Source organism: Amborella trichopoda, chromosome 2 (genome assembly GCF_054954075.1).
Source record: "Amborella trichopoda isolate Santa Cruz 75 chromosome 2, AtrichopodaSantaCruz75HAP2 v2.0, whole genome shotgun sequence".
NCBI classification, from domain to species: domain Eukaryota; kingdom Viridiplantae; phylum Streptophyta; class Magnoliopsida; order Amborellales; family Amborellaceae; genus Amborella; species Amborella trichopoda.
In genome coordinates, this window is record NC_142337.1 from 1,076,568 (window position 1) to 1,196,295 (window position 119,728).

General features: G+C 34.1%; 7 protein-coding genes and 1 long non-coding RNA gene across 38 annotated transcripts; 4 read left to right on the forward strand and 4 right to left on the reverse strand.

Moving 5' to 3' along the window:
• The first annotated feature begins 6,336 nt into the window (after positions 1-6,336).
• LOC18427278 (disease resistance protein RPS2) lies at positions 6,337-10,347 on the forward strand. The gene has a single exon (XM_006836331.3). It carries the CDS (start codon positions 6,680-6,682, stop codon positions 9,500-9,502), a length of 2,823 nt encoding a protein of 940 aa, XP_006836394.1. The 5' UTR covers positions 6,337-6,679; the 3' UTR covers positions 9,503-10,347.
• A 17,377-nt stretch (positions 10,348-27,724) lies between these two features.
• On the reverse strand, positions 27,725-37,882 carry RECA1 (recA DNA recombination family protein). 8 transcript variants are annotated; one of them, XR_016048762.1, is made up of 13 exons: positions 37,433-37,881; positions 34,737-34,828; positions 34,559-34,634; positions 34,183-34,245; positions 33,699-33,828; positions 32,300-32,385; positions 31,844-31,969; positions 31,650-31,750; positions 31,316-31,372; positions 29,388-29,450; positions 29,215-29,291; positions 28,796-28,868; positions 27,725-28,108 (listed from the first exon to the last, which is right to left on the reverse strand). XR_016048762.1 is itself a non-coding variant. In XM_006836330.4 (13 exons), the coding sequence occupies exons 1-13, from the start codon at positions 37,601-37,603 to the stop codon at positions 28,007-28,009; spliced, it is 1,221 nt and encodes a 406-aa protein (XP_006836393.1). In that variant the 5' UTR covers positions 37,604-37,882; the 3' UTR covers positions 27,725-28,006. The 8 variants fall into 8 exon arrangements, 4 of the variants coding, with proteins under 4 accessions (XP_006836393.1, XP_088713353.1, XP_088713352.1 ...); XR_016048761.1 differs by having other exon boundaries at positions 31,279-31,372; XR_016048760.1 differs by having other exon boundaries at positions 31,279-31,372; positions 31,646-31,750.
• A 4,633-nt stretch (positions 37,883-42,515) lies between these two features.
• DOT2 (SART-1 family) lies at positions 42,516-57,910 on the forward strand. Its single transcript, XM_006836329.4, has 13 exons — positions 42,516-42,628; positions 44,177-45,428; positions 50,401-50,542; positions 50,640-50,691; positions 51,735-51,848; positions 51,936-52,032; positions 52,120-52,186; positions 52,273-52,332; positions 53,035-53,638; positions 55,326-55,690; positions 55,829-56,049; positions 56,169-56,253; positions 57,613-57,910. The coding sequence occupies exons 2-13, from the start codon at positions 44,224-44,226 to the stop codon at positions 57,685-57,687; spliced, it is 3,087 nt and encodes a 1,028-aa protein (XP_006836392.1). The 5' UTR covers positions 42,516-42,628; positions 44,177-44,223; the 3' UTR covers positions 57,688-57,910.
• A 4,847-nt stretch (positions 57,911-62,757) lies between these two features.
• On the forward strand, positions 62,758-72,470 carry LOC18427275 (Glycosyl hydrolases family 31 protein). Its single transcript, XM_011622487.3, has 4 exons — positions 62,758-63,010; positions 66,418-67,112; positions 69,392-69,622; positions 70,205-72,470. Exons 1-4 carry the CDS (start codon positions 62,793-62,795, stop codon positions 71,812-71,814), a joined length of 2,754 nt encoding a protein of 917 aa, XP_011620789.1. The 5' UTR covers positions 62,758-62,792; the 3' UTR covers positions 71,815-72,470.
• A 5-nt stretch (positions 72,471-72,475) lies between these two features.
• LOC18427274 (Putative membrane lipoprotein) lies at positions 72,476-78,134 on the reverse strand. Of its 9 annotated transcripts, none has more exons than XM_020662949.2 (4): positions 78,088-78,134; positions 74,528-74,774; positions 73,274-73,549; positions 72,476-72,920 (listed from the first exon to the last, which is right to left on the reverse strand). In XM_020662949.2, the coding sequence occupies exons 1-4, from the start codon at positions 78,088-78,090 to the stop codon at positions 72,892-72,894; spliced, it is 555 nt and encodes a 184-aa protein (XP_020518608.1). In that variant the 5' UTR covers positions 78,091-78,134; the 3' UTR covers positions 72,476-72,891. The 9 variants fall into 9 exon arrangements, with proteins under 9 accessions (XP_020518608.1, XP_011620788.1, XP_006836390.2 ...); XM_011622486.3 differs by having other exon boundaries at positions 72,476-73,013; XM_006836327.4 differs by having other exon boundaries at positions 72,476-73,055.
• A 3,608-nt stretch (positions 78,135-81,742) lies between these two features.
• STIPL1 (GC-rich sequence DNA-binding factor-like protein with Tuftelin interacting domain-containing protein) lies at positions 81,743-84,815 on the forward strand. Its single transcript, XM_006836326.4, has one exon. It carries the CDS (start codon positions 82,086-82,088, stop codon positions 84,717-84,719), a length of 2,634 nt encoding a protein of 877 aa, XP_006836389.1. The 5' UTR covers positions 81,743-82,085; the 3' UTR covers positions 84,720-84,815.
• A 4,408-nt stretch (positions 84,816-89,223) lies between these two features.
• Positions 89,224-92,098, reverse strand: LOC110006662 (uncharacterized). The gene is made up of 3 exons (XR_002279767.2): positions 91,738-92,098; positions 91,213-91,295; positions 89,224-89,983 (listed from the first exon to the last, which is right to left on the reverse strand). It is a non-coding gene; the product is annotated as an uncharacterized LOC110006662 (long non-coding RNA).
• Positions 92,099-96,310: 4,212 nt separating this feature from the next.
• Positions 96,311-107,681, reverse strand: LOC18427271 (metal transporter Nramp1-like). 16 transcript variants are annotated; one of them, XM_088857234.1, is made up of 15 exons: positions 107,545-107,681; positions 105,968-106,042; positions 104,769-104,926; positions 104,241-104,319; positions 104,098-104,138; positions 103,542-103,620; positions 103,337-103,441; positions 99,738-99,847; positions 99,395-99,576; positions 99,242-99,311; positions 98,817-98,990; positions 98,240-98,344; positions 97,780-97,911; positions 97,240-97,335; positions 96,311-96,815 (listed from the first exon to the last, which is right to left on the reverse strand). In XM_088857234.1, exons 3-15 carry the CDS (start codon positions 104,886-104,888, stop codon positions 96,471-96,473), a joined length of 1,638 nt encoding a protein of 545 aa, XP_088713360.1. In that variant the 5' UTR covers positions 104,889-104,926; positions 105,968-106,042; positions 107,545-107,681; the 3' UTR covers positions 96,311-96,470. The 16 variants fall into 16 exon arrangements, with proteins under 16 accessions (XP_088713360.1, XP_088713369.1, XP_088713363.1 ...); XM_088857243.1 differs by having other exon boundaries at positions 104,098-104,133; positions 107,545-107,627; XM_088857237.1 differs by having other exon boundaries at positions 107,492-107,587.
• Between the last annotated feature and the right edge of the window lie 12,047 nt (positions 107,682-119,728).

Sequence of the window (119,728 nt, forward strand, 5' to 3'; positions counted from 1 at the left end):
CCATGGTTTGACTGCAAATATATCCCAAAAGAAATTCAATGCCTCTGAAAAAACAGGCGTGTTTCACAAAAAGGAAGAGAAAATGTAAAGGAGGGAGAACCCACTTCAAGGTTTTTCCAAACCTGTTTGAATTTGCTTTTCGGAGCACTATCTTCCTTTAGGCTTATTTAAAGGAAGACAAAAAGCTTATAGTTTTTTATGTAAGGAAAGTAAAGCTTATTAGAGCATGTACCCATGGCATAAAGTTGTTGTCTATTTCTATCTATTGATTAATATAGCGTGGGGCCATAGTTGGTAATATTCTTATCTTTTGCCCTAAAAAGGATTCATACACTGTCGTTTCCTGCACAACATGTTTTCTTTTGAATGAAATGACAAGAAATAAATTGACAAAGAGAAAAAAAAAAAAAAAAAAGAAGAAGAGGAGAGAAACGAAAGAGAAAAAGCAATTTGTAGGACCATCGCTTCACAAAGATGCATTTTAAATCACCGATAAATCCAGTTTTAATATGAAAAAAGCTTATATAAGGATGCAATCTTATAATGTAGAACTACGGATGCACCTCAAAAATTCATCGAAAAAAGGTATTTTTAATGTTGAAAAACCGTTTGATTGATCAGCTCGATATCGAAATGTATGACCATGAAAAATAAAAGGATTTTAAGTTTTAGAAATATTGCATTTTACAACATATTATCTACATCGTCCATTTTCAAGATTTTCAGATGTTTATAGATCTACTTGATTTAACCATTTATTAAATTTAAAAATTTATAATTAGATATAAAAATAAATTTTGAGATAATCTTAAAAATATTTTACATCAAAATTATATACCATGATAGCATTTGAAGGTGCACCTTACCTCAACAGCTACAGATGCATCCGTAAGCTAATGATATGCTTTTGGAAAACATGTCAATGATATGATTTTAATATTGGAAAACATGTCAATGCTTGTATCGGACAGGAAAAAATGGATTTCAAACCCTAAAATGCTCTTTCTTATGATATGATTTTTGTATCATTTATTTCCAGATTTTGCATGTCTACTGAATTTAGGAACTTCAAAATCCAAAGCTGGGATGAAATAGGTTCATAGGCTATCTTGAGAGTTTGAAACTGGATTTCTAGGCAGGGATTTCATGTGTAATGCTTCTCATTTTAATCTTCCAATTTAATATTAGATGGGTGTGGTTTGCAACATTAAACAATCCAATTAAGGCACACCTCTGAAGTCTGTCATAAATGTAATTTTTGGTATAAAAAATTATTAGGATGACTTGGGAATCTATTTTCATATCTAATTATAAACTTTTGAACTCTAAAAATGGTTCATATCACATAGATCTCTGAACACATAAAAATCTTGAAAATAGACGGTCTAGATAATGTGTTGCAATATTCACTATTTCTCGAATTCAAAATCTTTTTTTTTTTTTCTTACTGATACATTTTGATGTTGAGATGGTAAATTAGAGGATTTTCTACTCTCAAAACAACTTTTTATGATGGATTTTTGTTGTGCACCTTAATTCTACATTTTAAGCCCGCAACCTTATATAAACTTTTTCCATATTAGATACAATTTACTCTTATGCACGTGGTCTTTTTTACCTTCCTCCATAAAAAAGTGAACTTAATTGTAGAAACCAATGGTACTTAATGCTAGTTAAAAAATAAAAATAAAAAGTAGGGAAAACTTACTATACTTCTCCACCTATTGAAAGTTTTTCTACATCCCCCATCTCCGAGTCGTTGGATCTGAATTCATAGCTCGGATGACTTCGGCCACAATGTCACAAGTGAGTGACGGACCGTTTCACAAGTGAGTGACGGACCGTTTGAGTATTTTATTTTTAACTTTTAAGATACAATGCTATAGGAATATACTGTATTTTTACTTCCCTAGGTAAAACCCAACATATTGCTGAACCGGACAATCTATGCATAGATGGTTCATTGCACATGTTTTTTACAAGGCAAATATGGTTCGCTAATGCCCTAGCTAAGAGCGTATCCTCTAGCCCGATGCTACTATTTGGAGTTGTCATCCACTAGACTATATTTCTACTTTGATATTTTATGATCGGGCACAACTACCCCATTATAGGGTTGTATGATAAATTTGCTTCTCTTCTCATCTAAATTAATGAAAAAACGGGTAAGGAGCCTTCTCCAAAACCCAACCTAGGAATATTTTTAGGGCATCAAATTTTAAGAATGCGTTCTCTTCAACCTAGACACGATCTTCTAATCTCTAAAACATGGGTGGCAAAACCAATACCCCGAAGAAAGCATGACCTCTACTTACTCCTTATTAGGCTTGAAAGTTGAAGTTTATTCTTTGTTTTTATAGTAAAGTAAAAGCTTATGCTTTATTAAAGGGCGAGAAAAGTTTATTCTTGACCAAAGAGACAAGGGGTCTTGTCTAATGATTAATTTAAGAAGGTTCTACGCTCTTGCGGGAGTACATTGTATTATTACTCCCTCAAGTAAAAGCCAATCGACGTGTATTTTAGGGGCGGTCGTTTCAAAATAGTTGCAACATGAAACAATCAAAGCGAGATGTACTTCTATAAAACGCAATTTTGGTGTCAAATTTTTTTAGGATGGTGAGAAAATCTATATTCATCTCCAAATATAAAATTTTTGAACTCTAAAAATGGTTCAAATCAAGCAGATCAATAAATATATGAAAATCTTGAAAATAGACAGTCCAGATAATATGTTACAAGACTAACTATTTTGGAGACTTGAAATCTCTTTTTTTTTTCCCATTATCCCTACTTCTCTATTTCCGTATGATCAATTAGATGATTTTCCATTGTCAAGATAGCCTTTTCTATAGACTTTTGAGATGCACCTTAATTCTACAATTTAAGGTCTCAATGTGATATAAACTTTTCTCATTTTTAAGACATCAAATTTTAGATATATTTTATTCAATTTAGCAACCAAATTCCAACAAAAAGGAATATTCATTTAAAATAATTGTGTGTCTGAAAAAAAAAAAAAGCATCTTAAAATTGAAGGTAAACTTTCTAATTTTGGATAGCTAGATCTAAGGGAGTAAATGGCAGTATGTTCCTGTGAGAACACAATATACTTGCAACTAAGGGATATATTTTTGTGGCTGTGACATTATTTGCTTTCGCATTAAGAATGCACCCCGTTGTTGTTGCGCACAATGTATTACTGGAATAAAATTTGAAAGAAATTATAGGTGACAGGGGAAGTATTTTGTGGGGCCACAATTTATAAAGATGCATTTAGCTATTGGAAATTGCAATTTTTGTAAATGGATCATCTCGAACTAAAAAATCATAGATATGCTACAAAGTGAATTCCAAGCCCACAAGGTCTATTGTATAATACAATTTCTAGATCGGCCAATTCCAGTATTTGACATCCACTATATTTGTACCATTTTTTTAAGCTTCAAAAGCAAAAATAGATTTGCAAGCCAACACAAGATTCCTGTTTTTTTTTTTGTTTTTGGGTACTAATTCTGCATTTTATGCTGGAAGAGCAATGTATAATAGAAACTTAAGGGGAAAATCCACCATAATGGTGGTTCAATATTTGCTTTGTGCCCATAAGAAATTTTAAAGTTGGTCGGCTACTTATACAAAAAATAACTGAAAAATAAAGCATGTCAAGCCCAATTGACACCTGAATAAATGGCAAGACCCATTGCGCACTATTGCATGATCACACTATACAAATATATTTACTCCCTAAGGTAAATGATAATTGGTTATTTTTTTATCTAAATTTCGTAGGGCACTTTAGAATCACTGGATGAGCAATTTCAAAAACAAAATATTTGAGCGCCTAAACACTAAGATCTTACAATATAAAAAAAATGCTAGTCTATATCCGGATTTTAGTTTTCAGGCACGTGTAGTTCTTTTGTTTTTTATTATTATTACTATTATTATCGTTATGATTTTTTTTTTTTTTGAAGTTGATCACTAGGTTGATAGGTCACAGGTCAGAGATTTTGGATACTTGTGGATAGACCTTTTTTTATCAAAAAGATTAAACATACAATATGCTCTTTCAGACCTTATAATATTTTTTGCTGGAAAAAGAAAAGCAGAATCGTATACCACTAGGCAGTGGGGAAAAGCATCATCTTTAAAGGCTCCATGATCTTCCACTAAGACAACCTTTCCTTTGTGCTTCTTTAAACTTGTTTACTTTTGAGTTTCTCTTCTTTCAATTACCCTCCTACCTCCCTCCTCTACCTTCTCTCCTTCCCAATTCAGCAAACAATACTTTGTATTGAGGTCCTATCCTCTCTCTCTTTCTAAATCTGCAAGCATTTTTCTTTTAGGAGCTCTTGTTGGTAGTTACTAACATTAGTTTACTAAATATCCCCACCATTTATCCTTCTTTCCCTAAACATCAGCCCCATAAATCTATTTACTTTCTCACTCTAATAATTTTCCAAAAGATCGACACCATCTCTCTCTCTTTTCCCTCATGGATTTTAGAAAATTAAAGAAAAGAAAATCATTTATAAAAGGAGTTGATTTGCATAATTAAGAATGTGGGTCCAGTGATTTGCATACGATTGAATCTAAGAATGAGATTTTAGTGTTTAGAGGCGGAAACAGCGGGGAACATATGAGCAATGAAGTTGTAGGCAAAGTCGACCCCCTTTGAGAATGTGGTTGGGATCATGGTGGTAGCACCACTTGTGTCTCATCTACGGTCTAGGCTTCCATTTTCACCTAACGTAATAAAAAATCGTTAACGATTTAAAAAAAAAGAAGAGTAGAGGTTCGTAGTCCCCACTGAATTAACCAAAAAAAAAAAAAACGAAGTCGACCGACTCCATTCTTTGACTTGTTCTACAATGTGGGGGTGTATTATCTAGAAGACCAGTTCTTACTAAAACCTTTTTTTTTGACGTTGATCTTAAAAGTACGGGTTTTATCTAGAGGGCAATCATACCTAAATCCAACACATACGTAAAAACAGATGTAAAATATATATATATCAAACTAACCCTAAAAATAATATTGGTAATAATTAACTTTAATAAATAAAAATAAAAATTCTACCCAAACTTTAAAAATAAAATTAACAAAAAAATAAAAATAAAAATTGTAACCACCCTATTTTGTTCTGCATCTCTCTCTCTTCCCAACCTGCATCCCTCTCTCTTCCCAACCTGTTTGCAATTGCTTTTGTTATTTAAAGGAAAACAAAAGGCTTATACTTTATGTCAAAGAAAGTAAAGCGTATTAGAGCTTGTCCGATGACATAAAGTGGGTGGTCCACTTCTATCTATTGATTAATAGAGCGTGGGGGCAGTAGTTGGTGATATACTTATCTTTTGTCCTAAAAGGGACTCATGCACTGCCGTTTCATGTTTTCTTTTGAAAAAAAAAAAAAAAAAAAAAAAAAAAGAGAAAAAGTTAAGAGAGAAACAAAATAGAAATCAATTTGTAGAACCACGACTTTACAAAGATGCATTTCAAATCACCGATACATTTTGTTTTAATATTGGAAAATATGTCAATGATTGTGTAAGAAAATGGACCCTAAAATGCTCTTTCTTATGATGTGATTTTTGTACCATTTATTTCTAAATTTCACTGGTCTACCGAATTTTGGCAAATGGATCCATTGTATTAGGGGTGCGGAGAATGTTTGGTCGAGAGAGAGAGGACAGTTGGAGATTAGCTTCAAGTTAAGCGGAACGCGATCCAACGTTGAATGGATCTCGATCCATTCCAAATAAGAATATATTTTTCTTAGATGGGGGCACGACTCAACTTTAAATGAGATATCGTTTATGTTGTCTATGGGAGCGCGATCCTAATGAGCATAGGAACATGATCCCATTTTATATAGAACGTGTTCCCGTTAAATGATGACCTCGATCCCAATGTATCGGAAACGCGCTCCCTGTTCATACAGGATATTGATCAGCAACTTTTACCCTCATCGGAACTCGCTCCAGAGCTTTAGGCAACCCTCGATCCGATGCTCTCGCTCCCAGAACCATAGCCGTTCCCGCTTCTGCTCCCGGTAACTATGGTTTTGACAATCTAAAAAACATTGCCGGTCTATATCCAGTTTTTAGATTTCGGCCACATTTAGTTTCTTTTTCTTTTTTTGAGGCTGATCACTAGGTTGCTAGGTCACGTACCAGGGATTTTGGATACTTCTAGATAGACTTTTGTTTAATCAAATGGGGTGAACATACAATATGCTCCTTCAGACCATAAAATCTTTTTTGCTTGAAAAGGAAAAGCAGAATCGTTTACCACTAGCGATTGGGAAAAAGCATCCTCTTTAAAGGCTCCATGATCTTCTCACTAAGATGGTGCTTCTTCAATTTTGTGAGGCTTTTCCTTTTGAGTTCCTCTTCTTTCAATTTCCGTGTTTCCTCCCTCCTCTACCTTATCTCTTTCCCAATTCAGCAAACAATACTTTGTATTGAGATCCTATCTTCTCTCTCTCCTTCTAAATCTTCCAAACCTGCTTGCATTTGTCATTTAGGAGCTCTTGTTCTCGGTTATTATTGTTAGTTTTCTAAATATCCCCACCATCTATCCTTCTTTTCCTAAATATCAACCCCAATTACTTTCTTTTGTTATTCAGTTTAGAAATTTTCCAAAAGATCAGCACCATCTCTCTCTTTCTCTTTCTCTTCTCATGGATTTCATAAGCCCAATTCTCGACATTATAACCAAATATTTGATTGATCCCCTAATCCCCCAAGTTGGCTACTTAATACACCTCAAGGACAATGTGGAGGCCTTGATTGATGTAACTGGGAAGCTAACGGGCAGGAGGGAGGACGAAAGGAGCGCATTAGAAGCAGCAGAGAGAGAAGGGAAGCTCCCGACTGGCATGGTGAGTGATTGGCTAAAGGCAGTCGATGAAATCAAAACAAAAGCCGATGCAATCGAAGAGGAGTATAGACAAGGAATGACATGTCTAAAGGGGTTGTGTACAAATTGTTGGTCTCGGTACAAATTGAGCAAGAGGGCTACGATGCTCAAGCTGGTGGTTGATGACAGGCTTGCAGCACAGTTTGTTTTAGCAAAACCACCTCCTCCAGAGTCCGTGAGAGTGTTAGAAACCACACCCATCGAGGACCAACCAAGTGTTCAAGGCACTTTGCAAAAGATACTTGATGCCATAAATGACCAACATTATGGGGTCATCGGAGTATATGGAATGGGGGGTGTTGGCAAAACCACTTTGCTAGAAAATGTAAACAATCACTTCAAAGAGCAGCCTTCTTTTGACACTGTTATAATGGTTACAGTGTCGGCCACTCCAAATATACTGAATATTCAAAAAAAGATTGGCCAATACCTTGGATTGGATTTGTCGAGTTGCAATGAGGAGGATGCAAAGGATAAGTTGTTGGCTGCACTAAGGAGGAAGAAGCATGTACTTATCCTGGATGACCTATGGCATGAACTGAAACTCGAGGACATAGGAATCCCGCGACCCAAAATTGAGAGTGGGTGCAAGATTTTGGTAAGCAGCCGAAATCAAGATGTATGTACAGACACAGGGGCTAAAATCACAATAGAAGTGAATAAATTATCAGATGCAGAGGCTTGGAGACTATTCATTAAAACAGCAGGTGAGCATGTTACTTCACCTCTAATAAAACCTCATGCTGAGATTGTCCTAAGAAAGGCTGAGGGCCTGCCCCTAGCCATTACCACTATTGCACATGCCATGGCAAACCGACACACGGTGGGGGAATGGGAGGATGCCGTAAGAGAATTGAACCAGTCAGCTGCAAGCCTCCGAGGTATGAAGGAAAAGGTATTTGATTCTTTAAAGTTTAGTTATGATAGATTAGAGAGCGATACGCACAAGTCGCTCTTCCTTTTTTGTGCTTTGTATCCTGAAGATTATTCAATAAAACAAAATGAATTAGCAATTCATTGTATTGGAGAAGGATTTGTGGATAGGCTAGGTACTTTGAGAGCCACCCGCAATAAAGTTGCTACCTTGGTTGGGAGTCTCAAAACCGCATGCATGCTTAAAAATGGGGAAGAAGAGGGTGAGGGCGAGGTGAGAATGCACGATATGATGCGCGAGCTAGCACTATGGATCACCTCTCCTGAGACTGAAGACGGCCCCAAGTTCTTGGTGCAAGCCCAAGCTTCATTGAAGGTGGCTCCTGAGGCTACGGATTGGGAAGAGGCCGACAGAATTTCACTGTCAAATAATGAACTTGAGGCTCTTCCTGAATTGTCACAGGCCTCCCCAAAACTTACTACATTGCTTCTTAACAACAACAACACTATAACAGTCATCCCGTCGAGTGGTTTCTTTGAATACATGGAAGGCCTTCGCGTGCTTGATCTTACTTGGACACAGATTCGATCTCTTTCGCCTTCCTTGTCATATTTAGTGAATCTCCGTGTGCTCATATTAAGGAACAGCTATTACCTAGAAGAATTACCACCAATTGGAGGCCTCCAACAACTCCAGTATTTGGACCTGTTTAACTGTTGGACTGTGCAGAAGATGCCTGAAGGGATGGGAGATCTGATTAATTTAAGGTATTTAAATTTAAGACAAACAAGTTTTAAAATTCCTGGAGGAATGTTCTCTCGTTTGCTTAAGCTGGAGGAGTTAGACGTGTTAGGTGCTGTTGGTATAAAATGGAGAGTGGATGATGATGATGGTGATGATGATGATGAAGGAGATGGGAGAGGCATCATTCATAATGTTTGGGACCTGACCCAATTGAACCATTTGAGTAGGCTTGTCATTAGACTAAATAATATTATTATTTCTGATTGGATCAAGCCATTAGCCAGGAGTATGGAGATTTTGAGTTTAGAAAGTTGCAAGTTTGAAAATGTCGATGCCTTGATTGCATTGGATGGATCCCAATGCCTATCTCAATTAGACATGTTTCGTTGCAAGGGTGTGACGCGGGTACCGACTTGCATCTCAAACATTCTTGAGGTAAACCACTGTGAGGAATTGGAGAGTTTGGTGGTTGGTGAGGAGGCCAAAGATGACTCCTTTCAATGCTTGAGAGAGTTGAGGCTTTGGGGTTTGCCTAAACTAGAAGCGATATGTATCGGTATCCCACCACCATACTGCTTTGTTAACCTAAGGAGAATAAGCATATCTGAATGCAATATACTGAAGGTGGTGTTCACAAAGGGCATAGCGCAACGTTTCAACAACTTGGAAGAGTTTAAAGTTTTGGATTGTAAAGGCTTGGAGGAGGTGATTGAAGTAGATGGACCATCATCATCATCACCATTATTGTTGACTCTACCCCGGCTAAGAGATTTGTGGCTAAACAATCTACCGCAGCTGAGCAATATATGCAGCAAAAGTGTGCTGTTTTGCCCACTGATTAAACATCTTGAGGTAGAAGAATGTCCACACTTAGATAAAGAGCCCCTTGGTGTCTGCAACGAACTTGGGGCACTTGTCATCAAAAAAAAGAGGTGGGAAGGTGAGGTTGTTGAGAGGGAGTCATGAGGCAGGAAGGCAAGTGAGCAAAATGGAGGGGGATTCCACTGCCCAGACATCCTTCCTGCTTAAATGATGGTGATCATCCTCACTCTTACTTTAGTTGAACAAAATTATTTTCTCTCCTATTTTTTAAGAAAAGGATGGTCACCACTTTCCTCTATATATATTAAACTCATTTTTTAGGTGTTTGAAAACTTTGCTCAATGGATAAACATTTCTTCTTTCTCTATTAAACTCCTTTCTTGGGTATTTGAAAACTTTGCTCAATGAGATAAGCATTTCTTTACGGTGTGGTTGCACCTTAAAGTGTGTTTCATTGTTGTCTCAATGGTATTTTAATTTATGAAAAGGAGGTTTTCACCATTTTAAAGTTAGTTCTAATTTGAAGTCGTGCTTTTGGGATTTTTTTTCCTCTCTTTTTTTCTGAATCTCCTCTTATTTGAGACGTTGGGTTCGTTGTGTTTTTTTTTTTTTTTTTTTGTTATTGACTCTCTTTCCATGTAAAATTTTCCAGACTTGATAAAAACTGTCAAGTCTTTTAGTTGCTAGAGGCATTATCATGCTTGAAGCTTGGTTTTTACATGTAAGATAAATTTATCAACATCTGTAGGAAAAGAGAATAGGGAAATTATAAGATGAGAGCATTTATTTTTTGACACAAGGATGTCACATTTATTCTTAGCCATCAAATGTGAAATTACATGGCTAAAGGTGTGCCATTGATTATGCACAACGCACCAACTTATTTTTTTCTGATTTATTTATTTGTTAGGCATCTCCTATTGGAATGTTTAATGTTCCCATGATCTGCTACAACTAATTATCTAAATTGAATCTTTTTGCAGTTGCAATGGCTACATATTACATTAATGATTGTTTTATCCAGTAAGCCACCTTTTCCAATAAAAAGCACTCATTCATTTTTGGCTTGTCATGGGGGTCTATTTGCAATATGATTTCAATAAAAATTTTTGTTTGATTTATTTATTTCTTTTTACCAACAGAAAAACATTCAGAATCTGCCATTCGATATATATGTTTTTAATAGGTGACATTTGCATAAAGTTACAACCTTAAACAATCAAAGTAAGTAATGACTTCCAAATTTTGTCTCGAGATGCAATTTTAGTGCCTAAATTATTATAAAATTTTAAACTCCAAAAAATGGTTCAAATCAAGCTGATCTATTACATGAAAATCTTGAAAATCGACGGTCTAAATAATATGTTGCAAGATATACTATTTTTGGTACCTGAAATCCTTTTCTTTTTTTTCTATCTCAATGTTGAGATAGACAATTAGATGGTTTTTCAGCATTAAAATAGCCTTTCTAATAGATCTTTGAGGCGCAACTTAATCCTATAATTTAAGGTCTCAACCGTTTATAAGCTTTTTCCTTGGGTAATGTCAATATTATAACTCAAACAATTATTTTGCTAGTTTTAGTTTTTAATCAACAATGGGCCTATGATCACAATCTTTACTTTTTCTATGAGGAATGCTATCTACCATTCCACATTTCCTGCTATTGTGGAATAAGGTCAGATGGGAATGGGAAAATCTAAATGGTCCACCCTGAATTTATCACCGTGTCCATCAATGGGTTGGACGGTGATGGAGCAGGTGGGTCTGCCAAAAATGTCATTTATTATTTGTATGATGAGAAACCACATAATATTATTAGCAAATAGATCGTATTTTATTTGGGTGGGGTTTAGGTGCATCAAGGGACGCACCTGGTGGATTTGTAAGTCTGTCATCCTAGTTTGCCACGATTACGAATTTCAAAGAACAAAACGAAGTTTGAGTCCGCGTAATTGCTTGACTCGGGCCGTGAGTCGGGTCCGAGTAACCGGGAACTGCTCTGGGTAACTAGCCCTGATCCCTACTATACCACGAATTTGTTAAAAAATGAAAACAACTATGAAAATTTCCAAGAATACCATAATTATGTTTAAAGTAAAATTAAACGAAACAGATTAAAAAAAAAGTAGTGAAAAATCAATTTGTGACTTTTAAAAATAATCCAAAAAGAATGAAAAATGTAAAAATAAATATTCACGCCCAAAACGCTTTCCAATATTTCTAAAATGTTAGACAAAAAAATAACCATTACATTACAAATTAATTTCTTATTTTTTTGGATTTTTACTTAAATTTTTAATTTTATTTTTTTAAATTCCCGGCTTGACCACCAAAACTAGGTCGCCCAGTGGATGGATTCAGGTAACCCGGCCAGGTCCGAGTCAAAACGGGCTGTTTTACAAACATTGGTTTGATCCTGAAAAATGGTCTGTTGTGTGCATTTTCTTTTTGTGGCCTACATTTCGATTCTTCAAAAAAACACCATCATGTCTGCACCGCTTTCGGAGCTCTTGTATTTAAGGAGGAAACGAATTTGGAAATGAATTACAGTGATTTGAAATGTGTTTTGGGTCCTAAAACCTTCCAAAACTAAAGTGGATGCACTAGTCCAATCGATCAAATTGCCAACCTTTGCCTCTGCCCATATGATTCAAAGAAAAAACTGGATTTGATCATAACATAACATGGTTAGAGCCACTCTTTAAACCAATTTTTTAAGAAATTTGATTTTATGATCATACCGACTTTTTTCAAATTTTTTATTTTTCCCAAGTTACCTCTACCTCGTACCTCGAAGGTCCGAAGTTGCTCCAACATTAATGGACCTTCAATGTCTAGAGTAGGGGCAATTTGGAAAAATAAAAACTCAAGCTAGTCGGTATTAATGTAAAACCAAAATTTTCATGGGTAGGGGACATTAGCATAAATCTCTCAAATATACTTACTACTTTAGCACCAGTGCATGCATTTAAATTTCGGGATTGTAAACTATAATATGTTTTACCCATTTGGACTCCTCAATAAGGGGTGATGACCATCTTTATTCTTTAACTTAGTTCTATAATAATTTCACTTAGTTTTGGAAATAATGTATTTTGTAACGTATTTTTGGATCGTCAATTTTCAATATTTTCAAGTTTTCATAGATCTGTTGATCTACACTATTTTTGAAGCATTAAACTTTATAAATAAGAGAAAATAAGAGAAAATATATATTTTAAGGCTATCACAAAGATTTCCAGTACTGAAACCACATTTCTCGACACTATTTGAAGGTAAGCTCTAATTTGATTGTTTAGAGCCTAGGCTCTATACAAACCGCATCCTTATTTTTTACTATTTCTTATTTTTATTATGAAAACATTATCTAAGTTATTTTATACCATTCGCACACAGAATTGGCCTAATCCTACCAAAATCAACTACTCGACCTAAGTTTAAAAACAATGTTTGGTACAAGTTAAGCCACTTTTTCCTAAAATTACCACCTAAAACATAGATGTTATCACTAGCTTTCAAAAGCATCTGGATTATGGGCCATGATTTGACTGCGAATATATCCCAAAGGATGTTTGAATGCCACTTATTCAAACAAGGGGTGCTTCATAAAAAGGGAAGAGAAAAAATAAAGGAGGGGGAACCCAATTCACCAAAAAATGAGTGTATCAAAATCCCTTAGGAAAAACATGCCAACCAAGGGCCTCAACAATTGAGTGATCCATTGGAAAAAGCATGTTAATCAAGGGCCTCTCAATAATTGAGCCACCAACACTATCTTTCCTTTGTGCTTCCTCCAAGGCTTATTCTTTATCAAAACAAAATAAAACCTCATCTGGAAATCATTTTTAGCAATGAAAGGCTTTAAAATCAACTTTCAACACCGATCATGAAATTTGAAATTAGAAAAATAGTAAAGATCTTGCAGAACACTTATTTTTAAAGTAAAATAGCATTATTTTTAGAGCTTAAAATCTTAATTTTTTTAATAACCATAATGCTCCAGCAAGATGATCGATGTAAAGGTTTTCAATGCTTGAATAACAATTTCCGATGAGTTATTAGGTGACTATTTTGATAGGGCTGTAGCCCTATCAAACCATTTTCCTTGTTAAAGATACACCCCTCTCTCTCTTCCAAACCTGTTTGCATTTTTGTTTTTGCGGATACGAAACAAGCATTTATGCTTATTTAAAGGAAACCAAAAGGCTTGAACTTTCTGAATGGAAAGTAAAGTATATTAGAGCATGTCCCATGACATAACGTGCCTTTTCTATTTCTATCTATTCATCAATTTAGCATGGGCTATAACCGTGTATTCTCAGCTTTTGCCCTAAAAAAGATTCATGCACTGCGGATTCATGGAAAACGCGATTTCTTTTGAAAGACATGACAAGAAAAAAAATTAAAAAAATAAAAAATAAAACAAAAGGGACTGCGGCTTTACAAAGATGCGTTGTATCTCCGTGGCTATGATACACTTTGCTTTTTATGCTTTAAGAATGCACCCACTTATGCACAATTGTGTTTACCCTTTTTTTTTTTTACGTAAGCCGGTGGGGAGAAGGCTTCCTACCATTTTTCATTAATACTTAAAAATAAAAAAGTTATAACTCATTTCTTTACAACCCTGAAACAAAGTATCCGTAAACGCAAGGGAAATAGAGTCTGACGGACGAGCACACCAAACAGTGGCTTGTAAATGAGATGTAGCCCTCTTTACAAGAGTATCATCCACCGTGTTGGCCTCACGAAAAGGGTGGGTCACAGACCACTCATGATTAGGATGTTGTTGTCTTCAATTTGCTGCAATTGTGTATAACTTTCGAAGAGGTAAACAACGTTCATGAATAACATAAACAAACAAGGCCAAATCGCTCTCAATTTGAGGAGAGAAACACTTTAAAAGATCGGCTAAAGTCGGAATTTCTTCAAGAAGAGAGAATTCCACATAGTTAAAGTACCATTACAGTCTCTAATAAGACAACCCCCACCTGTTCGACCTGGGTTAGACAAGAAAGCCCTATCAATGTTTAGCTTGAAGTGATCAGGGCTAAGAAATGATCGCACCACCAGGATCGCAAACTGGTCCCTCTGTTGATGACAAGTGAAACTGTAGCTTATCAATGATTGTTTTTTTTTAACACATTAAATGCCCAGCAGCTAGCTCCAAAACATGAGAAATCATCTGTCGAAGTATTATTCTATCCTAAAATTGTGTTTACTTAAATAAGTTTTGAGACAGATGGAAGTATTTCTTGGGACCACAATTTATTGAGGAATTGTGTACAATGACACCAATTACCTTTAGTACATGAGGTCACAATTACTTACAACAATATATGAAATATGATAGCTTGGGTTTGTCACAAAGTTTGAGAAGGTTTCTTCTGTCTTATCTACAAGAGAACCATACCAAAATCCAACACATACATAAAAACAGATTTATAATAAATAAATAAAAATAAAAAAAAAACTTATCAAACTAACCCCAAAAATCGTATTTTTAATAATTAGTTTTAATAAATAAAAATAAAATTCTATCCAAACTCTAAAAATAAAATTAAAATATGTAGCCACCAAATTTTAATATGCATGATGCAAAGGTATGAAAAAGAGATTAGACAACCTTTTCCTCTTTTCTCTCTTACTGCCAGCTTTGATTCCCCAACTTAAGCCCATCTATATTCTAGGTGGTCTGTTGGACCACAAAATTTTTGAACTTTTTTTGCCATTTTCTTGTTCCCACAAGAACTCTCTTCGCCAAATTTTAAAGGTTTCAGGCGGTCACAAAATCGAAAAGTAAAATCAAAATCGAAAAGTAAACTCAAACTATTTGTGATCAGGCGGTCACAAAATCGAAAAGTAAAATCAAACTAACCCAAAAGAATTTCCATATACACTGGAAGAAGTTATTCATCTCCTTCATTGGAGACCTGCATCAGTACCAGAAACAACATTAATATAAGTTATTCATCTCCTTCATTGGAGACCTGCATCAGTACCAGAAACAACATTAATATAAGTTATTCATCTCCTTCATTGGAGACCTACCTTTTCCTCATGTTCTTGGTTAAGATTTGAAGCAAATTAAATAACTGAACTTGGTTTTCAGAGTATTGTAATGTATGTAAGAAAGGGAAAGCATACACGAAGACAATTTCATTTTTGGGTCACAATTAGTTAATCATCAGATATAAAATAGCTGGCTGAGGATGCATCATTTACCCCATTCACAGTTTAAAAAAATATTGATCTTTTTATAAGAAAAGGGCACACCATTCACAGTTTAAAAAGATCTTGATCTTTTTATAAGAAAAGGGCACATCCCTATTGAGCCGATTTCACATCTGATCTGATGGCTTGCAGAAATCCCTAAATATTAAGGAAAACGAAAAATATTATTTTCCAAAGTGTTATTCAAAAACTACCTAACTTCCATTTTTCCCTAAATATTAAGAGAAAAAGAAAAATATTATTCAAAAACTACCCAACTTCCATCGTTTGGGTACCCATTGATCTTTCAAATGGCATGCTACTTAATTTTTCCCTTACAAAAACTAAATTTCGCTTATTATATAAGATGGCAAGTTATAAACTTTGATAAGCGTGACTTGCATAGCAAAAGCTAACTGTTTTGGTGGGTATTCGAACCAAGGACGTAGTATTTCCATGTTTACAATTCTTTGGGTATGTCTTCGACCTCTGTCATAATGTTGTAATTGTTACACAGTCCGATGAAAAGTCAGGACTCAGAACCAACTTATACGCCTCCCCTTCTAGGATGGCATTGGCGAGTACAGCATCGTTCTGCTTGAGTGTCACAACCCCACCCTTGAAATTGGTTTCAAACCCTATTTTGTCGAGCATAGAGACTGAAATCAAATTAACTCCAATGTCAGGGCAGTAGAATACATCAGTTAGGGTTAAAGTTCTCCCATTTGGAAGGGGTAGCTCCACCGTCCCCATCCCTATCACTTCAGAAGAATATGAACAAGTAGCCATGCAGATATTTTCACGTACCGCAGTAAAATTCGCCATGCCGTCTTTACAGTAAGTGACATGACATGCAGCGCCCGAATCTACCCACCATCCTTTCATTTTCGAGGATGGGAAGATGCTTTTCCCATGAAATTTTAGGCAATGAGGTATCAATGTCTTGAAAAAAGGTATCAATGTCTTGAAAAAAGATGCACATTTCATTGTGTATTTCTTCTTTGGAAACCTTCAGCAAAAGAGATTGAAACCTTCACCAAAGAGATTAGAAGCCTTAAGTTAGAATAAATTACAAGTTTAGAGAAGTTAATGGACTCAAAAGATAACTTTGAGAGGAAACTCAAAAACGCATAAGATTTGTCTTGTAATCGCATCGAGTTTATCTTTCCTATGGAAATAAATCAAGCATACTTTATTATCTTTAACTAAGAAGCCAACACCATATTGGGGCTTTGAGTTATGGTGGGAGGCATGCGTTAACCCGCAGGTCCAAAGTGTTCATTTGGACCCTGGATCTTATTCACCTCTAAAATTGCATAAAAAGTTTCCAAGTGTGCCTTACTTTGTTTATTTAAGGATACACCTTATACGAATCGCACCCTAGTATAAATCATCTTGACATGAAAAAATGAACTATCAGGTGCCTTATTTTTATAAATAATATATTAAAAACTTAAAATATGTATGATGATCAAAATATCCCTACAAGTTATGCTGGTATTTTGATTATTTGTTTAATAGTTTTTTATATATATATTTAGTTGCATTTTATGAGAACTAATAAAGTTATCTATCATGTTGAAGTTGACATTAACCGTGATACGAATAGGAATTATAAAGCGATATCTTTGGCCTACTTTACAATAAAAAACTAAAAAATAGTCTAAAACTTTTCTTGCATAAACATTGATAACTAAAAATATAATGTACTTAAAGAAAATAAAAATGAGCAATTAAGAAACTTTCAAATAGAACAAAAACTGAAAATTAATCGTAGATGCTTTTAAACGTGAAATTACGTAATTAATTCCAAAATTTGAAAGATAAGTCATCCAAAATTAAAAACGGGAAAATTTATCCAAAAAATAAAATTTATTAAAATTAAAAATAAATAATTAAAAGCTTGCATAATGTATTAATGCTAATGGAATCTAACTAGCATTTATAGGATTGTAAGATAATGTGTTTTTCATTTTCACGACTTACCCAAAAAATTTAACTCCCTTTTTTTGAATCAAATACATAAATTTTAAACATGCATAAAATTTAAGTTGTCCAAAATGATCGTCGTAGATTGTTTTAGTAAGCAGCATATGCACTCGACATAAATTTATACAAACTTATCTAACTGAAAAAATTATGACTAGAAGATCCTATATATATATATATATATATATATATATATATATATATATATATATATATATATACTACCAGACAACTGTGACCTTGTGATGAACTTTAAATGATGATGAGATGTAGGTAAAATACTCTAGAACTTCACCTATAGGCGTTTTGTAGATACTTCCATATATGGAAAACACTACCAAACGCCTACGGCTTTATCATCATTCAAAGTTTATCACACGGTCATAGATGTCTGATAATGTTTGAATTCTACAAAATGCCAATGGCTTTATCATCGTTCAAAGGTTATCACACGGTCACAGATATCTTATAGTATTTGAATTTTAGTATTTGTTTTACAAATCATAATGATTTGAAATTTTGTAAGTGTGTGTGCCTTAGAAATTTTGTAAGTGTGTGCGCCTTAGTGAGATGCACATGAATAAAATATAAAACAAATAATTTGAATGATAAAAATTACGATAAATACCCCTTTAATGTTTCAGGGGTAATTTCATCATTTTATTTTATGTCAATTATTTTTTTAATATTTTATTTTGGTACAACTTGTATATGTGCACACGCCCCAATTTTTAGATAAATCAGATTAGTATAATAAGTATACAAATTTAAATACTACTTGTGACCATGTGATGAACTTTGGATGATGATGAGGTGGATGTGAAGTACTTTAAAACTTGACCAATCGGCGTTTTGTATATGCTCTCTCTCTCTCTCTCACTCTCTCTTTATATATATATATATATATATTGATTGTCCATGGGCTGACTACTACAGTGTCAGTCAATGGCCCAGATTGAACCTGGGTCAATCTGACGGTCACAACTTTATTTCGTATTTGATTTTTTATTCTTTTTTCTATAAATCTAAATCCCTTGAAAATTTAGACGTACATTCTACTCATTAAGGTGCACCTAATAAAAATATAAAAAAATAATTCACAAAATATAAATCAATCAAAATACCACCGAAAATTTGGAAGTTACCGTGCTGAAACTTTATTTGTAGAGTGCCCTTGTCTTTTAGTTAAATTTTCAACTTTACCCCTTGTGAAGATGACAACAGTACCTTTTGTCTTGTAGTAATATTTACCAAACTGACCCACAAAAGTAATTTATTTAAAAAAATAGAATACAAAATTAAGAAATCCACCCTTCACAACTCTCTTTATCTTGAACTTTTGTAATTTGAAGGGTTGAACCTTTATAATTTGAAGGATTGTGAAGTTTAGATTATCCCATGTGTATATATATATATATATATATATATATATGGAAAAAGCTGGGATTAGTATACTTGCTCATATGAACATATGAGCCCAACGACCCATATTGAATCTAGGCCGATTTGACGGTCACGACCTCATTTCGTATTTTAATTTTAATTTTTTTTAAAAAAATTCAAATCATTTGAAGTTTTAGCCGTGTGTTATTCTCATCAAGGTGTACCTAATAAAAATATAAAAAAAGTATTCGCAAAAAACAAAATGATCAAAATACTCTGAAACTTTTCAGGGGTATTTTGATCAATTTATTTCCTGTAAAATATTTTTTTGATATTTTTTTAAGATTCAACTATTTTTTATGAACACACTCCTAAAATTTTAAGTGATTTGGATTTGTAAAAAAATTAAAATTCAAATTCAAATACTACCGGACATCCATGATCGTCTGATCAACCGAGATTGAATACGTCACAACCCTTCAAATTACAAAGGTTCAAGATAAAGAGAGTTATGAAGGGTAGATTTCTTAATTTTGTATTCTATTTTTTAAAAACAATTACTTTTGTGGGTCAATTTTGTAAATATTATTACTTTTGTCATCTCTATAAGGGGTAAAGTTGAAATTTTAACTAAAGAACAAGGGCACTCTACAAATAAAGTTTCCGGACAGTAACTTTCAAAATTCCAAAATATCAATGTACTTTTGTGAAAATTTCAAATTTTCCGTTGCTTGATGGTAAAGTTAACTATTAAAATAGTTTTTTAAACAAAAAGTAATGATCTTTTTGATAAATACATCTATCACAACCCTTTCTAACTTAAACTTTTGTATTATGAGGGGTTGTTAACTCTAGACAAACTATATATATATATATATTTATTTATTTATTTATTTATTTATCATCAAATGTATTTTAACAGCATCATTTTTATATCTCATCAAAAAGTAACTAATGAGAGAGCCATCAATTCTATAATAACAAAATTAACAAAATACGAACCGAGATTTCTGTGGCCAACCCCAAATAGTTGGAAAAAGACTATATTATAATGATGAATATCAAAAAAATTATTTGTGATATTAATTAAAAATAACTAATGACAATTGATTTCTGATTTTCTCCTATAATTATATACCCATCTATTAATTATATGAATTACCCAAGGGTGAAATTACTGATAAATCGTTAATAATAACATTAAAAAATAATAGCATTACAAAAATCTGACTTTTATTTATGACTCATTAACCTATTTCCTCAAGGGCTTTTAAATAGAAAATTATATTCTCTTTATCAACAAATTTTATATATATTAAAGACAACGTAAGGCGAGCTGTGTAATTTTTAATAACGAATTATCGAAATTCTTCATATGAATTATATGACTTTCCAATAATATTAGGTAATAGATATCCATATTTTATTACCTTTTCCCATAACTTAAATAACTACAATTTCGTACAGGTCTATTGGCTTTTAATATTTAACAATACGTAATATCAGAATTTCAAATAATATTGTACTTAAAAAATAAATTTTAATTTCTTATTTATTTTTGTCCTTATATCAGGTTCTATGTGTTTCTAAAAATATAGCCCCTCATTTAGTGTTGCCTTCTTCTACAATTTATTTTTACTGTTATTTATTTTATAATTCTATTGGTACCAAATACTAATAGATCCATAAGTAGTTTTTTTACTGGAATATCCATTCATTTCCATGCAACTAAAATTATATCTGTCTATTCATAAGATTTAATTATAATTCAAATTATCAATTGATAAATGTAAATATTTTACTAATTAGTGCAATAATATAATTATAGTACTAATATTTTCAAGAATTCTTGTACTTATATTCCAATTAATAATATGAAAGTACATATTGTAATCATTATTACGGATTAATAATCAAATAAAATCAGAGAATTTGAATAAAAAATTGATTTGGAATACACAATCTAATTTCAAACAAACAAAGTTTTCTTTTCAATTTCCTTAAATATATTGTTGGACTACACAATCTAATTTCAAATAAACAAAGTGTTCTTTTCAATTTCCTTAAATATATTGTATAGTCTATTCATAAGATTTAATTATAAGATAAATGTAAATATTATAATTAGTGCAATAACATAATTATACTACTAATATTTTTAAGAAGATGTATTCATATTCTAATTAATAATATGAAAGTACATATTATAATCATTATTACAATTTAATTATCAAATAAAATCTGAGAGTTGGAATACATATTCTAAGTAATAATATGAATGTACATATTATCATCGTTATTACGACTTAATTATCAAATAAAAAATTGAATTGGAATACACAACTAATTTCACATAAGCAAAGTGTTCTTTTCAGTTTCCTTAAATATATTAGGACATGGTAAATTTTCCAATCGTTATTCTCTTAAAGTAAAACAAAAAAATGACTACTCCCATCACATGTTTATAGTACTTTTTGGTTCTTAAATAACCATAATAAAAGAAGGAAAATTTGAGGAAAAAATAACTTTTTGGTTCTTAAACAACCATAATAAAAGAAGGAAATTTTGAGGAAAAAATAAAAAATACAAAGGAGAAATTAATTACCAAGAGATGAAAGCTTTTTGAATCCCTAAGACAAAGCCAAGGTGCTGCTTGATCCTGCGTCTTGTTCATACATCAAGAGGCAAGAGAAGAGAGAAGTTATAAGTATCGAATATGAGAGAGAGAGAGAGAATATAGGACTAAGAAATCGAATGAATGAAGGAGGGGGAATACCTAATTTTCCTACCATTTATAGAGGCTCTGATATTAAGTAAACATAGTGATAGAGATAGATATACATAAATATTATCGATTAGAAATTAGGAGAGATTTTAAAGTCTATGTGATAGAAACACGTAAAGATATATTTATCTATCTTTATCCCTTGCTTCCCCTCTTAGATCCAAGAAAATAGGATTTTATTATACCTACGGACCTTAAAGTAAGATTTTATATTTACTTACAAACCTTAAAATTTTAGGTAAAATATAAATTGCTTCAAGTATATGTGGAAATTACAAATGAGGTAGGTCAGTTTGATTTTTTTATTTTTTTCAAAATTGCCTCTTGATCGGCCAAAATTACCTGTATTAAAATTTGGAATAAATTGTTTAAACTTCTCTCTTTGCTTTTTATATCCAGACTTCTCTTTTTATATCCAGACTTCTCTCCTATAAAATTCGTGAGTTGCTTTTCCGTCCACGTTTGCCCTAATTCTTAAAGGCATTTTGTCCTACATCCTCTTTAGGGATGGGTTCCTTTCTTATTTTTTCAACATTTGTCCACCCCTTAACTGTAGCATAATAATGTAGTATGGTATACCTCTCAAGTAAGGTCAAGAGATAGATACCCAAAGTCGGGGTCTAGACACCCAAAGCGTGCGCTTACATCTGTTAAATCAGTTATATCATCACAAAGAGAAAGATAACTCCATCAACATACCTCTATAGTAAGGCTTAGATTTTTATGTGATCTTATTTTCTCAATGTTCAAGGTTTTAGTGCACAGCAAGAATGGATTTCCATAAGCAAGCAAGGCAAGAGTTAGATTTAAATCAGTAAAAGCAACTTGAGAGATCCCCAACCCATAGCTACAAAATACCAATCGGTATGTCATTTTTAATTTCTTAATTTTCTTTCATTCTCTCTTAATTTCCCTAATATTTTGCAAACTTTCTTTGGGTAATGAATTCCATATTTAGTAATGGAACCATAGATTCGTTACGGAACCCGAGATTCTAATCATTGCGTAATCAATTATTGTAGTAAAAAAAAAATAGTATTTATAATATTTATATTTTTTATCTCAAAGGTAGGAATATTATCTAAAACAATTTGTTAGTAATTTTATTATAATAAAATAATTATAAATCATATATAATAATATCGTATTATTATATATAATATTTAATATAATAAATATTATATATATTAACAATATAAATATAAATATTATATATATAACATTATATAATATATTATAAAATGTATTTTATATATTTTATTAAGGTATATTTGTATTATATATAACATATAATATAATATTTATTATAATATAATATAAGATAATATATAACATAATAAATATATCATATATATTATTAGTAATTATTATATTTATATTTTTTATCGCAAAGGTTTGAATATTATCTAAAAAATTGTGCTAGTAATTTTCTTATAATTTAATAAATATAAAGCATATATACTAATATACATATATATATATATATATATATATATATATATATATTATATTATACATATATATTATTGTATATAACATATAATATAATATTTATTATGATATAATATAAGATATATCTATAATATAATAAATAGACATCATATATAATAATAAAACATTATTATACATAATATATTTAATATAATAAATATATTATTTATAATAATATTAAATATTATATATGATATAATAAATATAATATAATGTTAATGTTATATAATATTATATTATATAATGTTATATTATATAATATTACTTTGTTGGAATATTACTTTTTATACTTTTAGATGGAAACTGGTTTCAAAAGCGGAACTTTTGAAAAATTAGAAAGATTTCTTTCTGAAAGAAATTTTTTAGAAAAACATATAACGCTATTCTCTCTAAAGCCCTCGCTCCCAAACAATCATTTATTTGCTCTCTCAAGGTATATGCCCGTAGTAATACTAATAATAATAAATTAAAATTTTTTATATTTTCTCATTGTTTTTCATAATATATTTAATAAAACGATTGATAAAACCACTAACCAATTACTTAATTTGTAATAGTTCATACATGCACCCATAAAACTACCAAAAGTCAATAGAATTGGCCTTATGTGTATATGCTTTTCTTTTTCTTTTGTTTTCTTTTGTATTATTATCATGTTGTATACTTCTATGAAATCAAATAGCATATGTACATTTTTTTTAACCTGTAATATCTCTCTCTCAAATTATAGGGAATCTCTCTCTCTCCCTGCTATAGGTACATGGTATATCAATATTTCGTATAATATTTCTCTCTCAGCTATAGGTACATGGTATATCAATATTTAGTATAATATTTAGTTAGATATATTGGTGTTGAGTGGTATTGTCTTTATGTGCATGAGGTGAGAGACAAGAGATGGAGAGACAGAAAGAGCACATAGACATAGAGAGATACTACATGTAAACCTATCTTTCTCTAGCTTTGCTTTGCTTTCTATTATGGGATTGCGGGATACATAAATTTTTATATTCAATTAGTTCCCTATTATAAAATCATCTTTAATGTTCTATATCTAATTATTGTGTTAAAATTTGAAAGTCTTTGATTTTAGTTACTGATTACATATAGTTATTGTCGCTCTCTCACACACATAAGATAGAGAAGAGCAATTTTATGCGGTCTAATATTCTTGCATATTTTGTGCAGAAACAAGTGATAAGCAACTCAAGAGCAGTTAGGATTTTGTATGGCTGATAGAGACCTCTTTTACTCAAAGGATCACTATTGGATCTGAGGTCACATCTCCAAACTTATTATTTTTGTTCTTCTTCTTTTGATATTTCATTGTATCATGAGTGATGTAGAGAGTGGAGAGAGAGAGGGGAAGAGATGACGGTAACAGTCTCATAAACTTATTATTTTTGTTCTTCTTCTTTTGATATTTCATTGTATCATGAGTGATGTAGAGAGTGGAGAGAGAGAGGGGAAGAGATGATGGTAACAGTTTCATAAGTAATGTGAGAGAAAGGGGTGAGAGATATGGTGGTAATGGTCCTAAGTCTATCTCTCTCTCATATATGAACTTTCTCGTTTTAGAAAAAAAAATTACTTGGAGAGTTCATAATAGTTTATATTATGGAAAAATTACATACATATTCATTATAGTTTCCGTTATTACTGCTCTATAGAAAAAAAATTACTTGGAGAGTTCACAATAGTTTATATTATGGAAAAATTATATACATATTCATTATAGTTTCCGTTATTACGGCTCTACCGAATAGTTTATGTTATTACCACTGTGTCTGTTTTTTTTCATGTCAAAACAAAAATTTTAAAAAAAGATGACTTTACCCTTTTTCAACAATCGAAAATACAGCAATTTAAAAAAAAAATGTTTTATAAGCATATTTTCTCTTCTCTAAAGTCATAGTTATCCGATAAAATCAAAGGGTAACAACTAATTTGAGCTCCAAAATTTAGGAGAAATCTTAGGAAGTATGAGATTAGAAGATTAGGATAAATCTTGTGGCTTATTCTCTCTGTACCTCTTTGAGGTTATGGTTATCTGATAAAATCAGGGGAACATCTAGTTTGAGCCCTTAAATTTAGGAAAAATCTCAAGGATTATGAACTTGAGTTAAAAAAAAACATTTTTACCCATGTAATGGAGAGAGAGACGTAGAGAGAGGATACGCAAAACAATTCGGTACTTGAAGAAAAGATATTCAAAAATCGAAATTGAACCAATTTCAGAAAAATGGTAAAGTCATCTTTTTTAAAAATTTATGTTTTGACATGAAAAAAATAGAGACGATGGTAATAATGGAAACTATTCAGTAAAGCCGTAATAACATAAACTATAACAAGTATGCCTGTAATTTTCCCTTAGATTATTGTTACGACATAAATACATGTTATGGCCAATTTGGATGCATAATTCATATAAAAAATTTATTGCTACGAGATAAATGTATGTTATGGCCAGTTTGGCTATATAATTCAAATAAAAAACTCACATAGTTTTTTATATTGAATTTTAAAATCTTGGTATTTAATTTTATTGAGTCCACTTACTGTTTGGTTGAATAGGAATAGAGAAAAAATTGTCGGTGCTATACCTAGCTTTCACCTAATTTTTTTTTTTTTTTTTTCTCTCTATTTCTTTCTTACTCTCAATCAATTATATATCTTCTACTTTTTATTGTATTTTCTCAAGAGGTATGTTAGGATTCATGAATTACATATTGATATGATTATTTACATGAATTATCACTTTGTTGTTCTATGTGCAACGCACGTAATCCAATTAGTATATATATATATATATATATATATATATATATATATATATATATATATATATATATATATATATATAATTTTTGATATGGAGATCATTAAGAAAATCTATAATTTTTGATATGGAGATCATTTATGAAAAAATAATAATATGAACCCTGTTTGTTTGTTTTTTTTTTTTGACAATATACGAACCCTTGAAACAAAGATATTGCTATATTCCGATATTCTCGAGATGTTGGCATTTTTTTAAGTGATTGGAATTTCTTCAAAGAAACAGTGTAGCAGAAATTGTTTTAAAATCCTACATAAATAGAATAAGTAATTTCTTTCTTTTTTTATACAAAAGAAGTAAAAAAATGTTAATATCAATTAATTGTTAATAACAATCGTAAAAGATATACAATTTAAAAATGCAAATAAAAATACCTAGAAAACCTAAATGGAGATAGATGTTATTTATCCCAGGTCTCTCTACCAAATATCACCATCTAGAATAGATATCTCGTAAAATACCTCCGCCTATATTATAAAACAATTTTAATTTACATCTCATATACTAAATCTTAGAAAGCTCCTAAAATATCTCAACTCATATGAAACTCATATCCACGTACCTCTCCCTCTCCTTCTATTCATCTCTACGCGACACTATCCACCTCTGCTATATTACATTTATATATAAAAGCTTGATCTTCCAAAAAAAAAAAAAAAAAATTACTGTTTTCCAAAATCTCTACATAAAACTAACTATTTCCTGAAAGGTTTAATAAATGTGCATGACAATGAAAGTTGTTTACTTATCCAATTTGAAGAGTACCCAATTTAAAATAATAAAGAATAGGGCAATGATGTCATGCAACTGCTGCATATTAATATGATGCAATAACTTTAAAAAATCATTTTATGGTCATTTGTTTGATCCAAATTTTGAAATATACACTCTTTCCATTCTTATGAAAATTCACAAAAAAAAAAAAAAAAAATTGAAAACATAACCTAGAAAGTATTTTTTAGCCCAATTAACATAGACCGTTCATTTTGCTGAAATGCTTAGATCTAGACCTTAAAAAGATTTTTTCGTTTCAATTTTTTTTGGATGGCTTTATTATCATTAGATGAACAATGTTAAAAAAGAAAAAAAAAATGATTTTGAATTTATAAAGGCTAAGATCTTGAAATTCACAAAATGAATAGTCTAAATTCGTTTTTGGAAGACTCATTTTGACTATATCTAAAGTTCAAATTGAACTTTTTTTTTTTTTAAGAGAATTGATTATTGAGATGAAGATAGTGTGTGTGTAAAATTTGAGATCATATAAATACCACAAACATGGTTTTCTAAATGTGTCGCACTATACTATAATACAACCATTGCATTGGATCATTGCTCTAAAGAAAGGCGAGTCCATGATGTCATACAACTGTTGTATAGTAATATGATGCAATAACCTTAAAAAACCATTGGTAATAAAAAGGTACATTGGTAATGATAGGAGGCCCTAAGGTCTCCTCTTTAGAAGTCACATGCCCTACATCCTCTCTAAGGCCAGGTCTCTTTTTATTCTTACAACACATATCCACCTATTAACTCTAGCGTAATAATGTAGTATTGATAAGACCTAAATTTCATGTCAAAATAAGTTACTAAAAATTTAATTAAAAAACAAGGTTAGGCATGAGAAGCCCAGCAATCCTTCAGATCAATACCATGTATCTGCACACCTGAAATTTCCTTATATTGGAAAAAATTCTTTAAAATCAAAATTCAGGCATACAACCAACACTCAATCGCAACCAAACTAAATATCTTGTTTCTAAATTTCACAAAATTCTGGAACATGACATTGAATAATGGGATATAATTGCTATAGTTCCTTCTCCCTGTTAACATTTTTTTTTCCCTTCACAAAAGTTTCACATAATTCTCATCGGATTTCTCCAAAGTGATATCAATGGAAAAAAATAATGACAACATGGAAGCGCCCGGGCCAGTCGGATCATGTTTCTTCATAGATCGGATCTTCGTCCCGTGGAGCCAAATGGCCAAGAGGAGCTGCAAATCCTTGACCAAGCCCATCACTCATGGCAGATCGAACACCCTGTGTAACCAAAAATCTCTTAAAATGAGAAACCAGTGGTGTAGGGTGGATAAGTACTCCGTAAAAGAACGCACCATCCATTCCTGATGATAGATGGGTGAAAGCAACCATCACGAGGTGAATACCAAGGGGAGACCATTAATCTCCTTCATACGATAATGTGAACAAACGGTCGGTACCCCCTTCGTGTACCATATGCCATGGTGTATGGTATACTTTCAAATGAAGATTTTTCAAAAGATTACCGAAGTTTCTAAAGAAAACCTATAGCAATAGCAATTCTAAGAAGGGCTTGTATAATATGACACCATTTACTATTGTTACAAGAAGATCACAATCACTCCCAATCATTAGATGTCAAATTGGAGGGCTTGGGTTGTGTCACAAAGTTGAAAAAAAAAAATTAAACATCGAGTCCAGTCAAGGACACTTGCAACAACCCAATTTGAAATCCTAGACAAGAGTAATTGTGGCCTCCTTGTACTAAAAACAAATAGTCTCTTTATATATTTTTCCTAGAATTATGATTTTCAAGTTAAAAGACTTGGACAACGGCCATGTTCCCTTAGAAGAGGTCTGTCGGAGAATTATAGCCAATCTTCTCCTTCTACTATGATGGATGGTGGACAAGCTTAGTGGAAATATAAAAAAATTAAAGACACTTAAGAAAATCATTTGTGCACTAGCCTTTTCTAATTCAGTGCAGAGAAGAGGATTCTCTCGGAGATACTGCAAGGCTTTGTCCCTGCCTTGACCCAATCTGCTCCAAAAACCAAAGTGATCAAGAGCAATTGTATAAAGAAAACGAAACTATGAAAATTATGCCACTTCCGACGAATATATAAAAGGTAGCACTGGTTGCAGAATAATTTATAATGATTCAAATTGTAAGGGGAATATGTGTGTGTGTGCATGCGTGTGCATCAATTTCTGAGGAGTGAAACCACAATTGTGCAGGCCCAGTGAAAAGAACTCGATTGCCTTAGTGAGAAACTTTTTAACTACCGCAGCCAATATGTAACTATAGAATGACCATATATAGAGCACGAGTCAATAAATCATTAAAGGTGTTCCATGCCATTAATATGCACAGTTTGAGTGCATACCTCAAATCTGAATAGCTATACCACGAACCTTTCCTCGAAACAATATCCATCATTTCAGCACAATCCAATATACAACCCTAAAAGCATGCAGTATCAGTCATAATAAAGAAATTTAAATTATGCAGAAATTAACCATTAAAAAAGTCATTGAAATGCATATCAGCATCACTGACCAAATTACCAACTCCCTCCCCAAATATAATATCAAACTCGGCCTGCTTGTAAGGTCTTGAGACCTGAGACACAATCAACAAAATATACTAAGATTGATATTCTTGTAGACTGTTTAAAAAATAAAAAATAAAGCCTAAGCTTGATCTACAATAGACATGAAAGACATCCCTAAACAAAAAAATTAAACGATACATTTATTTCTATGACAGAAGCTCCTGAAATCTTTGCCTGAAAGGTTCCAAATTTCATTTTCGTGTAGTTTTTACTAACATGAAACTAAGGCCCTTCAAGGAAAGGGGTATAGAGGTGACATCTTAGTTATTCATTTCTGATATCCATAGCAATTTTATGAGACTTGCCCGAGTCCACTCGGACATTGGCGAGTAACTCCCCTTGCCCTATTGGCAAAGCGAGTTTGGATGTCCAAGGAGCCCAACTCCAGAAACCTGGGAAAAAAAAATCTTAAACATATATAAAAAGCTAGAAAATACAATATTTGTTAGTAATATGTTTGTAGATCCAGTATCAATCCACAGAAGTTTTTATTTGGATTGGATCTATCGTTTCTTTGATAGTTTCTTGCAACAAACCCTAAGTTGGTGAACCACTTCTGCCATCTTCTCACTTTCTCACCATGTAGGCATCCAAAATTCTTGAAATCAGATTTGTTGTTATGCTCATTGGATCCTCCACAGATTACATGTTTGTTCGATTATAGAAAAAAAAATTGATAGATCTGGCTTAAAAATCTCAGGTCTGTTGAAGAATACAATGTTCTTCAAACCAAACCGATCAGCCATTTGCTTGATTTCTCATCATTTTGTCAACTAAATTCATGAAACTATGTTCATTTTTTGAAGCTTATTGTGTCCTCCGCAGAAGCCCTAGGTTTGTTTCTTTGATTTGAGCAAAAAGCTTGAGAGAACTGGCTCCAAAATCTCCGGTCTGTTGAAGAACAGTGCTCTTCAGCCCGATCCGCCATTTGCTGGATTTCTCATCATTTCCTCAACAAAATTTCATCAAATTAGGTTCATTTTGAAGCTTATTGTGTCCTCTACAGAAACCCTGGGTTATTGATTCGAATTAAGCCAAACAATTGATAGATCTGGCTCCAAATATCAGATCTATTGAAGAACACATTATCTACTTCCAAGACAATTTTTTGATCAATTTTCTTTTGTTTCATTAGTTTCACTTCAAAATATAAATTTTTTGAAAGAATTATATTGGTCTGGATTTATAGGGTTTTTTTTTTCCATTTTTAGGGATTTTTCCACATTTTTTCAGGCTCACCTGAGCCCTTTCCTTACTCAGGCATGATTTGGGCAAGTCCCTTGGACTCTGCCCAAGTCCCTCGCCTAGGCCAAGGGCTGAGTACCTTGGCCGAGACGTGTTCCTTAACACTTATCTGTTCCGTAACACAGATCCATAGTATAATTTCGAAGTACTGGCAATTAGCAATGATAATTTGACCATGCAATATTTTAGAAATGGGAAGCCTCAGAGACCATTAAAAGGAAAGATATAGACAACCAATATCCGGAACAATATGAGTAGTGAATATATAAAATATTTTAGATGCATTTAATAGTGTAAACATACTGCCATTACCATATTATGGAATTTCCCAAACTCCAAATAATTTTGCAAATTGGTCTTGTCAAAATCAAATGCCACGGTAAGAAGGAAAAGTTCATTGATCATCACAATGCATTCACTTCTCCTACTCGTAGGCCAGTAAGGATAAGCAACCAACATATGCAAAAGGTACACAAAGCAGGCAACTCTATTTGCTCAATACTTATGGTGAGGAGCCACATTTTTCAGGATAAACAAGAAGAGCCACATTAATACATATGAAGACAATAGTTAAACTCCCATTGCATTTACCATAGTTAAACCCCCATTGCACGATGATCTAATGTACCTTGCTCTTCTGCACTCTTACTCGAACCTTTACTCCAATATCTTCATCCCCTTTAGGCTGCACAGAAAGAGTGAGCACAATCAAATGCACCACCCTATGTCAATGAGGAGAATTTGAACCTCTTGTTCTTTTTAGGGAAACTATACTATAAACCAGTGGACTATGACAAATAATAGTCCATGCTATTGTCATCACCACCCTGTGGAATGTAGACGGTGATGGAGGGAGGACATACAACCTTGGATTATTGTATAGTTTCCTTTTTCACTGTGTGAAATTTATAGAAAATGCAATTCTTAAATAAAGTTTTCTTTTGGAGTTTGGGCTTACAGACTTTATCTTCCCAATAGGACGTATTTCAAGGCGAACAGAGGCAAAAAACTTCAACGCAATCCCTCCACTGGTAACTTCAGGGTTCCCATAGAATACACCAATCTTACAACAATCCATAGAAAATGAAACAAATTAATAGGTAGCAGAGAAGGAAAATTTCTTGTAAATCCAAATAATAAAAGACCAGAGAACCACCTTATATCTGATTTGGTTCAAGAAAATAAGAGTACAGCCAGCTTTCGAGGCATTGCCGGACATTTTACGCAATGCTTGGCTCATAAGCCGTGCTTGTAAGCCCATTTGCTGCATGCCAATTTCACCCTACAAGCACATTGCACCAAGCAGAAAAGTTCTCCGTATCATGTATCTTAACCAAATTCTTTAAAATGATAAACTAATGGCCTAGAGAAAGCCATAGTCCATTAGGGACCATCCAACAAAATGGGATAGTGATGGATAGGGAGTAAGACCCACAATTGGGGTTATGCCCTATTCTGGTTGTTCCCACCAGTGCTTCATGCCAAAGTTATGGTGGATCCCACTCTTTCCATCAGCGTCCATCATTATCGAAAGGTAAGGAACAATGGACCATGGTTCTCAGTAGTACATTGGATCATGGTGTACTTTTCCAGTAAGAACTAAGAAACTTACTTCAATTTCAGCCCTTGGAGTAAGAGCTGAGACTGAATCAACACAAATGAGATCTACTGCTCCAGATCTGCACATACGGTCCGCAGCTGAGATGAAGACATGTCAGTCAAACATCAAAAATATATGAACATAAATGCTGTATCAATTTTTATCCATGCGTTTACAAACCTAGAAACAATTTGACGAACTGAAAATCACAAGAAATAACTAAGACAGAATTCTGTTACATCTCCAAATTTAAAATAAGAAATATCAGCAATTTTAAGAATTAATGGGAAGAAGAAAAGAAAAATTTCAAGAGGTTTCTTTATGAATATGAGATCTGTTCATCACAAAGAGTGTTACATAGACACCTACGTGAGTGTCTGTGTGGGACCAGTGTTGAAGGTGTCTCATACCTCAGCCCAAAAAGTCAATATGACAAGATGTGTACCTGCACTTACTATTTTAGAATTAATTAATATGTTTTCAAATATATGCAATAAAACATTCCTTTTCATTACATGAAAAGAACTTGGCAAAGTGGGAGACAAAACGGCATCTTTACAAGACATCTTGAGCCCAAACTAAGGCCTTGAGCTAAATATGATTTTCTTATCACACCCGACATCGGGATGTGCCGACACATGTACCCCAGCCAAAGGCTAGAGTGTCAGGGTTAAACACTAATAACGGACATTATCAAATGGCCAGCAAACAATTTAAATGGAAGATATTGTACCCACAAAGGCAAGGAACACCTGATACTCTTTTTTCCCTTTTGTCTTTTTTTCCTTTGTTTTTTCTTGACGGTTAAAAGGAAAAGCTGATGTACAAGCATTGCATGGTTATTCCATTGTGCTTGGTGCAATAATTTCAAATTTCCACCTTCCAGGGCATGAAAATATAAAAACCAATGATAAGTTCATAGATTAAAGAAAAATCATTTTCCATCTAAGTCAACATGCACACAAACAACATGAACACAAAATTCGAGCCTAAAAAGTATACACAAACATGAATACGCAGAGTCCAACCATACGTTCAACATTGCAAATACGACATTCCAACACAGGTAAAAATAAATCCCTCTCTCGATCATTCCACTTTGGAAATCACCCTAAACACACTATTAAACTAACAATGCAAATAAAGGAGTATTTCTATAGTTCACACTTTATTAAAAGGCTAGTAATTTTTGGTATATTTCAACAATAATCATATAGCAGTAAAAAAATTTGGAAAGTATTAACTTCCTGAAGACCCATATTGACAAAAATATCAAGAAAAACAGAGGCTATTATAGAAACAAAAAGTTCAGATAATTCATAAGTCACAATGATTTTTTTTTTTTTTAAGAATCTGTTAACTTCACAAGTCACAATGATATTCTTAACATACATCAGGAAGGGATTATTACTTTCCAGTGCCATCTCTCCATTATCAGGTTGGCAAACAATTAAGTTTTCTACGTCTACTCCCAAAGACCTTGAATAAGCCGGATCAAAAGCATGCTCAGCATCAACAAGCATGGCATTTCCTCCAAGTTTCTGCATTTTCACAGCAAGTTTTCAGTAAGTTCTTCATTTTAACAAGTAATCATCACTGGAACAATTTTTCGTCAAGTCATTAGGCAAACATACTTGCCTACTGGCAGTTCCGTAATACTGTTAATGAAAAATACCAATAATATAAGCCATTGTTCTTTTAGATAGAAACAAAACTACCACGATAACATAAAAAAAGGAATTATCAGGACAGTACCCAGGACACCTGCATAGATCTTGAAGGTGTTCCAGAGAGTTTAATTATCAGGACAGGAATTGGACTAATCGATTTTCAAAACATGCTAATTTAAAATACCATTATCAAGCAAAACCAAAAATGTGTCAAGAAGTAAATACCTGCACTTCTGCCATCGCATGGAGTGCTAATGTAGTCTTCCCACTACTCTCTGGACCATATATCTGATTACAATCATAGGTAAGAGATGAACATTCAATATCCATGCCACCTGAAAATCTAAGTATCTAGAAGTACACAAAATTTTACTCTCAATGCTAAGAGAGAAAGATATTGGTTCTTAGAAAATGGTCTTTGTAAGATTATAACCTGAACAAACATAACTTTCATCTAGTGGATATGAGATAGGACCTAGTAAAGTTGTTCCCTTAAACACATTAACAATAGCAACTTGTTGATTGCAAACAGAGAAAAATAAAAGAAGTATCGATGTTCTGAATTCAGTGAATAAATGCAATAAAGAGTCATAGAAATTGCCTCAACAATTCGTCCTTTAGGAAGACCACCACCCAGTGCCAAGTCCAAGGTTAAACAGCCACTAGAGAATGTCTCACTGTAGCACACATACATTACTTCAGCAACTAAATAATCATAAGGACATAATTAAAACATAATGAAAGTAGAGACAAATCCATCAAATGAGAAGAGTTCATACACTAGAGCTCCTCCAGCACTGCCTAATCTCGTAACACTTCCTTTGCCAAATGAGTTGTTTATGTCATTCATCGCTGCTTCTAATGCCTTTTGCTGCAATAGAAACCCAAAAAAATTTGAACAACAAATTAACAAAACAAGTATGAAGATAATCCAAGTCAACCTTGATCCAAGTGCATGATATCAGACAAGAAAATAAGAACACTATGATTTCTTTGTTATAAGTAAAACCATTTTGGGTATAGTACAACAAAAATAGCTTTACTTATAACAAATAAATCATAGTATAGCAACAATAGCTTTACTCGTACATATCACTCGACTTGGTGAGAGATATGTATGAGGGAGCACTAACTAGTATGCAAAAAACTAGTGGAGAGACGAGTGAGTCTTCAGTGATAATAGGTCGACATCAGGGGTCGGCATTGAACTCATTCCTCTTTATCTTAGTTATAGACGACTTAACTAAGCACCTACAAGATGAGGTACCATGGTATATATTACTCGCGTACGACATAGTTTTATCGATGAGACCCAAAGCAGTGTCAACCCAAAGTTAGAACTTTGGATGGATGCTTTAAAATCTAAAGGCTTTAAAATTAATCGGACTGAGACAGAGTATATAGAATGCAAGTTTAGTAATAAATAGCAGTAAAGATGAGGAAATAGTTAAGAATGATGGCCAAAAAATACCAAAAAGAGCGCACTTTCGATACCTTGGATCGATAATCCAGGAAAATGGACAGATTGAAGAAAATGTCACACATAGAATTAAAGCTGGGTGGGCAAAGAGGAGAAGTGGAACCGAAGTTTTATGCGATCGCCGCATACCAATGAAGCTGAAAGGGAAGCTATGTAGGACAGTTGTGAGACCAGTGTTGCTTTATGGGCTGGAATGTTGGGCGGTCAAAAAAACAACATACCCACAGGCCGAATGTAGCTGAGATGAGGATGCAGAGATGGATGAGTAGCAAGATAAGAGGGGATAGAATTTAAAATAAATTCATTCGAGTGAACTTAAGTGCTGCTCCAATAGGCGATAAGATGAGAGAAAGTAGACTTAGGTGGGCTAGGCATGTGCAATGTAGACCCAATACAGCACCTGTCAGGAGGTGCTAGTTGGTTCAAGTTTAAAGCCCAAAAAAGCAAGGGGTAGACCCAAAAGGACATGGCTGAGAATCATGAGAAAATATATGTTAACTTATAGCCTAACTGAGGTATGGCCCTTGATAGAGCAAAATGGCATACCAGAATTTGTGTAGCCGGCCCCAAATAATTGAGAAAAGGCTATTATGATGATGATGAAGAAGTAAAACTATTTTTGTTGAATTTGTTTATAAAAAAAAATATACCACTTGTTGAAAGAAGATAAAGGACCAGGTGCATGGAAGAAAATGAAAAAAGCAAAAATAAAGGCCACTTACGGTCACAAAACTCCAAAAAAACAACGGAACTCATCATTATTATTGAGATCTAACAAGGTCTAAAATGATAACAGTGCTTATTAGGTTCATTTCTTATCTTCTGAAAAGGTAGAGATTAAAACCCATTAGAATGTAGGAATTCTGCATAAAATTGAGGGTATAATTGTGATGCCTCATAGTGGATAATGGGTATAGCTGCATTTCCTCCTCATCTCAGCTTCACACCCAATGTAAGCCCAAGTATTGATCAATGTCAATCAACAAACATCTCCTCACTTACTCACATATGAAAATACATATACGATATACCTGGGCCTTCCTCACATAAAAAATCACAAGAAGCCCAAATGCGGTTATGAATCCTAATGTACTAACTCAAGGACACTCTTTTGTGAATGGAAAACCTTGAACAGCTCCAAGAACAAAACATAAATTGCCCAATAATGACCGCCTCACTAGCCACAAGCTCCACCTAATGGTTATTCACTACCCCAAATCAGTAACACAACCACTAAACCACTTATTTGCAATGACCCATGTCCCTAGATATCATATTCCACCCCCAAAGTATCAACTCTACCATAAGAGAACCCAAGGCCACCTTAATATTCTCTAATAAGACACCTATAGAGCTTACCTCTACACCAAGTCCCAATTACGAAATTCATAAGCAACTTCAATATAGTTCCAAAGCAAACTAATGGCCCAAGAGAGAGAGTTTCATAATTCACCCAAATTTGTTTGTAATTTCATGTGTGAATTTTGTTGATGTCAGATAAGTTTAGCATACCATATGCTGCATAGTGTTTGTAATTTTCATATGTGTGAATTTTGTTGACGTCAAATAAGTTTAGCATAGCATATGCTGCATAGTGTTTTTCACATTTACTTAGGAGACTATCTGTCATCTTTCACCATTTCTATGCATGTGTCACAATAGTTGGGCAAAGAGGCAAACTAATGATAAACTGCACGGTTATTGTTCATCAAAATCAGATGTTTTCTCTTTTTTGGGAGATCTTAATGACTATTTCAATCAATGAACCCGTTGAAATGACCCAATACATATGAAATTTGGTTGAAAGACACCCAAATACTGCCCAATTCTCTTTTTTTTTAAAAAAAAAAAGCAACACTCTTTTCTCTCTCTTTCGAAAAAGAGTATGATTTGCTCATTTCGCACAATTTTATCAACTACAAACTAAGCAAGGTAAGTACTAAAAAAAAAACCTAAATATTAAGCTAGCGATAAACAATGATGAAAATGACTCACCCGATCGACGGAACGAGAATCTGCATCACTGAACAGAGCTCCATTACCCTTTGCCTCCGCATCACAACGAAAACGAACCCTTAAAATCCTTTCAAAACGGAGGTTAGAGCAGACCAGTGGGAATTTATTTACAGGAAATGCATAGAACTTGCTAGGGCAAATGCAGTCCATTTCTGAAGCAAAGAGTTCAGAGAGATAGCCTTGTAATCAATGGGATACTGGGTACAGAGGACAAGATTCATAAACGAGTTTAGTTCGAAAAACCGAGAAACGGAACTTTAAATGTTCACGTGTGTATAGAGATAAGAGAGCACGGAGAAGTAGCAGGTTCTTGGCGTTAGGGATGGGAATGGACCCGGACCCGACCCGCTCCCGAGATTGGTCCAAGTAGTGGACCTATCCGATCCGTCCAGGTCCAAAATTTGGAGCCGAACATTATGCAGCTCCTCGTTTGGGACCATGTAGAACCCAAATAATATTATTATTAAAACAATAATTAATATATAATATTTAAATAACGACAACTATATATTTTTACTTCTAATATTTAAGTATAGGTTATGTTATATATATATATATTTAATTTAATATTTAAATTTATATATTTTGATTTTTGGATCAGGTTTGATCGGCTCGGTTGCCTTGTTTCCACTGTTGTTTAGATGGGTTCGAAAGAAGAGAGAGAGGCTACACATAGAGGAGAGAGAAAAGGAGTATATATTGTTCATCAAACCTTATACTATAGAATTAAGGGGCACCAGATTAAAGGTGCACTTCAAAACTCACAAGTCACTAGAAAATATTATTTTGATAATAAAAAACCTCTAATTGATCATCTCAACATTAGATGTATGGATGTGGAAAAATAGATTTTAAGTCTTTGAAACAATATATTTTGTAGTGTATCATCCGGATTTTAGACCATCTATTTTTCATATTTTTAAGTGTTTATAGATATGTTTGATATGCACTATTTTAAGGTTTAAATTTCATAATTAACGAAAAATATAGATTTTTTTTTACCATCAAATAGATTTTTGGCACGAAACAGCATCTCTTGGCACCAAGGTGCCCCTTATTTTGATTATTTAAGATGTCAACCTTATGCAAACCTCACCCAGAAAAGAAATGTATTGTACTATATAATAAAATTATTTGCATTTGATACACCACAGTCATAATTATTATTAATAGATAAATGTGAAATTGGATGGTTGAGAGTGTGTCATTGAGTGGCACAAAATCTAAAATAAAACTTCTCCAATTATATATCACTACGGAGCTCAGTAAGCAGTTCATATCAATGGTTTGTGATTAGTGAATAACTAAAACGATTGGTAATGAAAAATCCGAATCAAATAGACTATTTTTAAGGTCCATATTCCTTTTCTCCGAACTCATTATCATTAGCCACTAAGAAAATCTTAGGTAAAATATCCATCTCCTAGATGGATTTTTTTAAGGAGATTGTATCTAAATAGATGCATTAACTGACCCAATAAAATCCTGTTCAAAACGTATCAGGAATTGTATACTATGAGACCATATGGCATTGTTACAAAGACATTACTGATACCCCTAGCCATACGATTACAAATTGAACAGCTTAGGGTGTCTCAAGAAATTCAAGAATTTTTTCTCTTTGAACACTGAACGAAACAATAACATACTCACACCAACTTGATTTAAAACCTAACAGGCAAAAGTGATTGTGAGCTCCTCATGCTACAAATAAATAGTCTCTTAATGTGCTTTTTCCAAATTAATAACACAACCAAGGAAAACAGTTTTAATTACATGGTTGCTTTCTCGAGTACTCTAGTACCTAATAAAGTTTTTACAATACCCAACATGCCTATGTTCTATTTGCAAAAGAATGTAGTTTCTATAAAATCAATTATTTTCTATGAAAACGAAGTAAAACCTCACCTTGAATCCTCATCCAAAAAGTACTTTGGGCATCGAAAATTTTTATAATGGCTATAAAATCAACTCCTATAGGTTTTGCATACAATCATATTGATCTTAGTAAAAGGTGCTTTAGATGCACATAGTTCCAAGACCATACCGACTATGAAATTTGAAGCTAAAAAATTGGCATAGATCTTACAGATCTGTGAACACTTATTATTAAGGTAAAATAGACAGTCTAGATAATATGTTATAATATATATTATTTTTAAGATTTAAAATCCTTGTTTTTTCTTTTTTTTTTTGCAACCATAATAGTCAAGCCCAAGATGATTGATTTGAAGTTTTTTCAATCCCATAATTGTAATTTTCAATGAGTTTTGAGATGAGGTTTTACTTATTTCAATTGGGCTGCAAACCTATCAAAACACCCTAAATTAGTGGCAAAATTAACAAAATACCCCTTCTACATGCAACTTGGAAGTCAATGCAATAAAGTTATAATAAAAATACCTATTTCCAAGTTTAGAACCCATAACAAGTTGCTTTGGTTTTCTGACTTGATTACTTGGGACAAACCATGTAAAATACCACTACTTACAGGGGGTTTCAAATCTGGAACACAATATTATATGAAAAACATCATGATCCAGTGTTTAAACCTACACAACATAAATAAGGCTAAACTAACTTATCTAAGGATTCGGAGAAGGGGCTAGGGTTGTGGTGGTAGCACCCCCGCACCTTAGTCACCACATTATGGTTTTCATTCTCATTGACACTACCACATTAACACCTTCAAAAAACTAACTCCTAAACTATTTGAAAAAATAGGTTAAGGGTTTAACTTCCCCACTAAATTACCCAAAAAAAAAAAAAAAATCGAATGACTTTTACTTGTTTAGGATTCTAATCCGCAGATATGATTATTAGTTGTCTGCCCATTTTAATGATATTTTCTCATATATTTATATGAGAGATGGATTTGAAGGGATGATTATAAGTGGGAGAAAGCGCATACAATATTCCCAACATTTTCCTTCACCTCACTGCAATTATTGACATAGTTTCCACTCATGCAAGGCAATGAACATTTTTTATAATTGTAAACTAAGAATATGACGGGAAACCATGTCAATGATTGAATTGATCTTTAAATAGTAGCAAGCCAATTTGCCAAGTCCCACATCAGGAGGTTGTGCCTTTCAAAACACAGAGTCCCAAAATGTAGATAAATATGATATCTCAATCTCAATTAGTCTAATCCGACTTGTTGCTTTCAATTTGTCTGTATATTTATTTTATCTATATTCTACTCTACATATATTAAGCCACAGCTAAGGATGGTGATTCCTTGCATTCAACTAGAAGAAGATCTTACAAAGAGATAAACTTTGAGGTATGATTCTAATTGAGAGGAACTCTACTAGAAGTGTTGAATAACCTATATCCCAGTACAAATAAATATTTCTATTGAAAATTAACCAGTAGTACACCTAATCTCTATCCAAGTTAGAAGTAAGTATTTTAGTTGTATATATATATATGTATAGAGAGAGATTCTCTGGTGTTACAGTGATTACTGTCTTTATCACAAATCTAATTTCAAGCACTTTAATTGCCCTCCTCCTAATGCATGCTTTCAATGGAATGATATAGCATATCCCTTTAAAAATTTTCGAGTAGCAAAGAAATTTAACAAAGCTACATCCAATGAAATAAATGCACCTTGTGTGTGTGTGTTGTGTGTGTGTGTGTGTGTGTGTGTTTTTTTTTTTTTTTTGAGGGAAGGGGGATGGGTGGTGGAGATTTTGCTAGCCCAAAAGCTGATACAATAGTATACACCCAATGGCCTATATTTATTATGGGTAGATCCCTCAAGAGTATACTATCCATTTCTTCCCTCGAGTAAAATCCCAAACATGATTAGTTTTAGGACCCAAAATTTGGGGGATATAACTTCTTCAATCTATTGACTAATATCAACAAAAAGAGCTTACTTGTTTACCCTTTATGTATTTGAAAAAACTAATGTTTTAAGATTGATAGAGACTGTCCAATTTCTAGATGGTGAGAACTATGTATTAGAAAACTCAAATTTAAAATCTTTTTTCTTTTGAGAATAATCATCTAGCAATTATTAGGTGGTTTCCAAAATTGCAGGTTGAAAAAAATCCTCCCAAGTAGGTATTTTGAACGAAGGAGTAAATGTAAACTATCTCATGTGGGAGTATAATATAGTATAATATATGTGCCTATAAAATACAGAGTGAAGATTTGTACAACCTTAGATCTATAGGAAAGTTGCAACCTCGTATAAACATCTACCAAATTTATTTTCCATCAAGTTGCATTAAAGAAATACAAAAGTTTATATAAGGTTGCAACCTAATACTTGAATATTCAAGTACCTCAAAAATTATCTAAAAGAGTGTCATGACATTGGAAAACAGTGTAATCAATCATCTTGACCTGAAAAAAATGAATTTTTAAGTTTTAAAAATAGTACATTTTGTTACAAATTTTAAAGAAGAAAGTTTATACGACGATAAGGCCCTATACGATAAAATTAAGGTGCAACCTAAAATTTATTAAAAAATATTGTTTCATTGCTAGAAAACCTTCAATTTGATCATCTTGACATCAATATTTATGAGCATGAGAAAACAAAAATTTCAAGTCTTAGGAATAGTGTATCTTATAATGTATTATCTAGATCATGGCTGTTCATAAATCTACTCGATCTACACCATTTTTAAAATTTTAATTTTATAATTTTGTAATTAAATATAAAAATAAAATTTTAGGCCATATAAATATTTCTGATATTGAAAAACATATTTTGGTACCATTTGAAGGTGCGCCCTACTTTGATTGTTTAGGGCTTCAGCCTTGTACAAACCACACCCATTTTTAAATTAGAGGGCAAAATAGATTTTACTTACCAAAAAAAATGAAAAAATAAAAAAATAAAAAAAGAAGAAGGGTAAAAGAGATTTTCATGTCGCCATAGAATGTCCAATACCGGAATTATATGTGCCAGCAAATATTAAAGGCGCTCAACAAATAACACACATTAAAGAAAAAGCTTCGCCGTAAGGTTTTTTCTTTTCGTATTATACTTTTATTAAGAACTATATATAAACCACCTGTTCGACTTGTCCATAAAGAGGTTTTTGTTTTCTCTCACTCACTCTATTGTTTCTGATTTTCCTATCTCTCTCTCTAGATTCTCTCTCAGAGGCGCAGAAGATTTTAGTTCTTGCTCTTTGCTCTTTGTTTAAGGTATGTCTCTTTTACCTATTTGTGGTCATGTTTTATGCTTCTACTTCATCCTTATTGTTTAGGATATGGGTTTTGTTAGTTTTCTAGGGTTTCTTGTGTTACAATTATTTCTCTTTTTTGTTTGTTATATTTTATTGTGATTTTTCATTAGATGCTTAATGCTGTCATCACCCCTGCAATGCGCATTTTTTTTACTAGTTAGCATCAATCCCTAGTCGTTACAATTTATTGTTTACCTACTTCAGAGTGTAGAAAACTCATCTGAATCAAATTCCCTGAGTTTAAAATTAGGGCACGATTTAGATATGGGATTTCTGTATCTTTGGCATGCAGGGTCCATTAGAGCGCTTTTATTGGACTGTTTGAGAGTCGTGAGATTTTCTTTAGATTCTATACAAAATTGTGAAGAAGATGGTGTTTTGAATGGTGATTGAAATCTGTTGTATTTCAGTTTGAACCATTAATTTTGGATGTGCTGAGTTGATTTCTTTTATCCTAAAGAATACAGAAGGGTTGGTTAATTGTGCTGTTTTGGGTTTAATTATTGGCTTTCATGGTTTCTTAAGCTAATATTTAGTTTATTATATCCTTATGAAAGTGGGAGTAATTGAAAGTCAAAGAATATTGGGCCGACTTAAATTTGTTTTATTCAGGAAATCAATCGATTTATTGTGGTTTGTTTGGTGTTGTCAATGTTTTGAACATCGGCGTGGGCCTTGGACTTGTCCCTAGCCCGAGCAGAGTGACTCGACAAAGTCATGTACAAGGACAAAATATGCCCATTAAGTAGAAAAAAATGTTAAAAATAACTAAAAAAACCATCAAAAACTAATTACGCAACATAAATCGTTAAAAGTCTATTCAAGGTGGACAAAGTATACAAAATATGTATTATTGGGTATTTTGATTTCTACATTGGAATAATTCAGAAAAATAGAGAAATAAAAATAAAAAGAATGGAGCATGTACTAAGGAAAGTTCCCAAATCATCATAAAAACTGTAATAATCATATAACATTGTATTTCTAAATCGTACAGTGATTGTTCAACAACATGTATTTTTCTTTTTTCACTTTTTGACTCGTGACTCGTTCACTTGAATTGGATGAGGCCAAGTTACGGGAATGAGCGCATGAACACTGGGTGTGGTTAATGACTTCCATGTTTCTTATAGCAATTGATTGTTTATTCTGCTATTTATAAGAAAAGGGATTGATGGAAGGGCTTCACTATTATTTTTTTCACTAGTATTACTTTTTGTGCTATTGCCCTAAGCATTCCACAAGTCTCTATTCCTTAGTTTTTTGCTTTGGGGGGATTTGATCGTTTTAGTTTTGCTATTATTTCATTTTATGTTCATTGTCTTAATTTTCCAGCCACTCTAATGAAAAACATGGATCACTTGAACTCCTGTTTGTTATTTTACTGTGTATTTTACTTGTGTTGTTAATTCGAACTTCCATGTTTGTGTGCAACTTAATTAGAACCTCCATGCTTGAACTTTACATATAGAAATGCTCTCATATCAGTGCTTGCATTTGTATGCAGGTTTGCAGATTGTCAATCACTTGTCTCAATTATTATTTAGGGGCTCAATGGATATGGAATGGAGCAAGGCAAGAACTGCAGATGTGGAACAATTAAGGGACGAGGAAGCAGAAGAAATGGAAGAAGAAAATGACAGTGGGCTTGGTAAGGGCATAAGTTCTAGTTCAAAATACAAGGAGAAGTCCATAGAGTCACGAACTAAGGATCATCAAAAAAATAGAGAAAGGCATAAGGATGGGGATAGAAAGAAAGAGAAAAGGCATGAGGATTCAAATCACAGGGACAGAGATAAAGGGAAATCTCGAGCATCTTCAAAGGAAAGAAGGAAGGACGAAAATGGGGCTGAACGGAGAAGAGTGAAGGATAGAGCTGGGAGCATTGAGAATAACAGAGAGATGGAGCAGGGAAAGAGTAAGAGGGAAAATGAGCATCACAGAGATAGAGAAGATCATAGTAGGGACAAAGAGCGAGAAAGGGATAGAGAGCGTAAAGAGCATGACTGGGATAGAGATAAGGAGAAGGAGAGAGACAAGGATAAAACACGAGAGAAAGAGCGTGACAGAGATAGGTACACTGATAAGGAACATGATAGGGACAGGGAGCGAGATAGGGCTAGAGAGAAGGAAGATGACAGGGGAAAAGAGCGAGACAAGGAACGAGAAAAGGATAGAGAGAAAGAGAGAGAACACGATCGTGATAGAGAGAAAGAGAGAGAACACGATCGTGATAGAGAGCGAACAAGAGAACGGGGGAAGGAGAAGGAAATAGAGAAAGAGAGGGAAAGGGAAAAGGACAAAGATAGAGAGAAGGAGAAAAACAAGGAGAGAGAGAAAGAGAAAGATCGATCAAAGGATAGAGAAAAATTAAGAGATCGGCAAAGAGAGAAGGACATAGAGAGAGATGGGTTGGAAAAGGACAGAATGAAGGAAAAACTTAGGGAAAAGGAAAAGGAAAGAGACAAGTATAGAGAGAAGGAGAGAATTAGTGACAAAGAACGTGATAAGGTTAAGGGCAAAAGTAAGGATCACGGTCGTGATAAGGAGTTTGACAGAGGAAAGGAGGGAGAAAAGGAGGCTAAGCCTAAAATAGATGCCTGGGATGGCAGGGATATCACAGAGCAAGAAGATAATGTACAAGATGACAAGGATAATACATATGATAGGACCGGTGCAATGGATCACAAAGAAAAGAATGAGATACAAGCAGGGGTTTCTCGACCATCAACCTCAGAAATTGAAGAGCGGTTAGCAAAGTAAGTGCACTATCCTAGTATCTCTTTCTTCCCCATATCATATCCACGTGTTCCCTTTCTAAATTATATTGTAGCAATTTCATGGTGCAATGTGCATCAGAAATTTATAAATGGCCATGCTTTTGAATACTATTGTCCCTTGTTTCATTCATTGTTTGTGCATCTGCATGTTGTATATTGATATAGAGTTAAAGGCATAGATAGGTGTGGGTGCCTGCATACACACACATATGTCATTGTATTCAACACATTCACATGCATGCAAATGTATTTGCATATGTGTACTTATATTGACATTGACATAGAGATATCCACATGTGCATACATATCTGTTGATATGCATATGGGTATGAGTGAGCACGCATACATATATTTCTGTTATGTTTCTGAAGTGTTTGGAAAACAAACAAACGAGGAATAAAAATAAAAGTAGTAATTGGAGGCATGTTACAACCGAAATGGGATATGATAGAACTGAAAGCATTTGTTAGAAATATCAAATTATGTTAAACCAGAGAAATTTTGCTTATCATTTTCGGGGCATGTGACATGAAAACGCCATAACACGTAGTTAGAAAATTATGTAGAGGGAGCAAAAGGGTTTTTGGTTTATATTAAGAGATCAGGATGTATCCTTTGCCATGCATATAAATGTAAATGGGAGTTGGTAAAAAGAAAAAATTTGTGTAGGATGCAAAGTCCAGTGAATCAACATCTGGAGAACATATCACTGCAAATATAATTTCACCTGATGATAAACCCAAGTTAAGGCCTTTTTCTGCGTTTTTGGTTTTCCTCTCAATGCCTTTGAATTATATCACATAAATGATAACATAAGTGATGCTTGACATGCCATGTAAAATGCTTACACAGCTGTATGCTTAGAAATACAATTTGAAATTCCTTCATTAGTTGCATGAGAAGGCATCTAGCTCTAGAGGGGCACACACTGAGTGAATCTAAACTAGGTTTATATGAAGGGTGTGGTTTTTAGAAGGTTGCAACCTTAAGCAATCCAATTAAGCGCACCTCCAAATTTTATCAGAACATGTAATTTTGGTGTAAAAATTCTTAGAATTATCTGAAAATCTCTTTTCATCTCTAATTGTAAAATTTTAAACTACAAAAATGGTCAAAATCAAGTAGATCTATAAACATATGAAAATCTTGAAAATGGACGGTCTAGATAATGTGTTGCAAGATGTACTATTTTTGGGACTGCAAATCCTGTTTTTTTTTTTTTTCATATTCATTCATCTCAATGTCTAGATGATCAATGAGAGAGTTTTTCAACATTAAAACAACCTTTTCTGATGAATTTTTGAGGTGCATCTTTAATTCTACATTTTAAGGCTGCAACCTTATATAAACTTTTTCCCTATATAAAGGACTTGGCACATAAATAATAAGATATTATAGGTTACAGAATTATCTTCTTCTAAAAGTCTTGGTGACTAGAAGTCTCAAAAGCTTGAGCTGCAAATAATACCAAATGAAATGCAAAAGAGCTTGAGATGCGGTTGGAGTTGTTGATCATTCTCCAATTTTATGCAATTTGTTGATGTATTAAACTCTTGTTGAGGTTTCTAACTAGGGTAAGGTAACTAAGGTTTGTCTTTTCTGTTACTGTCATTTTCACTTTGAGCATGGCTTTCCATAAGCTTTGGAAGTGTGCTGTGTCTTTCTTTGAGGAATTTCTCTTACAATTCCTACCCAGGGATCCCATATTGACTGTTCTTGTTCTAAGATTTTTTCTTTTCAAATTTTTGAATTTTTTGGATAAAATCATGGGAAAATAAATTAACAAATAAAAATATAAATAGTCACAGTTAGAATAGCATGAGATTTTCAAATAACTGGAGATATTGTCTTAAGGCAACACAATTTTTCAGTCGATTCATGCAAACTTGCTCACATCCCACCTGATGCTGCCAGCTGTTGCTCTGTGGAGTGTCACAATTGGTTTATATTTTGGTAAGGACAACCTATCTTAGCATTTGAAAACAAAAAAAATGATATGTAAGCTTAGGGCAAGCATCAATTGTGCATTATCTGGTTGCTCTGAAATCCCATGACTAACTATTGGGGGTCTCCTTTCTACTTGTCATCCACGTATTCTAACTCGAGATTCTTTAAGTCCCCTATTTGAATAATGTTAATGGATACTTTTTCAAGTTGTCACCCATTCCTTCCTACTTTTTACTACTCTTCAGGTCTCCTTCTCTAGGATTCAATGTCATAATGCTATAGTTTGGAAGCTGTAGCTTATGTTTGTGATATATATATATATATGTATACACACTCACTTATATGCCCCTGTTTTGTACATGGAGCATTTTTTTTTAGTAAGGGTATTTTTTATCATTAGGAGGGGTGCGACATCATCCACATGGGGTGCTCCATGTGGGTGATGTCACACCCCATGTGGATGATGTTACACCGCTCCTGACAAAAAATGCCCGTACTAAAAAATATTGTATTACAAAACAAGGGTATATAAGTGTCCAAAATTTGTTGAGTATAATTATAAAATGCTCTATAGTGTGAGCACCGTAACATAACCTATATATATATATATATATATATATATATATATATATATATAGGGTGTGGTTTCTATAAGGTTGCAACCTTAAACAATCCAATTAAGGCGCACCTCCAAATTTATCATAGCATATAATTTTGGTGTAAAAAATTCTTAAGATTATCTGAAAATGTATTTTTATATCTAATTATAAAATTTTAAACTCTAAAAATGGTTAAAATGAAGTAGATCTATAAACATATGAAAATCTTGAAAATGGATGGTCTAGATAATGTGTTGCGAGATGCATTATTTCTGGAACTTAAATATTTTTTTTTTTTTTTTTCATATTCGTTAATCTCGATGTCGAGATGATCAATTAGAGGATTTTTCAACATTAAAATAACCTTTTCCGATGGATTTTTGAGGTGCATCTATAATTCTACATTTTACGGTTGCCACCTTATATAAACTTTTTTCAATATATATATATAAGGTGAAATGTTTGTGAACCACTTGGCCTACAAAACAGTATAAGCCGGATGGCTCAAATTGAATCGGAGCTCATCCAACAGCCAGCGTACATGGTCACATTGTCATTTTCAATCTTCTTTCTATAACTCCGTTTGAGCTGAAATTGTAGGAGGAGGTGCTCCTGACCTACGCACAGAAGGGAAACATACTAAAAATCATATGCACAAAAAAACATGAGCTGTTGGATGCTTCAATCTATGCTATCCTTCTTCTAACTGTTCCATAGGCACTCTGACTTAAGGAATTCTCATCCACACACACACACATGGAAAATATTAAAAAATCATGTGCACAAAAAGAAAGGTCAAAAATTCCCCCACCCCTTTCATTGAATATGGGCTGTTGGATGCTTCAATAAAGGCCATCCTACCTGCAACTGTTCTGTAGGTGGTGTGACTCACAAAATCCATAAATTTCAAAATGGGTGACTCTAAGAGTGTCATTGAATAGACAGAAAGCTCCTAAAAAAAAAATTCTTATGACTTTGTGACTCACCCCAAGCCATCCAATTTGACATCCAATGCGTGGGAATGATTGTGACCTCCAAGATAAATAGTCTCTTTGTAGACAATTCCATATATATATATATATATATATATGTGTGTGTGTGTGTGTGTGTGCGCGTGCGTGTGTGTGTGTGCAAAAAGCTGGGATTAGCCCACTAGCTCATATGAACATATGAGCCTAACAATTCAGATTGAATCTGGGCTGATCTGACGATCACGGATATCCAGTAGTGTTTGAATTTTAATTTTTTTTCTACAAATCCAAATCAATCATTTGAAATTTTAAGAGTGTGTTCATAAAAAATAGTTGAATATTCGAAAAATATCAAAAAAATATTTTACATGAAATAAATTGATGAAAATAACCCCCAAAAGTTTCAGGGTTATTTTAGTCATTTTTTTCATGAATAATTTTTTTTTTTTATGTTTTCATTAGGTACGCATTGATGAGAAAAACACACGCCTAAATTTTCAAATTATTTGGATTCGTAGAAAAAATTAAAATTCAAACACGAAATGAAGTCGTGACTGTCAGATCGGCCCAGATTGAATCTGGGCTGATTAGCCCACTAGCTCATATGTTCGTATGAGCCCAATGGCCCAGATTGAATCTGGGCCGATCTGACAGTCACGACCTCATTTCGTGTTTGAATTTTAATTTTTTTTCTACGAATCCAAATCACTTGAAATTTTAAGCTTGTATTCTTAAAAAATAGGAGAATCTAATAAAAATATCAAACAAATAATTTTTAAAAAATAAATTGACCAAAATACCCTTGAAATATTTCAGGGGTATTTTGGTCTATTTATTTTTAAAATATTTTTATTAGGTGCACCTTGATGAGATGAATGGACGCCTAAACTTTCAAGTTATTTTGATTCGTAGAAAAAAAGTTAAAATTCAAACACAAAATGATGTCGTGACTGTAAGATCGGCCCAGATTCAATCTGGGCCATTGGGCTCATATGAGCTAGTGGGCTAATCTCAGCATTTTCCTATGTATATATATATATATGGCAGGCACTAAAATGGACAATGTTTTCACCCATAGGCTCAACACCGTTTGATTTTTTCGGACGGTGTGGATAAATTGACCGCACTGGACCTATATGTCCGATACGGTCATTTTTCAAGCAAAATTCACTAGAAACTGCAACGGGTCGTTGCAACTTTTCAATATAAACTGCGATGGCTCTATGAGAGCCGTTGCTAGTGAAATCACTGTACCATTTCGCCCATAAGCGTTTTTAAGGGTTTTCCTATATGTATAGGTTTTACTAATAATGCATTACACTTTTCCTACTCATATTCCCTTTATCTCAACCCTTTTATGGCTCTGTTTATTTCCTTAAGTTGATGATGCACTGGCGCCTGCAAGCCATCTGAGTGAAGTTACTTCTCTTCCAGAATGAGAGAGGAGCGGATGAAGAAGAAAAATGAGGGGGTTTCTGAAGTCTCATCATGGGTAAACAAGAGTAGGAAGATCGAGGAAAAGTTGAGTTCTGAAAAGGAGAAAGCTTTGCATCTAGCCAAGGTCTTTGCTGAGCAGGTTGACAGAGTGTTCTATTGATTTCTTTTTTTAAATTTGTTTGATTTCTATTCTGTTTGAGAGCTTGTTATAAGATATGTGCTTTTGGAACATGCAGGATAGTGTGGTTCAAGAAAGTGACGAGGAAGAGGAGGCTCAGCATAGTGGAAGTAAGATTTTCACCCGTTTTGATTTATAGGAGAAGAATATTTGTGTGTTTATTATTTATTGTTAAAATGATTTGATGGCTTTGATGAACGAGAAACCATCTGAATTATATGACTGCTTTTGTTTTTACCGGCCAAATTGGTTGGATAGCTAGTTTATCCAGTTTCTCCATTTAATTGATGCTCTTCTTCAGTCTTCATTTTTATTTTATGAAAACCAGTATTTAAAGACCTGGATCAGTCAGGCGAACTAGTCATCTGGGAAACCAGATCCGACCAGTTGTCCTAGGTGAGAGGCGATCAATAATAAATTGAAAAAAAATAATAAATGAAAAAAAGTCAGAACGAGGTGATGCCGCCTGTTCGGATCATCTTGTTCCTTGATGGAACTGGCCGGTTCTATGGGGACCAGTCCGATTCCCAGTTCTGATTGGAAACTGGTTTGGTTACCATTGGTTCTTGATTCAGATCAGGTGATTCCGATATAAATTGTTGGTTTCTTGAATGCTGGTCAAAACATTCTATACTCCCTCAGGGGCATTTCCTCCATCACTCCCTTGGTAAAACCCAATCTAGTAGTATATTCAGGACCCCAAATTTTGGGGATATAACCTCTTCAACTGAGTAACCAACCTCAACCAACAAAAGAAAAAAGGGGAAAAAAAAAGAAGAAGAAGCTTTAGACACATTTTATATGTGCCTAATAAACTAAGATTGAATAGAGACAATCAGTTTTTGGAAGGTCAGATTTAAGTATTTAAGAACTCAAAATTCTTGTTCTTTTTTTGGAAAATAATCATCTGGTGATTCTTAAATGAATCCCTAAATTTCAGATTAAAAATCCTCCCAAATAGCGCATTTATCTTATTCTATTCTCAACAGATGTTACTGGATACATTCTATGACCTCTTACTTTCCAAGTCCGAGTAACCACTGGTCTAAACTCTCAATATCTATTCTGTTTTTATGGAACTTTTACCCTGTGTTCTTAATCTACTTGATAGATGGCATACTTCTGATATACTTTTTCTTTGGCTCTTAAATAGAGGATCTTGCTGGGGTGAAGGTTCTTCATGGGCTTGAACAAGTAATAGTTGGAGGAGCTGTAGTCTTGACTCTAAAAGATCAGAATATACTTGCTGATGGTGACCTTAACAATGGTATACTTATTAAAATCTGATTATTTTTTCTGTTTAACCATTCTAGGTGATATTTTCCATAAGCTAACAATATTTTATATGGAGCAGAGGTGGATATGCTCGAGAATGTGGAACTTGGAGAACAAAAACGTCGTGACGAGGCTTATAAGGCTGCAAAGAAAAAACCTGGGATCTATGAAGACAAGTAAGAAGCATGAAATTGATGTTTATGTTTTCTTACATAAGTTCCTTGTTTCCCGCCAATCTCAGTCCTTGTTCTGTGGCATTTTAGGTTTGCAGATGATGATGGTTCTCAGAAGAAAATCTTGCCTCAGTATGATGATACTTCGAAGGATGAGGTAGTTCTTGTGCCCTACGTTAGTAGATTTGCGTGTTTATGAGGATTATTATCGTGGCATTTCTTCATTTGTATGCTCGTCTTCAGGGAGTTGCTCTGGATGAAAGTGGGCACATTACCAGGGAAGCACAGAAGAAGCTGGAAGAGGTTAGTTCATATTTTCTGCATTTCTATTTGATGTCTATGATATGGAGCATATTTCAGGGTCGAAATTTCTGACTTATTTATTGAAGATTATCTTATCAAAAGAGGAGCTGCTTGTAAAGAAATGACTCAGAATTTAAATATTCGTCATATTCTGTGTGGCAGTGGACACTTCATTATTCTCTTGTAGTAATGCCAGCACATTGTCAACTCTGCTGCAAATGTATCTTCCTGTTAAATTCTTTGTGAATGCATGAAGGGCAAATGACCTAAAGATGTCTGAGATATTGCTAATTGGGAGCACCTTTAAAATTTCTAGGCATAACTTACCCAGAAAGATAATTGGAATAAAAACTTAATTATCAATTCTTATTGTTAAGTATCATTTCTATTCTGTTTTTTAGGAATTATAATTTCATTATTATCAACTGTTAGCTGAGGAAAGGTAATTTCATTTCTTATAAATGGCATTCATACTAACAAAAAATGACAACATTCATTTGTATTCAAAAGGATATAGGCCGCATGTTGCTTCCATGTGAAAACATATTGGGGGTCCACAATTTTACGACTAAGCTTGTAAAATTTTACAGAACACTTGGAGTTTCTGATAATTGCTTTTATATTTTTCTTTCACCCTACTTTTTTTTATACTTGCACTATTAGAATGCATTAGACTCAATTTGATGCAGAACTCTTTTTCAGCTTCGGAAAAGGCTACAGGGCGCTTCTACTGGACAACATTTCGAAGACCTCACCGCAACAGGCAAGGTCTCATCAGACTATTATACCCAGGAAGAAATGCTTCAATTTAAGAAACCCAAGAAGAAAAAAGCATTACGAAAGAAGGTCAAACTTGATCTAGATGCCCTAGAAGCTGAAGCCATTGCTTCTGGGCTAGGAGTAGGGGATCGAGGCTCTAGGGCTGATGCTCAGAGGCAGAGAGCTAAAGAAGAAGAAGAGTGGGCAGAGGCCGAAACCAGGAAAGAAGCATACCAATCTGCCTTTGCTAAGGCAAACGAGTCCACAAAAGCCCTTAGAGAAGAGCAAACTTTGAAAGTTGAAGGTGATGAAGATGAAAATCTTGCTTTTGGAGATGATGAAGATCTGCACAAGTCTATAGAAGAAGCAAGAAAATTAGCTCGCAAAAAGCAGGATGAAGGAGCTGCTTCTGGTCCCTTGGCAGTTGCCCAGCTAGCAGTGTCTGCTAGCGAGTCAAAAGATGCAGAGGCCTCAGGGGAGCCACAAGAGAACAGACTTGTGTTCACTGAGGTGGATGAGTTTGTCTTGGGTTTGCAGCATGATGAAGGTCAGTCTCTCTCTCTCTCACACACACACACACACGTGTGCGTGCATGCACACAATGCATGCACTCACAGGCACACATTATGACACATACACAAACACTTGTGAGTGCTCATGTGCACACAGTTGAAAGGGGAGAATATACAGTTGAAGGATCTCGATTCCTAATATGTGGGAAATCTGAGCTTAATTGGGATCAAACGATAAATTATACTTGGACTAGGCTCCATCTAGTTAAAAATCAAAGACCCAAGAGTACTTAACTAGGGTTGCGTTAGTGCTTCAAAAAGCGGACCGCCCAGCGCCTGGGCAGCCGCTTAGGCGGTTTTGGGGGCCTAAGCGCATCCCCTAGGCCTAGGTGCATCGCCCAAGCCTAGGCACCCAAAAAAACCGGATATCCTTGAGCGCCTTTCTAGGTGCCCAGGGCCCAAGGCCTGCGCTCTTCCCGGGGGCGGAAATGTCCGTCGTTGAGGGTATTTTTTGGTCATTTTTTTAATATTAATATGTGCAAAATTATGGGTTTTAGGTTCATTTGAAACCTAGAGCCTATTTTAGAGAGGGAAAAACCCCAAAAAAAAATTTCTACTAGGCCGCCCAGATTCTGGGCGCCCGCCTAGTCTCTAGGCAGCATGGACCCCCGACCGCCTAGCCCTTTTTGAAACACTGGGTTGCGTAGGTCATGAGCAATCTGTACAACATATTGATTAATTAATGATTTGTAAAATCTAAAATAATTAAATATTTCAAAATCCAATTGCTTTGCAATATAATATTTTCCTATGTGAGTGTAGTTTATATTTTAATTAAGCAATATATTTTTTACAAAATAGATATTTTGCATTTTTTGTTTTTTTAGAAATTTTTTTAGAAAAGCAATTCAATATGCATTATTTGGAGATTTACATTTCTATTTGTGCAGTTCGTAACTTTACGTGAAGTAGCAACAATCCAAACCATCCTTATTTGTTAAATAAAATCATAGTGAGATGAAGCCACAGATTTATGTATGCATAAAAAAAATGTTGTTTAATATTGTTTATTAAATAGATTGCATAGCCACCCCACTTTGTGCAAAATAGCCATCCATTATATAGCCACTCCAATGACGCCACCATTGAAGTGGTAATAGGGAATCTGTGGAACCTCGGTTCAGTTTACCTGTGAAACCTTGGATATTATGCTGGGGAATCAGAATCCGGTTTAGTTTACCCATAAAACTCAGGATCTCTATCTCTAATATGATGGATCAAGATTTGAAAGTTAAAAAATTGCTGAGCGATATTCGCCTTTCTGGAGTAGAGAAGCAAATTCTGGAGAGGAATTGACCTCTTGATTTATGGAAAGATGTCATTCTCTGAGATTTGCACCAGTGTGTAGACAACGTATGGCAAACAGAAGGTATAGAATCTCAACATCCGTTGCACTCTTTCTTAACACCTTTTCTTTTTTATAATTATATCTCAAAACCTGTGACTGTATGAAACTTAATCAAACAAAAATTAAAAAAGGGGGGAAATTTGAAGATTGTTACAATATTAGTTTTGATTTGGGGAGCATTAGCCCTGATAAATGACAAAAACTCCATAAATGATGGGAATGTAACTTTGGGAAGTTGGATGCAAGAGACATCCAGGTAGGGTTTGTCCTTGCACTTTTTTTTCCTTGTACCTTCTGACTGTCGTCAATTTTAGGTGCTCAAAACCCTGATGCTGAAGATGTTTTCAAAGAAGATGATGAAGTCCAAAATCCTATTAAGCAGGATGAACCAATGGAGCAGGTTGGTGGGTGGACAGATGTAATAGAGAGTGAAAAAGACGAACAGATGAAAACTGAGGAGGATGAGGAGGTGGTCCCTGATGCAACAATCCAGGAAGCAGTTGTTGGGAAAGGTCTCTCAGGGGCCCTTCAACTGCTGAAAGAGAGAGGAACACTCAAGGAGGCAATTGATTGGGGTGGAAGGAACATGGACAAAAAGAAGAGCAAGTTGGTTGGTGTCCGTGAGAATGATGGGGCAAAGGAAATTGTCCTTGATCGCCTGGATGAATTTGGTCGCATTGTAAGCTCTCTCTCTCCCCAAAAAAGAAAAAAAAAAAAAAAAAAGCCATTTTGCACATTTGTTTTTTCATAATTGAGTATGGAACATTGGTTTCAGATGCTTATTGAATAAAGAAGGATTTTCTTTGTCCTTGGTCAGATGACTCCAAAAGAGGCATTTAGAAAGCTTTCTCACAAGTTCCATGGCAAAGGCCCTGGGAAAATGAAGCAGGAAAAGCGGATGAAGCAGTTCATGGAAGAATTGAAGTTGAAGCAAATGAAGGCTTCAGATACCCCGCTATTGTCGATGGAGAAAATGAGGGAGGCACAAGCAAAGACACGGAGCCCTTACATTGTGCTTAGTGGTCAAATAAAACCAGGGTAATTCTGACATTTTAGATTTATATTTCTTTATTTTGTGTTACTCACAAGTGTGAATCTTGGTCACTGCGTTTGCAGTCGTGCAGTTCATATAATTAACATAATTATTCAAATTTCAGGCAAACCAGCGATCCAAGAAGTGGCTTTGCGACTGTGGAGAAGGATCAACCTGGAAGCTTGACTCCTATGCTTGGAGATAGAAAGGTCAGTTAGCTCATTTGATCCTTGGTGATTGGTAAATTGGTTCCACATACACGCACACATATAGAGACTTTGTTCAAGATATCTTTTGTGTTTCTTCTTTCCTTATAGGTAATTTTTATTGATGAGTTACCCCCAAAAAAAAAAAAGCTTTATTGATGAGTGATAAAAATGTGATACAAAAGTATGGGCCCCTGATATAGAACAGAATGGCAGGACATGATTTGTATAGCTGACCCCAAATAGTTGGGATGAGGCCTAGATGATTATGATGATGATAACAATATATTTTTAAACGAAGAATAATAATGAGGGGCTAGAAAGAGAGTGAGACTTGGGCCTTTTGGGTGCTTTCAATTTGTGTGTAATACGACACAAATCAAATATTCTCAAATAATAAATAATAATAATGATACTATAGCCGATAGTTATAAACTCACACACACACATTATTCTCAAATAATAAATAATAATAATGATACTATAGCCGATAGTTATAAACTCACACACACACATTATTTGAGATATCCCTTTTTTTCATTTTGATAATTAACTCTCTTGATGAGTAATTAGATAGATTGTATATCTGAAAGAAATTCTCGTAGTAGGTTCCTGTTCTATCAAATCAGAAGTATTTTTTTGGATACTGAGGTTCTTTATATTGGTTTAGGCATGAAGTGTCCTAGAGGTAGAGTGTTTTCTTCCTGTCCGCTTAACTCTATTTAAAGTATTATATTTTTGTGGTTTATTTTTAATTTAGATTTTTATATTTTTGTGGTTTGTATGAGGTGTCAAACTTAAACACTCAAAATAAGTTACACCTCTAAATCTTGCTGGAAAGATGTAATTTTGGTGCTGGAAGCGCGTACAACGATTTTAAAAAAAATCTATTTTACCTCTAATTATGAAATTTAAAGTTCCAAAAATAATGTAGATTGAGCATATCTATAAATACTTAAAATCTTTAAGAATGGATGGTCTAGACACTAGATAATGTGCTAAAAAATGCAATAGTTTTAAGACTTATTTTTTTTCTTTTTTTCCATTTTCTAGACATGTCGAGGTTGATATGATCAATTATAGGGTTTTCAAACATTGAAAAAACATTTTCGGGTGGATTTTGGAAGTGCACCTTACTTCTATTGTATAAGGTTGGCACCTTATATGAACTTTTCCCATTTTAAATTGCTCTCCACCATTCTCTCCTTTCTGGTTTCCTGTTTATTTTCCCTCACATCTAAATAAATTAGAAAAAAACTGTCCGACACTTTTAAATAAATTAGAAAGAAATTTACGAGAAATTCCCTTTTACCATATCAGAAATTCATATGAATCTGGTGATTGTGAGCTTTTTCTCTGCAGGTGGAGCATTTCCTTGGGATCAAACGCAAGGCCGAGCCCAGCAACATGGGTCCACCCAAAAAGCCCAAGGGTTAAAAAGAAGTTCGCCCTTGATGTCATTGTAATATATAATTTTCAGATAAATATTTCAGAAAAATTATGAGTCGAGTGAAGCTGCCGCGTATAGACGGATCAGTTTTTTGTTCTGGCGTTTTCTTATGACTCCGCAATATTTTTTGTATTTCAGGGAGGAAACATATGGGGAGGGTCTTTTTGTCGATCTCTATCTCATAATATAATACATATTTTTTATTGAAAAGTTAGATTGAAATATATATTAGAAAATCTAATTGTGAGAGTATTATTATTTTAATAATGCATTATCCTATCAAAAAGTACGAATAGTCATTTTGCAAGCAGTGAACAGTGAAGAATATCTTCTTATTTTGAGGATTAGTCTTTACTGGACATTTAACCCTTGATTTTTAGGAATTTTATTCTTGGGAAATAGTTTTTTATATGCTGTAACCATGTTGAGATTGTATTGACAATAATAAAAGGATAAAGTTTATGTAAGGCTGCAAACCTTAAATTTATAATTAAGGTTGCTCTTCAAAAATCCATTGGAAAATGTTTAATTTAATGTTAAAAAATCCTCTAATTGATAATCTAGGCATCAAGATGTATGATTATGAAAAAAAAAAAAAAAAAAGATTTTAAGCTTCGGAAATTGTGCACTTGCAAGGCATTATCTAAATGGATTTTTTAAAAAAAGATTTTTGTGTTTACATAACTACTTGATTTAAACTATTTTTTGTGTTTAACATTGTCATTAGAGTTGGAAATAGATTTCCAGGCATTTCTAAGAATTTATAACATCAAAATTACATCAAATTTGGAGGTGCGTTTTAACTGGATTGTTTAAGTTGTAACCCTGTGTAAACCACACCTATACTAAAAACGTTTCCTACTGGTCATGTATGTAGTGGAGAGAGAGACCACAATAATTAGAGTTTTAAATTGATTTTCAGCAATCTTAAGAATTTTTTATACCCAAATTACAAATTGATTTTTAGGAATTTTAAGAATTTTTTATACCAAAATTACATCTTACCATAACATTGGACGCCTCAATTGAATTGTTTTATGGCTGCAAATCAGAGAGGGAGAAATACGTGCTCTCTAGAATTTCGCATAATGGTGTAAGAAAGTGTATTGGAAGAGAGTTGCAAGAGTATATTTTGTATGAGAAAAAAGGGAATTAATACAAAGTACGATCATCAAGCGCCCATGCACGTGCTACACAAGCATAGTCTTGTGTTGTTTAGAGATAGAAAAAAAGAAAACCGAGTAGAGAGAGATAGAGGGAGAAATAAGTGCTCTCTAAAATTTCGCAGAATGGTGTAAGAAAGTGTATTGGAAGATAGTTGAAAGAGTATATTTTGTATGGAAAAAGGGGAATTAATGCAAACAAGCGCATGCATGTGCAAGCTCGGTACATGCATCATCACTTTCACCTTAGCTCTAAGAATATGAGGCGTAAAAATGTCTACGCTTAAATACCACTCAATACACACTCTTTTTCAATGTGGGACTAAAAAAGCATAGCTTTCTCTCCCTACAAAATAAAGCTTGGAAAAGCAAAAAAGACGGATGCAATAGGAGCCATTATACCACTAACTCCATAGTGAAAAGAAAAGATATGGAGATTTTTTCTTTTTATCTGAAATTTTGGGAACTACTAAAGTATTAGATGAGCATTTAAAGAGGAAAATAAAATGATTTTGATTTTTAGTTTTCAAACAACTAGACCGTCCAAAAATTAAACGAGCTTCTGATCAATTTTTTCAGGGACATACAAAGTATGTATAATGATATATTTACCCTTTTAACACTGATCATTAGGTTGAGGAGGCTACATCCCCAAACCTTCCGGGTCCAAAAATTACTCCCAAAGAATTTACTTGTGGGAATAAATAGACAATTTGCTCTTGTGGTATCACATAATCTTTTCCAATGAAATACAGCATATGCCAATATTCCTTCATCAATGAGGATTGTATATGCACAGTGTGCAAAGTGGGCACTATGACTGAGCAAGTGGGTAGAAATGACTTTAACATGAATTTGGTTACCAAAAAAAAGCCCACTTCTTGAAATTAAATATGTCTCATTGGAAATTATTATTATTTGCTGGAATTACTGTTCAAGTTTCTAAAATTATCTTCTTAGAAAATGTTAAAAACTTTATTGGATTGACTTCAACATATATAGGAAAGTAAATAATGAGACCATTTACCTTTCATATAACGTGGTCACAATTAATTTTGACTATTTGATGTGAAATTAGGTAGCTGTATTTATTTCATTAACTAAACTCAAAATTCAAAAAAAAAATATCGAACATTGTGACACACCCAAACTATCAGATTTCATATCATATGGTTATAAATACTTGTAACCTCCCTATAACAAAAGTAAAAAATCTGTAGGAAGTTTGTCAAAAAGTATCCCATGTACTCTACTGTGAGTTTGTTTTTTCTAAGACCGGTTAAAAAGTATCTAAGATCTTAACTATGGAATGTTTTATCCATATGTTTTGATTTAATTCCAAAAATACCTATTAAAAAAGCACATGATTTTGAGTTGAAACAGTGAAAAAATATAAAATGTTAAATACTTGAGAGCAAAAAGTTTATATAGAGCCGAGGCTCTAAACAATCAAATTAGAACCCACTTCAAAAATTTCATTAGCAGAGATCTTTTTGATGCTCAAATATCCTCAAATTGATCATCTCGACATCAAGATGCATGGACATGAGAAGAAAAATGGATTTCAAGTTTTGAAAATAGTGCATCTTATAACACATTTTTGGTCCGTCAATTTTCAAGATTTTCAAGATTTTATATATCTACTCGATCTACACTATTTTTTAAGCTTTAAATTTTACACGGTTAGATGAAAATATATTTTAAGGCTATCTACATTTCTCAACACTAGTTGAAGGTGTGCGTTACTTTGATTGTTTAGAGCTTTGGCTCTATACAAACCGCACCCAAACTTAAAAAAGGATATGCATTTTGATAAATTTCCTTTTATTTTAACTTTTTCACAGATACATTTGCAATCTTTAAATCCACTAACATCCTTAAGAAATACGATTTCAAGTATGCATTACTGATTGGAGTGCATCACTAGTGTTAAATTAGTAAATTTAGAAAGATTCATATGAATCTACTAATTAATTTTTGAAGGAAAAATATGAATCAGCCTAACTCAATATACTTCAAAAACAAATAAATCACTCTTTCGGTGATGTTTGGGTACACACATAAACATCCTTTAATTTTACGATATTTGAAAAATATCCTTGTTTTTCATATTTTATTAGTATGGTTTTTGTTCTTTCCCAAAGTGCTCAGATTTGAAATTCCAAGTTCCGAACTAGTGTATTTTTTCTCTAAGTAACGTATTAGTTCAGGACTTGGAATTCTGAACCCCTTACACAAAGGGTCTGTTTGTTTGGTGCAACATATGGTAAGCAAGAGACCCAAGTTCCACGAAATTTCAATCATGTGTTTGTTAAATCCTACTGGAAGCCGCAATTTGGAACTTGTGGCTTTCAGTAAGCTGAAATACCACATCGATGATTTGTGGAAGATGGGGCTCTCCACCAATCAAACAAGCTCTAACTTCAAGTTCTAAACCGGTCTCTCACACAAAATATGTACAAGTGTTTGTAGTTTGGGAACACAACCTATTTTTTTCACGAATAAGCAATAGTTCTGCACCAAGATAATGTGAAAAGAAAGTATATATTGTATATCAAGTTAATATGAAAGGTATATATTGTAATATGTTATATATTGTAATCTGTATATTTATAAAAAGGTAGATAGAATATCTTGTATTTATAGTATAGAAAACTGTGATTTATTTTTAGATTTTTCGACTGTAAGTTGTTTATAAAAAACAAGTATGTACATTCATATGATTAAATGGACATTGAGTTTCTTTAGAGAAACCTGATACTTTTCACATATAACTCTAAAACCAAAAGACACTGGTTAGAACTTGGAGTTTTGAATGGTATTTTAGGAAAAATTAAAATACACCAAAAAAAAAAAGAAATATAGGCATAAAATAAATACAAATAAAAAATGGACTGGTTAGCATGCGGCTAGCCTGCATATTTTAGAAATGTGGGCTTGGCAATAGAATTTTTTAAAAATATATATATATTTTTATTCTAAATTTTTAAAAATATATTATATTTAATATGGAGATCATGAATACAAAAAATAAAATAAAAATCGAAAAATAGAAATAATAATTATATTTAAAAAATAATTGGACCGTTAATTACAATTGTTTTTAGATGGACCACCTATTTGTATCTATCTTTAATATTGTGCTCTACACGTCTTGACTGCATATTGTAGAAATACGATCCAACCTGCATGAAAAAAATGATCATAAAAAATACATTTTGAATAGCAAACAATTAAAAATATTTACATCATCTCTTTATATACAAACCACTGATAAAAATCTTAGGTTGGTGGGTTGTCCACCTTACAAAATCTATGTAATATTATAACAAAATCTTAGGTTCGTCTCAATCCGTTAGAATCAATGATCCAAAAAAATATTATAATAAAAAGAATTAAAATAAAGATTTATAGAGTGGAGATTTAGAAGGGGGACTAAAAATAATATTATATAATCTTAATATATATATAGCTTAAGGGGACTTTCTTGAAACCAGTTCGGTTCTAACCCATTCCAAATCCAAATCGGAAGTTCAATCCAAGTCACCAAGTTTTAAAATATTGAATACAAACACATAAGTAAGTATGCCATGTAATTGTCTGTTTTGGTGGAATGAAATGGTTAAAATTTATTAAAAAAATTTAAAAAAAAAAATTAAAAAAATAAAAAAGAAGAAAAAAAGAGAGAATGTGTATCCCCTTGTGTTGGTTGGTTAGTAGTTGTCCTATCTACTTATTACATATTCTCTCTCTTTATCGACCCCATTCATAATATTATGTGAAACCCCTTGCCCTCATTTTTATATATATATATATATATATGGGCGGCAGTGATTCGGTCATGTGAGACAAGACAATGTTGGCTTTATAAGGCAGGCAGGCATCCATTGAGCTGAGCCCAGGAAATTAGAATGATTGTTGGATAAAAGATGAGGCGAGTGGAGGTCGGCTTTTCTCTCTCATCTTTCCTACTCTCTCTCTTATTTCATATTTGGTGTTCTTCTTCTTCAGAGCCCATAGGGTATGGCTACACACTCAAATGCATAAATCAGAGCAGAGATGGCAAATCAATGTCTGGGGAACTCTCTCTCATCAATAATTCCAGTGTCTATGGCCCTGATGTTCACAATCTCATCCTCCAAGTCAAGTAAGCAAACCCCATCTCTCTCTCTCTCTCTCTCTCTCTCTCTCTCTCTCTCTCTCTCTCTCTCTCTCTCTCTCTCTCTCTTATCCTTCAAGTCAACTAAGAAATACATCCCACTGTGAGTGTAATTTGATCTGAGATTGCTGAAATTTTTGTAACCAATTTTCAAAAGCCTATCTACTTTTTCTCTCTCAACTAGGATTTTAACATGACTTCCTTTTTCTTTTTTCTTTTTTTTTCTTCTTTACATTCCTTCCTATTCCCCCAATATATCCTGGGAAACCAACATTAAATATTAGGAAAATAATACCAAATATCTACTTCGTTGAACAGAGGCATCCATTTATTTTTTTCTAGGGGGAAAAAAAAACCAATAAAGGCCTTACTTCTTTTTTTTTAATCTATTGTTTGAAATTTTAAACATTTTTTTAGTTTAATTTTGAAATTTCTTATTTTCTTTAACTCTTTGTGATTTTCCTCCTTTTTTTTTTTCTCTCATACATTTATGGCTATGATTTCTTTCTAATCTAAATGATTATCTTTTACTTAATTTTATTCCTCTTATTCTTATCAACCAAAAATTAGGAACCAACAAATGTAATTTAGATTTTGTTTATTCCCTACATCTCATCATTTCAAGCCTCGTGTGTTCTTAATTCTCAAGAAACTGTTTTTTTTGCTTGTCTTACTTTTTCATGTTTTGCACTCTTATATACGAAACTTATGATCTCACTAACGGTATAGCCTTTAATATAGCAAAATAACCCCAATTACTTGAAAAAAAGTTTTGATGATGATGATAATGAAGCCTAAACCCATATTCAAACGGGCCAGGCCTATGCAGTGGGCATATAAAACCATAATTTTATATGGAGGTTGGGGATGGGTGCATATACATTCCAAATTTTTGCAAGCCTATCAACTACACAATTACTATCCGAAACTAAAAAAAATGAGTTCTGCACTTTAGAAAGGTATATTTCTTTTTTCTGCTGTTAACTGCACTTTAAAAATGGTATATTTTGTATTTATTTTTAGATTGTTCATTTCAATTCTTCGAATCCCTCAAACATTAGGGGAACACATGAGTCCGAGGACTAACCAAATACTTTTCTTTTATATGGAGGATGGAAAATGAAGAGGAAACTTTCATACGGGTCCCTCAAATGTTATTTGAATTTCTTGATAACCCATTTTTATTTTTCCTACTCCAGGGTATTAATTTTTATAAGTGTGTATCATCCTACCCCTTCCTCACATCTCTCATCTTCCTTACTTTTACTTCACTAACTCTCTCAAATAATTATTTTTAGGAAAATTGTTTCGTATTTTTAGGGAAATTGTTTCATGCAACGGAACCGCATTTCTACATTTGCAATCCTCGAGGTATAAAGCATCCATGATGGATGCAAATAGGTAGTCCAAAAAAGATAATTGAAACTAAAGGTCCAAATGTTTTCTTAATAGAATTATCGTTTTTAATTTGTAAAATTTATTTATTTTTTCATATTCATGATCTCCATGTTAGAAATTACATGTCCTTAACTATTAAGTCCAAAAATCGATCTTAAAAGTAGATTTTTAAGAGGTGACGCATTTCTACATGGACTCATAGAAACCGTGGCCTTATTTTTACTACAATAACTCCTATTCCTCATATCTTGCTTTTTTTGGGATATGAGAGATAAGATTGGGGAAAAAATTGCATATTTTATTTGAGGCAATTATTGGGGTAAAGATAAGATAGGATTGGGAGGAAGGTGGGGAGGCGTGGGATGCCCTATACTTCTAAAGATTATTGCTGCCATAGGAAAAATGAGAGGATTATTATGAAACTGAATTTACTTTAGGTATATGTATAAAATTTTTCCAAAATGGACCATATGGAGTGCAAAAAGTTATAGTATATGTACTGTTAAAAACTATTTAAAAAGCTTAAAGGCATGCCTTTTTCTTTTATATTTCGAGAGAACAAGACGCGCCTTTTTCTTGTGAAAGTACTCTAAAGAGTTGGGAATGGAGTTGAGGTTGTGGTGGTAGCACCACTAGAGCCTCAATTACTGATCTAAGTTTCTATTCCTACTAGCTACTGATATTTCGAGAGAACAAGACGCGCCTTTTTCTTGTGAAAGTACTCTAAAGAGTTGGGAATGGAGTTGAGGTTGTGGTGGTAGCACCACTAGAGCCTCAATTACTGATCTAAGTTTCTATTCCTACTAGCTACTGATCTAGGTTTTCATTCCCACTTAACGCATTTAAAAACCAATAACTATTTCTATTATGGGCAGGGACTGTATTCTATCTACCCCAAAAAAAAAAACACTCTAGAGAGCATTAAGAAAACTCGTTCATTGAAGAGAGCTTTCCCATCAGCCTAAAAAGCGGATTCACACCTAAACAAGTGAGAGGATTACTTTCTCAATTTTAAAGTTAGAAGCTTGAAATGGCTTCTTGACTAACCATGCTCATGCGAGATAAAAACATCTTATCTCGGTGGGTGTTTAGGAAGTCAGCCCTTTGTTCAAACCGGTCACTCACTGGTTCTGAGCTAAACTTGGAACTTACTTGAACCAGTTCATCAGTTCGACAAAACCAGCCAAAAAATAAAAGAAACAGAAAAAAATTAAACAAATTTTAGATTCAAATTGAAAAAGTAGAAATGAATTTCTTGGATCCAAATAGATCAAGCAAAAAAATTCAGAAAAAAGTCTTAAATTTAGAATTAAATTTTAGGTCCAAGAAATTTAAATTTTTTAAATGGTGGATCACAGTTATAGAGCATTAAAATGGCAAATTGTTAACTTAAAATCTTGCCGAAGGTCTAACTGATCCAAAAATTTGTGTGGATCTATGAGGCGGCTACAAGAAGACCAATTTGTAAAAAATGGACAAGAAAAAGGTTAAATTAGAGGACATTTGATCAATTTTAATGAAAAAGACGAAGAAAAGTGATATTAACCAGATCATTTTTTGATATCTGCACAAATTTTGAGTGAAGAAAAGCGAAAACATAGAATTAGGCTTGGGTTTGACTAGTTAGGCTGTTGACAGCTGCAACTCTACGTCCCAAAGTTCAATTCCTGTCGATAAATTGACCAAAGAAAGAAAAAGGAAGAGCACATACATAGGCAACTATATCAGTTCACTTAAACCTGTTGAAAAATCCAACTACTCCAAAGTGGTTAATTTCAAACTCATTATTTAAAGAGAAATTAATCCAATCACAAACATAACTAAAAGATTCTCTCCAGGAAAAGAGAGAATCTTAAGGCCACTACATAGTTAATGGTGGTACCCTATCAATAAGACTCCATCTATGTGTGTGAGGGAGAGTGAGTGAGTTTTCCTCCCCTATTTATCTGTAACTGTTCCACCCATTACTTAACCCTCTCTCTCTCTCAATATTGCAGCTTTGAGACCCCAGAACGCCTCCGTGTTCGCATCACCGATGCCGACCATGCCCGATGGGAGATCCCGGCCTCCATCATCCCCCGCCCGCCCCCACACTCACCCGAGGTCATCAAACTCCCCCCAAATTACCCCTCGCAAATCCCCAATCTCTCCCCTCCAGACTCCGACCTTGAATTCACCGTCCTCTCAAACCACCCCTTTGCCTTCACCATTTCTCGACGTTCCTCTAACGAAACCCTCTTCAACATCTCACCAAGTGAGCCAAATTCCAGAACCGGTATAGTATTCAAAGATCAATATCTAGAGATCTCCTCTCAAATTCCCACAAATGCTGCTCTTTATGGCTTAGGAGAGCACACCAAGGACACTCTAAGGCTAGTCCCAAATGATGCATTCACTATGTGGAATGCTGATATAGGGACCTTTAACCTAAATTTGAACCTCTATGGATCACACCCCTTTTACATGGATGTCAGGTTTCCAGCCACAGGAAAAGATTCTCCAATGGCTCATGGGGTGTTGTTGATGAATAGCAATGGGATGGATGTGGAGTATGGGGGGAGTTTTGTGAAGTATAGAGTGGTGGGTGGGGTTTTGGACTTCTACTTTTTTGCTGGACCTTTGCCAGAAAATGTGGTCCAGCAATACACAGAGCTGGTTGGGCGCCCGGCACCAATGCCATATTGGTCTTTTGGTAAGTTTTTATTTGTTGATTGTTGGATTTTTTCCGGAAAGATGATAGGATAAGCTAGAACACTTGCACTGGATCATGAAGGTGGTCTCAAGAATAGTATCAAATCTTGAAATATCAAAATGGTGCTTGGGTCTATTCAGTTTTACAGACATTGATGTTACATTGCTTTTTCACGACCCTAACCACTGAGCCAAGAGCCCCATGCCTAACCTCTATCATGCTCATGAGTCGTGACCGTAGGAAATCCATGGTCATGAGGCTCATCACCATCTAGTCCATGGGTTGGGTGGTGATGACAAAGAGGGACAAATCATCAAAGTCATGTTGCAGGTCCCATAGTCCATGAGTTTCCAATCCATCGATCGGATGGCATCATGGAATTGACACTCATGACCGTAGATTTCCTATATATATATATATATATATATATATATATATTTGGTCATTGGGATTATAATATGCTTTCCCTTAAATTACAAGACATGTGAGAGTAAAAGCCAAAAGTCCTAGGAACTGTTGTGAAATATCAATTTTCTATACCACCTGTGTGATCAATGCAGGCAAATAAATTAGGGAAAATTATAGATACCTCCCCCAAAATCAATTTTCTAGACATCTTAACTCCCAATACTTTTTGAATCACACTCTAAACCCCAATACCATTTTTTCTTGTATTTACCACCGAGTTAAAAAGTCAATGAATTTTTTGACAAAAATACCCTTTTCCTCTCTTGCCCCTTATAATGACGTGGCAACACTTCCTCTCTTTCTTTCTCTCTCTATTCGCCCACTCTATCACTTTCTCTCTCTACCTCTCTCCACCCGTCCTCCCTTTCTCTCTACTCACCCACTCTCATTTTCTCTCTCTACCTCTCTCACTACCGCCTTCTCTCTACCACCCTCTCCCCTGATTCCCTGTTTTCTGATGCCATGTTCTCCGAAATAGAAACCAACCATGGAAAATTAATCCAAACCCTCCTCTCTCTAAAATTCCCACCATCACCTTCTCTCTCTGCCTCACCATAAGCACCCCTTCTCTCTCTAGAATCTCCTTCACCGCCTCCCTCTCCCTCTACACCGCCAGAGCCTTTCTCTCTCTCCTCCTCAATAGGCATCTGATACATGCAAACAGGGCAAGTGCTGTGGAGCTTCAACCATGAAAGAATGTGGTACTTACGCAGACATGGCATCTCTCTAGCCTCAACCCCAACTTCAAAATCCTCCAAACAAATGGAGCAAACCAACCCACTTTCTGAAATTTTGAAAGTCGTCATGGCCTCGACCAAGGCTTTTAAGCAGGGGAGCTCCCATACTTGTCCAGTTCATTGTCAGCCAAACTCTGGAAATATGAATCAAGCTGCTCCCTTGAATTATCAAGGCTTGCTGAAATGGGTTTATCAGAATGACCCTTTCTTAATGGTTTTCTTTATGGGTTTCCCTCATTGAACCCACCCATGATATTGAAAACAACAGGGATCCAAAAGGAGAAAGCTCTGTTTGGGGCTGAAATAACAGTTGGCTTTTGCTAAGGAGTAGCTGAGTATGCCATGTATGAGGTTTTAGAGCTCTCTAAATAAGAGGAGAGAAAAAGGGATGCTGAGAATTTGGAAGAGAGCGGTTTAGAGAGAGGGAGATTGCGTTAGTGTGTGAGAGAAAGGACGCTGAGAATTCCGGCTGCCTGCCTCGCCGGAAACGCATTGTTTCCAGCCACCCTGCCCATGTTTCAGCCAAAAACAACTCCTCGGGTGACATTTCCAACCAAACCCCCTTTTCTGTTGGGGATTCAGGCAACAATGGTGGGTAGAGAAAGAGAGAGATGACAGGTAGAGAGAGAAAGAGAGGGAGAGGGGGAAGCGTAAAAAAACTGACAGAGAGAGAGAGAGAGAGGGATGGCAAGGAGAGAGAGAGAGAGAGAGAGTGAGGAGAGAGAGTAAAAAATGGACAAAGAGGGAGAAAGACGGAGGGTGGGTAGAGAGAGAGGATAACGGTATTATAGTCTCAATTTTATTGAATTTTTTACTAGGGGGCTAAATACAAGAAAAAATAGTGTTGGGGTTTAAGGTGTGATACAAAAAGTATTAGGGTTAGGATGTCTAGAAAGTTGATTATGGGGGGGTATCTATAATTTTCCCAATAAATTACTATCTAATTCCCTTGTATGTATGGGGTGTGTGTGTGTGTGTGTGTGTGTGTGTGTGAGAGAGAGAGAGAGAGAGAGAGAGAGAGGGAGATTTATATTTATGTGTCAGTTGATCCCAAACTGAAATTTGGTTGCATAGGTTTCCACCAATGCAGGTATGGTTACAAGAATGTATCAGATCTTGAAGGAGTCGTGGCTAGATATGCAAAGGCAAGAATACCTCTTGAAGTAATGTGGACAGATATAGACTACATGGATGCCTACAAAGACTTCACTCTCAATCCCATCAATTTCCCAGCCAACCGGATGAGGCAATTCGTAGATAATCTCCACAAAAACGGCCAAAAATACATCGTTATCATAGATCCAGGTACTAAGAGTAATGAACAGGTCTTAAATTTCAAGGAAGTATTAAATGGACTCATTTTGTATCATGCATGGTACCTACCCTTTGATCAACCTTAGTTCATGACAACACTTACCAGGATGCAGCTAATTTCTACCGTCCACCATAGAGATCGAATGGCTGATACTGCAGCATGTTCTTTATTTTCTGCATCTCTCCCCTTCAAACTAGTTTATCATGTGTCTTTTCTCTCAATTATTTATTGGTTATGATAATTGTGAAAGGTAATTATACTATAATTCAGTCAGCTTCAGAAAAAAATTTAGTCTTGGGTCATCACCTTCCATTGAAATGATGAGTGATGATGGGAAGGAGAGTGATTCACAAAACCTTGGCATGGCCCCAGTTGAGGTTCAGTCCCACTCTCTCTTCAGCAATGTCCATTGTCTCAACTGGCGATGATGATCCAATGTCTGACGCACCCTTGCAGGTTAAGCGAAGCACTCCAAGCTTGTGCTTTGCTCAAGTATGATTCTTCAATCGTGTATTAAATTATAATATACTCTGCCCTTCCCAAAAGAGCACTAACTTGATCCCATACCTCAGGCATCAATGTAAACGACACATATGCGACCTACCAACGAGGCAATGTGGCAGACGTGTGGGTGAAGCAGGGAGGCAAGCCCTACCTTGCGCAAGTGTGGCCCGGCCCTGTTTACTTCCCCGACTTCTTCAACCCTGCCGCCTCCCCATATTGGCAAAAAGAGATCTCTGAGTTTCACCTCACCCTCCCATTTGATGGCCTATGGATTGATATGAATGAGGTCTCCAACTTTTGTTCAGGCACTCTTTGCTCCCTACCCCCACCCGGATCCCTATGCCCCCGTCCCGACGCTTACACTGCGTGCTGCCTTGTTTGCTCCGATGAAAATGCAAATGCCCTTGACAAGCCACCTTATGACATCAACAACTCCGGGAACAATCGCCCCCTTGGCAACAAGACCCTACCAGCTAGTGCGATGCACCATGGCAACATCCCAGAATACGATGCGCATAACCTATATGGCCTCTTAGAATCAAAAGCCACTCATGACGCCTTGGCCAATATAACTAACAAGCGCCCTTTCGTGCTCTCAAGGTCCACATTCATTGGCTCGGGCACCCACACCGCACATTGGACAGGTGACAATGCAGCCACGTGGCCAGACCTAGCACGCTCTGTGCCTGCGATCCTTAGCTTTGGGTTATTTGGGGTGCCTATGGTTGGGGCCGACATATGTGGCTTTAATGGCAACACGAATGAGGAGCTTTGCAATAGGTGGATCCAACTCGGAGCCTTCTACCCCTTTTCACGTGATCACTCTGACATAAATAGTATTCGACAGGAGTTATATTTGTGGGACTCTGTTACTCGATCAGCTCGTGAGGCCTTGGGCCTCAGGTACCGACTCCTTCCACATTTTTACACACTCATGTATGAGGCTCACACAAAAGGCACACCGATCGCTCGCCCGCTCTTCTTCTCCTTCCCTAACGATACTACCACATATAATATAAGCTCCCAATTTATGCTTGGACGAGGACTAATGGTCTCTCCTGTTCTAACACAGGGGGCCACGTCAGTTCAGGCTTACTTTCCAGTAGGCACATGGTTCAACCTCTTCGACATGAAAAGTGCTCCTATTACGGTAACAACAGGACAGCAAGTGGTGTTGAATACACCCCTTGAGAAGACTAATGTGCACTTACGAGAAGGGAATGTGCTTGTGATGCAAGAGTCGAGGATGACTACTGAAGAAGTCCGGACTAGTGGGTTCACAATAGTGGTGGCTGTAGGGACTGAGGAGGCGAAAGGAGAGCTTTATATTGACGATGGCAAGAGGATGGAGATGGGAGGAGAGGGGGATGGGTGGAGTTTTGTGAGGTTTTATGGGGGTTTTGTGGGTGGTGGGGTGGTGAGGGTGAGGTCAGAGGTGGAGAAGGGAGGTTTTGCTTCCGGTCAGGGGTTGGTCATAAAGAAGGTTGTTTTTCCAGGATTAGGGGATGGCATGAACCCCAAAACTTTGAGTTTGATTGTGGAGGGGAAGGGTATGGATTTGAATGGTGCTGGGGCAAGTCTGAACAATGGAGTTGCAGAGATCAATGGATTGTCTCTACTGATAGGGAAAGAGTTTGATTTGAGAATGAATATGGAACAAAAAATCCTTATCAACTAACCAGAGCAGGTGCTGCAACATGGCATGAAATAAATGGCTAGGAAGTAGGATGGCCTTTGCCAGAGTTATATTTAGGATGGTATTTACTATTTGTGAAACCATTGAATAATGATTATCATATCTTTATTTTTTTTTGTTAGAAATGCTCAAATACATCACATATGATGGTTAGTTTCCAAATTTGGAAGTTGGAACCAGAAAATCCAATTTGCATGATCATAAGTGAATCAATGAAGTAACATTAAATGTCAAAAAATAGAACTGAAGTTCCGATTTGCATCTGTTCTCACTTCTCAGGGTTACAGCCTGCAGAAGAAGCTCAATTGTTGTAGGTCTTAAAAAACTAGAGCAGAATTCATTCTTAAATTCATTTAAAAGGTGCCTAGTTAATCACCTGAGGCAGCCAATGTCAAAGACAATGTGACTACTACATGAAATATGCTTTTAGTTCTCTCTTGTGTATATCAATACTCCAATTCCTCGGTATTCCAAATAGCATTTACCAAGTAATTTATAACTTGTTTATCTTTATTATACGAATTTCTAACTGTTATTAATCTTAGTTAGTCATTAGACGTATGACATTCTAACTATTTCTAAAATTTCAAGTATTTTCTGCACAGATATTAATATGAACAGTCCAAAAAAAGGAAAAACAACATAACTCAAATTATAACTAATTAACAGTGAAGAGATAGATACATAAGTGTCTCTCCCACACACACACACACACACACATTGTAAGCTGACATCAGGGGAAGACTCCTACCAATACATTAAATTGGTTCAAACAGGGAAATATTTGGTAGAGGCCATTTGACCCCACAAGTAAAAGAAACCCATCAAACAAGATTCAAGATAAACAGGCCCCCAACCAAAGCACATAAAGGTAGAATGATCACTCTCCCTCCCCAATAGGTTCTTGCCTTCAACGACCTTTCTACATTCTAGTAATCCCTGCCTCGTATTTTATCTATCTACTTCCAACATTTGCAATGTCACAGTCCATCATCTTTCTTTTTCTTTTTCCTTTTCCTTACAAATGTCATTTACACGGTTTAACTGTCAACAGTGCATTTACCAACAACTTTCTCCATAAGCAGTCTCTGTCATTTACACAAATTGCATCACCCATATCCCAACCAAAAGATTTTCATCAAATCCCTTTGCGAAGTCATTGTGCCATAAGGGCTATAATACTGACAAATATCCAAAGTTTTGACAACTTAGAACTTACCCACCTAAAAGAAAGCAAAAGGATAAACAGAAAATAAAAAAAGAAAAAAGAAGATCAATCCCATCCATCCAACAAGAAACAATATAAAAACAGAAAATGACAGAAGAAAATTGATTCAAGCTACTTGCTAATTTCTTTTCATTTTCTAGTAGTTCACAATGAGGAATAGGTCTAAGAATTCTCACCAAAATGAATAAAATAAAGTTGATCATGTTCCCATACCTTTTCCAGGGGGAAAACACCGGGCCTGAACTGCACCACTTGCCTCAGAGGTGCTTCGCACTTGACAATAGACCCTATTCTTCAAGACTGGAAAACTAAAACCTTTAGTGTAAGGAAGGCGAACTCCTAACCTCAAGAGTATAATATGAACCTTATCCCCAAAATCAGATATATGTGGTGACATGTGGATCCAACTGTCTCCAGCCATGCTCTTCATCACTGGAACAGCAGTAGATCTCACAAAGTCCAATGTGCCGCTACTTGTTGCTGCAAAAGCTGCAAATACAGTGGGCCTTAGTTTCAATGGCAGAAATACATATAGTTTGCCTCTTGACTTAGGGATTAAAGCATAAGGGCCATAAGACTATGGTATTGGGCTTGAATCACAGCTTACTCACGAAAAGGAATGAGTACCCATGTAACGTCCATAAAGGAAGAGACAGAGAGATTTACCAAGCCAAAGAAAAGAAATATAGAGATTTGAATGCGTGTGACCTATGCATGAGGTGCTCAGTATGTAAGGGCCTTAATGCTATGATCTAAGGTTTGAATGCCAATACATACACCCAAACGAGAAAGAGACCATGCCTGAGACGAAAGAAAAAGAAAGATCTGAATGCTTTAGGGTTTTACCCTGTAGCCTATTTAAACTAAACCTTCTAAATCTAGAACTATAGGTTGCAGGTTCACATTTACAAATAAAAATAACGGAAGGACAAAAGAAGAAAGAACCAGCAGACTAGTTAAAGTTGTTGTTTCCATGGGATTGTTTCTTGCCACAGAAATAGTCCTTGCATGGTACAGTGTTGAGTGGATATTCAAATAAGGGCTTTAAAATACAGTTTGGCCTCCACTATATCGACCTGAATCGGCCAAATCGGGCTCTCAGGATCGACCAAATCCGAGATCCAGCCAAAAAAAAATTGAAAATAAGGGGCAAACAAGAAAAACACAGATCATCTTTCCCATCTATGCTTGTTAGAAAATTTAAATCATCAAACAAATATATTATAGCAAGGGAATAGTGGCTTTTATCCAAAATAAGGCCAATTCCGGATTCAGGGAGGGAATCAGCCTAACGGGTACCAAATACAATCCAAATCGATGATTTTTAAAACCCTGACACAAATCATGAGTATATACTTAAGAAATCAATTTTTTGTCACAATGCTATACAATGTGATTTTGAATAATTTGCAAAAGGCCCAAAAGTACAGGAAAATAAGATTACAAGGATGAATGGGAAAGACACACCATTGTAGGGCATCTGAATTAGGCAATTAGCTGGAAGTCCAATACCAATGCCTGCTAATGTAATACCAACACTAAAACCCACTCCACAACCAGCTCCAACATAACCAATAACCTCTGGACCAAAACCGGGACCCCATCCAACTCCACAGCCAAGGCCGATGCCCATGCCCCAAAAGGCTCCATAAGTGGGGTGCACCGGGTTCCACTTCTCATATCTCCTAAACAAGCCTTTTATGATCATGATGACCTGCAAGCCATGCCGAGGGAGCAAGACATTTTGATTTTTGTTTACTGTTAACAATTAAAGTAAGAATCAAACAAACAAAACTAAGGGCTAGGCCAACAAGTGCAAGAAAGTAAAGGCCATCACAACCATTGAGATAACAAATGACAAAGAGAATAGCTATCAAGAAAAGAATTGGGTTTCAGCCCAGGATTTACGTATGAAGTTTAAATGGGATGCCATAGAAATAGCCTACATTATCAAGAAACTCCTACGTATTGTATACATCTACATATGACATCCAGCTACCAAATAAGTGGGTTCTGGCACTATTTTAAAATGATTTTTGATGGTTTATACAGAAACTTTACTGTGTTATTCAAAAAATGCAATCTCTATTCACATCAAAGTAAGACCAATCTCTAGATTATACTTCAAAAATCCATTCTAGAACATGTTGTTTCACCATTTCCCCTAAATTACCTGTAGTGCCTAAACTTTCCTGCAAGTTTACCTTGAGAAACATTAAACAAGATACTAAGTTAATTTGAACAGGACAAGTATTTGGAAGAGTTGGCCTGCTCATGCATCTGTTGGTTTTCAAAGGATTTAGGATCCAAAACACATTCCATATCACTGTAAAATTCATTTCTGCCCAGATCTGTGAATTTGGAGCTCAAAATGAAGGCCGCAAGGACCAATGGACAGGAGAACGGAAGGCATTTTCTGGTCCCCCCCTTCACCCTTTTTTTTTTTCTATTTTCTTTCTTCTTTTTTTGATCTTTGAAGAATTACAATGTACAGTCCAAGAAAAAAGACAGAAATAGACCATTTTTGTGGATTAAAATTCTTTTTTTATTCAGATTCACAATTGTGGTGGCCCAGATGATAGATTGTAAAGTTAGGATCCAAAAACCATCTCCAATATGGAATTTGAGAGTGTGAATGCCCTGTAACAGGTGGTCCCAGGATGCACCTAAATCATAACATTTGCATATTCTGAAAATATACTTTGAAATATATTAATATATTAACTGATTTGACTTCTGCTTTGAAATAAAATCAGGGACCCAATCCAGATATAATTGGTATTCATATCTACACAAAGGTATGATCAGCCATTTATCACACTTTGGCAGTAGAAAAAAGGCCCACATCCATCATACATGCATTAAGTGTAAATGGATAACCAATGATATTTTGACGTGAACTACATTTTGATGTTGATAAGACTGGAAGACCTTGATAGCCACCAGTGCTCCAGAATTTTGTATGGGCCCAACTTAATATCCCAAGAAGTAAAGAGTCCGATGTCAAAAGATATAAAACCAAATATATTTGATTGTTGATATAAAAACAATCAAAACTTTGATTGTTGAGCTTGGTTTTGCATCAGTTTGGTTCATTTCAGGTAGTAATGAATAAGGTGCATCAACTTCTCCACTGGTCATCTCAATGTAGCTGAGCAAAGCAAACATATGAATAGAATCTCACACTTAGTTTGATGGAAACCGTGATCTTATGCATGAGTCAAGTTGAGATCGATGGTGAAAACAACAACTAATAGATGATTACCTGGAAGTAGTATATAGAATCCACCACACAAGGGTAAATGCATGTCCAGCACGCAACACACTCATCAATATGCTTACTATATCAAATTAGTTAAGAGAGAGGAAACCCACAAATCTCTCTCTCTCTCTCTCTCTCTCTCTCTCTCTCTCTCTCTCTCTCTCTCTCTCTCAAATCTGAGTTTGTGTTTGCATATCCATGACCACATCTCTATATAGGCATTCATATATGTTCGTGTATGTGAATCAAGAAAGATACACGTATAGGAGAGCAAACAAAAAGAATGGACATATGTATTGATTCTCAAAACTGTTTTATGCAACAATTCAGCTACCAAACGACTATCATAAGCTAATAGCTGCAGATATAATCAGTGTTTACAGTATTGCCAGTCCGACACGAGACTCAGCCAAATAGGCTAGGCGATTCTAGGCCGAAAAACGCAGGAATAGCCCGAACCTCCCCTTTTTTGTATTTTTTTAATTTTTATAATTCAAAATTTCCAACTCCACCATCTCCCAAGCCAGTCATGCCGGTCCCAAGCCCAGATAAAGAAGGGTTGTGTTAACAGCTAGCATAAAACTTTGCCACGTCTTCATAAATCTTAAATCTATCCTATATGCCCATCCTAGGGCGTTCCATATAAGCAACATGTTGTATCGGAACTCGGGAACAGTGAGCCAAGAGGACATGGATAGAATCAATGAGAAGAGACACGGTGACTTGTGGCCTTACTAAGGGTATGGCCCTTGGTAGAGCAAAATGGCGGAACAGGATTTCGTATAGCCAACGCCAAGAAGTTGGAATAAGGCTTGAATGATGATGATGATGAATTCAAACTTTCCTAGTCCAACTCAGACTCATTTGAATCGGATAGGGAAGACTCAAGCTCAGGCCCGTGGTGAGACGGAGCCCGAGTCCTAATTGTTGAACACTCGATATCATGCACAACGTCTTGTTAATATACTACAATTCCATGAAATATACAATTGAACATAATATAACAAAGACCCTATTAATCACATAAACATAGAAGAAGCAGTGATTAATCAGAGCATTATTACTAACAGTTATCCTGCAATTATTTTAAAATTTAATAAACTGAATATGCTAATGTATAACCCTTCATTTTCCCCAAATTATCAGTGGTAACAGGAACGTTAGAGCAAGCAGATAGCTGTGGAATGAATTCCTTAATCAAATCAAGCACAATTGCTTTGAATTTTTGTGTACTTTCCCCACCCCAGAAACAATTTCTAAGAGATTAAGACAAAAATAAAGCAGAAAAACAAAAATATCTCACATCTAAAAATAAATTACCAGAAAAAAATATTTATCAGCATTTACACTGCATTTTTCCTATTTCTACCATACAAAACATAATATCCACCTAAAAAAATCAATTATTCAGGAAAAAATAATATATCAAGCCCATTCTAAGAATCGATTGTTCTTCGGTTGTTCTTTCGACTCCAATAAATAGAATTGTAACTATTGCACATCATTTTCTGATTTCCTGCTCATTAAACATTGGTTACATAACATTTTACCACACCCCCAAAAAAAATCAATAACAGTTCTCATGCAATTCATCAAGCTTACAAGAATAAATTTAAATCGAAAATTAAAAACCCAAATTCAAACTAAAATCCCTACCACTTTCTAATACTAATACACAGAAAAAAGAGAAACAAAATAAAATCGAATGAAAAGAAAAATTTCAAATCAAATGAAAATTGGATAATGTTTACCGAATTGGCATTACCATCAAACTCTTTGCCCTAATTTCATTCGATTGAGAGAAGAGACAGTGGCCTTCCAACCAAGCAAACACGATAAAAATATAATATTTTATTTTCCACTTCTTGTTTTCCCGCTTTTTTTTGCTTTTTCTTTTTAATTCCGGATAAAATGACCTACCGCCCTACTTTATTCGTTGATATTACAATTATGTCCATCCCCTTTTGCGCCCTAAAAATTCCAAAAATAAATAATTTAGAAAATTTTAATGAATGCCTAAATTGAGCCTAATGAAGCATGTCTCTATCAATTTTGATTGGGGCTTCTAAGTCGTTAAAGATGGATTTTTTTTCTAAATGTTTAGGGATTTATGATCTAGAGCAAGATAATAATGAATAATAAAAAAGTAAAATTCAAATTAAAAATTTAAAATATAATTTTAGTAAGAATTATTTTTACAACATTCATTTATAATTTTGGGGAATGCCCTTTATACAACATCCATCTTAGAGGTGGACATTCTTGGTTCAGCGGATTGACTCACATAAGTTTTTTCTATCAATTTTTTGGGAAAAGTTCAATTGAGAACCCATTCAAATATGGATAAAGTTATATAAGGTGTGAAACTTATATTATAGAAGTAAGGTGTACCGCAAAAAATCTATTGAAAAATATTATTTAGATATTTAAAAGCCCTCCAATTGATCATCTTGACTTGAGATGCATGAATATGGAAAAATAAATATTTCAAGTTCTAAAATATTACATCTTGGTAACACAACGTATGGACTGCCTATTTTCAAGATTTGCAAGTCTTTATATATATGCTTTATTTGAACTATTTTTGAAGTTTAAAATTTTACAATTAGATATAAAAATAGATTTTTAGACATCGTAAAAATTTTCAACATGAAAATTACATGTGACAAGAAAATTTAGAGTGTGCCTTACTTTCACTATTTAAGGTTCCACCTTATGCAAAACCCACCCTTCAAGGTTGGGGTTTGCATAGAGCCGAGGCTCTAAACAATCAAAATAGAGCACACCTTCAAATAGTACTAACAAATGTGGTTTCAATACTGAAAATCTTTGTGATAGTCTTAAAGTATATCTTCATCTCTAATTATAAAATTTAAGCTTCAAAAATAATGTAGATCAAACAGATCTATGAAAATTTGAAAATCTTGAAAATTGATGGTCAAAAAATGTATTACAAGATGCACTATTTCCAATACTTAAAATCCATTTTTTTTTCTAATATCCATGCATGTTGATGTCGAGATGATCAATTTGAATATATTTGATGGCATCAAAACAACCTCTTCTAATGAAATTTTTGAGATGCGCTCTAATTTGATTGTTTAGAGCCTCAGCTCTATCTAACTTTTATCCTTATATAAAACCATTTGGGTTTTCAAAATTGGAAGTTGGAACCCACGTGTTTACAAAAGGCAAGGACTCGTTTTCTATGCAGCCGGTTGCATATTGTAGAAATGCGAGCTTGGCAATCACTATAGTTTTTAAATATGATTTGACTATAATTTTTAGATAATATATAATATTTAACATGGAGATCATGAATATAGTAAATAAATAAATTCAAAACTAAAAAAAATAATTATATTAAGAAAGTATTTGGATCGCTAGTTACAAATGTTTTTAAATGGACCACCTATTTTACATCCATCTTTAAGATGGATGCTTTATACATCTTGACCGCATATTGTAGAAATGCGATCCAGCTCGTAGGAAACAATTTTCCAAAAGCAATTCACATTATTAAAATCCCTACCACCTTTCGAAATACATCATTCAATAGTTTTGGTTCACATACTAAAAGTATAAATGAAAAGGAAAAGTTTATATAGAGCTGAGGCTCCAATCAATCAAATTAGAGCTCACCTCAAAACATTCACTAGAATAAGTTGTTTTGATGCCCAAATATCCTCAAATTGATCATCTCAACATCAAGATGCATGGACATGAGAAAAAAATGGATTTCATGTTTTGGAAATAGTACATTTTATAACGCATTTTTTTACCGTCAATTTTCAAGATTTTCAAGTTTTTATAGAAATCTCGATTCACACTATTTTTGAAGCTTTAGATTTTATAAATAAAGATAGAAATATATTTTAAGGCTATCAAAAATATTTCAAGTATTGGAACTATATTTCTCAACACTATCCGAAGGTAGGCTCCAATTTGACTGTTTAGAGCCTAGGCTCTATACAACCGCACCCTTTCAAAAAAAGGGTACGTATAAAATGTTGGGCACCATCTAATAACTAGGTGCGTCTCATAGGATAAAATTTGAATTTTGAGTTTTATAACACTTAGATCTTACTCTATGAAATTTGACGGTCTCTGTGCAATATTGAAACACTATTTTTCTTATATTAGAGGGTGGATTAAGATTTTTTTTTTATATTAGAGGGTGGATTAAGATTTTTTTTAATCAATGAATTAGTTGAAGAGGTTACATGCCCTTAATTTGAGGCCCAAAAATTAATATTAGATAAGGTTGTAAACACATATTTCTACGGTAGTATAATATCTTTTGGCTTTGAAAAAAACAAACAACGGAAAATTACGGGGATGGACTTTTTTAACTCCAAAAAGATCAATAGATGTTAGCATATATTTATCTGAAAATTTATATAAAAATACTATTTATCACCATTTTTTTTTGGTGAGGGTGAGTAAGTGGGAAGAGGGCCCCTACTTTAGGTAGGAATTAAGCCTTGCAATTTGTTAAGTGCAAACCAATTAAACTTGGGCTCTTTTCCTCTTATTATTATTATTATTATTATTATTATTATTATTATTATTATTATTATTATTATTATTATTATTATTATTTATTTTAATATATTAAGGGTACTTTTTGTAGAGAGCTTAGGTTCAAAACAATCAAATTAGAGCCTACTTTCAAATAGTGTCACACATATGTGGTTTCAATACTGACAATATTTATGATAGCATTAAAATATATTTTCATCCTTATTTATAAAGTTTAAAGCTTCAACAACGGTGTAGATCAATAAATATATGAAAACTTGAAAAATTTGAAAATTAAAAGTAAAAAAATACGCTACAAAATATACCACTTCAAAGGGTAAGAATTTAACAAATTATCACCATTTATTTATGGGTGCGGTTTGTATAGAGTCGAGGCTCTCAACAATAAAAGCAAAACCCACATTTAAATAGTGTAGAGAAATGTGGTTTTAATATTGAAAATTTTTATGATAATATTAACATTATTTTAAGTTATAATTATATAATTTAAAGTTAAAAAAAGAGTGTAGATCAAGTGGATATATGAAAATTTAAAAATATTAAAAATTAATGATCCAAAATACATTACAAGATAAGCTATTTTTAAATTTTGAAATCCATGTTTTTCTCATGTCCATAAATCTTGATGTTGAGATTATCAATTTGAAGATATTTGACATCAAAACAACCGCTTCTTATGCGAGGTGAGCTCTAATTTTGATTGTTTAAAGCCTAGGTTCTATATAATTTTTTTCCTTTATTTATAGTTTCTGAATAGAAAACGCCATTCGGTCATGTAATACACCTTTTATATTTATTTTCTCTCTCTAAATCCCCTTGGTGATTCGGTAATCTCTCTCTCTTCTCTCTTTAAAGTTTAAAGTTTAAAGTTTTAAACCATTCTGGTTATTTGGTGGGCTCTCGCTCTCTCTCTCTCTCTCTCATCGAGGATTGTCTGCAACTCCTCAACTCTATCTTCAACTCAAGAAGGCAATAGGTAAATCCAATACTTAATTTATCTCCCTATACAATTTCTATTTTCACCAGGAAACCCTACGTTTCTCTCTCTAAAACCACTGGTGAGAAACGTAAGAAACCCTAGCTTTCTCTCTCTAAAACCAGCAGTACCATCCCTTTGTTTCGAAACCTAGAACGAGTTAATTAGACTTGCACAGCTTTTCCTCTCTATTGGAAAGTTCTACTCTCTATAAGCCTATATATCTTTCTCTCTGTGTAAACACCATGGACGAGTATCAGCACATGGAGGGGTTCTCCATGGACAACGACTACGATGACGGCCAGTGGATTGGTGGCGAATTCTACTACAAGAGCCGGAAAGTGAAGCGCCATCAAACAAGGGATGATGTTTTGTTTGGTGTATTTGCTGGTTCTTCATCAGAGGATGAAGGATCCTCGAAAAAACGCAGAAGAGATGGAGTTTCAAAGCGGGCAGATCTCACAAAACCAGTCAATTTTGTTTCGACTGGTACTGTGATGCCCTCTAAGGAAATCGACCAAAACATCGAGGAAAACAGTGAGGAGAGGATGGGTCTAGGGATGGAACAAAAGGATGGGGGGTTAGGTTCAGGGCTAGGGTTTGTGTCAGATTCTCATGGAGAAGAGAGAGGTTCAGGATTAGGGTTGGGTTTTAGTCGTCAGAACAAGGACAATGGTGATGGAGATGGTGGTGATGACAATTTTCTGCCTACTGCATTTGGGCGAAAAATTAAAGAAGGGGTGCAGAGGAGAGAGAAAGAAAGAGAGAGAGAAAGGGAGAGAGAGATGTCAAAGGGGAAGATGAAATCAAGCAAAGTAAAAGGGGAATTTGGAGATGTAGGGGAGTTCGAGAAGCATACAAAGGGGATCGGTATGAGATTGCTCGAGAAAATGGGTTACAAAGGAGGAGGACTTGGAAAAAATGCACAGGGTATTGTTGCCCCCATTGAAGCCAAGCTTAGACCCAAAAATATGGGAATGGGTTACAATTCTTACGAGGAGAAGTCAATGGGGTTGGCCCCATTACCAGGATTAGATGAAAAAATGGATGTTACAACGACTGTAAAGCCCAATATTCGTTCCAGAGATAAGCTTTGGTTGAAGCTAAACCGATCAAGGATCAATAAGAAAGACTATGTGACAGCTGACGAATTGTTAGCGAAGAAGCAAGAACAGGGGTTCGAGATGGTTCAGAAGGTTTTGGATATGAGAGGTCCTCAAGTTAGGGTTTTGACGAATCTCGAGAATTTGAATGCTGAAGAGACTGCTAAAGAGAACCAGATACCAATGCCTGAACTTCAATACAATGTAAGATTGATTGTCGACTTAGCAGAAGCAGATATTCAGAGGCTGGATAAAGATTTGAGGAGAGAGAGGGAGACAGTAGTGGCTCTCCAGAGAGAGAAAGAGAAGCTTCAGGAGGTGGAAGCTCGGGAACAGAAGCAAATGGACAATATGGAGGGTATCTTGGGTGCTTTGGATAAGGTTCAGGAAGCAAATTTGGCTGGGACTTTGACATTGGATTATCTCTCTAAAATTTTCAGTGAGTTGCAGAGCCAATACGAAGAAGACTACAAGTTGGGTAATCTGTCTTGCATTGCCTGTGCATTTGCATTACCTCTGATGATTCGGCTTTTTCAGGGTTGGCAACCATTGTTGAACCCACTGCAAGGGGTGGAGGTTATGTCATCCTGGAAGGAGCTGTTACAAGGGAATGATGCAATTGATTATGGTGGTGTATACACTGATTCGGAGCTTGGTGTTTCATCACCCTATGCACAGTTGATAAGGGAAGTTGTTCTCCCAGCTATTAGAATTGCAGCAACAAATTCATGGGAGCCTAGAGACCCTGAACCCATGTTAAGATTCTTGGAGTCTTGGGATAAGCTTTTGCCACCACAAGTTCTCCAGGAAATTCTTATTAATATGGTAATGCCCAAATTATCGGCAGCTGTTGATTCATGGGATCCACGTCGAGAAACTGTTCCCATACATGCATGGTTGCATCCATGGCTTCCACTTTTAGGAGACAAACTGGAGCCTTTGTACCATCCAATTCAGTTTAAGCTTGGAAATGTTCTGCATGCATGGCATGCTAGTGATGCATCAGCATATGCGATTCTATCTCCCTGGAGAACAGTCTTTGACCCCATTAGTTGGGAACGCTTGATTGTGCGTTATATAGTTCCCAAACTAATGAGCGTTTTACAAGAGTTTCAGGTCAATCCAGCAAACCAAAATTTGGATCAGTTTTATTGGGTCATGTCATGGGCAAATGCCATACCCATTCATCACATGGTAAACCTTTTAGAAGTAGGTTTCTTCACAAAATGGCAACAAGTTTTGTATCACTGGTTGTGCTCAAACCCCAACTTTGAGGAAGTGACCCAATGGTATTTGGGGTGGAAGGACCTTTTTCCAAAAGAATTACTTGCAAATGAGAGAATAAGGCTTCAGTTGAATGTGGGTCTTAATATGATGAATCAAGCAGTGGAAGGAATGGTGGTTGTTCAACCAGGGGTTAGGGAGAACATCAGTTATCTTAGGGTTACAGAGCAAAGGCAATTCGAGGCTCAGCAGCAAGCTGCTGCTTTTGCGCAAAATCAGGGAGCCTCGGGTGTTCATATGGACAACATGGGTGTGCCTGAAATGAGCTTAAAGGAGGCTATTGAAGCCTATGCTCAAGACAATAACCTCCAATTTTTGCCTAAGGTTGGTCGTACTCATGATGGGCTTCAGGTATATGGCTTTGGAAATGTTAGTGTTTGTGTGGATTCTGTGAAACAACTGATCTTCGCCCAAAGTGGGGACAGATGGGTTGCTGTCTCTCTTGAGCAATTGATGGAGATGCAACGCACTCGGCGTGCCGGAGCTCGCTAAGTTTTGTATCTGTAAGAGAAATTTTATGCCTTTGAATTACTTCATAATGTACCAATTTTATTTGTGTATTATTTATATAAGTTTCATTTTAACTTCTGATGATCGCTTTCTAGTTGGGATTATGCTGTTTAATATGATGCATGCTTCTACTTTATATTGCCAATTTTATGGTACCTATGTGTCTTATTTTGTGTGTATGGTGCTTTATATATATATATATATATATATATATATATATATATATATATATGAAAAGTCTTAAAAACGTCTTAAGACGAAAATAAATAGTGTTTCACGCCGAAACAGCTCTTCTAGATCCATTGCAGTTTTGCTTGAAAAGACGCAATGGCTTTTGTAGAGCAGTTGCAGTTTCTAGTGTTATTTGCCTGAAAAATTGACCGCACTAGCCATGCTATGCCCGTTGCGACATGTCTGGTGCGGTTGAGCCTACGGGCGAAAACACTTTTCATTTTTTACTATATATATTTATATGAAAAATGCCGGCTTGCACATAGAAAATAGGTTCGCCAAACGGCTCAGATAAGTATGTCGCAATTGAACGGTTAGATGAGCGATAGAGCGTTATTAAATTATGAAATGGTGTTGTCATTGATTACTGACACCTGGATGCGGCGTTGGCTCATCTCAACGAGGCAACCTCTCCTTCTCTCATCTCACCCTCTCTCCTCCACGCTCTGCTCTCTCTCTATATATATATATATATTTTTACGCAACTTGTATAGTATTATGAAGCAACAATTTTAAAAAATCATCCTATGGCTATTCAAAATTTGAAATATACATCTTTTTAAGTCTAGTGAACAATCATAATAAATAAAAAATTGAAAACACAACTTAGAAAGTATTTTTTTAGCCCAATTAACATAAACCGTTTATGGTAAGATGTTTAGATCTAAGTTTTAGAAAGATTTTTTCATTTTCAATTTTTTGGATGGTTTTAATATAGATAAACAATGTTAAAAAAAGATAAAAAAAGAAAAAATGATTTGGAGTTTATGAAGATTAAGATATTGAAATTCACAAAATAAATGGTCTAAATTTATTTACGGAGGGGATTCATTTTGACCATATCAAAAAGTCAAATTAATTTTTTTTTTACGGGGATTGATTATTGAGATGAAAAAAATGTGTCCAAAATTTGAGATCATACAAATACTACAAATATAGTTTTCTAGAAGTATCGTTACATTTTACTATAAAACAAGCGTTGCATTGGATCATTGCTCATCTTCTAACAACCCGGTGTGTCTTTGAGGTTTAAAGGTTGGCCTCCAATTCAGTCAGAGAGGGGGGGAGAGAGAGCATTCCAATTATGGTTGGAGCCTACCAGTTGGGCTTTGAGCCTGCGACCACTATATTAACCATTAGCCAAAAGAAAATATGCTCCCTTGGGGGTATACTATCTATTTACTCCTTCAGGTAAAATCTGACTTAGGATTAATTTTAGGCTCCAAATTTTAAAGATATAACCTCTTCAACCCATAGATTAACTTCAATAAAAAAATCCTAATTTCCCTTTAATGCACTTGAAAAAATAATGTCTCAAGATTGAATAGAGACAGTCCAATTTTTAGAGGCTGAGATCAAAGAGTTAGAAAACTTAAATTTCGAATTTTTTTTGTTGAGAATAATAATCTAGTGATTCTTAAGTGGTTTCCAAAATTTTAAATTGAAAAAATCCTCTCAAGTTGGTCTTCAATCCGAGGGGTAAATGTAACCTATGCTCTCTGCCTAGTTTGGCCTGTTTATATTTCTCCAAGTATATACTGAAACGCTACATTATTAACAAGTCCTAAATCTCTTAAAAACTTCGAAGCTGCATATGGTTGGCTTAAAATTAGTTGTAAAGAACATTGCATCTCATGATTATAACCCCATTCATTGACTTCATCTTTTATGAATGCCATAATATACAAAACTCAGTCCGAATGACTGCAGCTAACAGTGAACAAAGTACTGGAATAAGGTTTAATTTAATAGTACTTAGGCATGTAAACATGAGATCTTTACCTTCTATCAGTGAATAAAAGCTCGTTTTCAAGTTGGAAAGGCTCATTCAAGGCTACTCCATTCGCTTATCCAGCGAGTTTTGTAAATAAGAAACTTGGGATGTGTTCGATTTTATTTTTATACATGTAATTCTCTGTCGATTTTACCAATACATGGTCCCTTCTGATATGGCATTGCAGTAATTCAACAAGGTGACCTCAGTTATATCGATAAGTACTGACTGCACCGGGTTAGAATTATGCGGTAGGACTTTACACAACAATTGTGTTTTTTCATTGAGAAATCATCGGCACGCTTGATCGCGGAGAAGCACAGATCTCCTGAGAAGAACTTTTGGAATCTAGGAGTGGAAGTTAAGCAACTCTTATTTGGTAGCTTGTCTGCATTTTACGGTGAATAAAATGAACTTTTTTGTAATAATCCATCCACAATCATAGTAATAAATAGATCATAATTTCTTGATCCCATTAATGATATCAGAAGTTATTATTGCTAGTAAACCCTCATGAATAATTAGTACATCCCTTCAATTCATTAATAATTCGAACTAATACTTCCCCCCACTTTATTCTCGATGTAAGTTTTCTTCTGTTGGGTCTTCGCTTGTATCCAAATTCGCAATTGCTGCTTCTAGCAATTACCTTTTCGTTAGTATATATGGATTTCTCGAATTTATTATCCATGGATCATTAAAATGGTTAATGGGGATCACAAGCTTGATATTATAACATGAAATAGTGAATAAAAATTAGTAGTCTATCCTATATAATTTCATCTTAATCATTATCAATAGAGCCTTTTTCCAACTTTTCCAACTACTTGGGTCGGCTACACAAATTTTGGTCCACCATTATGCTCTATGAAGTGTCATACTTTCAGGAAAGTCACATGTCCCCTTATCTTTTTTCATTATTGCCAACAATTTCTTTTTGGACTTACCCTTTGACTTTTTTTAGCCTTCTACTTGAACTAACTCACACAAATATTGTACTTAGTTTGCGTTGCACATGGCCAACCCATCTAAGTCTACTTTTTCCTATTTTATCATTATTGAAGCAACACTTAAGTCCTCCTGAATGTTTTTTCCTATTTTATCGTTATTGAAGCAATACCTATGTCCTCCTTAATGTATTCGCTTCGAACTCTATCCATTCTTATCTTGCTACTCATCCATCTCAAGATCATCATTTCAGCTACTCTTATCCTATAGGTATATTGTCTCGATTGCCACCATTTCACCCTATAAAACGAAGTCTCACAATTGTCCTATAGAACTCGTCCCTTCAACTTCATTGGCATGCAGTGATCACATAAACCTCTGGTTACACATCTCCAGCTCTAATTATATGTGTGACATCTTTAATATCTCTATTTTTTTGGATTATCGATCCAAAATATCGAAAGTGCATTCTTTTTGGTATTTACTACCTGTCAACCTTAACTATTTCATCATCTCTACTCCTATCCTTATTAAACTTACATTCCATATACTCTCTTAGTTCGACTAAGTTTAGAACCTTTTTATTCCAAAACACCCCTCTGAAGTTCTAACTTTAGGTTGACACAACTTCGGGTTTCATCAATCAAAACTATGTCATCCGCGAACAACATACACCACGATAACTCATCTTGTGGGTGCCTAGTTAAGTCATCCGTAACTAAAACAAAGATGCATGAACTCAACGCCAACCCCTAATGGAGACCTATTGTCACAAAGACTTACTCGTCTCTCCACTAACTGTTCACACACTAGTTAGCACTCCCTTGTACGTATCCCTCACCAAGTCAATGTAGTATCTATAGACCCATTTGTTTTTTAACACCTACCAAATTAAATCTCGAGGTACTCTATTATAAGATTTTTCTAGATCAATAAAGACCCTATAGAGGTCATTTCTCTTTGCTTTAAACTTCAAATAAAATAATATCATCTCAAATAACCACCTCAAGTACATCAAAAAGCTCTAATTTAGAACATAAGATGTCGCGAAAAATTCAAAGCCCTGCTAGATAATTTGCTCTCCAACAACCATCTCAAATAACTTCAATCTCAAATAATTTCATTTGAAATAAGAATCACAAATACATCTGTACAAAATGTGGCAATAATTCAAAACCTGGTTAATGATTTCACCTCGTATATACATACCAAATAATTTCATCTCAAATAACTATTGTAATTAATTTAATCTCAAAACCATCTTCAACATGCATTACTGAAACAAATGCATCAAATAATTAGCCACATAAATGTTCCCAAATATTCACAGCCTTGTCAAATTATTTTATCTCAAATGACCATCTCAATGCACCATCTCAATACATCATCAAGACGCTCAAAACCCTGCCCAATACATGTCAAATAAATTTAGAACAAAAAAAAGCAACAAAAATTTACATGGTCAAATAATTTCATCTCATATAACCATCTCAAATAATTTACCCTCGAATAATTACATCTCAAATAACCATGTCAAATAAAGCCATCTCAAATGATCATATCACAAATAACCGTCTCCATTGAATTCTATACATCATATACGATGAAACTTTCACACTATTCAGCACATAAATAATTAGACACAGAAAGACCTGAACCCACCCCACACACAAGCAAATACGTAGAGCTTGTGTAGATACAAGTTCCAAAAACATCAGCCACATTCTTGTCAACAAGGGACAAAATAAAATAAAACAAAATAAGAAATCTCGGGGAAGGTCATCTTCTTCGACTTATTCGAACCTGGCTTTACATCGGTTAAAAGATCTGCTCAGCAAGAATGACATTACTCTGAAACAAAAGTGATCTTCAGAGAAGTTGATCTTCTTTGCCTTATTCCAACCAACCTTCACATCAATGATTAAAAGATCTGCTCTACAAGAATCCCATTACTGAGAGGACAAACAATACTGAAACAATGAACGCAGGTAATGAATGTCATATGCATGCACCATTTGCATATCTACAGTCTGCAGATATACACTATGTTCCCTGTTACTTGTAATACTGCACTTCTTGGCCTCGTATGCACAATAAGAACAAGAATAGTAATAACAGTAAATGAAACCAAAACCAGATTCTCAATGGCTGTCATGGTCCATGAACTTAAGGAAAATGTCAACACAATTACAATATATATATAAATTCCTCTGCACAAGAAGAAACTGGAATCTTTCAACTATTCGTATCGTCAGCCCACATTTGTGTTGCAATTTCATCCAGCAATTGTCGTCTGAAATCACGGTATAATAAGTATGGGAAAAGTTTATATAGAGCAGAGGCTCTAAACAATCAAATTAGAGCCTACCTCAAAATTTTCACTACAAGAGGTTGTTTTGATGTAGAAATATCCTCAAATCGATCATCTCAACATCAAGATGCATGGACATGAGAAAAAATGGATTTCAAGTTTTGAAAGTAGTGTATTTTAACACATTTTTGGACCGTCAATTTTCATGATTTTTAAGTTTTCATAAATATCTCGATCTACACTATTTTTTAAGCTTTAAACTATATAAATAAAGGTGAAATATTTTTTAAAGCTATAAAAAAGATTTCCAGTATTGAAACCACATTTCTCGACACTATTTGAAGGTAGGCTTTAATTTTATTGTTTAGAGCCTAGGCTCTATACAAACCGCACCCAATAAGTATATAATCAGTAAATGAAAAATTTTCAAGTATATAAATATTATAAGAGATCTATACTAGGAGACCATTTATTTTTGTTACAAGGTCACAATCACTTTTAATCATTAGATGTGAAATCCAATAAATGAAACTGTCACATCATTCGAGAAATTTTGTTTTGGACTTTACGCCTAAACAATGATACATCCTCAACTATTTAAAATCTATCGGCCAATGATAATTGTGAAATCCTTGTATCAAAAGTAATTGGTCTCATTGTAATATATTTACATATTATAATTAAAATTTTCAGAGTATTTAATAATCAATATACTTAAAATTTTCAGTCTAATCAATATAACGAAAACTTTCAAAGTATATAACCACTGAATGAGAATTTTCAGTACATAAAATTTTCTGCATATAATCAATATACTAAAAAATTTCAGTCTAATCAGTATAATCAAAATTTCATTATGCATTTTGCCTATCAGTATACCACTCATTTCAAATCAAAACCCTCATTTGGAAACCACAGGATTCAATATAATCTACTAACAATTACAAAAACCAAAGACCCTGATTTGACTACATAAGCTACTGGAAACCCTAATATTTAGTTATATAATCTACTGAAAACCTTGATTTCCAGAATATAATCTTCTAAAAAGCCTAAATTTAAAAGTATATTTAAAGGTCATATGATAAAAAGAAAAATACAAGCTTCATTATTTATTAGTATAAATAGCAGACAATAATTTTTCAATAAATACACGATGTTATAATTTTTATTGATTCAGTGTGAGTTAAAATTATTTTCGGAATACTTACCAGCCTCAAAATGAATTGAGAGCTTGAGGAGCTTTTCAGAGTAGTGAGAAGGAAGAGTGATTACCAGCTCAAGGTACAAATCCCTGAAAATGGTAATTTTGCATTAACAATCAGAAGCAAATAATCCATTTTAGCTGGAAATTTATGATGAGAGAGAGAGGGGGAGAGAAATAAAGAGAGAGAGAGAAAAAGAAAGAGAGAAACAGCCTAGATTTTTCAATGCTAACCCCTTTCGGAAACTACAACGGTTTCAAAACTTGCTACCAACTACTAACCGTTGACGGTAAAAAAGAAAAACTAATTTCCATCTCTGAACATATCGATTCTCCAAAGCTACTTAGAGATTCATAGAGGATTGTTTTAGGGACTTGCTGCAAGCTTCATTTGAGAAAATTTGCCCTCCATCTCTACAATTGATGCAATATCTTAAACCAGTTTTTAGTGGAGACCAACACCTAAAGAACGCAACTTTCTGATAAGAAAAATCAGCCAATTAATTGTTGTTGAAAATACAGGGGCTTTTACCTTGATCAGCTTGCAGATACGATGAGACTGAAGCAACTAGTGTAGAATCAACAAGTTGCTTATCTAAGTAAACACTAATCAATATACTGAAATGACTCTTAAATGGGCTTGAAACGGATTAAAAGGTGAACAAATCAATGCGGTTCTGACTTGGGTCATGCGACTCATTGATTTTTAAAACATCGTTCCCAATTTCCCAGATCTAAGCAAACAAACTAATTTCTCACATGGGCTTAAAAGCTATCAACCGTCGGACGAGATCAGACCATTAAGAGTGTATTTTGGGCTCTGAGTTTTAATTTTTCGATAAATTTGTTTCCTCTTAAATTTGGAGGGTAGATGCATTTCTACCTCGCTCAAATAACAAAAATACAAAATATATTTCATGGAATAAAAATAACCAAACCACCCCTCTAACATCCAGGGGGAGTCACATCATTTTGAAATATGTAAAATATTTTTTATTACTTTTATTGGGTGCGAGTTGATGTGATCTACACGCCCTACATCTCATGTTGATCCGATTTACATAAAAACAATTATTAAAATTTTGTATACCATCTCATCTTTTATCGGACAACTGATACCCTTTAGGCTCATTCGAGAAATTACTGTAGCATTTTACCTAAGGGGTACGTACTTGCTTTAGTCAGATCAGTCTTCCTGGATAGCGAACAATATATATATATATAAAATGTGTGGTTTTTATAAGGCCGAGGTTCTAAACCATCAAAATAAGGCACACCTTCAAATAAAGTCGAAAGATGTTTCAATACTTGAAATCTTTGTGATGGCCTGAAAATTTTCATATCTAATTACAAAATTTAAAGTTTAAAAAATAGTGTCAATCGAGTAGATCTATGAACACTGGAAAATCTTGAAATTTGACGGTAAAAAAATACATTATCAGATTCACTATTTCCGAGACTTGAAATCCATTTTTTTGTCATGTCCGTACATCTTGAGGTTGAGATGATCAATTTGAGGAATTTTGGACATTGAAATACCCTGTTCTAATGAATTTTTGAGGTGCACCCCAATTTGATTGCTTAGAGCCTCACACTTACATAAAAAAAGTTCATATATATATATATATATATATATATATATATATATATATATATATATATATATATATATATATATGGGTGCGGTTTCTATAAGGTTAATCCAATTAAGGTGCACCTCCAAATTTTGTCATAACATGTAATTTTGGTGTAAAAAAGTCTTAAGATTATTTGAAAATCTATTTTTATATCTAATTATAAAATTTTAAACTCCAAAAATGGTTAAAATTAAGTAGATCTATAAATATATGAAAATCTTGAAAAATGGACGGTTTAGATAATTTGTTGCAAGATGCACTATATCTGGGACTCAATCATTTTTTTTTTTTCATATTCATACATCTCGATGTCTAGATAATCAATTAGAGGGTATTTCAACATTAAAACAACATTTTTCGATGGATTTTTGAGGTGCATTTGTGATTCTATATTTTAAGGTTGCAACCTTATAGAAACTTTTTCATATATATATATATATATATATATATATATATATATATGGGTTTGTCTAGAGTTAACAATCCCTTAAAATACAAAGGTGCAAGTTAGAAGGGGTTGTAATGAGTGTATTTATCAAAACAATTATTTTTTTTTATTAAAAATTTATTTAAATAGGTAACTTTACCATTAAGCAAGAGAAAAGTTGAAATTTTTACAAAAGTACAATTGCATTTTTTAAGTTAGTGTCCTGTAACTTTATTTGTAGAGTGCCATTGTCCTTTACTTAAAATTTCAATTTTACCCCTTGTGGAGATGACAAAAATACCCTTTGTCTTGTAATAATATTTACAAATTTGCCCCACAAAAGTAACTAATTTTAAAAAATAGAAAAAAAATTTAATAAATCCACGCTTCACCACTCTCTCTATCTTAAACCTTTTGTAATTTGAAGAGTTGTGAAGTTTAGAATATCCCTATATATATATATATAGAGTAATGATCCTATGAGACCCTCCTACACCCATGTGAATAGGATCGCAAATATTCACCATCAAATTTGACACAAATCTTTAAAAAAATCAAGTCCCACACCCATGTAATAACTTTTCTAGAGATCTGTGCTAAATTCGATGGTGATCATTTGCGGTCCTATGCACATGGGTGTGGGAGGGTCTCATAATGTCATTTCTTATATATATATATATATATATATATATATATATATATATATATATATATATGAAGATACTATAAAATTCTTATAGGCGAAACTGAATAATGATTTCGCCTATCCTCATTACCGTCCAAAGTTCATCGCACGGTCACGATTGTCTGGTAGTGTTTCATTTTTCATTTTTTTTTTTTTTACAAATTAGAATAATCTAAAATTTAGAGCGTGTATTCATAAAAAATAGACGAATCTAAAAAAAATATAAAAAAAATATTTTACATGAAATAAATTGACCAAAATACCCCTAAAATGTTTCAGGGGTATTTTGGTCAATTTCGTTTTCACCAATTATTATTTTTATATTTTATTCGGTGTGCCTCACTAATATGTACACACACTCCAATTTCAGATCGTTCCAATTTGTAGAAAAAAATGAAAAATGAAACACTACCAGACAATTGTGATCATGCGATAAACTTTAGACGGTGATGAGGGTAGACGAAATCACTGTTCATTTTCGCCTATAGGCGTTGAAAATTTTTTTTCATATATATATATATATATATATATATATATATATATATATATATATATATATATAGGAAAAATTGCAAACCCCCCCTCCCAAAGTATATTATCTATGCAACTTATCCCTCAGCTAACCTTTCCTCTCACTTTTTTCCCCACAACCACCTTTCTTCGTAAAAACCCTCCCAAGGTAAAAAGTTGTTATTTTTTAGACGGAAATGCCCTTTTCATAAAAAAAAAAGCTCATTGGCGGTCCCAAGTAGCGTATTGCCGGAATGACCAATTCAATCCTCAGAGCGATGTGGCTCCAGAAGGTGTACTGCCGGAACACGTCTTTGTACTGTCGGAGCGCTGGTCTTCATTGCCGGAGCGACCTATTCAATCGCTGGAGCGTTGTGGCTCCAGAAGGTGCACTGCCAGAGCCAGTCCTTGCATTGCTGGAGCGCGTCTTCATTGCCTGAGTGACCCCCAGCATTGTTGGAGCGTGTGTCTTCATTGCCGGAGCGACCCTTTGCATTGTTGGAGTGCGTGTCTTCATTGCCGGAGCAACCCTCCGTATTGCTGGAGTGCGTGTCTTTATTGTTGGAACGACCCTCTGCATTGCTGGAGTGTGTCTTCATTACCGGAGCGAGTCTCCGCATTGCTGGAGCGCATGGGTAAAACGCACGGGGAGAGAGTCGTGGGTAAAGCCACGAGGAGAGAGAGGGGATAGTTTAGTCTCTTGTTTCTTTTTTTTTTGGATTGGGGGGTATTTGCTAGGAAAGGTGGCTGTGGAAAAAAAAATGAAAGAAAATGTTAGCTGGGGGTAAGTTGCATAGATAGTATACTTGGGGGGTTTTTGTAATTTTCCCTATATATATATATATATATGTGTGTGTGTATGTGTGAAAAATCTAAAAAACGCCTATAGGCAAAGTGTGGTGAAGTACTACAGTATTTCCCCCTTGTCACGAACATGTTATGCCTGTGACGGTTTTGCCTAAAAACCGCCACGAACCTACGAGGTCGTGGCAGTCCCCGTATATTTTTTGCTTCAAATTTGCGTAAAAAAAACCCTGTCACGGGCATGCTATATCCGTGACGGACCGCCATGGACATGTGGTCTTTAATCCACGCTGTCCGAAAAAATCAGACAGCGCTGAGCCCTTGGGCGAAAATACTGTTCATTTTTGCCCATAGGCGTTTTATAGTCTCTTCCATATATATATATATATATATATATGAAAAATTTTATACAAAGCCAAGGCTCTAAACAATCAAATCAAAGTGCACCTCAAAATTTTCACTAGAAGAGGTTGTTTTGATTCCCAAATATCCTCAAATTGATTATTTCAAAATCAAGATGTATGGACAAGAAAAAACAAAGGATTTCAAGTTTTGAAAATATTGCGTAATGCATTTTTGGACCATCAATTTTCAAAATTTTCAAGTTTTTATAAATTTGCTCGATCTATACTATTTTTTAAGATTTAAATTCTATAATTAGAGATGAAAATATATTTTAGGGCTATCACAAAGATTTCCAGTATTGAAACCACATTTCTCAACACCATTTGAAGGTGCGCTCTACTTTGATTGTTTAGAGCCTCGGCTTTATACAAACTATATATATATACATATATATATAAAAAAGTCCAAGAGGTTAACATTCCATCAATACAAAAATATGCTATTGTTGACACCGGGATCCAATAAGTTTTTAGCAGAAAATACAAAAATATGCCATTGTTGGAAAGGTGAGAGAGTTGAGAGAGAGAGAGAGAGAGAGAGAGGCTCCATTGTCACTGAGCCCCACCAGTGGAGCACTTGTTCTGCTGTTGGCTTGCTCTCTTCCAAGACAAGTACTCACACACACACACAATCAAACTAAAGCAGGTAAGAAGGATTTTATTTATTATTATGTAAGCAATCACTTCTCTTGTTCATATCAAAACCAGAAGTGGCTAATGTTTACATTGAACATAGGGAGAGAGTCTTCCATGATTCAGTTTGTCCCACTCAACTGAGAGAGAGAGAGTTTCCATAATTTAGTCCATTTCCCTTCCAGCCCCTCTTTGAGGCAGTTGCATGCTTACAATATCTTCTCTTGGTAGAGCAACGATCTCGCCGTTACCAGCTTGTGTGTCGTCACCTCGAACAAGGCATGGCGCCTCAGGTGATAAAAGATATGTCACTTTCTGATCTCTTCGAATCACCAAGTATGCAACCCCTGCCAAATACATGGCCATGCCTGAAAATCCCAGTATTCCGACAAAGACAGTGGCCACTATTGAAAGTTCGCCCTTGATAAGGAACTTGACGAAGCCTGTGACGAGATAGTAGACATTGATTACCATGATGGCTGAACCAATGATCCAAGTGACAACCATTAGCTGCATGCAAGGAGGAAGTCAGCATCAAGAATTGAGTCCATGTGTTGGTCTGAGTGTGTGTATATATATATATATATATATATATATATATATAGAGAGAGAGAGAGAGAGAGAGAGAGAGAGAGAGAGAGAAAAAGAGCTTAGGAACCCTCACATCAAACATTTTGGAAATCCATGTCATAATCTTAAAATGAGTGGCCTTTATGTCCTCACATATCTTGGAACTCTTTAAGGGTCTAAAGTAATGTTAGCAGAGTGGTACAAGTTCATAACCCTCCTATCTCTTTCCCAATATTGGAAGAAAAACGCTTAAAAGACTGGTACAAGTTCATAACCCTCCCATCTCCTTCCCAATATTGGAACTTTGAATTCTTGGCATGATAGAAAGAAAGGAGCCTAATATTTTCTCAAGAAAAAACCTCACCAGCATTGAATTAGCATAGGGTCCCATCTTTATGTTGCTGCTTGTAAATTTGAGAAGTGGAATGAGAGCAAATGGGAGCTCAAAGGAAAGAATCATCTGCACAAACAATTGCGGATTGTTCAAAGTGAAAATATGGTATCAATTTACTCTCTCTCCCCCTCTCTCTTTCTCTCTCTCTCTTTCTCTCTCTCCCTCTCTCTCTCTCTCTCTCTCAACAAACACACAAAGATAGGGACATGCTACTCCCTTCCATTTCTGCGACTAGCAATTAGCTGTCAAATTATATTATTTCAATCATTAATTTGCAACAACATAACACATGTTAGCCATTGAAATGGATATAATACTGTCCTGAGAAAAGTCAATCTTGTCAACTGTGATTTCTAATCCCACCAATACATTTTTGCTCTGATCGTTACTACAAAAACAAGCAAACATGTGGAGGCAATTTCTCCATATTGGGCTGTATAGCATTTAATGAAAAAATTGCAACTTCTTATAGAGCTAGAAAGAACAAATATGAGTAAAGGATCTTCTTACCGATGCGATAATAATCAACTTCCCTGCTCCAGCAGAGCCACCAATAATGGCCACAATAAGACTTGGTATTATGGCCAGACATCGAGTTAAAAAGTTTCGAATCCATGGAGTGAGGCGCAGATCCAAAAAGCCCTACATATGGACACAGTTCTTGGAAGTAACATGCGATAAATATACATGGTTGAAAATTTCAGATACTAAGCTGTGATATCTATACATGAACTTATTACCACTGTCAACAGAATAATGTCTGACAGATGAATAGTTAATTCTCAGCATGTTTATATTGGTTAAAACAGGATCCATATGCATCAGTGAGTAAGGAGGCTACCACTACAAAGTTAACCAGAAATAGGCCCCATGATATTGAGAAGACATGCACAATTAAAAGAAGGCACAAGAAGTTAACCATAAAGAATGTCTTTTTAGATTTTTGCATAATTCTATGAACTTACAATACCTGCATGACATACTGTCCTGCATATGTTCCTGTTATTGTGGAACTTTGACCCGATGCCAGCAAAGCAATGGCAAAAAGCTTCGAACTCCAACTACCCACAACATTCTAGACCAAAGAGAAAGTAAAACAACATCACGAAATGTTTATAAAGCATACAACGAACTTCAAAGATAAAAAAAATGCAATAAGGAAAATGATTCTGCTGCTTTTAAAATGTCAATATGCACTGTGTCAATTATAAACATATCAGAGTACATATTTTCTCAGTGTCATCTATGTCATGTTCAAGAGTTCATATACGAAGTAATAGCAACATAACTATTAACATGGACATTTCCTTTTACCCAGAAAAAGAGCTTGTTGACTATCTCTTGAAAATAATACTCTCCCAAACATCCTCAGAGAAAGGGGCTGAAACTCATTTTTAAATTCTAACCCATTCTTTATGAAAAACTTACGTTAGTCTCAAAAATTTCTACAGGTTAAGAAACAGAACAGAATCCAAATAACAAAACAACAATCTTTAGAAAAAGGTACAAACTATGCATGTATAATAAAGAAAGGTGAGATATCGTACTCTAAGCAAAAACGAAGCCCTGTTGAGGTCCAGGTCTTCACAGTTCTTCTGATCCTCTGGACTCAAATTTGAGGAATTGCATACAGCACCACTCACAGAAATCACTGAAACATTTATGAGAAATGCCACAGCCAAAGCAAATGCACTTTCAATGGTGTAAAATCTGCAGGCCTCCTACCACCAAAATCCATTCCAGCAATCACAAGTGACAAAACAAACAAATATACACATATACTATATCTACAATTACTGTCATAGAATTTTCAACTTAATGCCAAACAATGTCTTAAAAATAACTCATACTCAGAATATGTAAATGTCTTTTTTCTCTTTTTTTTTTCTTCTCTTTCTTTTGGGGAGGAGGGACCTATGGTTTGCCAATAGAACTAAAAGATAGTAAAGACAGTAATGATGACGGTGTTTACTTTAATTCGATTAATTGATCGAGGAATTTTCCTAGAAAGCACCAAGGCTGAATGGAGAAACAGATTGTGCCTGTAAGAAAAATATAATCAAAGCTATTATAGAACTTACAAAATTTATATAAAACTCAATGTGAATAATTCTTAGAGGCTTACGGCATAACCATGGCACCGAGAAGGGAGATTGCAAGGCCAGTTGCACCATTTCCCTTGAGTTGAGGAACAAATAATCCTTTTAGAACTTCGGAGGGAATTGGCTTAGCATATGCAAGTTCTCCAAAGAAACATGCTGCTATTGTAAACACCAGGAAAGCTATGAGAAATTCAAGTTTGCGCACCTGCATGGAACAAGAAGCCTATTAGACATACAAATTCAAATCTCCAGTTGGATAATGATATTTGTAGAAAAACGAAACAGATAATAATGCATAGAGTTCTTTTTCCCTCCTAGCATATTCCCTTCATTCGTTTTCTTCTTTTTGCATGACGAATTACATACCCCATATTGTTGCAGCGCAAGAAGCATCAAAGTGCTCAACCCAGTAAGAAGAACTCCACACCACACAGGGATCCTGAATAGCATGTTTAGAGCAAATGCTGTTCCTATGACTGCAAAAAGAAGGATGTCTTAATTAACCATTTGCCAAATAGTTTGAATTCATCACAAGATAAAAAATTTAAACTTAATTCAGGTGACATGTAATTGATGCATCAAAAAGCGTGGCTCAGTGAACATGATTCAATATCTTAATGAAGTTGTCATAATAACAAACACAACATTCTGAGAAGAGCATAACTGGTTACAAAAATTAAGTCGTATATTCTTTTGTAAAAACAAAAGCTGAAATACTAAACAACATAAAAGGAAAGTGAAGCATGTGAAAAAACAAAATTAAAAGTTAATACCTAAAAGAGAAGAACCAAACTAGTACAATATGGTCTAGACTAGCACGAATTTTACGAGTTGCTAATTCTGATCCCCTGTCTCCTTAGACATAGCCTTGGCAAGAGAGAAACATCAAGTTTTTATGAAAACTCTCTCTCTCTTAAATTTGCATTCACAAGATGTAGTTGGTGGAAGGGTTTTAGCCCATGTACAGATATTTGAATGGTGCAACACATGGGAATTGTAGTCTTGCGTATTATTCATTAAATTAATATGTTCACAACTGATCTTTTGATTTGAGTTACTCATTAATGTAAGGAATTTAATCTCCTACTCTTAATTAACTCTTTAATTCTGGAATTTGTTATACTAATCAGATGCCCTATGAATAAAACCGAATGTCCAAGGCATTAAGGATTTAATGGTATACAGGATGAGTCCAAAGTCCAAGAATGATAACTGGATCATTTAAAATCTAGGTTTTACAAAGCTCAGAGTGCCATCCAGGCTCTTAATGTAGATATAGTAACATGTTAAATGGGACAAAGAACAAAAATAATGCACATTTAATCATATCCCATGCTTTTAGGCACGTATAGTTCAAAACCAGGGCACAAATTTTAAGGTTCCTAATATATGAGATCAACAAATAACATAAGTAAATTCTAAGGAACTAACTCCAATAACACAAATTACGGCATTATTTCCTTAATGACTATTGAATGAAAAAGTTCTAATGATCATTTTTGCAAGCAAGAATCATCATATCATCGTCAAAGCTTTTTCCCAACTAATTGGGGTCAGCTACACAAATCTAGTCCGTCATTCTGCTCTATTAAAGGCCATACCCTCAGTGAAGCCATAATTTCTCATATATTTTCTCACTACTTCCAACTATGTTCTTTTGGGATTACCGCTTGCCCTTTTTGAACCTTCCACTCGAACTAACTCATACCTCCTAATAGGTGTTGTACTGGATCTGTGCCACACATGGCCATCGCACCTAAGTCTACTCTCTCTCATCTTAACGCCTATTGGTGTCACACCTAAATTATTTCAAATGTATTCATTTCAAATTTTATCCCTTCTGGTCTTGCCACTCATCCATCTCAACATCCTCACCTCCGCTACACTGATTCTATGGATATATTGTTTTTTGACCGCCCAACATTTTATGGTTATATTGTTTTTTACAAGCAAAAACATACTATACATTTCTTATCTCAAAAGCAGCTAATCAAAAGTCAGTGCTTCCCATTGTAGCCAATCACATTTTTAAGGTTCCAAAAAACTGAACTCTTATCTCAATAGCAGCTAATCAAAAGTCAGTGCTTCCCATTGTAGCCAATCACATTTTTAAGGTTCCAAAAAACTGAACTGTTGATTTGTGAAGAGATTTCCTTTTATTAATTGTCCTTATTGCTAAGAATGGGATTCAAACTTGCAACATGGAGTTGAGACAATGATCATCATATTACGAAGCTCTTCCCTCCTCCACTCTAGTTTCTTGTCTTCTGAGGGGAATGATAAAATGACCTGGACACCTGCCCCCTCTCGCATCTACTCCTCTCCTCCTGCAAAAGCCTCCATTCGCACCCCAACCCCCTCCTGCCCCCTTCTACTCGGCTGTGGCTAAGGACTGGTTCCCTTTGGTTCCGCCCAAGATCCAAATGTTTAATTGGATAGCCTTCTCTGAAAGAGCTTGATCGTCAACCTGCTTCAAAGAACAAGTCTCCAGTTCCCCCATAGGTGCACTATGTGCCTAGAGGAACAGGAGACTAATGCCCATTTGTTCATCCATTGCCCCATTGCCAGCTCGATGTGGGGGCACCTTCTTCAGCTCTTCAGATGGTTTTGAGTGACTCCATCATCCATTCCTCAACTGGTCGATGCTGGCTTCTCTCCCCCATGGCCCAAAACATGAGAGGTTCCTTTGGCGCGCAGCGGTTGCTGCTACCCTTTGGGTGATCTGGTTGGAACGCAATAATCACACATTTAGAGGGGAGAAGATGCACCTAATGGCACTATTCGATAAAGTCAAATCTCTCATCATTTTCTGGGCTAAGAACCACAACCTATTCAAGAATTGCCCACTCTTGGACTTCCAACTCAAGTGGGGGAACTTACTCTCCCTAAGAGCAGTTTGTGTCCCTTGTTCCTCTATGGAGATCCCCAGGGCCAAGTCAAACTTAACTTTGATGGTTGCTCTCTAGTTAACCCGGGCCCTGCTGGTATTGGGGGCATCTTCAGAGATTATGGGGGCACTACGATTTTTTCTTTCTCCCAATTTGCAGACCCTACTGACTCCACGGTAGCTGAAGCCTTAGCCCTTCTGGTGGAACTTCGCTACTTCAACCCCTCTTGGGGTGCAACTCTGGTAGTTGAGGGGGATTTGAAGAAAGTCATAGATTGGGCTTATAGGTCTTCCCTTTGCACATGGAGATTGGAGCATATCTTGGACAAGATTTTCCACCTTTGCAGGGCTACACACATTGTTTGACAGCATACTTGGAGGGAGGTCAATGCCGTGGCAGACGCCCTCGCTAAGAATGGCGCCTCACAGCAAAACTTGCAGGAGACCTTCAAGCATCTGTTTGAGCTCTAGACAACACATTTTGTTTTACTTTATGTACCTGAGCAAGTATAGCATTTTTTGGAACCCGTAAGGGTTTTTTGAAACATGAACACCCGGTCTCTGGGCAGTTCATTTTCTGTACATTTTCCCAATCAATACAGTTAACAGCTTCAATAATAATAATAGTTTGGTTGACTGTCATCCTTCTCCCAGTTTCCTGCTGATAGGAGCAACTAGATACTTAGTGATACTCCCATAGTGTAAGAATAGTTATGTTCTGATAACAAGAGCCAGAATAGCTTTTTTACTATCATAAAGAGAGATTTGTTTTCCTTTATTTTTCCTCCACCAAGATTCTTATGTACTGTAACATCCAGATACATATTGAATTATTGATACCTCCATAAAGCATGACTAACCATTTTTAGTCTATTTGAAGACAATGTTCTTTATTTGCTTGACAAACAAAACAAAATCCATGTATAATACAGAATGCAACCTTAAGCACCCAATTACATAGATTTAAAATCATGATGTAACTGAATCATCAGTGATTTAGTTGACTGCAGCATAGATTTAAAACCATGACATTACCAAAGTAAGAAACAAATTTGTCCATTGATAAGTAAGATAACACCTTCTGGAATGTCACATGCCACTATGGCGATTTCGGCAAGAATCCACAGTATAAAATTAGGTGTCCTCGGATACTCCGCACGACAATGCTCTGCTAGGTGTTTGCCTGCACGAAAAGTAGAAGGACGCTAACTTAGCACACAACCTTTAGTCTAGGAAATGACATGAAGAACTGTTCTTGACAGTAACAAGAAAATGCTGCGAACCTGTTACAACACCTAAATTCGCTGCAAGGGTCTGAATTACCAAAGCTGCACATGAAGCTACTAATATAATCCATAGCAACTGAAAAGAGAAAAAACAATAATATTATAGGAGCACAGCCATTTCTCCCATTTTTTTTCCATTTTATACAATACATTTAATGCAATGGAAACTTCATTTCCATAGAACTTCATTTGCAAAAGGAATTAAAAGCAATCATATGCATATAACTTCATTTTCACAATCAATCATAAGACAATCTTTTCTTTCTTGGCAATCATATCAGAAACTTTTCTAGTTTCACAATGGACTTTGGGTAGTACATTGCGGTCATAACCATCCGATGAAACGATAGACAGCCACTGAGAGTGGGACCCACAGGGTTCATAACCGATTGTAGTGGGACCTACTCTCTCTTCCTCTATCCACTTTGATCCCTTCATCAGATGGTAATGGCCCCAGTGGATTATGCTTTTCCATTCCAATGGACTCCAGTATACTTTCCTAACAATATATCCCAAAATCCAATCCTAACTTCCTGAAGGTCCAGTCACATACCTCGTACTTGTAACTTGCTCCTGCCTGTAAATCAGTCTGAACTGCACGCCAAAGTCATCATGACAACACACATCATTGATAGCTAACATAAAACCGTTTTTTTTTTTTCTTATTAGTGAAGAGTAAGAAAAGATGCATCTTACAATTTCCAGGATCAATATATGCAATTGAAACAAGAAATCCAGGACCCACGTAAGAAAATAAATTCTTCCAACTCTTCCTCTGCAGAAAATGAACAGCCTGAATTTATAAATAACTCACACTCGTTGCATAACACGCGCACTTTACTCAACGCAAACACATCACACACATAATCCAGTATCCCGAGAACAAACCCAAATTACCCGTACAAAGGAAACAGAATTTGGCATGATTCTCAAATCAAACATTAAAATAAAGGTGCATGGATTATGCCATTATCATACGTATCAAACAGAATAATTTACATCATCACATATATGTGTCCTGAAATGAGAGTGAAAATACTTTCTCAATCAATAAAATAATACTAAAACTGAATGACATCACTCACAAATGAATAAAACATTTTTAAATAAAAAATAACTTAAACTCAGAAAATAGAGCCTAATAGTCATGGATCACAGAAAACATAAAATTCTTAATTATAATGTTAAAAAATCAAGGAAATTGTTAAGTAGTATGAGTATCACATCTGGCACGATGATTTGTTTTCGTTCTCCATTCTCAATGAGAGGCGCATTGGGAAGATTATCATTTCCACTACTTGAAATGAACTGAGGGCGAGCCTGGTGGGATTGACAGTGAGCCATCAGCTTCAATCTATAGCTTTAGAAACAACCTGTTTCGCCTGTAAGGATACAAAATCAACAATGATGATGATGATAAGAATAACCAGTGTTTTAGAACCCAGAATAGCAGGTTGAACCAGTCACCACTAGTTCTGAGCCTTCTTACTGGTTCTCTCTCTCTCTCTCTCTTTGCTCATAAAATAAAGAACAACCGCCAAAAACTGGTGGGAACTGAGGCAAAGCCGGGGGAATAGTAGTACTCAGATTGATAAACGAATGGATCCGAGCCAGCTTTGAGCAGTTTGGAGACTGCTCAATGATTTTTAAAACATTGACAATAAGTGTCACTGGGGGCTATCATAATATTGTCCCCAACAAGTTTTACCATTAACTTGCTTGAAAAATTATCAAACTGGTTCAACTATCAACTATCACTTGTAGAGTCATAACAAGTTGACAAAGAAACAGCGAAGAGAACCATGCTTCCTTCTACTATTTGAAAATTGCGATAAAAAAGAGAAGTTATTACCCACATATCTGCTAATACAAGCAACCAAGAGTACCTAAAACTTTCCCCACTTTTTCATAGAAACACAAATTTTGAAAGGCCTCAGATAAGTATCTTAAATTCACCGAATTGGTATAATTTATAAAGAAAAACATCAGAGCAAGAGAAAAATGCTAAAAGCAGTGAAGTATTACATAACAGAGCCTTAAAAGTGTACCTTTAGCAAGCTAAACTAAGTTTCCAGTAGTTCCTCTGAAACAAAAATAATTTGGAAAACTAATACCAAAATCTAAGAAGATTATCAAGGAAACAAGTAATTTAAATGCATGAGATTGGCAAAAGTTTGAAACAATACATAAACTGTTAAAAGAGGTCCCCAAAAACTAATAATATAAATAAAAAACTACAAAAATATCTCAGATAAATTCAAAAAAAAAAAAAAAAGTAATCAAATTCAAGCCTTCGTTTCTAGGAAATTGAGAGGAATTACATTAAAGACGGAAATGACAGAAATTATGCAGTAAATCTCCTCATTAAAAATGGTGAAAAAAAATGCAATGTTTTGATCTGAACAAGGAAATGGTTAACTTACGCATAAAGCTCCAGAAGGCATGCATCAGAGCTCTCCAAATCACGGATAATTTACATCAAAATCACCGAAATTAACCTACGCAAGAAATGAAACTCACTAAAATAGTCAAATAACAGTGAAGATCATTACAAGAGATTAAGTCAAACTAAAACACAAAAGAGAGGCACTCAAGATCATAACAGATGTATATACTGAGTTAGAAAATGAGGCCAAAATCTGTTGGGATTACCAGAGTTTGTTAATTAAATTCAAATCTTAAATTTCTAATTTTTATATTGTTGTACATTGGATAAGTATGTACCTTTTGTTAAGTAAATACCAATAATCAAGCTTACAATCAAGAGAATAGTTTTTTCTCTTTTTTTGCTTTTTTTTATAATTTATTTGCATTGGGCCTTTATCTTTTTGTTAAGTAAATCCCTATAATCACAAGAATAGTTTTTTCTTGACTTGTTAAGTAAAATCAAAGCCTACAATCAAGAGAGTAGTTTTATCTTTTTGTTAAGTAAATTCCTATAATTTCTTTGCATTGGGCCTTCATCTTGCTTTGGCAAGCACGCATTATCTCTCTCTATACAGGAATCCCAGCAATTACAAATCTATGTCAGAAACTTTAACAGGAAAAATCCAATTTTTTTAAATACAGTTAAATTACAGGGATAAAGTCGTTCAATTATTTTTAATCTACTCTATTACATTACAATCATATTTATAAAAAAGTCAAGCATTTTCATAGTAAGATGAACTGATGAACAGAAAGAAAAAACAGTGACATAAATATAAAAAAGTTACAGCAATTCAATTAGACTACAGGAAAATCAGCTCAAATAAAAATTAAAATTGAGATTCAAAAGCAGAACTGAAAAGTTACAGCAATTCAATTACACTACAGGAAAATCAACTCAAAGAAAAGCAAAAACCGGATTTAAAAGCAGAAATAATGACATTAAATGCTTCATGAGAACTGCAATGCTGAATAAGTCGAGTAAGATTGGAAATAAGATAGAGAAATACAAAAGACATAACCTCTTCTCTGAGATAATCAAGAGATGAAAACTCATGCAGAACAGAATAGAAGAATGTGTATATATAGAGAGAAGTGAAAAGCATTGCTCACAAGAGAGAGAGAGATAGAGAAAGAGAGAGAGAGAGAGAGAGAGAGAGAGAGAGTAAACTTGTGGAAAGCGAACAATGAACCTAAAACGAGAGAAGGATAGAACAAGGGATTAAACGTACAAATCTAGAGAGAGAAAGTGAGATCCTGAAGTTTAATTATGACATCTGAAACCTTAGAGAGAGGGGGAGAGCGATGAATTAGAAAATACAAGATATTAGAGATTAGAGAGAGAGAGATTAAAATATAAGATACTACAGAGAGAGAGATGAATTTCAAATATGATACTTCCTGTTTTTTTTGGTAATACAGATATATAATAGAACCAGATTTGGAAATACTTGCTTCTCACTTTGAAGACTAACTTAGAGAGAGATAGAAAGATGAATTTCAAATATGATAGTTACTACATTTTTTGGAAATATAGATAATAGAACCAGAGCAGGAAATATTTTCTTCTCACTTTGAAGAACTACAGACAGACAGAGAGAGGGAGGACTCTGCCAAGTTTCATTTCTTTTCTATTCAATATGTAACTGTGTAAATTTTCCTTATCCATAAATAAATAAATATATATTTTTGTTGGTTCAGCATTTAAATGCTGGTATTTTAGAGCTAAACATGAGTTGTTGTTTTCTTAATGAGAAATACAAGCAAGAAAAATAAAAATAATTAAATGGAAAAAGTTTATATAGAACTTAAGCTCTAATCAAATTAGAGCCTACCTCACAACTTTTATTAAAAGAAGTTGTTTTGATGCCCAATTATCATCAAATCGATCACCTCAACATCAAGATGCATAGACATGAAAAAAAAAAAAAAACAGATTTCAAGTTTGGAAATCAGGCATCTTATATCGTTATTTTTTTACCGTCAATTTTTAAGATTTTAAAGTTTACATATATTTGTCGATTTGCACTATTTTTTAAACTTTAAATTTTATAATTGAAGATGAAAATATAATTTAAGGTTGTCGCATAACTTTTCATTATTGAAACCATATTTCTCGATACTATTTGAATGTGGGCTTTAATTTGAGAGTTTAGAGCTTCAGCTCTATACAAACCGAAAATACTCGAGAGAAAAACAAGTCAAAACAAAAACAAAAAGTAAGGAGACTTGAGAAAATAATAAGTCAAAAAAAGACAATAAAAAAAATTTTAAAAAGAAAGAAAGACGTGTTGGAGAATAGGAAGTTTGTTTTTTTTTTAAGGTAAATGAGTGAGGAAGAAGGACCCGACCTATTTGTCTTTAAATAAGAATAAAGAGAAGTACAGCTCCTAGATTTACAGCCTTACCATAGGACAGTTGCGCAATATTATCAAATAAATGTTTAGAGAAGCAGAAAATCCCTCATATAAATAATTAGGGCGACAGAGGAGATAATTACTTAGATTAGGAGAGAAACAAGTGTTAAAGATAGGGAGAGGGAGTGACATAAGTTAGGGGAAATATAAGAAAAATAGTCAAATTATTTCAAAAAAATTAAGGTGGGTTAGTGAAAAGAAAAAGTTTAGTCAGGGGAAATGAAAATATCATCCATAAACTAAGAACTCGAAACAAAAATTTCTAGCAAAAAGATTGAAGAATATAAATTTATATAAAAATGTTCAATGTTTAAAATAAGAAATAAGAAGGATGTTTATGATATATGACTACCTACCTTGTGTTAATCAACACATTTTCAAACAAATTCTTTAGGAGGTAGTGACGTGAAACGAATCTTACAAAATAACTATTCGATATTAAATTTGTTAATTTAATCCCCTTAAAGAAGTTGGATGCTGGTCTAAGGTTTGACCACTTTAGTAAGATTTTCCCAAACAAGATAATGTTTTCTAAAATAAGTTAAGCCAATTCGATACTATATAAGACCGAATATAAAAAATCTGAGGGCTTCAAAATTTAGGCATGTAACTTTCTTAACCCATAGACTAACCTCATTGAAAACATGACCCAATTGAACTATCTATGCACTAAAAAAATAATTCTCTAGATTGAACAAAGACCATCCAAAATTTTCAAGGGCAAGATCCAAGTATCAGAAAAAATTTGATTTTCAAAAAAAAATCAAAATTTTTTCTTTAAAAAAGAATCACCTAGTAATCTCAGGTGATTTCTAAACATTCAGACTGAAAAAGATTTTCCTATATAATTCTTTTGACTGGGGAGTAGAACCACAGTATATGCTTCCGTGGGAGCATAATGTAGGTGCTGTTAAGTTAATATGTCCGAATTAGTGATGAAGATCAATAAATGAAGGAGAAGAATATAAAAAGCTATCGAGTTGTACGGGCGTATATATGCGATAGAGACACATTAGATATATGCATAAATAAAACAAAAAGAATATATAGACAGCGTCTGAAAGGACATTGAATTTGCAATGTGGGGCACTCAAAGCACTTCATAACCATTTACATTTTGAGTTCTTTATAATGTCCCCCCACCTTCTCCCTTTTCCACTTACAATGGTGCAAATGAAAAGAGAATAGATGTCCCTTTTTTTCTCTTCACACCAAAAACTTCTTTATCTAAAGTCATGGTATGGTAGTAGTGCGCCCGTGCTCAGTTATCACCCGTGCTCATACCGAGTTATCATGTTGTAATTTTCAATCCTGCTCACACCACCTATTGGCACCTTCAAAAAAGCCAACTTCTTAATCTATATGAAAAAAATGAGTAGGGACCATTCTTCCCCACTTAATTACCAAAACAAAAAACATTATATCTCTTTCTTATCTCTTTCACTCTTTGACGGGTGTAGAGGAAAAGAGAATAAATATCTCTCTTTTGTCTTTACACCAAAAGTTCTTTCTCTCTCTCATTTGTAGTGTGTTATAGTGTGCTCTATGGAAGCATTCTATTTATTTAAGAAAAGTATAGAACGAGACCATTTACTTTTGGTATAAAGTAAGACATTAATCTTAATCACTGTATTTGAAATTGAGTAGCTGTAATTATTTTATTGACCAAGCTCAAATTTAAAAAACAAAAAAATTAAACTTTGTGATATATATATTCAAGCTATCAAACTTCACATCGGATGGTTGTAAGTAATTGTGATCACCTTGTATCAAAGGTAAATGGTCTCATGGTATACAATCCCGTATATTAATTTCCTTGGGTAAAAGATCAAGAGTAGGTCTTCAATTTGAAATTTTGGGATCTACTTCAAAATTATTATATGAGCATTTAAAAAGAAAAGAAATTTAGTTTTTGAATTTAAAAAGTTGGATCTAACCATCCTCAGTCTCGTTGCATTCTTCTTTTGAGGCATGTATTTTGAATTTTTATTTCTTTACCCTTTTTTTTTTTTAAGGTTAGTGGTTAGGTCAAGGATATCGCATTGTGGAGATTTGGGGTTCTAAAAATATATTTTGACAATATTTTTACATTAAGGATAGTATACAATGAGACTACTTACCTTTGATACAAGAAGATTACAATTACTTATAAACATCTGATGTGAAGTCTGATTGTTTGGGTGCGTCACAAAGTTAAAAAAATTTCTTTCGAAAGTTGAGCTTAAATGCAAGTTTCACATCCAATAGTCAAGATTATTTGTGACCATCTTGTACAAAAAGTAAATGGTCCCACTACATATTTTTCTTTTATATTAAAGAACATATGCCTCCAATGCATATAATATTTTGATTTTTCTTTATTTTTATTTCTAATTGAGAGGTTGATATGAAATTGGGACCCAAAGAGATTTCTATTTTGTCTCCAGATTTCTTGAGAGACGTAGAGAAAGGGGCAACACTTGCATTATCTCTTTTTATATATTTCTTCTGAGAGAACAAGATAAACCTTGAGAGACAGAGAGAGTGATGTATCTAATTTTTTTGTATGGATTTCTTGAGAGGATGTCTTATTTCTCTTTAAAGATTCGGTATGAGATGTGGAGAGATGAAGAATGCATGTCTGTCACAAGGATTGAGTACCATACTTGGAAGAATCAAGCTGGGGCTCGAGGGGTTAGCAGTTGATGTTAGCAACACTATATTTTAAATTCATGAGTTCTGACTCCACTCACCAATAGTTTAATAAAGCAAAAAAAAAAAAAAAAAAAGTAGAGAAAAAACGAAGAAGAAAAAGAGAAACTTGATGGCCTCTAGGTTTTCATTTCTCTCTATTCTCTTTCAAGATTTCTTATTTCTTGAAAAGGAGTGAGGGAGAGAAGCCTCACATTTCTTTCTATTCTCTCTAATAAGTATTTCTTTCTACTTTAGGAAATATTGGAAGGTGATTTTATTTTCTATCTACTTTAGGAAATATCGGTAGGTGATTCTCTTTAGGAAAGTTTTTATATGGGTGAGGCTCTAAACAATCAAATTAAGGCACACCTCAAAACTTTATCGGAAGAGGTTGTTTTGATGCCCAAAATTTCTCAAATCAATCCTCTCAACCTCAAGATGTATGGACATGAGAAAAATGAGATTTCAAATATTGAAAATAATGTATCTTGTAATGCATTACCTGAATCGTCATTTTTCATGATTTTCAAGTGTCCATACATCTGCCCAATTTACGCTGTTTTTTAAGATTTAAATTTTATAAGTAGGGATAATAATAAATTTTGAGGCCATCACAAAGATTTCTAATACTAAAGCAATATTTTTCCACACTATTTGAAGGTGCGCCTTACTTTATACAAACCATATCCTTTTATCCTTTTTTTTATGGACACAGTTTCTATGCTGCTAGCCCGCATATTGCATAAATGCATGCTTGGTAATAAATATATTTTTTAAATATAATTTAATCTTAATTTTTAGAGAATATAAAATCTTTAATATGGAAATCATAAATATGAAAAAAAACAAAATTTTGAAAACTAAAAATAATAATTATATTAAAAAAAAAATGTGAACAATCAGTCACGCTTGTTTTTAGATGAATGAGGTCCACAATTTTCCTTTCTTCATGGATGCCCAATATTTTCATGGCACAGGACCGCTCGAGCTGGTCAAAGGCTTTTTATTCACGCTCACCTTTTGTGAATCATTCTTGCTAAAGTCTTCTCATATTCCTGTGATGCTTTAACATTAATAAAAGTTAAATGATATACTGCTCATGCGGGTGCATATTGTCCATTTGCTCCCTCAGGCAAAAGTGAGGGTTGTTGAAGAAAAATTTTAGTGCACAAGATGATATGAAGATATTGATCAGATGATATGAAGATATTCATCAATTTTAGGGCACAAAATAAAGCTCTTGTTGGACATCTCAATAGTTCTATGCAGACTTTCTCTTGATTTACCGTTATGCGCAACTGTGATGTGGTCGTCGTTCAATTACTTCAACATAGACACCTCACGTAATTGCATTCATTTTGGGGTGCAGTTCGCATACACGTATGCAGCCGTATGTCTAAAGGTAAGGTGCACTTCTAAATTTTATCATGGTATATAATTTTCATATAAAATGTTCATAGGATTGTCTCAAAATCTATTTTTATATTTAATTATAAAAATTTAAATTTAAAAAATAGTTAAAATCAAGTAGATCTATAAACATATGAAAATCTTGAAAATAGACGGTATAGATAATATGTTGTAAAATGTACTATTTTTTAGACTTAAAATCTTTTTATTTTTCGTAGTCATATATCTCGATGTCGAGATGATCAATCAAATAATTTTTCAACATTAAAACTACCTTTTTTGATGGATTTTTGAGAGGCATCCGTAATTTTACATTATAAGGTAGCATCCTCATATAAACTTTTTCCTTCATTTTTGCATGTAACAACAAAATATGAGTTTTTTTTTCCCTCCTGCTATAAAAGAAGAACGAGCTTTCTATGCTTCCCCTACTGCATAAAAGTTATATACTTCTCCTATCCAATAATCCATTCTGAGTAGATGGTTGAGATAGCCCCCATCACAACTATTTCATTTGAATATTTTTTTTTACAAAATATTTTGATACCAAATTGGGCATCCATTATTCTTTTAAACTCGCATCTGTAAAAAAAATATAAAAAAAGATATTCTCAATAAAATAAAATGACTAAAATATCCCTGAAAGTTATAAAGGCCATTTTGGTTATTATATTTTATCAAAAAATTATTTTTAATATTTTTTTAGGAGCACCCTATTGATATGATGACATGTATTAAATTTAATATTCATATAATTTGTAGAAAAAACTAAAAATAAAATACTCTAATGCATCGGATCTAAATCAAATGGTAAGTGGCTCACTTAATCTAAATTAGACAGCTGGATGGGGGGAAGTATATATCTTTTATATAGTAAAGGAACTATAAAAACCTTTCCTATCAAGAAAATTCCATTATTAATAATATTTTAATAATAAATATTTTAAAAATAGTAGTTATGAATAATGGTGATCCAAATCATTCTTCAAAAGCTTTATCCCTAACCTCCAACATTGGGAGCCGACATGGCCGCCTGTCTTTTGTCCAAGGGGAAGAGCACATACACTCTTCATCTACATGCTAAAAAGTCTTGCTTGTTGAATATAAATATATATTTCATTGATGTCACTCTCAATGTTCCTTTTTGGGAAGTTCTCGTATTTTAGTTCGAATGACACGAGCCACATAATCAACAACAAGAGGCCAAAAAAAGAAAAGGAAAAAGTTTATATAGAGCCAAGGCTCTAAACAATCAAATTAGATCCCACCTCAAAACATTTGCTAGAAAAGGCTGTTTAGATGCTCAAATATCCTCAAATTGATCATCTCGACATCAAGATGCATGGACATTAGAAACAAATGGATTTCAAGTTTTGGAAATAGTGCATCTTCTAACGCATTTTTGAACTGTCAATTTTAAAGTTTTTACGTTTTCATAGATTTGCTTGATCTACACTATTTTTTAAACTTTAAATTTTATAATCAAAGATGAAAATGTATTTCAAAGCTATCACAAAGATTTCTAGTATTGAAACCATATTTATCGACATTGTTTGAAAGTGCGCTTTACTTTGCTTGTTTGGAGACTCGGACTCTATACAAACCGCACCCAAAACAAAAACAATAGTAAGTGATATACAAGAAGGAAAATCCTCCCCCCCTCTCTGTACAATGAATGTACCACACAAGGATGCTCTCTCTCGATAATGATATGATAGATGAGTTCAAATAATTTACACTATAAATACTAAAAATAATAATTTTACTCTTTTAATATTTCATAACATTAAGCTTTAAAATCATTCAAATAATATTCTGATAAATTTAATATAGGAAAATGGTTTGATAGGGCTGCAACCCTATCAAAATAAGCAAAGCTTCACCTCAAAACTCATTGAAAATTGTAATTCAAGCATTGAAAAATCTTTACATAGATCATCTTGGCTTGAATGTTATACTTGTGAAAAAAATTAGGATTTCAAGCTCTAAACATAATATATATTGTAACAAATTACATAGACCATCTATTTCACCCAAAAATAAGTCTCTTATAGAATCTCAAGATTTGTATTGTTTTTTCAGTTTAAATTTTATTATCGGTGTTGGAAATTTATTTTAGAATCATCATGGAGATTTCCTTTGCCCAAAGTGCTTTCGAGATGATAATTTTACGTGAGGCCTCATTTTGTTTCCATAAAGCCTAGGCATTATAGAAACTTCATCCTTTAATATATCACAATATTTTACGACATTCCATTATTATCTAGTTGAAATTTTTTCTTATAATGGTACATGTAATTTGAATTCAAATTTTAGCTATTTGAGAATTAGAAATTAGCATTGGAAAAAAAAAAAAACATAACACCAGTGAGTAGCTTTAAAATCTTAAAGAGGCAAATAGGGAACAATATGGAAGAATCGTCCATAAAAGTACAAGTCAAAGGTAGTAAATTGCCAAACGATTTCACGCTCCTGAGGGAGCATAGTGTTCATTTATTCCGTCAGTAATAAACTAATCTCCTTGTATTTTTAGGATCACAAATTTTGACGATGTTAACCTCTTCAATCTATATGTTGTATTAGATGACATTAATTTTCAAATTACATTCTCTATGGGCTTGAAAAAATTAATACCTCAAGATTGAATAGCAACTATCCAATTTTGGAGGAGAGATCAAAGTGTTATAAAGCCAAAATTTTATTTTTTTCATTTTAAACATAATCACATACTGATTTTTATAATTTCCAATGAAATTTTTTTCCTAAGTTAGCCATCTACCTGAGGGAGTAAATGTATAGTACAATGTTCCCGTAGAAGCATAGTGTGGATTTGCACATATGGAACGGGTGAAATTAGCTAATTTACCTAAGTTCGGTAATTTTACAGCGAGGTCTTATTTCCCTGTTTTTGTTATTTTTCTAACTTTGCCCCCATGATGCGTCAAGCAATGACATTTTATTTTTTATTTTTATTTTTTTTAATATTTTAGACCTCAGAGCTTTCAAACATTCCACCGCTTTTGAACTTTTCTTTCCTGAGTATATGCGATCCGATGTTCAAAACCTCAGACTGCTAAACTATAAAAAAAATTATGAAAATTGCGGTATGATGTTTATCAAACACCTCTATAAACAATGATGGGAATAAAATGTAGAGCAGTATGATGTTGCAATTATTGGACCACTCTACAAATAGGGCAGTTTGATATATTTAAAGTATTGGATCACTTCAAAAATATTAAAAAAATAAAAATAATGGTAAAAAAAGAGGTTTAATATTTGAAACATGGCAAAAAAATTTTAAAAAATAAAATTATGGACCAAAGGCTAAATTCGGTAATTTTACCTTGTCCGTATGTAAAAAAAAAACCCTTTTTTCTAAAGTAAAGCTTAAAGTAAGCTATTAAGTTGGATAATGAGCTTTGATGTTTCAAATTTACTATATACAGGAGAATATCGTCAATATTCTCATTTGTAAAATTGTTAAAAATATTTATGTTTGTAATTATCATAATGCAAATTCACTTTACTAATGTTAATAAAATTTATTTAACATATTGAGGTATTGGTAATAATCCTTCTACCAGATATACAAGGGCGATAATATTCTAATAAAGGTCCCTGTTGTGGGGTCGGTGATAGCCAAATCATCATACCCCATGTTTTATTCTAAAATATCAAAGGTATTATCATAAAAAGAAAAAATGACTGTGATATTATGGTTGTGATATTTAACTTAAAACAATATCACAGCCATAATATCAATCATTTAAAGATGCTTAAGTGATGCCTAGAGAGAGAAATTGAAAGAGAGTGCTATTGTAATATGTGAATATACTTGATATTTTTTAAAGTTAAACATCTTTACAAAATATTTTGACACCAAATTTTGGGTGTCCACTCCTCTCTTAGCTCCATTATTTTAAGTTAAATTCCATCCAATTTAACTTAAAATAGATTTTTAAGAGGTGCCTCATTTCTTTTATTTATATATATATATATATATATACATATGAAAATTTGGGATCCATCTAGATATCACTTTATAACTATAATCAAGGAAAAATTGGATTTTGTATTCTAAAACATCTAGATCTTTCCCTTAAACAGCTGGATGGTTTATGTTCAATCTTGAGATTGTCAGTTTTTGTTTTTTATTTGGTACAAGGAGAGTACAATTTTATTTTATTTTTTCCCTTTGAGATTGCTCATATTACATCCCCAAAATTTGGGATAAAAAAAATATTCCTAAAATGAATTTTTCCAGAAAGCAGTGGATAGATTGCATACTCCCCATGCGAGCATGAAATCTTTTGTGCTAAAGAAACTGGTTCATCTATATCAGAAGAAGGTGGTTCACCTTCCTCGTCCCTCTGCTTTGCACAGTACTGTTTGTTTGTTTTTTTTTTTGGTAATTCAGTGGGGAAGTTCCAACTTCTATACTCCAGAACTTCTGGGAAATTCAGCTTCTAGTTGTCTAAGTTCCACTTAGCTCTTATTTCTCTCATACTTCCACTTCCTCGACTCTTTTCTCAAGGCTAGAACCAGGCACTCTCTTTCAATTTCTCTCTCTAGACATCACTTAAGCATCTTTAAATGATCCATTAGATCAAGAATACAAAGTGGGGTTTAACATTTATGTGCCCACTCTATTGTTCTATCCATGGATGATCTTAAAGAGTACACTTAACAATAGGAAGCTATTTATCCTTCTCATTTCATATTTATTTGCTAATCGAAATAAGGGTGGCAATGGGATTGGTCGTGTAGGCTCCGGGTCGCCCCAAGAATTGGACCCAACCCGACTAAGTCTCCTTGGACCGTGTTTGGGTCGAAGTCATTTGGACCTAAACTTGACCGGGGCCGGAGTCTAGCAGTTCAAAAATGAAAAACAAAAAACTTATTTCATGTATTTAGTATATATTTAATATTTTTTACAAATTTTATGCCATGTCTAGTAGGGTCAACCCGAACCCGACAAAATAGGGTCCATACCGGACCTATCGAGTCCAAAACATGAACCCGGACCTGAACCTGGCTCACGATTAGCACCCCTAAATAGAAAGTATGTAATGAGACGCACTACTTTTAGTACAACAATAGCCACTGACTGTAAAACTAGGTTTACAATAACGGTAGGTAAAAAGTTTTACAATAATGGTAGGTAAAACTAAAAAATAGTAACAAACTATTTTTTTTTTAATTGACTAAATTTTATCAATTTTCGAATGTGCACAATAAAAAATTAAAAATTAGTTACAAACTATTTTTAAAGGATAAAATTTTGACTTAAATTCATTAAATTTTCCATAACAGACAATAAAGATGATTTCCTTTATCTAGCCAAGGAAAAACAAATATTTACAAATGTTTGAAAATGGTACTAAAATTTGAAATATCAGGAAAATATTTTTAAGAAGACAAATAATTATAGATTAAAAGTCTATTTTTCTTAGTGAAAGACAAAAAACTTCTAATAAAAAATTTTAGGAGGTATAAAACCAGAAAATGATTTTTTTTTTGATAATTCAGAATTTTTAATAATAAAGAAAAATAAACAACTATAGCTCTTTAAAAAATGAATTTCTTCCGTATTAAAGATAGCATATTATATTTTTACTTTTGAAGTTCTAGAAATTCATGAGAAAAATTTTAATTATTTAAAAATCATAAAAATTAGTTGTAAATAATTTTCAAAAAATAAAAAATATTTAAGCGAAGGAAAAATTGAAGAGAAGATGGTTTCCATTGCATATTTTTTAATAAATCCCAGAAGCATTTCAAAGTTTGCAATCAGAAATTTGAAAATACGTCCAAACATATTTTTAATTCATAAAAATTTGAAAAGGAAAGTATTACGTTTTACAGTTAAAAAAAATTATAGAAAAACAGGAAAATGAATCGTCATTAGAATTTATTGAATATTTCCTATGAACATTCCCTTTAAAGGTCAACAACGTAATACATTGCAATAATTACAATGTGGTTTTCTATTGCACAGACCATAAAGCATGTTATCATATCCTTGCTCTCTTTTTAGTTGAGAGGGGAAGACAGGCCTCTACTCTACCGGTGCTGTTTTTTCAAATAGTTTAGGAATTAGTTTTTTTTGAAAGTGTTAGTGAGGTGGTGTCACTAAGAATGAGATATGAATCGGAAAATTTTATAAACAACTAAAACGAATGCAAATACAGAGAAAGACAGGAAAGTAAATAACAACTTTGAAATTAGAAAACAGAAACAAAAGAACTTTATATTCTTTATCAAACATTACCTGCTAAGAAGGGAATGATAAGGTAAGAGTGAGAAGAAGAGCGAAAGTCCTTGGCGTCGAATAATCTCTCTTCTTAATTCTCTCTCTCTCTCTCCCTCTCCACATTCTTTATCTATGTCTTTAATGATCTCTCTCCCCATATGGTAAGAAAATTATTCCAAAACACCATATTCCTTTCTTTCTTCTCCCCGTCAAAATACATGGCCATATCATCACCTTCGGAAATACTAACTCTCTCGCGTTACGTATCAATTTTTTGTCCATATTTCTCTCTCATAAATGAGGAGAATAGAATTCTAAACTCTTTTATTTGAAGGTCACTCTTTATATAGAGTTCTTTCTTATTCTTGTGATACATGCACAACCTTTACTTATGACTTTCTAATGAAGTATAGATATAGAGAACTATATAACATTGATATTAAGTCGCACTCGCATTTAACCATCAAATGTGAAATATGACAATTTATTGTGTAACATAATTAAAATGTTTTTGAGCTTAAATTGGGTCATTTGCCCACCCTAAAGCACCAAATTCTGCATGGTTAAGAGTGATTGTGACATCCTAGTTCTAAAAAATAAATGGTCGCATTGTATATAGTTAGGCACATGAGCTAAACACAGCAGTTGTATGAAAGGCATTCACTTAGTAGAACTATATCTAAGCGTATTTGTTAAACAAATCAATTGAAGTACATAATTAAACTTAAATTTAACTCAAATTTTTTTTTTTTTGGTCAACGGAGGAATGCTCCACCCATGATAAGAATGAAACTCAAAAAACCTAACAACACACCACCCTAATCAACTATCCTTGAGTCCATTCCAAACTTAGCATATGCTTTAACTTAAATAAATCAAATATTTTAAAATCTAATAGTGCCAACATGCATCTGCAAAAAAAAAAAAAAAAGTTATATCGATATTGAAAAATTCTATATTGATCATCTCAACCTTAAGATGTATGGATATAAAAAAAAAGT

Coding starts and splice junctions, on each gene's coding strand:
- STIPL1 (XM_006836326.4), top strand. CDS start 82,086: ATGGACGAGTATCAGCACATGGAGGGGTTCTCCATGGACAACGACTAC.
- DOT2 (XM_006836329.4), top strand. CDS start 44,224: ATGGATATGGAATGGAGCAAGGCAAGAACTGCAGATGTGGAACAATTA. Junction 52,333..53,034: donor CACAGAAGAAGCTGGAAGAG/GTTAGTTCATAT, acceptor ACTCTTTTTCAG/CTTCGGAAAAGGCTACAGGG. Junction 55,691..55,828: donor TGGATGAATTTGGTCGCATT/GTAAGCTCTCTC, acceptor GTCCTTGGTCAG/ATGACTCCAAAAGAGGCATT.
- LOC18427275 (XM_011622487.3), top strand. CDS start 62,793: ATGAGGCGAGTGGAGGTCGGCTTTTCTCTCTCATCTTTCCTACTCTCT. Junction 63,011..66,417: donor AATCTCATCCTCCAAGTCAA/GTAAGCAAACCC, acceptor TCAATATTGCAG/CTTTGAGACCCCAGAACGCC. Junction 67,113..69,391: donor AATGCCATATTGGTCTTTTG/GTAAGTTTTTAT, acceptor TTGGTTGCATAG/GTTTCCACCAATGCAGGTAT.
- LOC18427271 (XM_088857234.1), bottom strand. CDS start 104,888: ATGGCTCACTGTCAATCCCACCAGGCTCGCCCTCAGTTCATTTCAAGT. Junction 99,848..103,336: donor GGCATGTGACATTCCAGAAG/GTGTTATCTTAC, acceptor TTCTTTTTGCAG/TCATAGGAACAGCATTTGCT. Junction 97,336..97,779: donor AGTTGATTATTATCGCATCG/GTAAGAAGATCC, acceptor TTGTTTGTGCAG/ATGATTCTTTCCTTTGAGCT.
- LOC18427274 (XM_020662949.2), bottom strand. Junction 73,550..74,527: donor AATTCAGATGCCCTACAATG/GTGTGTCTTTCC, acceptor CTGTATTTGCAG/CTTTTGCAGCAACAAGTAGC. Junction 72,921..73,273: donor GTGTTTTCCCCCTGGAAAAG/GTATGGGAACAT, acceptor TGTAAATGACAG/AGACTGCTTATGGAGAAAGT.
- RECA1 (XM_006836330.4), bottom strand. CDS start 37,603: ATGGACTGCATTTGCCCTAGCAAGTTCTATGCATTTCCTGTAAATAAA. Junction 31,373..31,645: donor CTATTGGGAAGATAAAGTCT/GTAAGCCCAAAC, acceptor CTTTCTGTGCAG/CCTAAAGGGGATGAAGATAT. Junction 29,451..31,315: donor TAAGAGTGCAGAAGAGCAAG/GTACATTAGATC, acceptor ATTGTGTCTCAG/GTCTCAAGACCTTACAAGCA.
- LOC18427278 (XM_006836331.3), top strand. CDS start 6,680: ATGGATTTCATAAGCCCAATTCTCGACATTATAACCAAATATTTGATT.